This window comes from Miscanthus floridulus, chromosome 10, assembly GCF_019320115.1.
Source record: "Miscanthus floridulus cultivar M001 chromosome 10, ASM1932011v1, whole genome shotgun sequence".
NCBI lineage: Eukaryota > Viridiplantae > Streptophyta > Magnoliopsida > Poales > Poaceae > Miscanthus > Miscanthus floridulus.
This window is the reverse complement of record NC_089589.1, coordinates 130,804,938-130,947,805: the sequence shown is the minus strand read 5'-3', so window position 1 is coordinate 130,947,805 and position 142,868 is coordinate 130,804,938. Positions and strand designations below refer to the sequence as shown.

The 142,868-nt window shown below is 45.6% G+C and overlaps 8 protein-coding genes across 16 annotated transcripts; all 8 read right to left on the bottom strand.

Annotated features, from left to right (window-relative positions):
- Positions 1-2,483: 2,483 nt before the first annotated feature.
- Positions 2,484-10,110, bottom strand: LOC136485720 (disease resistance protein RGA2-like). 2 transcript variants are annotated; one of them, XM_066482570.1, is made up of 4 exons: positions 9,915-10,110; positions 8,673-9,769; positions 3,230-5,401; positions 2,484-3,037 (listed from the first exon to the last, which is right to left on the bottom strand). In XM_066482570.1, the coding sequence occupies exons 2-3, from the start codon at positions 9,747-9,749 to the stop codon at positions 3,269-3,271; spliced, it is 3,210 nt and encodes a 1,069-aa protein (XP_066338667.1). In that variant the 5' UTR covers positions 9,750-9,769; positions 9,915-10,110; the 3' UTR covers positions 2,484-3,037; positions 3,230-3,268. The 2 variants fall into 2 exon arrangements, with proteins under 2 accessions (XP_066338667.1, XP_066338666.1); XM_066482569.1 differs by having other exon boundaries at positions 8,673-9,766.
- Positions 10,111-12,324: 2,214 nt separating this feature from the next.
- Positions 12,325-18,146, bottom strand: LOC136489640 (coronatine-insensitive protein homolog 1b-like). The gene is made up of 4 exons (XM_066486218.1): positions 18,131-18,146; positions 14,849-15,314; positions 13,140-13,217; positions 12,325-12,527 (listed from the first exon to the last, which is right to left on the bottom strand). Exons 1-4 carry the CDS (start codon positions 18,144-18,146, stop codon positions 12,431-12,433), a joined length of 657 nt encoding a protein of 218 aa, XP_066342315.1. The 3' UTR covers positions 12,325-12,430.
- Positions 18,147-48,461: 30,315 nt separating this feature from the next.
- On the bottom strand, positions 48,462-97,127 carry LOC136485719 (putative disease resistance protein RGA3). 7 transcript variants are annotated; one of them, XM_066482567.1, is made up of 5 exons: positions 57,713-57,926; positions 57,429-57,457; positions 55,996-56,393; positions 54,941-55,802; positions 48,462-48,678 (listed from the first exon to the last, which is right to left on the bottom strand). In XM_066482567.1, the coding sequence occupies exons 3-5, from the start codon at positions 56,229-56,231 to the stop codon at positions 48,616-48,618; spliced, it is 1,161 nt and encodes a 386-aa protein (XP_066338664.1). In that variant the 5' UTR covers positions 56,232-56,393; positions 57,429-57,457; positions 57,713-57,926; the 3' UTR covers positions 48,462-48,615. The 7 variants fall into 7 exon arrangements, with proteins under 7 accessions (XP_066338664.1, XP_066338662.1, XP_066338665.1 ...); XM_066482565.1 differs by lacking the exons at positions 57,429-57,457; positions 57,713-57,926 and adding exons at positions 56,548-56,795; positions 56,895-57,419; XM_066482568.1 differs by lacking the exons at positions 57,429-57,457; positions 57,713-57,926 and adding an exon at positions 97,007-97,127.
- Positions 48,904-51,780, bottom strand: LOC136485718 (disease resistance protein RGA2-like). The gene is made up of 2 exons (XM_066482560.1): positions 49,417-51,780; positions 48,904-49,275 (listed from the first exon to the last, which is right to left on the bottom strand). The coding sequence occupies exon 1, from the start codon at positions 51,073-51,075 to the stop codon at positions 50,167-50,169; it is 909 nt and encodes a 302-aa protein (XP_066338657.1). The 5' UTR covers positions 51,076-51,780; the 3' UTR covers positions 48,904-49,275; positions 49,417-50,166.
- On the bottom strand, positions 90,607-91,555 carry LOC136485717 (uncharacterized). The gene is made up of 3 exons (XM_066482559.1): positions 91,141-91,555; positions 90,843-91,028; positions 90,607-90,737 (listed from the first exon to the last, which is right to left on the bottom strand). The coding sequence occupies exons 1-2, from the start codon at positions 91,553-91,555 to the stop codon at positions 90,970-90,972; spliced, it is 474 nt and encodes a 157-aa protein (XP_066338656.1). The 3' UTR covers positions 90,607-90,737; positions 90,843-90,969.
- LOC136489639 (putative disease resistance RPP13-like protein 1) lies at positions 91,563-96,841 on the bottom strand. Its single transcript, XM_066486217.1, has 4 exons — positions 96,538-96,841; positions 96,256-96,432; positions 95,962-96,200; positions 91,563-93,149 (listed from the first exon to the last, which is right to left on the bottom strand). The coding sequence occupies exons 1-4, from the start codon at positions 96,839-96,841 to the stop codon at positions 91,563-91,565; spliced, it is 2,307 nt and encodes a 768-aa protein (XP_066342314.1).
- Positions 97,128-113,965: 16,838 nt separating the features above from the next.
- Positions 113,966-115,734, bottom strand: LOC136489638 (uncharacterized). Its single transcript, XM_066486216.1, has 4 exons — positions 115,387-115,734; positions 114,673-115,102; positions 114,486-114,602; positions 113,966-114,408 (listed from the first exon to the last, which is right to left on the bottom strand). The coding sequence occupies exons 1-4, from the start codon at positions 115,732-115,734 to the stop codon at positions 113,966-113,968; spliced, it is 1,338 nt and encodes a 445-aa protein (XP_066342313.1).
- Positions 115,735-121,595: 5,861 nt separating this feature from the next.
- On the bottom strand, positions 121,596-128,134 carry LOC136485714 (putative disease resistance protein RGA3). 2 transcript variants are annotated; one of them, XR_010766528.1, is made up of 4 exons: positions 127,888-128,134; positions 126,357-127,530; positions 122,152-124,215; positions 121,596-121,959 (listed from the first exon to the last, which is right to left on the bottom strand). XR_010766528.1 is itself a non-coding variant. In XM_066482557.1 (3 exons), exons 2-3 carry the CDS (start codon positions 127,512-127,514, stop codon positions 121,900-121,902), a joined length of 1,218 nt encoding a protein of 405 aa, XP_066338654.1. In that variant the 5' UTR covers positions 127,515-127,530; positions 127,888-128,134; the 3' UTR covers positions 121,596-121,899. The 2 variants fall into 2 exon arrangements, 1 of the variants encoding a protein (XP_066338654.1); XM_066482557.1 differs by lacking the exon at positions 122,152-124,215.
- Between the last annotated feature and the right edge of the window lie 14,734 nt (positions 128,135-142,868).

Sequence of the window (142,868 nt, the reverse complement as noted above, 5' to 3'; positions counted from 1 at the left end):
CTAAGCTGTGGAGGTTTAGGTTTACAAACACTATTAGAGAACAGACTTTAGAACGATGTCCCAATTTGGCATTAGCCTCGGTATTTTTTTGCCCCCGGGACTAAAGGTTCCTGCCCAACGGTCGTCTGCGGGGCTGGGATCTTTAGTCCTGGCTGGTATTACCAACCGGGACTAAAGGTAAACCTTTAGTCCCGGTGGGTAATACCAGCCGGGACAAAAGCTTTTAGTCCCGGTTTGGGTGATGTCCCGGGAATAAAGATTAATCTTTAGTCCCGGTTTGGCCCCCTAACCGGGACTAATTATCCTGGCCTATAGACCAGCTCATTTCTTCCTCTCCGAGCCCGAGCCATTCCATTCAAACTCACTGCCTCTGTTCTTCAGCTTGCTTTCTTGCTCTCTCCCCCTTCATTGGTGTTGCTCTTCGATTTTGGAGGTAACAAACTTAATCATCTTATGTTTTATCAGTAGCTTATCTCATTTTGCGATTTAGATGCATGTGTAACTTTATATGTTGGACTTTATTATGATTTTATGTCATTTTTAGCTCAAAATCACATGATGATTTGCATATATATTTGGATAAACAAAAGTTAAATTAGTTCATCAAAATCACTTGATAGTTTAGTATTGCTAGTATATGTAGTACATTTCATGGTTTAGTTAGATAAATAAATATTTTTATTTTTTTTAATATATTACTTTAGAAATGAGAAATTTACAATAGTTTGCAAAAATAAGTATAGAAAGTAACTTGATATGGTGGATTTGATTATGATTTCTATGTCATTTTTAGCTCAAAATCACATGATGATTTACAATAGTAAAATCACTTGATAGTTTGGTATTTTACTATTATACATAGTACATATTTCATGGTTTAGTTAGATAAATAAATAATTTTAGTTTTGTTTAAATATATTATTTTAGAAAATGTGAAATTTACACTAGTTTGCAAAAATAAGTATAGAAAGTAGATGACAACTGGTACCGGATCCTCAGCCTCTCGTAGTAGAGCAATTTTTGGGAGGTGCCCAAGGCCTCCCCACCTTTCTTTCACGGGTTGGAGTGAGTGGCCCGAGGAGGAAGAAGGTGCTGCATCTGTTTTATATGGGGGGCATTTGTAGGGGCGGCTGGTGATTGAGCGCCCCTACAAATCGGAGCTATAAATACGGGGCCATTTGTAGGGGCGGCTCAATCACCAGCCGCCCCTACAAATAGCATTTCCAGGGGCAGCTGGTGATTGAGCCGCCCCTACAAATCAGACCCCATTTGTAGGGACGGCTCGTAACACCAGCCGCCCCTGCTGTTTCATTTGTAGGGGCGGCTGGTGTCTGGGCACCCGAGCACGCCACTATAGGGGTGGCTCCATCACCAGCCGCCCCTAAAAAAATCGAACCGTTGCTAAAAATCGTTTTTTACGTAGTGTGAATGGCTCAAGGCTTTTGATTTGATAGCCAGATGTGTCTGATTAATGTGAGATTTTCAATTTTCTTTTTTTCTAACGCATCTGATGAGGATTAACATGGAGGCGCCGTTAGGGCCTCTAATTAGTAATAGTAAGATTTTAAGCCTTGTTCTAAATGGTATTCTAAAATAAACCCAACAAGCTTTTGTACATAAAATAACTCATTTGACATTTGCCTGCCTCGGTCACACAGTAGAGAACCTTGCATATCTTTTACAGTTCGTTGGAAAAGTACCATTGGTACTTGCAGGTACTTTCATATTTTCTATTTTGTGACCAATTCTTTAAAAAGAATTTTTATAAATTTAATTTTTGCTGTCAGGGGTATACTGATAATTTTCCTTCAGTTGTTTGTAACAGTAGGCCCACCCCCATGGATTCAGCCACACAGGGGCTCGTTTTTATTATTATCGGGTTCCTGAAGCTGCCACCTCCGCCGCTCCTTCAATCTGTCCCTTTCCCGCCAACGGTGCTCCCTCGATCCGCCCCATTCCAGCTCCTGCTCCCACCCCGGTCTAGCACCAGCGACGACAATTAATGACTGCCACAGTGTACAGCTACCTCTAATCAGCTCTTGCACCTCTTTTGCCCGCATGGCCGCACCCACCAGCGACCCCCTCCCCTACACGACAAGCGACGCCAGTCCACTCGGAAGCACATGGACCTGCTGCTGGATACTGAGTTACTGACCGACACACTTTGGATTGAATTGAACACAGCTTCAATCAAAGTTGAAGCTTCAGCCTGCACGCACCAAGCAGGTCCGTCCTTTACTTTCTGCTTTTACAACAAGCAAGTGCATTCGCTAGTAGAATTGCAGGCCAGGCGCTGGGGCAGGTTCCTGCTGTCCCTCAACCCGTCTGCGCGTGTCGCCAACATTATATTATTGCGGGCTTATGCGGCCAGTTGTTGCAATCCAACTAGAGATACCTTGGATTCACTGGTGTCAGGTGACATGTATTCCCAAAGTAGTATGAATGAACCATTATATTCCTCAGTCACAGCTCACAGCGAAGTAGTATGAATGAACCATTTGCTATGCCTCCCTCATAAAGCAGAGGGCCTTGCATATATTGGTGCAGTGCAGGCGACAAAGCAGATGTGGACATGGTGTTGCCACGGATATCGGAGAAGGAAAGGAGAACTCTATAATGGCCATGATATAGAGGAGGCTGAGTAAGATCGATCAACAATAATGATTGGGATGCCTGATTTCATGATCAGCCATCAGGTCACCATACATTGTTCGTGCTGCATGTCTGCTTTCATGACCACACATTCGGTTCATTACAAGATCCACGGCTTCAGACCTATTACTTGTGCAAATATATATAGGTCCATTACTTCAAAAAATATATATATGGAGTGTACAAAGATACATGGTCAAGACTACAAGAGTGCAGGAGACGCCGCCGGTAACGATGATTTGGCAGTATGTCGGCAGTCTGCATGTGAACAGAGTATGTGTACTGCATGAGTGCGTGCTGGAGACGAGCTTCTACCAAGCACATCTCACTCCCAATTGCCACTGCAAGCTAACATCACGTGGCTCTGCGTAATGATCCTGGATCCCTGCATACATTAGTTACACGGTCACTGCATAATGATACTTGAAAATACGTACTAAGTGAGAGAAAAATTATAGCTACAAATACAAGAGATGATAATAAACGTACTTATGCCAGAATTGGAGTACAAGCAACAACTAATTAATAATCTGGAAAGCAACTTTCGGCATAGTGAAAGAATGCGATTTACTATTACCTGAGTGCATGAGCGATCATCAATGGAGCTGTGCTGTCCTCAGTCTTCCTCTGAATATCCATCCGAACTTGTATCTGAATCTTCGATGCAGTTGATGTCGCGTTTTCCAATATGGCTGATCTTGTCCCATTCGGAGCTACCTGGAGATGAGGAGGATTCGTATAGCTTCTTGTTGCAATCCAACTCGAGATACCTTGGGTTTACAACTCGCAGGTATTCTGGAAGCGTGTCCATGGTGGGGTCCTCCAGTACGAGACTGTCGAGTGCTGGTACACCTTCTAGAACCTCCAGCTTTGTGCAGCGAACGATCCTAATCTTCTGCAACCTGCTGTCGAGTGCTGTGATCTTCTTCAGCTCAGGGCAGTCAAACAGTTCAAGTACCACAACTGAAGGAATGTTCTCCACATGTGTCAGGTTGGTGAGCTCGTACAGCCATAGTTCTCTAAGAGTATGCCTCTTAGTGCTGGCGAGGCCTGGTGGAAGACAGCTCAGCTTGCAGTTTTTGATTTGGAGTCTCTCCAGACAAGGCATGGCTATGGCAGTTTCCACATCCATATGCTCCTCACAGTCATTCCATTCCCACTCTTCCCACTCACGTAGTCCATCCAAATACAGCTGTCTCAGTTTAGGAAACGGTGCCACGGAGGATGACGCTTGGAATTGGGGGCCAATACGCTTGATGGCTGGCGCATCCGTGATGTCCAGCACTTCCAAACTTGGGAGGCAGCATAGACCATCAGGGAGCTGGGTGCAGCAAGGCAGGTTCTCCAGTTTCAAATACCTTATGCTCTTAAACTCTGCCGATGCTGGAGCACACATCCAGTCTGGTAGCTGGCGACCAACGTATCCCCCTTTCAAAATATAACTCTCCAGGCAGGTTGGAGGGCAGAGCTTTTCCAAGACTTCCTCGGTCACACTTTGTTGTTGCTCCTGCTGTGCCTCAACACCACCTGTCCCTATAGTATGTCCACTTGCACTATAGTTCAACTCTAGATACCCAAGGTGGCGCTTGCTGCTAATCATGGCCTTTTCAGCCATCCGGCTGTCCTGCACCTTCTCTAGGCCATATAGTGTAAGCTTTCTAAGCTGAGAAAGAGGTGCCAGCTCTTGCAAACTGCACCAGCTATTGCTTGCATCCATGTCCACGTGTACTGGGAAGCCATAAAGTGACCTCAGATTTGTTAACTCACTGAACCCCTTAGGAATGACACTAACATTTGATCCATTGATGTTAAGAGACCTTAGATGCACAAGTTTTATGATGCTGCTAGGAAGGTGGCATAGCTTCTTACAGTTACCAAGTGAAATGTACAGTAGAAATTTCATCTTCTGGATATCATCTGGTAGCCAAGATATATCAGTTTCCTCCAAGTGAAGGTATCTCAAGTGCTTCAACATAGATAGAGAGGGAACCAATCTATTAGAATCAGCAGACCATATGTACAGTACCCGCAGGCTAGAGAAACTACTCAGCGAGTCACCAGGAAGATGAAAGTTTACTCTAGAGTTTATAATTAATGTCCTAAGTGACTCTCGCCTTTGCAAAATGCCCCAATCCAGTACTGATACGGTCTGTTCAATAGAGAGGCGACGGACATGGATACCACCACCACCACCACCACCACCAATACCAGTAGCAGCTTGTTCTCTGCCAACCACCACTAGTGATTCTTCTCTTGCCATGTATTCAGCAAAGGTGCGGACCACATCATGCATGGTGCACTTGTATCCAGTGAGAGAATATTCTTCTATAGGTTCTATAAGGTTCCTCTTTATTAACTCTCGGTAGTACTCAGTTGCCATCTCTTCGAACCCATACTCATGTGAAATAATACTACTACCATCCAAAGGTTGGATAAATCCTTCACTAATCCACATTCGAGTTACTACATTCCTATTGATTTCTTCACCTTTAGGAAATAGTGAGCAGTACAGAAAGCATTGCTTTATCTGGGGAGACAAGTCCTCGTAGCTCAAGTATAGTCGGTTGTCGAGTTCTGGAGGCAGTCCGGTCAGTGACCAAGCTGGCTTGTTCAAAACAGATTTCCACTCATGCTCACTTGGGTATCTTGTGCTCAAGAGACCTCCAATCACTTTAATTGCAAGTGGTAAGCCATCACAATTTTCAAGAATTTCCATCCCAATAGTTTTCAGTTGATCAATTCCATCTACCTGCCAACATTTAATTTAAAGCTTCTTAATTATTTCTAACAACTATCAGGTTGCTTATGTACTTCTCTAAGCAAATAAGCTTCTTCTGTAAAACAATGAAGCCTAGGTTGGCCAACGTATTGGAAGTGTACCGTCCTTTATTCGAAAATAAGCACAAGACTATGCTTGGAAAGGGCCGATTTGAAATGGAATCCGCATGAATGGGCGCAAAATCCCATAAGACTAATATATGGAATCCGTGCATTGCAATTGGGCTTTCAATGTTCTCATTCCGGAAACAGGACTATACTACAGAAAGTTTTGTAGTGGCTTTCCTTGCAAAAAAAAGTTTTCTTGTGGCTACAGGAATCGGACTTTAAATGGTCTCTTTGCGATTTAAATTTGTGGTGTGGCAGCTACGTGGTATTATTAGCTATAGGACGACTCGGATAGTCGAAAGTAGAACTCTGGGCATTATCTACTAGGACGCACTTGATGTATTAAAATATTCATTTATATGCAAACTTAGGGTCTTCGTTTTGGTTTATAAGAAATGGTAGACTGATTAATTTAGTTGTAAATTTTGGACTACTTTACAATATGGTTTGTAATGGCAGAGGTGGATAATTTAGACAAACAATATATTTAGATGTTACTTATTGACGAAATCCAAACATAGAGATATGTTAAGCCTCGGGATCAAGGGTTCCCGACCGAGAGATCCAACGACCGACCCCTCCCGGATCGCTCGGGGGCAACAACCATCAGGTGTGCTCGCGCGCACCCTCTGGCTAAGGCATTGGGCAATGCCCGAGCATGCCCGGCGCCTCTGCTTGGGACTCGGGGGCTCGCCCGAGCCCTAGGCTCCCGATCGAAGGGAGCATTGGACCCGATCCTTAGCTCCTTCCCGGCCTTCAGTTCTAGCAAAATCCCAGGCTCGAGGCAAACCCCCTGAGCCACCAAGGCTCGGGGGCTCCCCGGCACTACCCCGCGGGCGCGACGCTGTCAACCGCTCCTCCTAAAGGGTCACGCATTGGGCGTGACGCAAGAAGCCAAACTCCTCCGTTAGCCTCGGGGGCTCCAGGGCTTCTGGGCTCGCGCGTCGGCCCCCCAAGCCGACTGTCTTCACCACCAAGAAGTTTACAGAAGGTGCACTTGGTGAAGACCGGTCCAAGCCGACACAGCCTGACATTCAGCGTGTAAGAATAGAGTAGCCGGACGATGCCCAGGGCTTCTTCGGCTCCACGACATCGCCACGGTCCACATGACGCCACGGCAATACCCTCCTGGACTCCGACGCATGTGGACCATAGACTAAACTCTCACAAACCGTCATGTAACCGACCTACCTTGATATGTAAGGGGAGGTCGGATCCTAAGATGGGAGAGGACGATTCCAGAACATAATTCCTGACAATCCAGAGACGGATCGTTGGACTCCTCAGCAAACAAGTTCATGCTCTGCACCAAGAGCAAATCCACCCAAAGAGGGGCACCGAGAGCTCCTTCCGCTTCCTCCGATCATCTTCCTCCTCTTCGGTGAGGGGGAAGGCTCCACCGGCGGTGAGGCTTCCCTAGGATCAGCACCGAGTGATCCCCTACAAATCTCTCTCTCTCTCTTACACTCTATTGTAACCCCCAGATTTTGGGTGCTCTTGAGTATATGACTCGTCAGCTTCTAGACATAGGGACTCAAGAGCCCGAACCAGGATAAACCGTTGCGTCCCCTCTGTTGATTCTCATGTTCTTGAGCCCACCCAAGACACTGGAGACATGTACTCTGACACTAATACGGACAACAATGCTTGCCACGGTTCTGATCCCGTGACAGCTGGCCCTCTAGGTAGGGGAGCACGTCAAGTGTCATTCCTGCTCTATAGTGACCGGAGCCACCCGCCTCGTCGCTGGAGCAAGCGGCGCCGCCCCAGACGGTGGCGTCCGCTTCCGCGGTGAGTTCTTCGTCACGGCCAGCACCTTTGCTCCGGGCCAGGTCCTCAACTTCGGGAGCCTGGCCTACGTCGCCGACCGCTATAGCGAGCTCCGCCCACTCAAGGAGGCTCCGCCCGCTCAAGTGTAATTTGACCATGGTTCTTCTATATGACCAGGACACTTAGATTGGCCAACATATTAAAAGTGTGCCATATTGTAAAGATTTGCGGTACGGCACTCTTCAATGGTGGTCTTTTCTAAGGGACACTGCTCAGAGTTGTCTCGGCTACAAAGTACTTTTGAATGCTGGTAATTGGTTCTTAGACAATGTAGCTATTAAAATAATATTTCTAAGGACTACTTTGGAGAGAGAAGTTAAAAGTGACCAAAATGCACCTGACTATTATAATACATACCGTTAATAGTTATCCAAAAATTCATAATTGCATATAAAGTTGGATGAAGACGAACTTTATATCAAAATTGTAGTGCTTAGTGAGATCTATAATTTTGTTGTTGACAAGTTTTGGGCATAAAATTATTTATAGTACGAAATCAAATTCCCAAATATTCAATTCAAAGTTAGAATATCTTAAGTCATTTAGAATGTTGAATATTCATTTTATTATTTTATATTTTTAAATTTGAAATTTAACATTTTTAAAACGTCTGTTCCATTGTTCGAAGTAATTTGAAATTCCTAAATTTTGGATTTCAAAATTTAAGAAGTGATCTATTTTACTTCAGATAAAAAATTATCATCTACAAAGTTTAGATCCTACTGATAACTACAAATTTTCTATATACCATGTCAATATCTGAGATCATTTATATTTATAGATTTCGTCAAAATTTGATAATTTCAAAGGAAGTTTTGGCAACCTAAATAGTTTGAAACAAAGAATTTGTCAATTACAAAGCTATAGATATTATTGAGCTCTACAATTTTGATTATATTTAAAGTTTATGTTCATACAACTTCTTATGCAAAAGTTATGAATTTTTTAGATAACTATTAATTGTTGCACTATAATAGTCAGGGGTATTTTGGTCACTATTAACTTCCACTATAATTGATGTTACATTTCAAATACCATCAAATTTCAAATAGCTAGATTTCATACGGAGCTAGCCATGCACTAAATCTTTCATTGGAGTGAATAATAGCTAACTTGATCCTAGTGTTTTGTTGTTACATTTGATTATTTCTTTTAGATCATAGTTTTACTGGTCTCCTTTTGCTACTCTCATAAGCTGGTGTTCCTAGCACGAATGCTTAGATTTAACGGAACTCCGATCCATATTCTTTCTATCAAAATCAAGTATATAGCCTAGTTGTATAAAGTATGGATAGACAACTAACCTGATCAGGTTGTAGCTGCTTCTTGAGCAAAGACCAAGCATCATCATTCTCTAGAGGCTTGACACGGTGTTGGTGCAGGGGGGCTTGCATCTGTTGGGGTAGGTGTGCAGATCTTGTGGTGACAAGGACCCTGCTTCCAGGTTGTTTCTTGCTAGCATTTCTGACTGGGACACTAAGCACGTCGTTCCACACTTTCTGGCTCCACACGTCATCCATCACCAGCAGAAACCTTCCACTGGATAGGGTGTGGAATAGGGTCTCCGTCAGAGTATTTTTGTCCTTCTCAGCACCATGGGCGCCTCCAGCATGCTTGATTGCTGTCCTCAGTAACTCAACCTCATCAAACTGTTGAGTGATGCTTAGCCATATCGTCTTCGTCTTGAAGTGCTCTTGGATGGTTGCATCATTGAAGATCTTCTGAGCAAGAGTAGTCTTCCCCATGCCACCAACACCAATTATAGACACGACTTTGATGTTGTGATTATTGTCACTTGAGGTTAGCAAGTGAATGAGCTCCCTTGTATCCCTCTCTATCTGTTCCCCAACTATGGCTGACTCATCGACAAGTGAACTTGTCCTGTAGCTGGATAACTCAGCAGCAGTTAGCTTCCTTGGCTCCGGGTTGGAACTGAGGCCAATATTGAACTTGTACTTGTCCGCCTCCTTGTGGATGCTTTCCAGCCTCTGGTTGAGCTCCTTGATGCGGCTGCCTATCTTGTGTGCGAACGCGGGATTCCGCAAGCAGAAGAGCAATGGCTGGAAACAGCGGGGTGACTTATGCTCTACAGTACCACCACCTTTGGACTCCCTCCGCTTGTCAGCCTCGAGCTGGCACAAGTCGAGGATGTCAGTGGCATCATACATGGCGTTCTTGAGCTTTGTCGACCATCTTTGCACGCTCGTGTCGGTGATGCGCCTCCTCTCGGCATCTTTGAGGAAGGCTTTGAGGCCTTCCATGTTGTCCTCTAGCTTGGTGATCTCGCTGGAGACACCAAGCAGCATGGACACCTCTTCTTGTGCCATGTCCGCGATAAGCTTCTTCACGTAGGGTGCTAAAGCATCCAGGGCAGCCGCCATGGCTCAAGCCTATCTACCTGCTAGTAGTAAATCATACATATATAAGCACAGATTTGTCTCATAATCCCCAGAGAGCATAACTTGATATCAAAATTAACTATATAATGCTACTCGGTCGTCCATGTAGAAAACATCGTGGAAGGAAATTAACTATATAATGCTCACCTCAACTTATTGCAGGGCAGAATGCGGACCGAAAGAGAGTGCGGCAGAATGCGAGAGGCGATGATCCCAGCAGGAAGCGACTGCCCTTGTATAGGAGATGGAGTAGAGGAGTAGCAACTTGACTGACACAAGTCTTTATTAGTATATTTCTCGTTCATCGCTGGTAAAGAATAAGAATCACATGCGTGCCCACTTAACTTTTGACTAATCTATTCACAAAAGGAAAAACTTTTCAGTAATCGCACAGGCCGAGCCCCGGCCGGAACAACCGCAAAATAATAAAGCTGGCCTGCTGGGGTCACATGCATGCACGCGCAAGTAGTATTTGTCTTCATCCAGCGCTTAGCGTGTCGTGTCTCGTGTGGACAGTGATCTGCTGCTATTGTTTCTACTTAGTGGCATGGCATCTCTCGATTCGCTACATGCATGCATGTGAGCAAATGGAATAAAAATAAACTTTACTTGCAGTGAGAATTTTTTTATTCGATCTCCCACTCCCTCCTTCACTGTCGTTCATTAGACACTTATCTCGCCTGTTCATCTCTCACTCGATAGATCTAGTATTTCAGTCTCATCCTTCTCACTTCAAAGTCTGGAGTTGCAAAACATTTGTTAATGCCACACCACTCGTATCTTGGCTTGGCCTCCGAGCGAATTTACGTTACGGCAAAGCCCATTTTTGGTACAAGCTCTGTGCAACAAATTATACAAACCATGGTATGTACACCGTTGCCCTCACGTCGGACTTGTATATATATAACTAGAAACAAACAACAAATAATGAGATTAGAACGATAAACTTGTTCCATGCGTATGTCGATGTACTACACTGTATAATAATAATATAAGCTGCCAATGCTTTTTGTGCATGGCGAACGGCTGTCCTACAGTCTTTCCACATGGCTGTAGATCTCGAGCTAGTAGCGAGTATGGTTGCGTGCTTAGAAAAAAATATATTAGCTACTAGTGCTTGGAAACACGAGTCACATCATCATAATACATCTAGTTGCACGAAACAATATTGTTTGGTACACAGTCGACGTCAGTCGTCGAGTCGACGACTCAACTTTTCATACGTACTGACTGTGTAACTTTTCGTACCTCTAAGCGGCACGTTAGATGAAGATTATGATGTTACACAGTTGTCGTAGTAATCTCACAAGGCAGTGTACCTACCTACATACACAGTCGGCTCAACTGCTGCCGTTGCTTCTAAAAACACTTTTAATTTGTAAATTATACTACCAAAACCAGATTTAGAATGGGTAGTGCGTCCTCGGGTGCCAATCACTACTGGAGACGGCCTCTTTGCCGAGGGCCTGAGGCCCTCGGCAAAGGCCCATTAACCCTCGGCAAAGGCTTTGCCGAGGGCGGCCCTCGGCAAAGAGCTCTCGGAGAATTTTGAGTCGGCGAAGAGGGTCTTTGCCGAGGGCTCTTTATCGGGCACTCGGCAAAGCCTTTGCCGAGGGCTGGAGCGGCACTCGGCAAAGAAAAGCAGCCGTCACGGTACCGGCGCCTGGGAGGGAGTCTTTGCCGAGGGCCGTCTCCGGGGGCCCTCGGCAAAGAATTATTCTTTTTTTTTTCGAAAAATCTTTGCCGAGGGCCTCCAACCATGGCCCTCGGCAAAGAAATGTTGCAGAATTTTTCCAAAAAATCTTTGCCGAGGGCAATGGGACGGCCCTCGGCAAAGAATTATTCTTTTTTTTTGAAAATATCTTTGCCGAGGGCTTCCCCGCAGGCCCTCGGCAAAGAAATTTTAATTTTTTTTTAAAAAAAGTCTTTGCCGAGGGCCTCCAACCATAGCCCTCGGCAAAGAAATGTTGCAGAATTTTTCCAAAAAATCTTTGCCGAGGGCAATGGGACGGCCCTCGGCAAAGAATTATTCTTTTTTTTGAAAAAGTCTTTGCCGAGGGCCTCCAACCATGGCTCTCGGCAAAGAAATGTTGCAGAATTTTTCCAAAAAATCTTTGCCGAGGGCTTCCCCGCAGGCCCTCGGCAAAGAATTATTCCTTTTTTTTAAAAAAAATCTTTGCCGAGGGCTTCCCCGCAGGCCCTCGGCAAAGAAATTTTAATTTTTTTTAAAAAGTCTTTGCCGAGGGCCTCCAACCATGGCCCTCGGCAACGAAATGTTCCAGAATTTTTCCAATAAATCTTTGCCGAGGGCAATGGGACGGCCCTCGGCAAAGGACCCTTCTTTGCCGATGGCCTTGGTCATTGCCCTCGGCAAAGAGGCATAAATTTATTTTTTGTTTTTTGTTTTTTGCATTCCATCGACACAAGCATTCCATATATATACATATATATATCAACCATCACATATATATATCACACAGAACCCATTTTCTCACAATATATCACAACCATAATTGTGAATCACAAATCACAATATATTACAACGACAAGTCACATGTTCATTATCATTCACATGTTTATTACGACAAGTTCATGAAATCCAAGCACAAGTCAGAACCATGAACCACAAATATTACAATAAAGTCCAACCACATCACCTAGCACTAGTCCTCATCAAGGTAGCCTATGAGACGGTGGTGAAGGAAAGGCGGGATCACCCGGTGACGCACTACCGGGATGATTGGAACCCGCGGACGGAGGCTGCACAAAGGAGCAGAGATTGCATGTGTGAGTAATCCGGGAAAACAGTTTTGGAACTTAGAGATTGCATCTAGTAATCTAGGAATACAAAAAGATTAGACTCAATTGAAAAAAGGTAAAGAGCATTTCCTCTCTGCATTTCATGATCCTGCATCCAAAGTTCCAAACATCCCAAAAAGGTAAAGAGCATAAGCTCACATTGTCATGAAAGAATGCCCACTTTCCTCAATGCACAGTTTCAATCGTAGGAGTTTCACTTATTCTTTACTTATTCTTGAGGTTAATATATATACAGGTGGTAGTTTATGACTAGATACAAATGATAAGATCCATCACATCATCCATTGATGGTCATTCAGATGATCTGAAATCAGTTTCACTTGTTATTGTTCTCGAGGAAAAATCAAACATCTAAAGATTTCACATATGGGACATTTTATTTCATGTTCACAATAGAAGCATGCATCTGATTTTGAGGCCAAATGAACTTCTGCTGTGTGGCGGAGAAGCTCAAGTGGATTCATCAGCAGGAGGTAAAATTTCAAGCGGAGAATGTAACAAACAGCTATAAGTCCATATAAGAATAACAAACATTAGGAAATTAAGCAATACCTCCTCTCCAAAAGAATCAAGGTATAGAGACGGCCAAAAGGCCAGACGAGCAGATCGCTGCAACAGGATTGTTGTTTTCTGCGCAGAAGACCATCAAAATTGAAGCATATTCACATAAGAAAGAACAGAGGATTTTTGCAATCGTATCACCAAATAGGGAACTTAAAAAATCCAAAAATAAATTCTGAATCCAAACAATTTTTGCAAGATTATATTATTTTGGTTCCTCGTGGTAAGGTAAGTCAAAATTTTAGGTTTATCCTCTGCATGAAAATAGTGAACACAGCACTCTTAATATAAACATCATACACATGGTAGCACAAAACATGAGAGCAACAATAGGAAAGTGAAAAAAAAGGCTGCTTAACCTTTTCCGGATCAAGAACCATAAGGCAAAAGGCATCTACTGGGCCAGCTAATGGATCGAGATGAACGCCCTTAACGTGCTCGTCATCTAGAACTGGAATGCCTGGCTGTGGTCCTAAGTACTGCAATCTCGACTTCACTGAACTTGAAAACCATGCTTTCTCCCTGTGCTGTGAAAGAAGTGACAACCATTGTTTACCACGGATTGAACAGAAAACTCTATTTTACATGAGAATACAACAAGGTAAGCGATAGGGCTATTCGAAGCAGCATATACAAAAATTTTGACAGGTTGTTGAGGTGACAAGAACATATGGTTGAACCTAATAAATGAGCAAAACCCAGGTATGAACTTGAAGTAAAGCTATACTAAGCTAAACTACTAGAAACAAAGTTCTCAGTGATCTGATGAAATTTAGCACCACAAGTTAGTGTGATGATTTCGTCACAATATTAGCAGCTAAAAGAATACTAAAGGGGAAAACCAAATAACAAAAGGATGCACTACAGCCTACAGGCAAATAAATGTAACCCCTTTTTAAGCAATCAACGAATAACAATCCCTGTCCTGACACCTAAAACAGTATGTCACGGGGGTGATCAGGAAACACCAAAAGCTCCTAGCAGCATACAGAAAATGAAAGACCTACGCACTGTTTACATGTTGCTTGGGCATTTTGTTAGAATTTTAGAACCAAGAGAATCACAGAAGTTCAACTCAGCCAGTGGATATTATCCTTGTTTTAATTTAACTGGACTTGCATTAAATATTCCCATCAATCATGCTACACGTAAATTTGGGGTCATTTAAAGACTCCTTTTCTGGTAGATCTATCCAAAGACAAAACACAGCCCAACCTTCCATGTTCCCAGTGGTTTGCTCGATGACTCAACTTTTCTTTATATATAATATATATCGAATAAGGCATCCCATAATCAAATTATTCACAATTAACACCATCAATTAAACTTTCTTTTTTGGAGAAATCTACAGCAGAAGCCACGAACTGTAATGATACAGGTTTGAAGATGCACTCCTAAGACTTCTGCGGATCTTCTATGATTATTAGTTAGGATCTCTAATCATTTGAGGGCAGTCCACCCAATTTTTAGCGCTAGATCTCAAACCTGCTTTTTGGTAAAAACTCTCCGTAAGGTAGCACAAGTTTCTACTTGCAGAAAGTGATGGGTGCTATGACTCCACAACCGTTTCGGGGAATCAACGACTAGACAGTAGCTACGCCCCCTCATTGTCACCATCTCAGTAACCCCAATTCGATCTTACTTCCTCCAGCACCCAGATCGGAGCTAACAAGAGCAAGAGAATCGAGGAGTACGAGTACCTGCAGGAGTGGGCAACGAGGCGGAGTCCATCCGTGGAGAAGCCGGTGCACTTGTCGAGCTTGAGCTCCTGCAGCATGTGGCCCCTGGCACGGACGAGCTCAGCGAGGTCGTTGTCCGTGACGACCATGCGGCGGAGGTGGAGCGCCTTGAGGCACTCGAGCGGCACGGCGAGCTCGGTGACCCAGGGGCGGGCGTAGGCGCCCCAGTCGTCGGGTATGAGGCCATACATGGCCGCGTGGGGCTTCCCGTTCACGGCCAGCGACCCGAGCCGCGGGAACTGCGCGAGCAGGCGCGCCGGGGCGGCGCGGAGGTCGGGCGGTGCGGTGGTGGGGCGGCGGGGCGCGCAGCGGTGGCGGGCCGCGCGGGGCGGCGGCGGGGCGAGCAGCGGCGGCGGCACGCAGCAGTGGCGTATGAAATGTGGGCGGCGATTTTGGGCCAGGCCGCTGGCCGATTTAGGGTTGGGCCCTTTGCCGAGGGTCAAGATCCAGGGCCCTCGGCAAAGATTTTTTATTTTTTTTTAAATGTTTTTTGCCGAGGGTCATTGGCCAGGCCCTCGGCAAAGAACAAAGATTTTTTATTTTTTATTTTTTTTGAACTCAGTTTTTTTTGGTGCTATAATACATTATTTAAAACTCAATTTTAAAATTTGAGACAATTTTGACTTTGTTTAATATATTTCCCTAATTTATTTCCTTTCCTTGATTTTTTTCGAATATTTCAAAGTTGAACTACAGGTGGATGGAATAATGCAATTTAGTGATTCGAAAAATGTTATTCATGGTATTTGGTGTATGTTGAGTCCCTATCCACGAACTCACATCAAATTTCGGGCATCTTCTTCACGTAACATGACAAGGAACTTGTCGGAAAACTATTTTTAAATTATATAAAATCCATACGAAGTTCAAAAATCACGAAACTTGTCGAGGTGTCATGTTATCTCATGTGTAGGCTGTGGTAAAAAATTGAGAAGGTTTCGAGCAAGTGGGGACATCGGATGTCTAAAACCCAGACATCTCCACATGTGATCACATGTGGAGATGTCTGGGTTTCAGGCATCCGACGTCGCAACTCGCTCGAAACCTTCTCAATTTTTTACCACAGCCTACACATGCGATAGCATGACATCTCGCCAAGTTTCGTGATTTTCGGACTTCGTATGGATTTTATATAATTTTAAAACACTTTTCCGGCAAGTCGGTCGTCATGTTACGTGAAGAAGATGCGCGAAATTTGATGCGAGTTCATGGATAGGGACTCAACATGCACCAATTAACATGAATAACATTTTTCGAAACACTACATTGCAATATTCCATGCACCTGCAGTTCAAATTTGACATATTCGAAAAAAATCAAAGAATCGAAATAAATTAAGGAAAGATACAAAAAAGTCAAAATTGGTTCAAATTTTAAAATTGAGTTCAAAACAATGTATTGTAGCACCACAAAAAAACTGGGCTAAAAAAACCAAAAAAAAAATCTTTGCCGAGGGCCTGGTCTAGGGCCCTCGGCAAAGACTTTTTTTAAAAAAAATTTGCCAAAAAAAAAACCTTTGCCGAGGGCCTAACGGGTGGCCCTCGGCAAAGCTTGACGGGAATGGCCGCCGTGACCCAACGGGCCTAATTTGCCGAGGGCATCTTTGCCGAGGGCCGCGGCCCTCGGCAAAGATTTGATTTGCCGTGGGCCTGTCTTTGCCGAGGGTCGGACCCTCGGCAAAGGCCTCTTTGCCGAGGGCTGTTCTTTGCCGAGGGCTCCTGTGGCTGGCCCTCGGCAAAGAGTGTCTTTGCCGAGTGCCCGAGATTTGGCCCTCGGCAAATCCTCAGGCCCTCGGCAAAGCACGCGTTTCCAGTAGTGAATGTTAGAGGCTATCACTATCGCACAACCAAAATAATTGACGACCTTCAACCCAGGCAGCAGATGCCAAATTAGCTAGTCACGTCGCGTGAAACCACCCCTCCGTCCAATAATGCCCAGAGCTACTAATACTTGTTGGCCCCCGTAATGGGTAGTTTTTTATTTATTTTTGGAATCCCACGAAATGGGTAGTGTCAGCCCTATCTAGGAGCACGAGCAGACTAAATTTTTTGGCTGCCCAAACCCACTCCTTTTATTTTTCCTATATCGTTGTCTGCTTTCTTTTTCTTTCAGAATTGACCATGTAATGTAACCTGAAATGGGGGCTGTCCTTTTTAACGTTCTGAGCATCTTGAGTGCTGCATTTGTTTAAAATAAGAATAAAAAAATTACTCGTCAATCATGGCCTCGCAAGTCTACACCTAATGCGCGCCTAATTTTTATTTTTATACAATAAAAATAAAAAATTACTTGCCATGATCTTGACCTCGCAAGTCTACACCAAAATGCGCACCTAATTAACCAAGATGCTTTGCTCTGCCAAAATGGACGTGTTAGAATATTGTTACCAATACATCTTCTTCATTGTGCGAGCCAACACTCACCCAATAATTAACATAGACAAAGACAAGCAAGCTGGGGTACATGGATAGAGACCACATGATTTGCGCTGTCTTTTGCTCTAAAGCTAGTCATGGGCCAAGAAGAAGAGACCACGGCTAGTCACTTAACAACGTGCATTTCCAAAAACAAAAAAGAAAAGAGAGCACCCCGCCATAACACACCAACCTGCAGGCGCGCGTCCAGCCCACCGATGATGCCCTTGCCACAGGAAGAAATTAATAGCGGCTCTCTCTGATAGGGGCTTTTGCATATGTATCACCTACGACTGGCGGAGTTGATGATAGATTAGTAGTAGTACTAGTTTACAGACGGAGTGCGTGGCAAAACTGATTGGGCTTGCTTATCACTACCAATGATGCCAAGAGGTATACGTTGCGCACGAGACTTCTTTTTTCATGTGTCGACCTGAGTCCAGAGCCACATCGAGCCCAAACGATAGGGTGCCTTGGCACTGCATCTGCTCTTGATCTGCTCTGCTTTTGTTTCTGATCTCATCTACATCCTCTTTGCTCTGTTCACATGAATCGAAGTATTATTAAGCATACATATACGGTGGCCGCCTGGCCGGCCCTAAGAGCTGCCTGGCCGTCTAGGAGGCTGGCTAGACAGTGAAGAACCAGTCTGGCCGGTTGGATCAGGCGGCCTGGACGGTTTCCTCGATCAGCTCAGGTCCCTGAAATTCTTCCCAAAAATCCAAAGTTGGATCGCCTCCAAAAATTCCCAAACTCTATTGAGATGATTCTTAGGTGTATTAGATGATATCCCCGAAGAATCAAACCACACAAACTCTAGAAACAATACAGATCTGAATATCCATCTAGGGAACCGGGGTTTTCTCAAGAAATTCTCCCTAGGGTGAAAAATCGTGCTCGTGATAGATCCGAATATCCATCTTGGCAGTGTGTTCATTTGATATCCTTTCACGAATTAAACCCAACACAACAACCCCAAAACCTCACGAACTCAAGATCGAGCAAAACGGTGAATAGGGGGAAGAAAGAAGGGAAAAACCAAATACAAATCATCTTAGATCAAAGGCTCAGGTCTCAGAGAGCATGATTGCTTTATTTCCATGATCTACCCGGTCTGGTTGTCTTACAAAGGATAACTTACAGAAAACTTAAACATAGACATAGTATTAACCTCCCGCATAGTGGATCTCAACAGCAGTAGAACTCAACTAAATACTGGGAAAACCTAGAAATGAGGGCCGGAGATATGGGAAAAAAAATTGGGTGTAGACCCCTGCACCCAACCTCCGTGTAGACCCATCTTGGACGGAAGCCACGTGTCCTAAAAAGCCCATCACACATTCAGGGGTGGTCGGCAAATGTGGCAGAACCGCCCGAGAGAGCACACTTATGGAGGCGCTCGTGTTCCATTAGACACTAGGCACCGCGAAAGTGAGCTGCATCAAGCAGTTCCGTCGGGCATACCCAAGAGAGAACCCGAATAATCCATATTTTTCATCCAGAATTCAATAATGAGAACGAATTTACAATACTTAGTCCATTTCATACAAAAACAGTTCTGGAAAAAATTAATTATTACAATACCAGGTTCAGAGTGCAGAAATTAAACAGCGGAATCGAAATAACATCTAGCGATAAGATACAAGGATCCGTCTATGCCCACCAGAAGAATCCTCCACTCAAAAGCCATCCTCAAACTGCACCTGCAACAGGGGTAAATAAACCCTGAGTACACAATGTACTCGCAAGACTTACCCGACTAGTGGGAATAATTTCCCGACTCCAAAGGATATGATAGACTTTATGGTTTGCTGAGTTTCCTTTTTGCGGAAAGCATTACTAATAGTGAATCCTTATGTTTGTATTTTTATTAGCAGTCATGATTAGTTCATTAGCTAACCATTCTATGTGAATCCTTATGTTTGTATTTTTGTTTGTCAGTCTTGTTCGTCGGCCTCGTTGCTCCAGTAGACAATGCAATCAGTAATAAATCATCGTCTGTACATGTCTTCTTCCGGGCCTGTCCTGAGTTTTTTTTTCGTAGAACGAAACTAAAATTTTAAGCCTTTTTACATAAAAATGATACTACTACTAGTACTACTCACTGCTATCTAGTTATACACACATATACGAAATGTTACTAATAAGCAGTTAATTGTATGCAAAAACAATATTTATATGAAATAATTTGTATATATATTAAATTACCTTAAAATTTTATTCTAACATTTTTTAATCATTGCGAGAAGCATACTTTCTTTGACATGGTTATGTTAAAATTTAGAGAAGCAATTATTAACTGCAGTTTCATAAAATAGGGTAACTGCAATTATTAATCAGTACGTACATGATTAGGGATCATAGGATTATAGGAATAGCCGAATAGGACCGAGCCTACCTGATTGCTCCCGCCTGCCTGAAGCCTGATGGTGATGGAACTGGAAGCCGGCTCGCCCAGACGCCCAGTGCATATCACGTCACGAACAGGAGTGCCGCGTGTGGTGCGCAGGGTCGCAGATCACGTCACGACCAGACACTGGTTTTTATGCACGAGCAGTGTTGGATGTTGAGAGCAGTGGTGGTAGGTGGGAGCAACAGTTCAGATCTTCAATTAATGCTTTCCTAAATATCACTGACGGGTAAGAAGAAACACCGGCAATAATAGGCTCAATATCATTGTCCGTTTGAGTCATCAACCGGCAGTAATATGTCACTCCGGTTTGAGCCACCCGTCGACACTGCTAAGTAAGTTTCGATATCACCGTCGGCACTGATATATCACTGCCAGTTCGTGGCAACCCCAGTCATTTTTGGAATTTTATGTTAAAAATCGGTAGTGAAGGTGTGTTCTGTAATAGTGCTATTGAGCCATTGGAACAAGCTATTTCCATTGACCTGTCATTCTTGTGGTCACGCTGTTTCACATGGGCACACTGCTGGAAACGGGGGCCAATGTATGTACTCATTGTAAGATTCCCTCCACATTCACAAGATCAGAGAGCTCCACGTAATTTTTGTCAAGAGTTTTTGAAAAGCACAATTTCGTAGTATAAGCTAGGCAACGTGACTGTCTGGCATTTTAATTGGTGGCAAGGGCAGCTTGAACCATGCATATTCGTTAGGTGTGTCCTGGGACAAAGTGAGGAAATAAAGGTACAGGCAGGCCCGGCCGTCATCCGTGATGGCATAATTAAAGGCAAAAGAATATGTTCTCCAATAGACATGAGGCAGGCATGCGATTCTCTCTATCACAATGAGGACGGACGGCGAGCAAGTCTTTGCATGTTGTGGTACTACTTTAATTTCCTGTTGGGTAAGCAATTGGCAGTCACCATCATCCTTTTGTCCTTTTCCTTGGTGGAAGAGAAAGGTTGAAACTTATCTTCAGTCCACTCAGCTTGTTCGGAAACCCAAGCGACAAAGGCCCCATTTAGTTCGGCTTTTGAAACTGCTTTTCCTTTTACAAAAGCCAAAAGCCAACCAAGGGTCAGTTCGTTTGTCTGAAAAAGAAGCTGTAGCGACTGGTGGTTGCGAGGGAGAAATACGGTAGCGGCTGCTCCTCTCGTAATGTACTGTTCATCAAACAGCTGCTACAGTATTTATTACTCACAACAACCAGCCGTTACAGTATTTTGGCTTCCTTTTTCAAACAAGCGAACGGGATTATTTCTACTTAGTGGCATGGCATCTCTCAATTTGCTGCTACATGCATGCATGTGAGCATATGGAATAAAAATAAACTTTATTTGCAGCAGGAATTTTTTTATTCAAGCACACGTTTTGATATTTAGTTGGATTGTTCCAGGAACGTGGAGCCTCTTTCAACCACCAGATGGTCCTTCTATTTATTCCATTATATTATGAGTAATGGCAGCAGCTCTCCGATCCACTGTTCCTGATTGTCCATGGGAGCTGCTGGCTCAATAATTCCGATGCATGCCTGCCTGGCCAGTTGATCGATATGTCTTCATCAGTCATCACTTCATGACCGGTTTTTGAGGTGCTTATCCCTATCCGTCCATGTCACGTACCAGCTACACAGTAGTACTAGAAATTGATTGATCCATCGGATAGCCGTAGACTTTTTGTTTCATAAAATAGGGTAACTGTAACTATTAATCAGTACGTACATGATTAGGGATCATAGGATTATAGGAATAGCCGAATAGGACAGAGGCTAACCTGATTGCATAGAAAAGCTTTCTATTAGCTGCACTTTTTCGATTTTTACCGGCATTTCCTGGAAGCGCCTATGTGAAAGGTCAGTGAAAATGGAGATGGTCCACTAGCATCAGTTTGAGAACCCCCAGTGTAAATCCATTTATATTGACGGTAGTCTTAAGACAACCGTTTTGTGTAAATGGATGTACATTGGCGGCAAGCCTATGCCTGAAGCCTGATGGTGATGGAATTGGAAGCCTGATAATGCAAGCGCGTCCGAGGTATATCAGTCCATGCATGTCTTAGTCGGTCAGTTTTTGCACCAGCCAATTCTAGTTGGGCCTTGTTTAGACTGAGGTTAGGAATCAGTATTTGGTATTGTAGCATTTTCATTTGTATTTGACAATTATTGTCCAATCATGGCCTAACTAGGCTCAAAAGATTCGTCTCGTAATTTACAATCAAACTGTGTAATTAGTTATTTTTTTTCTACATTTAATATTCTATGCATGTGTCCAAAGATTTAATATGATAAAGAGAGTAAAAAAACTTGCAATCTAAACAAGGTCTTGGATGGATGATGTGGATCGGCGGGGCACCACCCCGCCGCCGCAAGCCTACTCCGCATCAGCAGGTATCACATGACATCCACTAATTTTTTGTGTGGTTGTAACATGTTGGAAAATTAGCTAGGCTAGCTTGTGCGAGGAGCCCAAGAGGTGCAGTGTGTGAAGCGGCCGGAACTTGGCCGATCTCGCGGACTCCGCAGTGAGCGTCAACTGTGCTGCGCAGGCATGGCTAATACACTACGTCAGAATAGTACTTCACTGTCGGTTCACAATACCTCATCACTGTCGGATTTTAAACCGGCACAGCCATATCGGCAGTGATGAGGGTAAGCTATCACTGTCGGTTCCTACAAACCAGCAGTGTTCTTCAACTTCACCGCCGGTTCTTTACACAACCAGCAGAGTTCAGTTTCACCAACACTGCCGGTTCATAAGACCACCCGGTAGAGTTCAGTTCCACCAACACTGTCGGTTTGTGTTTCAACCAGCAGTGTTGTCGTAAGAATTACTGTCGGTTTATGACAAGAACCGGCAGTGATGGCTAAGCCAACGCTGCCGGTTTGTGGCTCCAGCCAGCAATGCCATCATTGCCGGTTTGTTGCTAACCGGCAGTGATGTTTACGACAACACTGTTGGTTTTCTGCTAACCGACAGTGATGTCACGTTCGCATTTTATTATTTTATAATTTATTTTAATTTTTTTTGTGGAATCGGGTTTCGATTTATATACGCTACGTAGATGACAGGTCCATCAATATTAAACATTACAAATGTTACGGTTACAATTTAAATGTTCTTATTAAGATCTCGATCCCTCAAAATAAAAAAGAAATGTTTTCGGACTTCACAGATTGTGCAATGCTTCTCGAACTTCTTACAATAATCTAGCGAGCCGCTCTGGGCCATACTGGTCCTTGAACTTCACGGATTGTGCAATGGAAAATACTCCATCTTTTTGCAATATCTCGGCTAAGATGAATTTTGTCAGCTCCAATTATAGTGCGACGATCTCCATGTCTAACAGCCTTTCATGGTTATATTTCTTGCGCTGTCGTTCAAAAAAGATGATATCCAAAGAGGAATCAGTAAATCATTTTGTTGAATTATTAACAGACATAAATGAAATGGGGAATTTACACACCAACTTATCGGCTTCTTCTGATTTTCCGCCGAAGTAGTGAAGCATTGCCCACATTACATAAAATCTGCATTCATTGTTTCCCACCGGTTGTTTTAGGTACTTCCTCTCCATTTCAACAACCTTGAATGGGACCTGCGTCCCACCGATATGTCTTCTTCGGACACTGAGCAACATTAAAATGAGAATCATTAGAAAGCGGTAGGTGTGATTAGAAAATAATATGTTATTAGAATCGCTTACTAATTCAGCACTGCCACCAGTGCATCCAGATGATGAAATGGTTTTTTCTTCGAGTCCCATACCTCGATCAGATTTTTGGCAAGATTAACATAAATGAAGACGAAATGGTTGCTGTAATCACAGAGTCCTAATTATCGAATAATCTTAACGAAAAAAGAAGCATAAAATTAAAAGCTCAGAACACATACTCGCAGTTGTAGGATAAAAGTATGTGGGTTTTGTTCTTCATCGTGAATTCGTCGAAAAAAGCAATCAATCTCTGTTTCAGGTCTTCCACGTCACATCCATGGAGGCCTAGACATGTCCTCTCATTGACTCACAAGGGGTCCAAGAAGCCTATGTTATCCCATTTGCTTTTTAGAATGCAAAATTTTGCTATACACCTACATAAAATCATGGGAAGTGCTAAAAAATTAACAATTTGTGACTCGAGTAGTTAATTGTAATATCGTGCGTGTAGGGTACTTACATAGTCCACAGCGCCAACATTTGTGTATCGAGAGAGCGTTTCTGGTACAGCTGGAATAAGCACTCCCACTCAACATCGACCTTCTCTTCTTCAAGATAATGGAAAATATGTGGCAAACGGATAATAACCTCAAAACCAAAGTCCTCCGTCTCTATTGCTTGACCATGTAATATTCATGTAACTGGCGCATATATGTTGTCAAATTTCTATACTTATGATCGGGAACCAAAAGATTGCCCTTTCATACTTCATTGCCGGTGTTCCCGTCCCTTGTACATCATAATAGATGTTCGCGGCCTCTTCCATGGTTAATTTAGGGTTGTCTTCGACGTACTTCTGTATGTTCCTTAAATCTTTATTGTATATTTCTTCGGCTCTTGTTGTAGCGTATTGATTCTATGTTTGCCTTTCGAATTCGGACTTCAACAAACACGGAGGCAGTGAGGCACAGAGATTGAAGAAACTAACACAATCTTCCTTCAAGATGTGTGCTGTAAATTTTTCTTTCATCAAGGCGGTAACGCTGCCACTGAACGGCCTTTTTCTTTTTTGTTGGTCCACTTTGGGAGCATTAGCGACCGAATCCAAGGACATTTTCTGCGACTGCGAGGATGTCCTTGATCTTGTTTTGGGCTGAGTTGAAGGAGGAGGAGGAGGATGACGACAAGAATTATGTTTTCCCGGGGCTGGTGAAGATGGAGGAGGAGGAGGAGTCTTCTCTTTTCTTGAGGCTGATGAAGATGGAGTCGGACCAGGAGGAATAGAAGGAGACCTCTATCTTCTCAGGGGTGATGGCAAGGGATAAGGAGGGGAGTGATCTCTATTAGGAGATGGTGAGTGATCATCGTGGGTGGGCGAAGACTCGCAGTCGTCCTCATCATCAGAGGACAATTGGTGGTCAAGCTTAATGAAGCGCTTGCGCCAGGCCACTTGAGAGCCCTTGTTATGACCAAGTTTCGGCCAGTCTTCCGCTGTGGGGTACTCAATGTGTATCTTGTTATACTTCTTATCAAGTATTCTATCAATGGTGACATGAGCGTACTCCTGTGGAATTGGGCGGCCATTAATGGTCCTGTCTCCCGCAGGCCAGGCCTGGCCAAGTGCCACCTTGTCCTTTGTCCATTCCTGACGGATGTACAACTTGACATTGATGGGTTCAGTGATGCCATCCACTAGATGAGGCACATTCGCATCTTCTTCGTCGAGCGGGGTCGATCCGCAGCAGCTGCGACCCCTAAACTGTGGGCTAAAGGCAGTAGGAGTAGGGTTTTGTGGTACTCCTGACCCCTTGGACAGCAAAATTTGCTGGACTCGTGCTTCAACAGTTGCCTCAATCTGTGCGTCTATTCTGTCTCCCATCTCTTTTAGTCACCTCAAATACTCTGCCTCCTGATCCGCTCTACCCCTCGAGCGGCTCCGGTAAGTGTTAGATTCTTGGGGGAATGCTAGTTTCCAAGGAACAACACCAGTTCCTCTAGTGCGACCAGGGTGCTCCTTGGTTCTGAATGCTTGGGTGAGCATGTCTTTCTCCCTATTAGAAGTGCGAGTCCCTTGCCTCACCTCCTCAGTTACTTGGGAGATCCTCTGGATGAGTTCACTCATGGGTTTATTTGCGGAGCTAGAGCTACTGTCCTCAGCGTGCCGTACATTCCTCCCCATACAGTATATTACCGATCTGGGTTCCCAATCGGCGGTCTCAACCTGAACGCCTTCCTCGGCAAGGCAATCCATCTTTTGAAGTTCTGCTTCAAATTCTGGCTTCTCTTTGGCGTAGCCACGAGAATCGAGATGATGAGGATTCGTCGCTTTCTGCGAGTTCTCCTTATTCTTCCTGCTCAGTTCTAAGTACTCCTTGGATAACCTGTATTCCTTGAAATCCTGCTAGAAGTCCTTCTGCTTGCTAAACTATCCACCATCGAAATCTAGCTCTTTATTTCGGAGGACAAAATTCTTGTGCAACGTCCCCTTGAAATTCTTGAAGCATGTCCCCATGATTTCTTTTGCTTTTTTCTTGACTAACTCCTTATCATACTTCGTTGGGAAAGTGAACTACTCTGGGATCTTGATATCCCATATATTCTCACTTTCGGGAACCCTCCACGGGTCATCATCTTTCGTAATCCACTTCCTATACCTAATCGGGATGAAGTCCCTAATAAGTAACCTGAGGATAGTCTTGTATTTGGTCAAAGCTATAGGCGGTGAGAGTGGATCCCCGAATTCATCGAACTCAGTAATGTGCCAGTGTGCATTCCTACCAACAGAAATCTTTGACACACCTTGCTTGGATCTGGCCTTCCTGCAACCCGAACCCTCTGTCTCCTCGACCGGTGGAGGCTCCTGCTAGAGACACCAAGTAAGCTATGACCCTCTCAATTGATTAGCGTGTGTGGCTACATAGTCACATGATACCAAAGTTACCTGGCCATCTTGGTCATTTTGACCCAGATCGAGCAAGCCGGACGGGGTCCATGGCTGCTCGTTCTCACCGTCCTGATTGACACCATCACCGTTTGTCGGATCATGCAGCTCTCCCGTCCCAACGATATTTGTCGCTTCTTGTTGTCGATCTGTTCTTCGGCGATGGGGTAATAGGCAACGACGAGTCATGGCTGTGACACGGTCGTGGTTAGTTTTGGCTACGGACAACTACTAATAGCATATGTTTATATATTATATATATATAATATGTTTAATGAAAAGTCTAATAATAAGTCCACATATAATAAAGTCAAATAATAACATATGTTCACCTAGAACAAATTCATTGTTTGATTGACCACATACAACAAAGTCCACCTACTGTTCTATGAAACTAAGCCTACATCAACTTCCAAATAAGAAAAGCAATGACCATAGCCATAAATAAAAGCAAGACATCTTTCCAAGACCAAGGAGTAATTCTCCTAATCTTCACATCTCCGGCGAGTGGCTTCTCTTCAATCTCCAGTGCCAGCGGATGGCCATGGTTTGCATTCATTGGACCATAGTAGGCCGGTTGCCCATGGTTTGCAAGGTAGGCCGGATGAGTATAGTAGGCCCTCAAAGCTTTAGCTTTTGTGTTGTATTTTTTGTGCAAATTACCAGGATAGCGATTGACTTGAGCATAGCAATCTTCTCAGGTTTGATAAATCCTAGGCATGTGACCAACATGCACTACATATCTTGCCATGGTTGTCTATACATTTAAGTAAATTAGGCATGTGGTAAGTGGTAATGGTAACAAACTGAACAAGAGTTATTATTCAAGTTATATGGCCAAACTAAATCTATTTAATGTTCTTTATCCTTGACATGATAAAAAATTACCTCAATAATGGGACTATTTATTATTCGAAGATCAATGTGGTTTAGTAATCATACTTGCTAGCATGCAGCATCATATGTCATAGACGAGAGAAAACACTCAGATTAAATATAGTTATCATCGGCACTGACATCATAGAAAATGGACAGTGTTAAGAAGTAAGAAGCACTGACATCATCGGCACTGACATCAAAGGAAATTGACCTTGTTAGTCGGAGAGATTTTAGCAAGCACTTGTCTGAACTTATTGTGCTAGATGATGTGTGAGACATATATTCAGTGCATATCAATAAACAAGAATTTATACTCTGTTCAAATGTTCAGACTACACACACCAAACATGTAGAAGCATATATGACAATTTGCCCAAGCTGCCTGTACATGTGTGCTTGCAGGTTTGCAAAAGCAAACTAAGTCTTATAATTTAGCCAAGCAGCATGTAACTCAATCGAATAGGAATCGGCTGCTACTGGGAAGACAACAACCTAATAAATCATAAATGTACATGCACCAGAATTTGGCCGGCTACTTACTTGCTAAAAACTATTGGACAAAAAATAACTTTTCCTCTGATAATGGTCCTTTTATTCCAAAAAAACTTTGAACCATGGATTCTGATATATCCACATCTCCATATAAACCATACATACTAATTCAAGTAAGCAGCAACACCTCTCCTGATTCACAGCAACACCTCTACTGATTCAAGTAAGCAGCAACACCGTGGGACATTTCATCAAACACATAGTGGGCAGTGAGCCACGCACTCACCGTGGGGGGTGGGAAAGTAGCTGTCCGCGTGCTCCTGAAGGCCTCGGCGGTGGGAGTGCAGGCGTGGAAGAGGAGGGGCACGGCCGGCATCGTGGACGAGGAATGAGGGCACGGACGGTGCGGTGCTCTGGCGTGGGGCGGTGGATGGCGTGGGGCGGTGCTCCGGCGTGGGGCGGTGCATGGGTGTCGGCGTCGAAGAATAGGAGCGCGGGGCTAGGAACGGCGGCGCGGGGGGTGGTGGACGGGTGCGCAGGGAAAGGTGGTGCCTATCGGCGCGGGGGAGGGGTTGGAGCGGGGTTGAAATGAATTTGGATAATTTCAACCCGCGCCTTGCTTTTATACCAGTAGCTCATCACCGCCGGTTCTAATTATAAACCGACAGTGATGGGGGTACATCACTGCCGGGTCATTCCCCAAACCGGTAGTGATGGGGTGTAGTAGTTAGGTGTTAAGTAGGATAACTTTTCATTTTCTTTCAAATTCCTCCGACTGGCTCAACGGTTAAGACCCCTCAACTTAGCACCCAAGACCCGTGTTCAAGTCCTAGGTGCCCTAAATTTTTTTGTTCAATTTTATAAATTATTAAATGACTTTGGGGAATGGCTCATCACTGTCGGTTCTAAGTCTAAACCGACAGTGATGAAGAAATATCACCGCCGGGCCATTCTTTAAACCGGCAGTGATTGCGGTGTAGCGGTTACAACATAAGTAAGTTATCTTTTCCATTTCTTTCAAATACCTACGACTGGCTCAACGGTTAAGACCCCACAACTTTACCCCTGAGACCCGTGTTCAAATCTCAGGCGGCCCAATTTTTTTATTTATTATATTTTTCTATGTGCTGAATGAGACAAAAGAGGGTGAATTTCATATTGGACCCAATAGATTTTTTCATCCACCTTCACAAAATTCTTATCCCTAGGGCACATTAGAGCCTGTGTAAAAGTTTGGCACCATTCTGGATCTTTTCGTGGGTAAACTCAGTTCAACCTATAATTAAACGGTGTCGTCACGTGTAAATTCAATTAAACCTCAGAAAGTAGCAAACCATCTCCGAAAAATTCCAAACTTGGTGTTTCCTTCACATGTGTCACGTGCAAGCCTGAGAATAATTTTGAGACCGATACAACACCGAAATGCCTATGAACCACATAAACCTTGATAACCTATGTGTATAGTCATAGTTCGATGAAAAGGGACATGTACCTCTGTGATGCATGTATACTCCACCAATGTTGAAATGACTTGAATTTTTTTTGGCAAGCATGTACACCCAAATTAAGACCCCACACAAGATTTGAGGTTTTTCTGATTATTTTTTTATTTATTATATTTTTCTCTGTGCCGAATGAGACAAAAGAGGGTGAATTTCATCTTGGACCCAATAGATTTTTTTCATCCACCTCCATAAAATTCTTATCCCTAGGGCACATTAGAGCCTATGTAAAAGTTTAGCACTATTCTGGATCTTTTCGTGGGTAGACTCAGTTCAACCTATAATTAATCGGTGTCGTCGCGCGGAAATTCAATTAAACCTTAGAAAGTAGCAAACCATCTCCGGAAAATCCCAAACTAGGTGTTTCCTTCACACGTGGCACGTGTAAGCCTAAAAAAAGTTTGAGATGAATACGACACTGGAATGTTTATTTCTAGTTGCCCAACAAATGTTACACGAATTACATGCATGACAATAATTAAACACATAAAGCCATATAAATTAAAATTAAAACCCAATTAAACTACGATCTTGAAAACCTATCTAAATAAGCATTAATTACTATCGGAATCACTGTCGGGTTTGATCAGGCCACGCCCACTAACATGCCTCTGTAGCCATATATGGTAATTGATGTCACGGATTATGTATCCGCTTGTATCGATGAAGTCCAATGGCCGTATGAGTGCACTCTCTCGTGCCTCACAATACCGAAAGAATGGTCGGCCATAGATGTAACCTACTGAACGACCATTGCCCCTGTTAGTAATCCGTATGCAGTATTGGCGTCCTTCTACAGTGAGCTGGCCGAGGTTACCATTGTAGAAGTCCCAATCATACCCGAGTTGCTCCGTAGCTTGGTCTAGAATGACCCACAAGCCACATGCAGCATAGGTAAGGTCTTGGAGCGCAATCTGCATGCGGAGAAAAAGAAAAAAATTAGAGAATGTTATTACAATAATAAACAACAAATAACTACGACTCAGGTATAAGTGACCATTTTACCACATCTACACGGTTGTAGCTCGCAAACAATTCGCTTGCTTGCAGGACGGGGATATCACCAGCATTCAAAGCAAGTGCCTTGAAGTACGAGAAATCAGGCACATCATAGCAAACACGTCGAAGTGCCTCTAAACAGATATGCATGGCACTGAATTGGGCGCTTATCACGTCCGGGCTCTGTCTTCCCGTCTTGTGGATATGGTTCTGATGATTTGCACCCCTCAAAGGGATGAAAAAACTAAGTTCGCACGTCTATAGCCGACCACTTCCATTAGATGCCGTGTTCTTGACGATGTCCGAGATAAAGAACCAGCTAAGTGCTGTTCGCAGTCAATCTATTAGGGATATAGTCTGTGACATATATGTATGCAACAATGATATTAAACTAATTACACTTATTTGTTAGCATAAAAAATAAAAGATGTTGGAAAATATTTCATACAATAGGTAGAACAGGGAACCATGGAATGGCCACATTAGGAGCGAATGGCTCATCGCCAGGGTGGAAACCTGGTTCTTGTGGTGGGGGAGGTCCATTGTTCATACCACCTGATCGATAAAATGCCAAAAAATATGAACATAAAATATATGCACAAAAATTCTTCCAAGTAAAATGTGGCAACATAATTAAATATAGATCGAATGCAAGGAATAAGAATATATATAAATGTAGAATGCACAGAAACATGAATATAAATATAGATCAAATGAATATATATAAAATATTGGAGAAGACAACATATCAATACCATTGAAAAATATAGGAGCCATGACCAAATCACGTAGAGAGAGAGTGGATTTCTTGAGAAGTGAGAGTGAAATGTGAGTAATGAGACTGTGAGAGTTCGTGGGTGGGTGGGATCGATGTGTGTGGCTGGTGGTTTGTTTTATATAGGGAAGCATGGACATCACTGCCGGTTTTTAAGTAGAACTGACAGTGAAAGTTAATATCACTGCTGGTTTTTAAATAGAACCAATAGTGAAAGTTAATATCACTGCCGGTTTGTAAGTAGAACCGACAGTGAAGGTGCATATATGTAAAGGATATATTTAGTTAGATAGTACAGTGGGAAAGTTTTAACAACAACGATATATTTATTTAGATAGTAATGAAATACATCAAAAGATAACAAAAATATTAGAAATAAATTACATATACGATAACAAAGACCTTACACTAAAATTCCATATACGATAACAAAGACCTATTTGCGTATAGGTCGATGTTACAATCAATGTGTATCAACACATTATAATGTAACCACCTCAGTAGCATGCTTCTAGCATCAACTAGGGTCAAACAGCAGCACCGAGGTGGTCTACGAGCTATACTGGTTGGATATGACAAGGTGGCATCGATGAATCTGCCTTGTCTGTACATGGCCTTTTTCCAGATGCGCACTGCAGCGGATGGCTCTGTGAACCTCGTGGCATCTCCAATCTTCATCGTTGCTCTATCTTCAGTAGCATTCGTCTAGTACCTCTTGTGTGCACCATTTTGGTGTACTACAACGCATAACTATATCTGTGGTTTCTTGTGAGAGGAAAACATTGTATCATAGTTGATAAGGCCTGGCTGAAACCAACATGCATGGAGAGGCTAGCTCCTGGCCGAGGGCCATTTTATAGGGGCTAGCAATTGTGGTATATTTTTATTTCTAAACTAAAGTTGTCGGGGTAGGTGGGAGCAGTGTTCTAACTGTTGTGGTCAGTGGGAGCACTGTTAGCATGTGAGGAGCATCTACACATCACTGTCGGTTTTAGTTTAAAACTGATAGTGAATGGAGCCTTCTGTGTCGGTCCGAGCAACCGACTATGATAGAAGATATCACTGCCGGTTTTGAAACCAAAACCGACAGTGAAGGGCCCTGCCGCCATCGCAGCCAGTTAGGGGTTAAGTAGTATAACTTTTCCCTTCCTTTCGAATTCCTCCGACTGCCTCAATGGTTAAGACTCCGCAACATAGCCCCCGAGACCCATGTTCGAGTCCCAAGCGGCCCAAATTTTTTGTTTCAATTTTATAAATTATTAAACGACTTTGGGAAATTGTTCATCACTAGCGGTTTTAATAACAAACCAACAGTGATGAGGAACCATCACTGCCGGGCCATTCCACAAATCGGTAGTGACAGGTATGTACCAGTTAGGGGTTAAGTAGTATAACTTTTCCCTTCCTTTCGAATTCCTCCGACTGCCTCAACGGTTAAGACTCCGCAACTTAGCCCCCGAGACTCGTGTTTGAGTCCAGGCAGCCCAAATTTTTTGTTTCAATTTTATAAATTATTAAATGAATTTTCTCTGTGCACCTTCTTTCTCCGTGGCCTTCTTAGCATTCCTCTTCATCTCGGCCTGATCTGGAGACTAGAATAGTACACGTATCAAGTAAATGGATCACTCAACAGTCAACACACAAGCCACAGGCATCCCATTCACATCTCCAGGAACACATACATCAATGATCAATGAAGGTTGGAGGAGGAATGGAGCTACTACACCTATGCTCAATGCCGACTGTGGGCTGGGCTCCTTCAAGTATTGAGCAGGGACTACAAACTAGTTGGGGACTAGTGGCGCCGAGGAGCTATAGATCCCTCACTACTAGTAGTAGCTCGGAAGAGAATGGCCGCCCCAATGTCCTTCTATCGGAAGTCTAGACATATATATTTATATTTATATTTAGCTGGTGTTTAAATTCAGAGAGTAAAGTTTAGAAATGTTACGTTCGGTGTCTAATCGAGTGTTTGAATAGTAATAAGGTCAGTCTCAATGGTAGTTTTAAATAACTTTCATTCTCATTAATTGCTATGATACATCGGCATATTTGCTGAGTTGGCAGAGTATTAACGAGGAGGAGAGAGGAGATGAGAGTTTCATCAGGATCAAACATCCTTCATGGTTATGTACATAATGATTACATAGTTAACAATAATCTAACTATCTTTACGTGCATCAACAATGAGGGCCTCATTGTGATCAAGCCGTATGTAAGCAGGTTCGTCACCCTCTTGAGGGATAGGTAGTGGTACGTTCGCCCCCAATGGAGGCATTTCCTGATAGCCCCTGTAGTCTTCTTCGTCCGTCACTCCGTCAACACCGACAATCTTCCTTTTCCCTTCTAGGACTACTTTTAGCCTTCCTTTTGTCTTGTTGTCCCTTGCATAGAAGACGTGCATAACATCTCTTGCAAGGACGAATGGGTCGTCTCTGTATGCGGTCTTAGTGAGATCAACGGTAGTGAACCCTTCGCTGTCAGTGTTGATTTCCTCAGGCCAGACCCACTGGCAGCGAAAAAGAGTTGTCTTCAACGGACCGAAGGCTAGCTCCCATATCTCATCTATGAAACCATAGTATGTCGCCTGCACGTTGCTGTTTTTGTCGTGAGCATCAAAACGAACACCACAATTTTGGTATGTGCTCTTTCCATCTTGCTTTTTGTGTAAAATGTGAATCCATTAATCTCATACCCTTGGTACTTAAGATATGTACTCGAAGGTCCCTTGGCTAAGGCATCCGGTTGATTACCCAACTTTATTTCAAGCAAGCGATGTTGCAACCAGTTGACAAATTCCTCCTTATGTTTTTTATCTAGCCAAGCCTGTGACATGCTCGGATACAGAGTTTGCAGCGATTGCCTGTGCTCGTCAATGTATGGCATCACACCCTCGGCTTGCTGGAGAACAGCAAACTGTGCCTGTCTGAAAGAAACAGGGTGCCTTACCTCTCCACCGATGTCCTTATAGAATATAGTATTGACAGTCCTTTAGTCATGCCCATCGGCGGGGTGCCTCATCATTGTATCTTTCTTACGCTCTTCGCCATTCCAGCGCAACAGCTTGGCTGACTTTGCACATGCAAACAGCTTATGCACCCAGAGAGCTATAGGGAAATACCAAACGACCTTTACGGGACCTCCTCTAGTCTTGGTACCCTCATCTGACGACCCTTCCTTGTACCATGGAGCTTCACACTTGGGGCACTTGTCCAAGTCTTTGTATTTTTCTCCATAGTACAATAAGCAATCTTTGGAACACGCGTGGATTTTTTCAACCTCGAGGTTGATGGGGCAGATCATTTGCTTGGACAAGTATGTCTTTTTTGGCAACTCGTTTTTTTCTGGGAGCATTTTTGTTATTATACCTAACAACTGATCGAAGCCTTTATCGCTCAATCCATTTGTCGATTTGAACTATAACTGCATGATATCGGCTTCTAGTTTGCTCATTGGACAATCCCTATACAATGGTGTTTTGCCATCTTGTCTCATTTGCTCTAGCTTTCTCAGCTGTCTTTCACTAAGACATCCGGTCTCTACATTACGTTGCAGCTGAGAAATGCCATCGTTATCCTCGGTGTCGTCAGCTAGTGTGTTCCTAAACACATTATTAATTGTGGCCATAGGTTCCGTATTGACACCGGGTTCTTTGTCAGCATCATGGATGGCTACGTCAGGCATGTCCACATCATCATCATTTTCCTACAGAACATTCACACCAACCTCGCCATGCATAGTCCATATCGTATAGTTTGGCATGAACCCCCTGTTAATCAAGTGCGATCGTATAGACTCAATTTGACGAAAGTTCCTTTGATTATTGCAATCTTTGCATGGGCAGAAGACAGGGTTCCCATTCCTAGCATGGGCTTTGGCATCGGTGATAAACTGGCTGACGCCATGCATGTACCGCTTGTCCATTCGGGACAGATGCATCCACTCTCGATCCATCTCTACACAAAAAAATACCGAGATAGTAATTACAAAGAATTAATAAGAAATCGAGCTTCATGAACAACAATTGTAGCTCGAAAGTACCATTTTTGGAAAACATTATTGTACACTAATTATTGGAAAATTGAAATTGGTAGCCCCGGCCCTGTAAATTGAAAATCGTAGTAAAAAACAATTATTGCACAATATTGAAGAACAACTATTCTACTCTACTTCTAAGAACTAATTATAGCATCACATACTAACAATGATGATCTTGATCACCATGGAATAATTAGCTAGGAATTTAAATATGTTTATAGACACCAACCGTTTGGATAATGGTTTCACCACAATTTGAGCCTTGCACAAATGTTCAATTGGAAAAGTGCTCTCTACAATGGAGAAAGAACTAGAATGAGAATCAAGCAATGTAGCCATCAAAACGAAGCTAATTAAGCAACAAAATCAAAGGAGTGGATGTTTGTTACTAACCTTAAAGTAAAAAGATCAAGCCATTCTTCAAAATCCAAGCGCTAGCTTCATGGTGAAGAGCCAGCCGCAACAATGGAGGGAAGGGCCCAAACGCGCGTCTCTGTTCTCGGGATGGAAGAGAGGAGGAAGAAGAGGACAACTGCAACCTTTTTGTGTTGTAGGCTTATCACCATCGGTTCTTGGCTAGAACCGACAGTGATAGAGCCAAATCACTGCCGGTTTGTGGCTTGAACCGGTAGTGATAAGTGGCCGCCAAAACACTGCCGGTTCAAGCCACAAACCGGCAGTGATGTGGTGCTTCACTACCGGTTTTAGCCCAGCCCCAATCATTTTCTCATTTTCAAGCTCATAACTGACAATGAAGGTACATCACTGCCGGTTTTCACAAATCCGGCCGGTTCTTACAAATCCGGCAGTGATGAGGCCGGCAGTGATGTCCAAATCTGGCGTAGTGATGGCTGCCTTGGATTTTCTGCCCTTTGTCGTCATGAGGATGAGGGATGGGAGGTCTTGGTTGCCTTCTCTTGTCTGCATCTCGATCGATCCCTCTTTTCCTGTTTGGCACTAGCACATACCAGAAATTGATTCATCGCCGGAGACTCTCTCTATCAGTCTTGGTTCTTATTAGCTCATCCTTATTAGTCATCACGGTCCATGTCCTAATCAGTAGTGACTTTGGATACTGTTCCGTCACCGGATAAGGCAAGCTTGAGTTTCCCAGCTAAAATATGTATCTTTTTTTTATGAAAGGACACTCAAAAGAGTGCCTCACAATTCAGACATCATAAGAAAAACAAAGTTCAGTATAAAAGATGGACTACAAGATATAAAAAACCTCCTCTAAAAAATAATACTCCCTCCGGTCCATTCTATCTGGTGCAAGTTAGAATGACACGGTCTCCTAGATTATAATTTGACTATTCATTTGCTTTATATTATATTATTTATGCTTATAAACTTATAATCATTGGATAGTATACTTTCTTACCATATCTAATCATATAAAGTTAGTATTAAAATAGTTAAAATTTATTAGCCTAATTATTGGTCAAACTTTTTAAAATTTGAATCTTGATATGCGTGTGCGCCACATAAAATGGACCGGAGGAAGTAGTACATTAAAGACCAGATTAGTCATCTTATTCCTTCGGTCGTCCATATCGCACCAAAGAGACAATAAACAAATGGGACACCTACAAACACCCTTGTCACACAAGGCTTCAAAAACCTCAATAGCCATATCTTATCTTACTATTACTAATTACCGGCTGTAAAAGAACCTCCACGTTAAGAAAAATAGAAATTTTACAATTGTTGAAAAAAAAATATGAATCGTTCATAGGGCAAGATCGGACAGTACTAAAATAGGAGGTTCTCATATGAAAGTACTCAGAAGTACCAAATTAGTGGGGACAGTACTAAATTATGTGGGGCCAGTACCAAAATTAGTGGGCTAGTTTCCAATTTTTTCTTAATTTATTATTTTTCGGATAAGGGTAATTTAACAATTTCTTGGGCAAAACCGGGATTTCCCTTCCCTTCTCTCTCAATCTCCGAATCGTCTCACGGCGGAACAGGCATAGCTCACTGGCCACCACCTCCCCTAGCCGATGCCCGCGGATGCGTTCCCCACACCGCCGTTGCCAGCATGCGCATACGGAGAAGGCGGGTACCCGGAAGCTTTTGGTCGGGCCGGCCATGGCGTTCGCCATATGCCTGCAGCGCTGCACGGCGGCACAGCAAGCAGTCGTTGGCCTCCTCCCCGATTCCGGTGCCAACGGCCGCGAACCCCCGGACGCCTTCCCCACCCTGCTGCTCCCTGCTTCTAGCACGCGCGCACGGCTGCCAGGGCTCACATAGGAGCATGACAAAGACGACTTGCAATTGGAAAGAATAAAGATTTGGAGTCAGTACTATTTCGCTTGTTGGTTTCAGCCAGCCCAGACCAGCCAGCCAACAGTGTTTTTCTCTCATAACAAACCAGCACCAGCCAGCCCAAACCAGCCTAGAAACCAACCAGCGAACAGGCCATCCTGCAACTCATCGGGGGCGTCGCCCGGCCGCAAGCACGCGGACGAGCACACGTCGATCGGCGACCACTAGAACACGCAGCAGCCCCCGCCACCAAGTGATGCCTGCTCCTGCATGCGCATGCGCAACGCTCTGCCAGGAACTGCCGCCTGCGAATCAGAAGCAAAATTAACACAGCCTGCGAATTGGCCTCCGGAAGAACGCTGTCTCCGGCAACCAAGACCAACCAGCAGCCTAACATGGCGACTAAGGCCGAGCAAAAAGCAGCAACGGCCGCTGGGGCGAGAACAACAACTCGTGAGAGGAACCGTGCAGCGGGCTAAGGGTCAAAAAAAAATAACAATTATTGATATAGCCCATAATAAAAATTACATTTAACGAATATAATCTTCTTCAATTAGTTGCATAGAAAATAGGAAAAACAAAAGTACGAAGGTACTTTTCCAACCATTGTAAAAGAGCTCCAAGAAAAAAAGATGAATGCTAGAAATTGTTACATTAATATACCCCTAACCATATGAATTTTGCTTTCTAAATAATTCGCTTTCTAAATAATTATCAACCTTCACAATTATATAAGAAAAAACAGCCTAAAATATCATTTGTCACGTAAAAACAAGAAAAGAATTACTGTCGTACGAGGAAATATCATCGTTTTTTTACTAAGGTAAAATATCATCGTTTCACGGAATAACGATTTCCCAGCCTCTTGCGTATGGGTCCGGGGCTTGGCCCGGCCAGGACCACATCTCGAGAGTTCGTGTCATTTTGTTTTGTATCGATTTGGTTCACATCTACCACGGCGGCCGCCGCGCCACCACTCCGGTGGTACGTGCGCGGCCGGACTCAGCAGTCGTTGCTAGTGGCGGGACGTCCGAACGGAGAGGTAGCACGTTCAGTGGTTGGGCGGTGCAGCATGTCTGGGCTCCGTGTTACACCCCTAGCCGCCGACGATCGCCGACGACGTGAGCACACAGAGGACACGGATACGGGAAGACGACGAGGATAGGACAACCTCTTCCTTGTTGCCGTTTACTGAATAGTAGAGAGTCTGGTTCGTTCTCCTACGGGTTCAGCACTTATGTGCGATTATAGCACCTGACCACCTGGGTCCACATGGCAGTTACATAAATGGTTCTAAGACAGCTTAATCACTAATTCACTTAAAGACAGCGATAACTTTGATGATGCCGGAGGCGCCCGTCCCTGAGTACGCCATCTCTTCACTCTCCTGTGGTACAGTGTGTTACACTCCGGCGGCGGGGCGGCGCGGCGCCTCCCGCGTTTTGCCTTAGCGGGCGATCGACGGGCTTGCACTGGCAGGTATATACTTTTCTGTTCTATTTTTTTGTTTTGTTTTGCAAATTGCTTAATATTTGATATAAATGACATTATAAAACCATTTTTCTTGGAGGCCAAATGCTACAAATCGTCCTTCCGTTGGATCATTATAAAATTTGGTTCCTAGCGAACGAGATCTGTGAAGAATTTTGTAATAACTCTAAAATCAAATTCCATTACCTCTGTCAGATTTTGTAAAACACTTTATACCTCTCCTAAAAGCAGAGTAACCTCGTTTAAGGAAAAAAACAAATTCGATTTTACCAACAAAACGATATAAACATATTTTGTATTTACCGTGAAATCAAATTCGATTACCAGAAAACAGTATAAATTAAAATCGGCCACCCAGAAGACGAATTTAACTGAAGTTGTTTTCTGGGTGGATGATTTCAAACTTCGTCCACAGCTGGTTATTTTATTATACAAAAATCCAACCAGCAGCATTCCACCTTTTGTGTCCCATCACTCGGAGCTTTGCTAATGCTACAACCATCGACTACCTCCTCCATCTCTTGGCACTTGTCTGGTGTCATCTATTTTTATGTTGTCCGTGCTGGGCAACTCTACTAGAAGCTTGTAGCGCAACAAAACCAAGCTGCGTAGCTGCACATTTTCACAGATGTTGGCCTTCGAGCCGGAAGTCACTGCTTACAGGCACCCTATTTCAAGTCTCCTAAGCCGACAGAGAGGCCCAAGCTCTTGCAGACTGCACCACTCCCCATCCATCTGTGCTGGGAACACAGAGAGTGTTCTTAGATTTGTTAGCCCACCAAACTCGGTCGTAGGTACAGTAAACTTTGTTTTTCTTTTAAAAGATCCAGTTACCCGGCCTTGATTATAGTAAGGAGTTAGCATACAACAGTTGGTTACGTGCACGAGAAACGCTCTCTACCACAGCCTAAGCTGTGGAGGTTTAGGTTTACAAAGGGTAATTACTCACTAGAGTCGGGCAACCAATAGAAATTTTAGAATAAAGTAAACTTTGTGCCATTTTACAAAGGGTAATTTGCTCATCAAAATTGTAAAAGAATCTACTATACTCTTCACAGGAACTAATTATAGCATCACATACTAACAATCATCAAAATCACCATGTAATTAGCTAGGAATTTAAATGGGTTCATAGACACAGATCTTTTGGAAGATGGATTCACCACAATTTGCTTGGATGCCTTCCTAAAAATCCAATTGGAAAGTGCTCTCTAAATTGGAGAAACAACTAGAATGAGAATCAAGCAATTTAACCATCAAAACAATGGTAAAGCAACAAAATCAAAGGAGTGGATGCTTGTTACTAACCTTAAAGGAAGAAGGTCATGCCCATGCTTCAAAATCCAAGAGCTTCACGGTGAAGAGAGGCCGCAACAATGGAGGGAGTGGGGAAAACACGCGCCGCCTGGATGGGTGTGCTTGGGATGGGAGAGAGGAGGGAGGAGAGGACACCAGCTTTTTATACTCAGTTTATCACTATCGGAAGCCACAAACTGACAGTGATAGAACCACATCACACTGTCGGTTCCTGGCTAGAACCGGCAGTGATATGTCACCGTCCACTCACTGCCGGTTCCAGCCACAAACCGGTAGTGATATGGACTTTCACTGCCGGTTCTTGGCCACCCCAATCATTTTCTGATTTTGAAGCCCTAAACCGACATTGAAGTGGATTGTCGGTGAAACTCAAAAAAAGGAATCTCAGGTGCTTCAGCTTACCTAGGGACTCTAAGAACCTATCTCACTCTGCATGATCCACCAACAATAATGCACATAGGCTAGTAAATCTGCTCAAGGAAGAATCATTAGAGCTAGGCTCAAAACTCATCCTACCAGAGATAATCAAACTTCTTAACAACTTTTGGTTTTCTGGTATACTGCTCCGTTTGGGCAATATCACTGACTCTGACTCCAATTCAGGTGATGACATAGAAAGTTGAAAGATGGCATAATTTTGGTGATGAAACAAGGGAACTTAATTGACCGGGCCCAACTACTGATAATGCATCTTCTTTGCCCATGTATTGAGCAAAAAAGTGAACAACATCGTGCATCCTGCAGATTGATCTGTCTCTAACAAATTCATTAGGTTCTATAAGATTCCTTGTGATCAGATCCCTGTAATGATGCATCCCGACGTCTTCCACTTGTTTCTGTCCTACGATACTTATGCTCAGGAAGCGTTGTAGACTTTTATTCATCAACTATGGACATCGTCCGTAGCTGTTTCTGATTTTTTTATTGATATAGATGAACTAAGTGTTAACGTGATGGATGCTGACGTTTGGTAGGCTATGCCTGCATGTGATATTTTAGAAATTCTAATTCTATTAACCAACTGCGAATGTCGGTAGGTACGACCTTTTTTTCTTGTGAATAATAAGATTTTAGCCTATTTTTTATATATATAATGGCAACGGTTGGTATTTTTCTAGATAAAATAGATCCAATGGTTATGGATGGTTAGAGTCTTTAGATTTGATGGCCAGATGTTTCTGATTAACATGAGAATTTTCTAGTATTTATCTTTTTTTTTTCTAGCGTGTCTAGTAAGGATTAACGTGGAGCCTCTATTGAGGCCTCTAATTAATAATAGTAAGATGAGATAAGATGGATTGGAGGATTGGATGGCTGGGCTACCCTTGGTGGCCGAATTGAAGCAGCTTTGTGGTGAATGATGAGAGCCGGATGAGGAGGAGGACAGGGGTTGTTTGTATAGTTCGTTTGTACGTAGCGTGCTAGCTAGCAGTCATTGTGTGTGTGAACTGTCAACCGGCGGGCTCAGATAGAGACTTGAAACACACGGAGGAATACGAACGAGGATGTGGGGCCAAGGATTTGTTGCTCCGCGCGTAACCAATCATAGGGGACATGTGGGCACATGGGTCCATATGTCATGCACCCGAGAACGCTGAAGCGAGACAAGTGGTGGGAGAGGATCACACGGCAGATTCTGGGCAGTTTTCACCTTCGACTTCTACTCCAACCTGGTGTTGCAAATCGTTGTCACCCCTGGTTTTGTTCCAACCAGACGGTGAAAATGATTTTCGCTACTGCTTTTTGTCCTAATCCAGCGATGAAATTAATTTTCGCAGCTAGTTTTATTTTGAATTGTCTGTGATATATTATCACCAACGATTTCAATAAAACTAGAGGTAAAAATGCTTTGAAAAACTACTTTTGTTGTAGTGTATGGGCCCACTCAAATGAATTTAGGTCAAATACATACATCTACTAATTACTAAATGCTAGGGCTATTCTTTTTACATATTACAAGTGGTACAACTAGGTATTATGAATAATATTACAGTTGTTTATGTTAATTATTTTTCCGTATTTTTAGATGATGGTAACATGATTGTTAACAAATAATTGGGCTTCGGCTAGTGGCTCACCTAGAGGTGTTTGTGCAACATGTCACTTGGTTTGCGAGGGGCTCAGGCTTATTAATCACAGGTGACAAATGATAAGAAAGTGTATGCTTTGACCGAGGGACTGAAGAATGGAGAAAATATAAAGTTGTCGACAACAAAGTTTACTTGGATTTGAACTCTAGAATTTTAGTATAAAGTTTGCCTTAATCCAACTTCAAATGAAAAAATTATAAATCTTTCGTGCAGACCAAGTGATACATTGCTATGTTAGTGATACGTAGATTTTCACTGTGGTTTCTGTTATAGCCACAATCTTGCAGTGGAAAACTGCATATCACTGCCAATTGTAACCACGGACCACTCACCTCTAGTTTCAAAGCAACCTGCAGTGGTAGTGCCAGTACCAATGTTTTTGGAGTACAGCCTGACCCAAGCCCTGAATCCATAACATGAGGTTATACATGGGTCATCGTCAACCGCATGGATGGCGGCCTTCACAGGATCACCAGTTGTTCCCTACACAGCCATCGCCCTAAAGGTCGAGCTAACAAGTCATCTAAAATAAATCATTGAGATACATACCACAAAACCAATGCCACATCTTTTTTCCTGCCAAGATTGTCTTCATTTTTTGAAAACAGTTATGCGTCAAAGATATAAAAATAAGTTTAAGTTGGAGGAAAGGCATGCCGAAAAAATTTAAAAGAAATGGTTTTGTGACTCTCGAGAAACTGGTTGTTTTCATGAACATATCATATTGCTTGAGCGCCCTTTTCTGGATGATGTTTACTGTCCTTTGGATCTAAGATTATGGGCTGCACAAAGCACGGTTGATGTCCTAGTTAACAAAGTACTCCTAAATATTCAAGCACACATTTTGATATTTAGTTGGATAGTTCCATGAACGTGGAGACTCATTCGACCACCAGATGGCCCTTCTATTTATTCCATTATTATGAGTAAAATGGCAGCAGCTCTCCGATCCACTGTTCCTGATTGTGCTAGGCACGCCGATGGAGACTTTGTCCATCGGGGCTGCTGGCTCAATAATTCCGGTGCATGCCTGCCTGGCCAGTTGGCTCAACAATTTCGGTGTCAAAATAATTATCATACTTTAAATACTACTCCCTAGTCCCTAAATTACAAATTGTAAGTTATTTTGGTTTTTCTAGCCGGTGTCTGAATAATTCCCGGTGCTGGCTCAACAATTCAGGTGTCTGAATAATTTGCTAGAGCAGTGTACTTTAGATGGAGGCGCATTGGCAGCAGGCGTGCGTACACTAGCAGATGCTACAGTGTCATTATCAGGTGCAGCAGTCCTTGCTCATCGGATATACTGCCACAAATGATCCGGTACAGAGTAGTCTATCAGTCTTGTTCATTTAACTTCTAAGACAAGCTTTGTTTGTATACGTTTGTTTCTCTTTTCTTGATTCCGATGCATATATTGTTGGAGTTGTTCCAAATTCACTCCAGGATATAGGCCAGGCTTCTGACGGAGCGAAGCGGAGGCCCGTCGCCGGAGGCTTGGGCCGGAGCGTATATACACCCTTGCTAGGGTTTCGTGGAGACTTGATTCTCTTGTAAGCCGCCATAGGCGTGTAACCCAAAACTCTTGAGATAGTGAGATTGTTGCTGGCTGGTGCCCGTGGTTTTTCCCCTTCACATCGGAGGGGTTTTCCACGTTAAATCGTGTGTCTCCTCTGTGGCTTGATTCTTTACTTCATATTCTTATACGTCGTTCATAACAAGTGGTATCAGAGCTTTGGTTGCTGTTAGGGTTCATGACGACGTCGATGAAGTTCGATCTTCCGCTGCTGAACTACAACACGCGGTTCTCGCTATGGCAAGTCAAGATGCGGGGGATTCTGGCGCAGACTCATGACTATGATGAGGCGCTGGATAGTTTCGGAAAGAGGAAGGCCGAGTGGACTCCAGAAGAGATCCGCAAGGATCAGAAGGCGCTCGCCCTAATTCAGTTGCATCTTCATAATGATATTTTGCAGGAGTGTCTGAAAGAGAAAACTGCTGCAGAACTATGGCTGAAACTGGAATCGATCTGTATGTCCAAGGATCTAACCAGTAAGATGCAGATGAAGATGAAGCTGTTCACCCTGAAGATGAAGGAGGAGGATTCAGTGATGAGCCACATCGCTGAATTCAAGAAGATCGTCGCCGACCTAGTGTCGATGGAGGTGAAGTATGATGATGAGGACTTAGGTCTTTTGCTGCTATGTTCTTTGCCAAATTCGTATGCAAATTTTCGTGACACCATACTTTTGAGCCGTGATGAACTAACCCTAAAGGAAGTTTATGAGGCTCTCCAGTCTAGGGAGAAGATGAGAGGCATGGTGCAGAATGACGGGACGTGGTCCTCCAAGGGCGATGCTTTGCATGTGAGAGGCAGAACTGAAAACAGATCCTCCAATGATGGCAATGATGGTAGAAAGAACTACGAAATGAGAGGCCGTTCAAAGTCCAAGCCGCATGGTAATAAAAAGTTTTGTGTTTATTGCAAGCTGACAAATCATAATGTTGAGGATTGCAGAAAAGTACAGAATAAGGAGAAGAGGAAAAACAAGTTGGCTGGTAAGGTCTCTGTTGCTGCTGCTGCGTCTGATGATGATTCTGGAGATTGTCTGGTAGTATTTGCTGGTTGTGTTGCTGGTCATGATGAATGGATTCTCGATTCCGCATGTTCATTTCATATTTGCACTAACAGAAATTGGTTTAGCTCGTATAAGCCTGTGCAGAAAGGGGATGTTGTGCGGATGGGAGATGATAACCCGTGTGACATTGTGGGGATTGGATCAGTTCAGATCAAGACTGATGATGGCATGACACGCACGCTGAAAAACGTCAGGTATATACCAGGGATGTCCAGAAATCTTATCTCATTGAGCACGCTTGATGCAGAAGGTTACAAATATTCCGGTTCAGATGGCGTTCTGAAGGTATCAAAAGGTTCTCTTGTTTGCTTGAAAGGTGATCTTAATTCTGCAAAGTTATATGTCCTTAGAGGGTGTACTTTACCTGGTTCTGATTCCGCTGTTGCTGCTGTTACTAATGATGAATCTAGTAAAACTAACCTTTGGCATATGCGTTTGGGACATATGAGTCACCATGGTATGGCAGAATTGATGAAGAGAAACCTGCTGGATGGCTGCACTTCGAGTAAAATAAAGTTTTGTGAGCATTGTATTTTCGGGAAGCATAAAAGGGTACATTTCAACACTTCTGTTCACACCACTAAAGGTACTCTTGATTATGTTCATGCTGATTTATGGGGTCCTTCCCGTAAGTCCTCACTTGGTGGTGCTCGTTACATGCTTACAATTATTGATGATTACTCTAGAAGGGTTTGGCCTTATTTTCTGAAACAGAAAGATGATACTTTTGCTGCTTTTAAGGACTGGAAAGTAATGATAGAAAGGCAAACTGAAAGGAAGGTAAAATTGCTTCGTACTGATAATGGTGGAGAATTTTGTTCGCGTGAATTTAATGATTATTGCAGATCGGAAGACATTGTTAGGCATCACACCATACCCCATACTCCACAACAGAATGGTGTGGCCGAACGCATGAACAGAACCATCATATCCAAGGCCCGTTGCATGCTGTCTAATGCCAGGATGAGCAAGCATTTTTGGGCTGAAGCTGCTAATACTGCCTGTTACTTGATAAACAGGTCGCCTTCTATTCCACTAAATAAAAGAACTTCTATTGAGGTATGGTCTGGTACGCCTGCTGATTATTCACAGTTGAAAGTTTTTGGATGCACTGCTTATGCTCATGTTGATAATGGAAAATTAGAGCCTAGAGCTGTTAAGTGTCTTTTCCTTGGTTATAGTTCGGGAGTCAAAGGCTATAAATTGTGGAATCCTGAAACAGGAAAGACTTTTATGAGCAGGAGTGTTGTTTTCAATGAATCTGTGATGTTTACTGACAGTTTGCCCTCAGATCATGTTCCAGAAAAAGAGCTGCAGCGTATGCGCATGCAGGTGGAGCATGTTGATGATGATACAGGTGTGCAGGTGGAGCCTGTTGATGAGCATGGTGACCATGATAATGATGTTGCTGAGGATGATGCTCATGATGATGTTCAGCAAACTCCTCCTATTTTGCAGTTAGAGGAGGATTTACCTATTGCTCAACGCAAGTCAAAAAGGACAATTGCACCTCCTAAGCGCCTTATTGAAGAGTGTAATTTGTCTTACTATGCTTTGAGTTGTGCTGAACAGGTGGAGAATGTTCATGAGCCAGCAACCTATAAAGAAGCTATTCGTTGTGGTGATACTGAGAATTGGATTTCTGCTATGCATGAGGAGATGCAATCTCTTGAGAAGAACAGTACATGGGAGATTGTACCTTTGCCTAAGAATAAGAAGACCATCAGCTGTAAATGGATCTTCAAGAGAAAGGAGGGTTTATCTCCAAGCGAGCCTCCAAAGTATAAGGCAAGGTTAGTTGCTAAAGGCTACAGTCAAATTCCGGGTGTTGACTACAATGATGTGTTCTCTCCAGTGGTAAAATACAGTTCAATTCATACTTTCCTTAGTATTGTTGCTTCACATGATCTTGAGCTTGAGCAGTTAGATGTGAAGACTGCGTTTTTGCATGGAGAGCTTGAGGAGGACATATACATGGACCAACCAGAAGGGTTCATAGTGCCTGGCAAGGAAAAATATGTGTGCAAGTTGAAGAGATCCTTGTATGGTTTAAAACAGTCCCCTCGTCAGTGGAACAAGAGGTTTGATTCATTTATGTTAGCACACAGTTTTAAAAGATCTAAGTATGATAGCTGTGTTTACATCAAGCATGTTAATGGATCACCTATATATTTGCTGTTATATGTTGATGATATGCTGATTGCTGCCAAGAGTAAGATTGAAATCAGTAAGTTAAAGAAGCTATTGAGTAGTGGTTTTGATATGAAAGATCTTGGTAGTGCTAAGAAAATTCTTGGTATGGAAATTAGTAGAGACAGAAAATCTGGTTTGCTATTTCTTAGTCAACAAAATTATATCAAGAAAGTTCTTCAGCGTTTCAACATGCAAAATGCTAAGGTTGTTAGTACCCCTATTGCACCTCACTTTAAGTTGTCAGCTGCTCAGTGTCATAGTACAGATGCAGAGATTGAATACATGTCAAGGGTTCCTTATTCTAGTGCTGTTGGGTCTTTGATGTATGCCATGGTTTGCTCTCGTCCAGATTTGTCATATGCTATGAGTCTTGTTAGTAGATATATGTCTAATCCTGGCAAAGAACATTGGAGGGCAGTTCAGTGGATTTTCAGGTACCTCAGAGGCACAGCAGATTCCTGTTTAAAGTTTGGAAGAACTGATAAGGGTCTTATTGGCTATGTGGATTCTGATTATGCTGCTGATCTGGACAGGCGAAGATCACTTACAGGTTATGTGTTTACTGTTGGCAGTTGTGCTGTGAGTTGGAGGGCTACTTTACAGTCAGTTGTTGCTTTGTCTACTACTGAAGCAGAATATATGGCTATTTGTGAAGCGTGCAAAGAATTAATTTGGCTGAAAGGTTTGTACGCTGAGCTTTGTGGAGTTGAATCTTGCATAAGTTTGCACTGTGACAGTCAAAGTGCAATTTACCTCACTAAAGATCAGATGTTCCATGAGAGAACTAAACACATAGATATCAAGTATCATTTTGTGCGTGATGTGATTGAAGAAGGTAAGCTGAAGGTATGCAAGATTAGTACTCATGATAATCCTGCTGATATGATGACAAAACCTGTTCCTGTTGCTAAGTTTGAGCTGTGCTCAAGCTTAGTTGGTTTAATTGGATAGTCCAAGAGACTATTGTTGGCACCAGTGTTTTTCTATCTTTGTTATGTTCAGGATGAAGGGTTGATTTATGATACAAGATAAATTTGTCTCAAGGTGGAGTTTGTTGGAGTTGTTCCAAATTCACTCCAGGATATAGGCCAGGCTTCTGACGGAGCGAAGCGGAGGCCCGTCGCCGGAGGCTTGGGTCGGAGCGTAGCGGTATATACACCCTTGCTAGGGTTTCGTGGAGACTTGATTCTCTTGTAAGCCGCCATAGGCGTGTAACCCAAAACTCTTGAGATAGTGAGATTGTTGCTGGCTGGTGCCCGTGGTTTTTCCCCTTCACATCGGAGGGGTTTTCCACGTTAAATCGTGTGTCTCCTCTGTGGCTTGATTCTTTACTTCATATTCTTATACGTCGTTCATAACATATATATTTGTTTGTACGTCTTTTCTCATTTCATGGTTCCCATGCATGCCAGGTCTGTACATGCTCTCATCACCCATGGGCTTGTTGATGCAGGCTACGAAGCAGAGGACAACCTTGGTTACAGAACGTTTCGTTCATCACCACATGTCCGTTCATTATAACAATCCAAGGCGGAACCTTAATTAATTTACAAATATGCGAGCAAAAGAATATGAAAACACTAGTGCCAAAGTTTGGGCACAAGGATTCTATTCAGCACTCTGCTTCACCATATTATAATTCCAAGCGTCGTCCAGCCCATGGCAATCTGTACAGAGTCCTGTGTGTCTTTTTTTCCTAAGGGATGGCAAACGCTTAGCCACAATTTTTATTACACAAAAAAAAAAAAACAAAAACAAGTGCCTGTTCAGTTTTTTGAATGAAAACCGGGCCCAAAAACTGCACAACTGAGTAGAGTGCGCCACTCACCCATACAACTGGATTTTTGGCCAAAGCAAGAGCAAGCAGATAGTACCAAACTGATGGCATATCGATTACTGGGATAAATAAAGTTTACTTTAGAATACGAACTAAGCGAGCCCTGCCAAACGGGGGCCAAAGTTTGTCCATCTTTAAAAGCCTCTTGCTCTTAGTGACCCATGTAGCTGGAAGCATCATGTGTTGCCTAAGATGATTTATAATTGTGTACAAGAAAAAAGGTAATGTTCGTCCATCAACAGAAATTTAGGAGACAATAAATATACAAACGTGACTTGAAGAGGGAGAAGATGAACAGAGGACACAGATCTATATTCTAAGACAATTGACTGTTAACAACTGTGGATGCCTTCTCGTTAGAGGAGGAGGCTGTTTCAACACTTCGTTCAAACACCATGTTATTTGACGCCCCGCAGTGCCTGTGCCTGTGTATGGTCGGATGAATGATTCTCCTCCCTGCTAATCACCCATATAATTGACGTACGTATAAGTGATCGATGCATGGAGATTAGTGTGGTTATGCAACGAATTGAGGTACAAGCAACAATTAATATCTGAATCCACTTTCGGCTAGTGAAAGGGTGCAAATTAAATTACCTGGACGCATTAGATGTCTTCGATGCAGGTGTCAGTCCTTAGCATGATCTGAATGTTCATCCGAATCTGTATCTGAATCTTCAATCAATTGATACTGCACTTTCGAATAAGGCTGATCTTTTTCCATTCAGAGCTACCTGGAGATGAGGAGGATTCGTATAACTTCTTGTTGCAACCCATCTCGAGATACCTTGGGTGTACAGCTCGCAGGTATTACGGAAGCGTGTCCATGGTGGCGTCCTCCAGTCGAAGGCTGTCGACTGCTGGGACACTTTCTAGAACCTCCAGCTTTGGGCAGCAAGTGATCCTCATCTTCTGCAACCTGGAGAGGCCGCTGATCCTCTTCAGCTCAGGGCAGTCAAACACGTCAAGTTTCACAACTGAAGGGATGTTCTCCACGTGTGTCAGGTTGGTGAGCTCGTACAGCCATAGTTCTCTAAGAGTATGCCTCTTGGTGCTGGCGAGGCCTGGTGGAAGACAGCTCAGCTTGCAGTTTTTGATTTGGAGTCTCTCCAGACAAGGCATGGCTATGGCAGTTTCCACATCCATATGCTCCTCACAGTCGTTCCATTCCCACTCCTCCCACTCACGTAGCCCATCCAAATACAGCCGTCTCAGTTTACGAAACGGTGCAGATGTACTAGCATCGGTGCTTGATGGCTGGCGCATCTTTGTTGGTCATCAATTCCAAACTTGGGAGGCAGCACAGACCATCAGGGAGCTGGGTGCAGCAAGGCAGGTTCTCCAGCGTCACATCCAGTCTGGTAGCCGGCGACCAACGTATCCCCCTCTCAAAGTAAGATTCTGTATGCAGGTTGGAGGGCAGAGCTTTTCCAAGACTTCCTCGGTCACACTCTGTTGTTGCTGCTGCTCTGCCTCAGCACCACCTGTCCCTATAGTATGTCTACTTACACTGTAGTTCAATTCTAGACACCCAAGGTGGCACTTGCTGCTAATCATGGCCTTTTCAGCCATCCGGCTGTCCTGCACCTTCTCTAGGCCATATAATGTAAGATCCCTAAGCTGAGAGAGAGGCTCCAGCTCTTGCAAACTGCACCAGCTCTTGCTTGCATCCATGTCCACGTGTACTGGGAAGCCATAAAGTGACCTCAGATTTGTTAACTCACTGAACCCCTTAGGAATGATATTAACATTTGATCCTTGGATGTCAAGAGATCTTAGATGCACAAGTTTTATGATGCTTCCAGGAAGATAGCATAGCTTCTTACAGTAACCAAGTGAAATGTACAGTAGAAATTTCATCTTCTGGATATCATCTGGTAGCCAAGATATATCAGTTTCCTCCAAGTGAAGGTATCTTAAGTGCTTCAACATAGATAGAGAGGGAACCAATCTATTAGAATCAGCAGACCATATGTACAGTACCCGCAGGCTAGAGAAACTACTCAGCGAGTCACCAGGAAGATGAAAGTTTACTCTAGAATTTATAATTAATGTCCTAAGTGACTCTCGCCTTTGCAAAATGCCCCAATCCAGTACTGATACGGTCTGTTCTATGGAGAGGCGACGGACATGCTGTTGGAGTTGTTCCAAATTCACTCCAGGATATAGGCCGGGCTTCTGACGGAGCGAAGCGGAGGCCCGTCGCCGGAGGCTTGGGCCGGAGCGTGGAGACTTGATTCTCTTGTAAGCCGCCATAGGCGTGTAACCCAAAACTCTTGAGATAGTGAGATTGTTGCTGGTTGGTGCCCGTGGTTTTTTCCCTTCACATCGGAGGGGTTTTCCACGTTAAATCGTGTGTCTCCTCTGTGGCTTGATTCTTTACTTCATATTCTTATACGTCGTTCATAACACATGCATACCAGTAGGAGCCTGTTCTCTGCCAACCACCACCACTAGTGATTCTTCTCTTGCCATGTATTCAGCAAAGGTGCGGACCACATCGTGCATGGTGCACCGGTATCCAGTGAGCAAATATCCTTTTATAGGTTGTAAAAGGTTCCTCTTTATTAACTCTCGGTAGTACTCAGTTGCCATCTCTTCGAACCCATACTCATGTGAAATGATACTACTACCATCCAAAGGTTGGATAAATCCTTCACTAATCCACATTCGAGTTACTACAGCTCCAATAATTTCTTCACCTTTAGGAAATAGTGAGCAGTACAGAAAGCATTGCTTTATCTGAGGAGACAAGTCCTCATAGCTCAAGTATAGCCGGTTGTCGAGTTCTGGAGGCAGTCCGGTCAGTGACCAAGCTGGCTTGTTCAATACAGATTTCCACTCATGCTCACTTGGGTATCTTGTGCTCAATAGACCCCCAATCACTTTAATTGCAAATGGTAAGCCATCACAATTTTCAAGAATTTCTATCCCAATAGTTTTCAGTTGATCAATTCCATCTACCTGCCAACATTTAATTTAAAGCTTCTTAATTATTTCTAACAACTATCAGGTTGCTTATGTACTTCTCTAAGTAAATAAGCTTCTTCAGTAAAACAATGAAGCGTAGGTTGGCCAACGTATTGGAAGTGCACCGTCCTTTATTCGAAAATAAGCACAAGACTATGCTTGGAACGGGCCGATTTCAAATGGAATCCGCATGAATGGGCGCAAAATCCCATAAGACTAATATATGGAATCCGTGCATTGCAATTGGGCTTTAAATGTTCTCATTCGGGAAATAGGACTATACTACAGAAAGTTTTGTAGTGGCAGCTACAGGAAATGGTCTCTTTGCGTTTTAAATTTGTTGTGTGGCAGCTACGTGGTATTATTAGCTATAGGACGACTAGGATAGTCGAAAGTCGAAATCTGGGCATTATCTACTAGGACGCACTTGATGCATTAAAATATTCATTTATATGCACACTTAGGGTCTTCAGTTTGGTTTATAAGAAATGGTAGACTGAGTAATTTAGTTGTAAATTTTGGACTACTTTACATTATGGTTTGTAATGACATAGGTGGATAATTTAGACAAACATTATATTTAGAGGTTACTTATTGACGAAATCCAAACATAGAGATATGTTAAGCCATAGGATCAAGGGTTCCCGACCGAGAGATCCCACGATCGACCCCTCCCGGATCTCTCGGGGGCTACACCCATTGGGTGCGCTCACGCGCACCCTCTGGCTAAGGCATTGGGCCGAGCCCGAGCACGCCCGGCGCCTTTGCTTGGGGCTCGAGGGCTCGCCCGAGCCCCAGGCTCCCGATCGAAGGGAGCATGGACCTGATCCTTAGCTCCTTCCGGGCACTGCCCCGCGGGCGCGGCATTGTCAACCGCTCCTCCGAAACGGTCACGCATTGGGCGTGATGCAAGAAGCCAAACTCCTCCGCTAGCCTCGGGGTCTCCAGGGTTTCCGGGATCGCGCGTCAGCCCCCCAAGCCGGCTATCTTAGCCACCAAGAAGCCTCCAGACGGCGCACCTGGTGAAGACCGGTCCAAGCCGACACAGCCTGACATTCAGCGTGTCAGAATAGAGTAGCCGGACGATGCCTAGGGCTTCTTCGGCTCCACGACATCGCCACGGTCCACATGATGCCACGGCAAGACCATCCTGGACTCCGGCACATGTAGACCATAGGCTAAACTCTCACAAACCGTCATGTACCCTACCTACCTTGTTATGTAAGGGGAGATCGGATCCTAAGATGGGAGAGGACGATTCCAGAACACAATTCTAGACAATCCAGAGATGGATCGTTGGACTCCTCAGCAAACCAGTTTGTGCTATGCATCAAGAGCAAATCCACCCTGAGAGGGGCACCGAGATCTCCTTCCCCTTCCTCCGATCGTCTTCCTCCTCTTTGACGAGGGGAAAGGCTCCACCGGCGGTGAGGCTTCCCTAGGATCAACACCGAGCGATCCCCTACAAATCTCTCTCTCTTACACTATGTTGTAACCCCCAGATTTTGGGTGCTCTTGAGTATAAGGATCATCAGCTGCTGGACGTAGGGACCCGAGAGCCCGAACCAGGATAAACCGTTGTGTCCCTTATGTTGATTCTTGTGTTCTTGAGTCCACCCAAGACACTGGAGACATGTACTCTGACACTAATACAAACAACAATGCTTGCCGCGGTTCTGATCCCATGACAGCTGGCGCTCTAGGTAGGGGAGGACGTCAAGTGTGATTCCTGCTCTATAGTGGACGGAGCCACCGCCTCGTCGCCAGAGCAAGTGGCGCCGCCCTAGACGGTCGCGTCCGCTTCCTCGGCGAGTTCTCCATCACGGCCAGCACCTTCGCTCCGGGCCAGGTCCTCAACTTCGGGAGTCTGGCCTACGTCGCCGACCACTATAGCAAGCTCCGTCCACTCAAGGAGGCTCCGCCCGCTCAAGTGTAATTTGACCATGGTCCTTCTATATGACCAGGACACTTAGATTCGCCAACATATTAAAAGTGTGCCATTTTGTAAAGATTTGCGGTAGGGCACTCTTCAATGGTGGTCTTTGCTAAGGGACACTGCTCACTGTTGTCTTGGCTACAAAGTACTTTTCAATGCTGGTAATTGGTTCTTAGATAATGTAGCTATTAAAATAATATTTCTAAGGACTACTTTGGAGAGTGAAGTTAAAAGTGACCCAAATGCACCTGACTATTATAATACAAACCTTTAATAGTTATCCAAAAATTCATAATTGCATATAAAGTTGGGTGAAGGCGAACATTATATCAAAATTGTAGTGCTTAGTGAGATCTATAATTTTGTTGTTCACAAGTTTTGGATTGAAAATTATTTATAGTATGAAATCAATTTCCCAAATACTAAATTCAAAGTTAGAATATCTTAAGTTATTTAGAATGCTGAATATTCATTTTATTATTTTATATTTTTAAATTTGAAATTTAACATTTTAAAACGTCTGTTCCAATGTTCGAAGTAATTTGAAATTCCTAAATTTTGGATTTCAAAATTTAAGAAGAGACTCTATATTACTTCAGATAAAAAATTATCATCTACAAAGTTTAGATCCTACTGATAACTACAAATTTCGTATATACCATGTCAATATCTGAGATCATTTATATTTATAGATTTTGTCAAAATTTGATTATTTCAAAGGAAGTTTTGGCAACCTAAATAGTTTGAAACAAAGAATTTGTCAATTACAAAGCTATTGATATTATTGAGCTCTACAATTTTGATTATATTTAAAGTTTATGTTCATACGACTTCATATGCAAAAGTTATGAATTTTTTAGATAACTATTAATTGTTGCACTATAATAGTCAGGGGTATTTTGGTCACTATTAACTTCGACTATAATTGATGTTACATTTCAAATACCATCAAATTTCAAATAGCTAGACTTCATACGGAGCTAGCCATGCACTAAATCTTTCATTGGAGTGAATAATAGCTAACTTGATCCTAGTGTTTTGTTGTTACATTTGATTATTTCTTCTAGATCATAGTTTTACTGGTCTCCTTTTGGTAATCTCATAAGCTGGTGTTCCTAGCACGAATGCTTAGATTTAATGGAACTCCGATCCATATGCTTTCTATCAAAATCAAGTATATAGCCTTGTTGTATAAAGTATGGATAGACAACTAACCTGATCAGGCTGCAGCTGCTTCTTGAGCAAAGACCAAGCATCATCATTCTCTAGAGGGTTGACACGGTGTTGGTGCAGGGGGGCTTGCATCAGTTGGGGTAGGTGTGCAGATCTTGTGGTGACAAGGACCCTGCTTCCAGGTTGTTTCTTGCTAGCATTTCTGACTGGGACACTAAGCACGTCGTTCCACACTTTCTGGCTCCACACGTCATCCATCACCAGCAGAAACCTTCCACTGGACAGCGTGTGGAATAGGGTCTCCGTCACAGTGTTTTTGTCCGTCTCGGCACCATGGTCGCCTCCAGCATGCTTGATTGCTGTCCTCAGTAGCTCAACCTCGTCAAACTGTTGAGTGATGCTTAGCCATATCGTCTTCGTCATGAAGTGCTCTTGGATGCTTGTATCATTGAAGATCTTCTGAGCAAGAGTAGTCTTTCCCATGCCACCTGCACCGATGATAGACATGACTTTGATGTTGTGATTATTATCATCATCTGTGGTTAGCACCTGGACGAGCTCCCTTGTATCCTTCTCTATCTGTTCCCCAACTATGGCTGACTCGTCGACTTGTGAACTTGTCCTATAGCTGGATAACTCAGCAGCAGTTAGCTTCCTTGGCTCCAGGTTGGAACCGAGGCCAATATTGAACTTGTACTTGTCCGCCTCGTTGTGGATGCTTTCCAGCCTCTTGTTGAGCTCCTTGATGCGGCTGCCTATCTTGTGTGCGAACATGGGATTCCACAGGCAGAAGAGCAATGACTGGAAACAGCCGGGCGACTTAGGGTGTGATTGGTTGAGCTGTGGCTGTGGGAAAAAGCTGTTGTGGGCAGTGAGCTGTGGGAAAGCTGCTGTGGGCTGTGAGCTGTAGAAAAGCTGAAAGCTGTTTGGTTAAACAAGTATAAAATATAGCTTCTATCTTTATCTCTCTTGAAACAACTATGGAAGAGCTTTTTATTCCACCAATTTCGAAAAGCAGAAAGCTAAAAGCCAAAAGCAGGGTCAAACCAGCTTTTAAAAATGTACTACGGAAAAGCAGCTGCTTCTGAAAAAGCTACCTCCAAAAACAGCCCCTTTGGTTGAGCTTTTGGCTTTTAGGGCCAAAAGCCAAACCCAAAAGCCCAACCAAACGGACCCTTATGCTCCACATTGCCACCGCCTCTAGACTCCCTCCGCTTGTCAGCCTTGAGCTGGCATAGGTCGAGGATGTCAGTCTCATCATACATGGCGTTCTTGAGCTTTGTCGACCATCTTTGCACGCTCGTGTCGGTGATGCGCCTCCTCTCGGCATCATTGAGGAAGGCTTTGAGGCCTTCCATGTTGTCCTCCAGCTTGGTGATCTCGCTGAAGACGCCAAGCAGCACGGACACCTCTTCTTGTGCCATGTCCGCGATAAGCTTCTTCACGTAGGGTGCTAAAGCATCCAGGGCGGCCGCCATGGCTCAAGCCTATCTACCTGCTAGTAGTAGATCATACATATATAAGCACAGATTTGCATCAATATTATCCCTAAAGAGCACATAACATGGTATAAAAATTAACTATAAGCAAAGTCGTCGAAGGTGCATGGAATGGAGGTGGACAAAACTTCGGCGAAGGAAAGTGCTGACCTCAACTTCTTATTGCAGGGCTCTTTGCGGAATGAAAGTGTGGAAAAGAGAATGCGTGAATGGGTGATCCAAGTCCAGCAGGAAGCGATTCTCCATGTATAGGAGTAGAGCTGGGAGAATGGAGTAGAGGAGTACCAAGCTGACTGAGACAGGTCCTTTGTATATTTCTCGTTCATCGATGTAATATAACGACGCCATTAAAAGATTTGGAATCACATGCATGCCCGCTTAATTAAGTCTTCACTAATCTATTCACAAAAGAAAAAAAATTCAGTAATCTACACAGGCCGAGCGCCGGAACTACCACAAAGTAGTGAAGCTGGCCTGCTGGGGTCACATGCACGCACATGTAGTGTTTGTCTTCATCGATCCAGCATTTCACGTGTCGTGTGCACGGTGATCCGCTGCTATTGTTTTTCACTAGTGGCATCTCTCGATTTACGTACCCTACTCTTCTCTGCTTTGTTTTCACTAGTTTGAGAAGTAGGATTTTTCTTATGTTTGACCAAATTTATAGAAATTCACACCAAATTCTTTCGGCAGCCGAGAACTGCTTTCTCTCACGTTGGTAGCCTAGGAACTTTGGAAGGAGCGCAATGAATGGTGCTTCCGTGGATCTTCAACCTCGGTCCAGCATCTACTCGCAACCATTCGGCACACTGCGGGTCAATGGATCAAAACTGGGGCTACCAATTTAGATCGTTAATTAGCAAGTAATAGTGTAGTCATTTCTTGTTTTGCCTCGGTGGGACGAGCCTTCACTATACCTTTCATGGGGCGCATCGTTGTATCACAACAAACTTTCTCCTAATGCAGAGATACACAAACGTTTTGCATATTAGAGAGAAAAAAAGGAGAGATTAAATAGTGGACACACGCACACCAACGCCGGCCGGAGTGCAGATCGAATCTGAGAAAGAATCAGCTGATCAGAAAGGAGGGCGTGCGAATAAAGAGGAAGGCAAATTAATAAAGGAAGAAATGCTGACTTGCGTACGTAGGCACTATAAACTACGCAGGCATACATGCGTATAGAGGACGAGTTGTGGCTTTGAGAATATATACAGCTAGATGGATAGAGCTCAGCATCATCATTGATTGAGCAAAGAAATATAGATAGACGGACGGATCGGAGCAGATCCAACGAAGATGTATGTACACGCACCTTGCTACTCTCCGTGGATCTCAGTTGTATACCACCACCAGGTTGTAGTCTCCTCTCCTCTCCCTCTGGTACATGGAAATAAAAGGATTATTGGATCGCCGGGCTGCCCTTGGTGAAGCCGAAGCCGCTTTGTGGTGAATGATGAGAGTCTGATAAGGAGGACAGGGGTTGTCTGTATAGTTCGTGATGGTGGTACCTAGCACGCTACCTAGCAGCCATCGTGTGTGTGAACTGTGAACCCAGGGCTCGCATAGATATAGATCTCGACCACCGCTGGTAGGTTTCATAGATATACATGAAAGGACTATGTGAAATCAATAATTGAAGAAAATCTAGCAAGTAGGTTTCTTAGAATAGGTTTTGTGTCCTGTCATCTATCTTCTCCATCCTATCATACGCCTGTCACACTTAGTCCTCGTGTAGACAGGTTTTTTATAACATATTGGTCCTCATGTAGGCATAGTTTTTTTTATAACATATGTAACCCCAAAAACAGAAAATCTAGCAAGTACACTCTTAATCACCATTTATAATAATAAGTGTTGGATCAGTATTGTTTTCTAAATAATTACTAACCTCTGCTGTTATGATGAACTGGGTTTGAACTTAACTTGATGATAAAAAACTCTAGTAATAATTAAATTTAAAATTTGAAAATTAAAATCTAGACATATAGGATGCAACAAGTAGTTCCACTATAACTAAAATGAAAGTTTTAACTAAATAGATATTGAAGATACACTGAGGTGTCATGTTGAGGGGAAGAACTATGTATATGGAAGACAAAACATATGGATCAATAATTGATAGGTTTATCACAATTGAAGAGATATCACATAGTATCTATACACATGTTGAGTTAGAAAATGGAAAAAGCATGCTAATTAATATTCATATTTTTATTAGTTATAGTTATAATATGAACTCTAATACTTATGTCTTATATAAGATTAGAGGCCGCGGAAAGCACGGCTGAGAGCAAGTATAATAGCATGTTGTAAGCTGGCTAGATGCTGAGGTGGAGGAGAGGGGAGAGGAGAGAGGAGAAGCGAGCTATAAGATTACAGCCGGCTTAGGCACAAGAACAAAAAAAAACTTTATGAAAGAGATAAGTGGACCATGTATTAATAGTGAAGAGCTAACTATTATATGAGTGGGCTAAGAGAAGGCTATAAAGAACCCAGCAAGCCAGCTGTATTATTAGCCTTGCTCTGTAGTCCTAGTTAACAAAGTACTCCTATACATTCAAGCACACATTTTGATATTTAGTTGGATAGTTCCATGAACGTGGAGCCTCCTTCAATCACCAGATTTTCCTTCTATTTATTCCATTATGTTATGAGTAATGGCAGCAGCTCTCCGATCCACTGTTCCTCATTGTACTAGGCACGCCGTTGGAGACTTTTGTCCATGGGGGCTGCTGGCTCAATAATTCAGGTGCATGCCTGCCTGGTTAGTTGGTCGATATGTCTTCATCAGTCATCACTTCATGACCGGTTTTTGAGGTGCTTATCCCTATCCGTCTATGTAACCTACCAGCTACACATTACTCCAGTCTGTACGTGTCTTCGTCAGGGCCGGTCCTGAGTATTTTTTTTTACCTAGAACGAAACTAAAATTTTAAGCCTTTTTAAATAAATATGATAATACTACTATTAGTACTACTCACTGCTTGCTAGTTATACACATATACGAAATGTTACTAATAAGCAGTTAATTGTATGCAAAAACAATATTTATATGAAATAATTTGTATACATATTAAATTACCTTAAAATTTTCTTCTAACATTTTTTAATCATTGCCGGAAGCATACTTTCTTGATGACATGGTTATATTAAAATTTAGAGAAACAATTATGAACTGCAGTTTCGTAAAATAGGGTAACTGCAATTATTAATCCGTACGTACACAATTAGGGATCATAGGATTATAGGAATAGCCGAATAGGACAGAGCCTACCTGTAGCCTGTTCGCTTGCCCGTAAACGATCGTAAATTTCTAGCCGGGAACAGTGTTTTTCTCTCACACCAAACCAGCCAGCAGTAAATAATCCACGATCGTTTACGGCCTACCGAACAGGCTCCGATTGCTGCCGCCTGCCTGAAGCCTGATGGTGATGGAATTGGAAGCCGGCTCGCCGATCACGTCACGGACAGGAGTGCCGCGTGTGGTGCGCAGGGTCGCAGATGTGCCCGGCCGGCCGGCGACTCGCTGCCTCGTGGCTCGTGCAGCGGCGCAGAAGGAAAGGAAGTCCAGCACCGGTTTCAAAAGAAAGGAAGCGGAGAAGTCGCGTTGCGTGATCACCGGTGTATTTGGGCAGTACTGTATGCATACCTGGGGAGGGGCCGGGCCTGATCTTCATCAGTATAAAACGTCTTAGACAAGCTTTATTTTGCTGACCAACGGTGCCAAATTGTTTGTTTGTATATGTTTTTTTTCTCTCTTTTCTTGATTCCAATGCATATATATTTGTTTGTATGTCTTTTCTCATTTCTTGGTTCCGATGTATGCCAGGTCATCGGTCAGCGATCCAGTTGGAAAGTAGTAGTAACAGGGGAAATTAAATGGGGGTGCAACCGAGCAAGAGCCAAGAGGTACGTGAGGCGAGCGACACGTGACCAAGTTCTACGCTGGCACATAAATTTCCAGGACCAGCAAAATGAGGGCCAACTCTCTAGTGGGGGGCAAGCAGGTGTACTCCAATTTTACTTTTACACACATCCTGATCCTATATTTCAATGGCTGAACAAAAATCGATTTTTTCAGATGAGTGTTCAATATTGTAGCCGTCGTTGTTTTGTTATGGTGACATGTTGTATTTTTTGCTATGTTATAGCCACTAGTATAGAAAAGGTTTCTATTAGCTGCACTTTTTCGATTTTCTCTGGCATTTCCGGGAACCGCCTATGTGAGAGGTCAGTGAAAATGGAGACGGTCCACTAGCATCAGTTTGAGAACCACCTGTGTAAAATCCATTTACACTGACGGTAGTCTTAAGACAACCGTTTGTGTAAATGGATGTACATTGGCGGCAAGCCTATGTCGCTTAAGCTAACCGCCTATGTAAACATTTTTACACAGGCGGTTTATGTAATAGAACCGCTTATATTAACTAATTTTCAGAGGCAGGTTAGTAACATAAACTGCTAGTACAAATTTTTTTGAAGAATTCAAATGCTCCCCGCCATATTACTATTCACTACTACAAAAAAAACTTTTACAAGGCGTTTCCAAAATGGGCTCCGAGGCGGTTGGGCCGGTTGCCCGCCTTGGTTAATCGTGGCAGGGTAGCCAGTCCAGCAACCACCTCGGTTAATGCTTAACCGAGGCGGGCAACGTAACCGAACCGCCTCAGTTAATGCCATCCCCCTCCCACTTCTTCCCTGGCTGGTGCCCCTCCCCTCCCCCTTCTTCTTCCCCGGCGGGCGCCCCTCCCCTCCCTTCTTCTTCCCCCGCCGGTGCCCCTCCCCTCCCCCTTCTTCTTCCCCCACCGGCGCTCCTCCCCTCCCCCTTCTTCTTCCCCCGCCGGCCCCCCCTCCCCTCCCCTTCTTCTTCACTCGGCCGGATCCGGCCCTCCCTCTCCCGGATCCGGCCGGTGGCGGCCAGATCTGGCGGCGGGCCCTCCCCTCCCCTTCTTCTTCCCCGGCGGGCGCCCCTCCCCTCCCTTCTTCTTCCCCCGCCGGTGCCCCTCCCCTCCCCCTTCTTCTTCCCCCGCCGGCGCTCCTCCCCTCCCCCTTCTTCTTCCCCCGCCGGCCCCCCCTCCCCTCCCCTTCTTCTTCACTCGGCCGGATCCGGCCCTCCCTCTCCCGGATCCGGCCGGTGGCGGCCGAATCTGGCGGCGTGCCCTCCCCTCCCCTTCTTCTTCTCCCGGTCGGATCCGGCCCTCCCTCTCCCGGATCCGGCCAGTGGCGGCCGGATCTGGCGGCGGGCGGCGTGGTGTGGTGGTGGTGGCGGTGGCTTTGGTGGTGGTGGTGGTGGTGGCCGGCGGCGGGGCGTGGTGGCGGCGGCGGCGGCGTGGCGGTGCCGCCGCGACTTGTTTTTTTTTATTTTTTTTCCGAAAAATGTTTGCCGAGTGTTTTTTGGGTACTCGGCATAGTCTTTGCCGGGTGCCCGACGATTGACACTCGGCAAAACAACTCTTTGCCGTTAAAACCTACGCCGCTTTGCCGAGTGTTTTTGGGGCTTTGCCGAGTGCCCTTGGCACTCGGCAAAGCTCCTGTATCCCGTAGGGGCACTCGGCAAAGCTCCTGTATCCCGTAGTGGCTAAATGGCAATGCAATGCTACTCCAGGAGCTGCTAATCCAAAGCAGATGAACATGACGACGTGTCTACATCCAAGCCAAAGCTTCTTCTCTTCTCACCCGACACAGATTGCGATCTGCAAATCATGCATGCATGCAAGTGATCATGTGAAGCCGGCCGGCCCCTTGTTTATTCTGAAACTAGCAGGCAGCAAAAATCCGCAGCAGGTTAAATTAAACTATACTAAAGGTCTTTGTACTATCCACAAATCTGAGCCTTTTTTTTTCTTATAGTAGCAGTGTGCAGAGAAGCAGAGTTGTTCTTGGAGCAAGTGGAATGAGTTGTGCCTATGTGTCTGCTGCCACTGTCTTTCTTATCCACCATGGGAAATTGATGTGTCTTAACTTTCAGGAAAGGAGTCGTCAGGGATTTGTAGGTGATGTACATTAACAGATACCTACAACTGCACCATCCATCCAAGAATCCACGCAGTCGGCATTCTGAAAACCAGTTTTGTGCAGAAAGCACTAGAGCGATCATTCAGAAGCCTCACACTGTATGTCATCACTGAATGACCTGACCTGACCTGAGAGACATGGCTTTTGAGATACTACTAATCTCTGAATTATATATATCTCCAACTCCAAGCCACATCTCATCAGTCATGGCTTAATGACGTGTGTGGTTTGAAATGGGTGTCCTGTCAAATTAATTAAGCATGTGCGTCCTACTCTGCTATCCTACTCACAGTAGTCCTTCATAAATATAAGCTGGATGATGATATATAGGTTACTGTTCCCTGACTCTAGAATAGGGGCGCCTCACCTCATCAGTGAAGACTGAAGACCGATGAATGAAGCAAGGGTCAATTCATTTCGTTTCATGGGCATCTGATTTTGGCAAGCGGAAAATGTGTGTGTGACAGCTGAACCATATCTCTGAAGAAAGCCGATTCAAGCCTTGCAGACACACTACACGTCACGTGTTGTGCGGAAAGTCAAATATTTTATTTGCGAACACAGGGTTGATAGATATGCGCCCTTGTGGTTCGGATTTATGATGAGTAATTGTCAACGTGACTCGCGTCTTGGGTTGAGTTTGTGAACTAACCATAGCATGAGTTGGGTTGTGCAGCATGTCTCTTGGCTTGTGTTGCGCAGGTATGGAGCTCGGAGGCGGTGGTCGACGGCAAGGTGAAGGTCAAGTAGGGACGTGCTGTGCCGATGGACCGGGAGCGGTGAAGGACGGACGTGAGGCTTGGACCGAGGGACCAGGAGGCTGGGTGACCAGCCGCGGTGGCTGACATCTGGGGACATCGACAAGCGCAGGTGTACATGGAGGAGTGACCGTGTTGACCGAGTCAAGACGGCGGACGTGCAAGTCGAGCGAGGCTCTGGAAGACTTGGAGCCCGGGCGGTCGAGGACGGAGGTGACACGCGTCGAGTGGCGGGGGACACATATGGAGTACGCTACTCGCAGTGGTTTGGGGGGTTGAGCCACAAAACCACTAGGTAACGGTTTCGCGGGGTTGGCCTCAAAACCCGGGCGGAGGTTACGAGGAGGAATGGACGGCACGTGGCGGCATCGAGGAGTTCGCGTCGAGGCGAAACTATCTCATGAAGGGCGTGGTGGCCGTTGGATGAAGACTATCTCGGGTTAGACCATAACGCCCCTGGGTTAAGTGGTTCGACTCAAAAATATCTACAGCAAAACTAGATTTGTGTAATAGCCTTGTTAAATAGGACGAGGGTGCCCCAATCACCCTTACCTCTCCCATTTCATTTTCTCCTTGCCCTAGGTTTCCCCCTCCCTTTAGTGTTCTTGAGAGAGGTCCACATATTATTCACTCATCTGTGCAATTCGAGTTTGGAACATGAGATTTGCTGGGAAGTGAGGCCCTTACCTCACGTTCTCCTCCGGGGTTCATCTCTTTGAGCTTTGTATTTTTGTGTTTGCTGTTCTATGTTCGTCGTCCTTCTCCCTCCCCTTTCTTGCTTCATCTTTATGGATTGAGATGTTTTGGGGAGTTTTTGGTTGATCCATGACGAGCTAGGACATGTGCTGAACTAATCCCTCCAGTGATTCACATCAATTTGGCACGAGCTCATAGATCGATCTGGTTTTTGGTTTTGAGGAGAAAAACTCGTTCTTGTCTACAATCTGAATTTTTCCCAGAGTTTGTGTTAATCCCAGGTGATGATTTCTTGGGGATTTGTGCAAATTCTGGGGATGAATCATTGAGGTTTGGGTAGGATTTGGTTGAATTTCTTGGTGCCGCCTTTCTTGTTCGTTCTTTATTGTTCTTCGTCAGGTTCTTGCTGTGGTTCCGTGAGGGCACCTGTGAGCTGCCGCTAGCATCCTGGTCGTGTGCATCTCCTGGCCAAGTTGCTTTGGCAGCAGCGTGCATCAATCCTCCAGGCGAGCACCTGTTTTCCTCCGGCCCTTCTGTTAGTTTCGCGCTCATTCTTTTGCTCGCCCCTTTCTGTTCCTTGCGCACGAGTGCTCTGTTGGATGCGTCGAGGTATCAGGGTTGGGCTCCGGTGAGCATCCGCTCAGCCCAGGCTGCTCCGGTCTCCTCGGCGCCTGCCGCTCTCGTTCCCAGTGCCGGCTGCGAGCAGACCGGCCCGCGACTGCTCGGTCCACGTCGTTCTCGTCCAGGAAGCGTCGCTCAGCTCAGGCGCAGACAATCTGCCATCAGGGTGCTGAGCTTTGAAGCCATGGAAGCAAGAAAGCCCAACGCTGAAGTTTGAAGCCATGGAAGGAAGCTAAGAAAGCAAGCACTGTATGTGGACCCAACTGTGGATCAGTTAAGATCAGAGCTGGTATGAGTATGTTCCTTGCAATGCCAAAAAGTGCAGGATATAGGCATATAGCAGCTGCATTTTGTCTTGGGAATGCAGAAATTTTGCCCTTAAGAGCATATACCCCCGTTGGATGCAAATTCAATTATACCTTTATCTTAAGAATCTATGCAGAGCATGCAGACATTTTACCGTGATCTACTACTTTCATGTGCTGGTACTATTGGCAAGGCTGAAACACTCTGAATTATATCAACAAGTCATATCTGATCAGTCATGACTTTTAATTATAATGACGTGTGTGTTGTGATATGGTCATTTTAATTTAAGCATGTGCGTCTTGATATATACTATGGTATCCTACTAACGGTCCTTCAAGCCAAGGCTCGACGACAATATACTCCTACCTCCGTTCCAAAATGGATTCAATTCTCAAATAGCATTAGGCAAAAAATTTGACTAAATTTGTATAAAAATATATTACTGCTTATCATACTACTAAGTAAGCATTCATGAGATTTTTCATTGAATATATCTTCATAATATACCTGCTTGGAGTGTTAAACACCGATACTATTTTACATAAACTCAGTCAGATTAAGATTAGTTTGACTCTGACCAAATCTAGATTTATATCTTTCTAGGGCAGAGGTAGTACATCGGTACATCCATAACACATACTGTTTCCTGCATTAATTTTGATTAGGTGGTGGCTCATCAGGCAACGTTGACGAATGAAAGTGTCACGCCGTCATGCTGTCCATGACTATGCATCTGACCTCGGCAAGAAAAAAAAAGTATCTCAGATGACAGTCGATTTTTTTTTATCTGATGGCCTGCCAAGTGTGCAAAGATTCAGGTTCAGGTGCTACTGAACTATTGATAGACAGACAGGCCTAATATGATTCAGGAAAAGGAGTAACATAGTAATTACAGTAGCATGTTACAGTAACATAGTAATCCAGTACTACTGAGTTTTAGAGGTTACTATTTGAAGGCTGTGACGAGCGTGTTGCCAACTTGCCATGATGGAACGAAGACTCTCCTTGCTCTCCTTTGGAATCTGTGGCTCAACTCTGATTCTCTGTGAAGCCAAGGAACCAGGCACTGTGGATCTCTGTCAAGAGCTGGTAAGACTAGAGCATGTTACTTGCGATATCAAAAAGTGCAGTAGATAGCTGCGTCATTTTGTCTTGAGAATCTACTTTAATCTGTCCCGTTGGAGTCGAGCTTGTCAGATTCCACCTCCAGCTGCTACTGCTTTAGCTGTTGCAAGTAATCTATCCGCCTCCATTTCACTTTCGTCTGTTTTTTTCTTTTTTTTTTTGGTGCGAACCAGGTGTGCCAAAAAAGGCATGCCAAGTCCAGCGGTCATAGGAGACTACAGCTTCGAGCATGATAGTGGGTACCTTATAGTCACAACGGGTAAATTGTCCCTTCCATGCAACTGGGCAATTTTCCCATCGCCAATGCATGGAATCTAGACTTCCCAACAACCCTGGAAACCCTCGTGCCTCTCCAACTTGAAGTAACCATTGGATGTCCTCACCATTAGGTCTTCTAAGATATTTCTCCCCATATATGTGTCTAATACCTTGAACAAACTTGATTACACACTCTAAAGTTGTGGTATCAGCAATTCCAAATGCTTCATCTATAAGGTCTGCTGGTGATCCATATGCTAACATTCGGAGGGCAGCCGTGCATTTCTGCAGCGGTGAAAGACCAACCTTACCAAATGCATCTCTCCTTAAATGAAAATACGGGGACCAATTTTCTAATGCTTCCACAATTTGCAAAAATATGTGCTTTCTCATCCCAAATTTGCATGTACTTTCCTATCTTTTCCATTATAACCTTTTCCTTTGATGCTTCTGCTGTTTTCTTTAGTGCACTTGCTCTCTTCAACATAGCATCGTGAAACAAAACCATGTCTTCATCTGGCTACGAGCCTAGGGGAGGTTGTGGTATGGCCTTTCCCTTTCCTTTTCTTCTCATCCTAGCTTTTGCTTTCTTCTACCCCTCTGGGCGTACTTCTTTGAATGTCTCCCCCTTGTCTGTGTCTTGGTTGGAAGATGAAGTGTATGTTCTAGATTCATCTACTTTTGTCCTTTTGTTCTTCTCTGAACAATCCATACCAGGTATATTAAATGTTTTCCTAAACGCTAATCGGTAAAAAGTCAGTCACCTACCATTTAGCCATTATTCGGGCAAAACGTCCCATTAAACGAGCTAAACGGCCAATTAAACAGGGTAAACGGGTGATTAAACGAAAATGGCGCACCACCGTATAGCGTTTACACGGTGTTTAAACGGGCTAAACGGCCGTTTAGGCGAACGGTGGGTATACTTCTATACCATTTGGGTTCCTTCCTCGGAATCTTCTAGACATATTCAAGCATAAATGGCTTTTTCTTGTTTTCTCTTTTGAATGCAGCACGTGCTTTGTCCATCAGCATGTCATCAGATTACTCACTACAAAAGGTCATTTGACCATAGACCCCATTGAACTTGGTAACAACTGCATTAATGCTTCCCCAATGACTTTTGAGCTATCCCTTTGACCTTCTTCTTGCACCTTCAGCCAAGCCCGAATTGAACGCTTCTGCTATCTTGTTCTAGTAGGCCTCTCTGCTATGATCTGTGCCACGAATTGGATCTACTGAATGCTTAATCGAAAGACTTACAAGGCGTAGGTTCTCATCCTAAGTGTAATTAATTCTCACAGCCCTCCTTCCTTCATCAGGGCTGCTGGCGCTTGAATCTTCCTTTTCTTCATCTTGCTCCAGCTCTCTTATTTGCGATTATGGGGTTGCTGAATCTAAGCCATGCAAAGATGCACCACCACCAGCACCTACAAACATTCCACTTGGGAAGCTAAAGTTGGGTAGTGGTTGAAAACCTTGATAACTTGGTGAACACTGGGCATACTGTTGGAGGTTGCCTACACCACCAAAGGGATTCAAGTTGTGCATGGCATGAGTAGGTTGACTATGTTGGGGATAATGGGAGTGGTTGAATGGTGGCGGTGGGGTGGGGAACTTGAGTCTGGTTGAAAGTGTTGGGTGCGAAATTTGGCATGTGCTGGAAGCATATGTTATCTGCTCTTGGATTTCTGGGATCAGTGGTGAGCAACCTACCAAAACTTCCCTCTGAGGGCTCCATATGAACTAAGAAATATGAGTATTGAGTTGTTTTGATTTTGCTTCTCTATTTTTGTGTAGGCTGTTGGGAACAAGGAGACAGGGAAAGATTGATGGGAGCAATGGAGGAGGCCGCTGGGAATGAGGAGGCTGGGGGATTGTTGGGAGGAAGGAAGCAGGCTGCTGGGGCTAGGGCTCCTTTTGAAGAAGCGCTGTGTTGTAGCAAGCAACAAGGAACGCTGTTTTTTAAGGCAATGGTCAAGTGACGCTGCATTTCACTTGACGCTGATTTCACTTGACCGTTGAAATCTGAATGCTCATCAGCTCATGGCAGTTGGAACCGTTGGAGCTGTGTCAAGTGTCAGAGTGATATATTTTTTTATTACAGAGGGGGCGGGTTCTATATCTTGGATCTGCTTCTCCATCGAAACTGTAACACCCTAAATTTTGCATAATTTTAAAATAGGAGAAAATGATTTAATTATACATTTTCTGAGCATTTAAATTTAGGAAAATAATACCTTTGTTAAAATTAAAATCAAATAAAGGTCAACAAACATGTATATACATTCATGCTGTTGCATAGTATTTTTGAATTGTGTGATTTGAAATCAAATTTCAACTTGATTTGAATTTTGCATTCAAAATTGGGTTGGAAAATTTGAAAAGAAATAAGAAAGGATTTTTCTCTCCCATCCTTGATTTCAGCCCGCCACAGCCCAGCTCGGCCTGCTTCCGCGCGGCCTGACAGCGTCATTCCCACGCCCGTGGCCCGTTCCAGTTCCCCACTACGGCCTAGCTTCACTCGCAGCCCAACCCAGCGCAGTCGCGCCGTGCCCGCGCTCTCTCTCCTTCCTCACTCATGGGCCGCTCAGGCCGAAGCCCAGTAGTGTCGTCCCCTCTTCCTCTTACGCTGGCAGCTTGGGCCCAGGTGTCAGGGGCGTCTTCTTCCCCTCGTCGTGTCCGAGCCGGACATCACCAGCTGAGTCCATGCTCGCCCCGCTTCCCCCTCCGTCTTGCATGCGCTCCAAACCAGCGCGGCCTCTTAAATAGTCGCCCGGGGTTCCATGCCTCCTTCCCCGAACCCTAATTGAAGCCGCCGCTCCTCAGAGCTCCCTCGCAGCCGCCTAACCCTAGCGCCGCCGACGTCATCTGCCTCGCCGAGTGCCGCACTGTCCTCCGTCACTTCACGCCGAGGTAAACCATCTAGACGAGTTAGCCGTCGTCTCCTCTAACTTGTCGTGCTCTTGCTTCGTTCAATGGTGGTCCGTAGACCGAGTTCGCCTAGCACCGCTTACCTTCGGCCATGGTGCCGCCATGGACCTCACCGCCGGCCGGCCAACTCTCTCTCTCCCTTCCGTTTGATCGTAGTCGTCTGATCTGGATCGGACGGTCCCAAATAGAAGATACCCCTTCGCTGGTGTTTTTACAAAAATGCCATTATAATTATTTGAGTCTTAACCCGCAGTCCCTGCCTTTTTTCTAAAGAGCCCTCCGGATATTGAATAACTTAACCCGCAGTCCATAGCATCTTTCTGGAGTACGTTTTCTTCTTTAGAAAGCGTAGTTTCTTCGGTTTAGATCCAGAATACGTTTCCATCTATTTACAGTTTTGCCACTAGGTTTCTGTAGGCCATAAAATCTTCATTTTAACTCCGATTTGACCCGTTCAACTTGCGTTAGGTTCGTAATTCCATAATCTAAGTGTTCATACTACTGTTAAGCATGTTTTGAACTCTTAAAATTCAAAGTTAGATGTAATCTATTATTTTACAAAAGGAAATCTTGTTTAATTCATAACTTCTTCGTTTTAGCTCCGATTTTTGTGATCTTCGCGTATGTGTGCTCGTAGAGTTGCGTAGAATAGTTTTAAAACCTTTTTAACTTCTTTTTATACTGTTTAGTGTATTGTTCTAATTAGTTTGTATATGTTTGCTATGCATGTATGTATGGATGCCTGTGTGGTGCTGCTTGATCTCGATTAGACAGTGAGTTTTACGTGGGTGATTTGAAGCAACTCTTTGAAGATCAAGGCTAGCAGCGATACATTGAATTAAGACAAGTATAATATGAGGCTCCTTGTTACCAATTCACTTTAATGCAATCTCAATTCATGTGCATACGTTAATGAACCGCTTGGAGTCTATTTACCTTGATACTGATTATCCTGTCCTTGACTTACCTATGGGTTTTGCATGTGCGTAGTATGCTCAGTTTGCTCCAACTAATATTGATTAAAGAATACAATTAAAGATATATGCAACATGGTATTAAAAGATGTTTTTTAGCAACATGGAACCAAGGGAGCTAGAGCATTGGGCCTTTTCTTATGTTGCTCTAGTTTCTCTCCATAAGGACTCCTCTTTAAGTGACAACCCAGGACTTATAGTACAACCATGAGAACCACATGGCTCTGGTCTTAGTCTAGTACCTTGCTCTTTTAGTTTGTAGTAGTTTACCGAAAGGGCAAGACGGGCATACCAGGCTGGGTATGGTCCTCATCCCTAGAGTGTGTACTATCCGCCTCCATTTCACTTTCGTCTGTTTTTTTTCTTTTTTGTGTGTGAACCAGGTGTGCCAAAAAAGGCATGCCAAATTTAGCAGTCATAGGAGGTGTTTACACCAAAATTTGGGGAGAAGAACGCGGGAACTCGAAGCTTCCAAGATTGTGTCATCGAGGAATTGATTGCATAAGGATCGATATCAGCTGATTTAGATGCGGCACTGGAATCGGCTCTCTTTGAATGACGTCAGCAGATAATGACAATGAGCTACGGTTGGTGTTAGGAAATACATGTCGGACTCTACAAAAAGGGAAAGATTAGGGTCCAAGTTATCTTAAGTTAGGAATGTTTTCTTTTATACCAAAGATTGTAATGAGTCGTACTTGAGTAGGATTCATGCTTAGGTTTCGGGTATAAATATTGAACCTCGGCTATTGTAAAAGGACATCCAATCAATTAATACAAATTACTTTTTCAGCTTTACACCAACCCTTAGGAGTAGGAGTAGTGTTGATCTCGGCGAGTTCTTCAACAAGTAGGGCTGCATCAATCCGGCCGACCTCCGGCTTGTCTGTAAGTACCGTCATGGCTTATGCTTTGGATTGTAAGGCTGCATCGGTTGAGTTTGACCTCCACTATGAGCTCTAGCATAAGCTAGTTATAGATTCTTATCTAGTTCAAGTACGGCTGCATCGGTCAAGTTCGACCTCTACTGCTTGAATTAGATTAAGGTCAAGTTATCGGCTCTACCTAAGAGTGTCATCCTTTGGGTAGATTCATTAAGTTATCGATCTTGCTGATGTTCTTATTGCCATTAGTTTCAGCAACATCAACCTCCCGGTCGAGATCGATCTAGATTGGCTTCACATCCTTTTAGTTCGTCATTTGCTTTGTTACAATACGATGTTTCTTACTTTGAGCAACGGGTTATGTTTCATCGATTGTTCTACTTCGATCTTGATCATGCATAGTACACGGTTAAGGCATGTATGATCTTTAGGAGGTTTGTTGGCTAGTTAAATCTGGTCAATAGTTTGCTATTCTAACTGTAATGATCCGGTCGATCCCCACTAATGGCACCTTAGATCGGAGGATGCTAGTTGGTAAATTTGTTTTTGATCAGGCATGACCTTGACTATTTGCTATGCCTGCATTGGCTAAATAGCTGATCGCCTATGCTTTAATGCCTACAATGTGTCTCTATGATTTTGTTAAATGTGAATATATTTGTTTACTTTAAAGGTTTGATTTGTTGTCTTTATCATGACTGCCATCGTTCTGGTCGAACCCCACTGTTAGAGATAACAGGTTAAGTCTAATGAGTTCATAGATTTGTCCATGTTAAATAGTCGATTGTTCACATGCTGTAGTCCCTTTCCCACCTAAATCGGCTATTTCAGCCGATTCGCTTGAGCTTTCACACATATAGCATGTCTTTCGGAAAGCCAGTCAATGTATAGATGGTTTTACAGATTCTTCGGTTTTGGTTTGTTATTATCATCATAGCTGCCATCGATCCAGTCGAACCTCACTATTAATGGTGACAGATTAGATTCAGAGCGTTTGTAGATCCATTTGTACTAAACAGTCGATTTGTTCGCATGCTATATCTTTTCTCGTTAGATTCATCGGCTCAATTCTTTACACTGGTAATACCCACCTAGCTGATGATTTTTACTTAAATCTGCGTGTATTGTACTTGTCAACATAAAATCAATCACAATCCACAAGTGTTGCAGTCCTTAACAGCTGATTTCTTTACGTATCGGCTGTTTAGTCGATTTTCCCGTCTGGCTGCTTCCGAAGCGGCACACTTGGAACTGTCTGTTAAAAAACCAGCATGTTCCACCTTAAATTACTGATGAACTTTCTCTCCTTGGTAATTGCATGTCAAATTGACTGGCATGACTTTGGGAGGAATTCGTAGGATCGGCTAGCCCTACGTTGAAGCCAAGCAGATCTCCATCCTTGCTCCATCAAGCAGATCCTTCAGGCTTGATGTGTGCCAGGCGCATTGACACGTTTTGCACCGACACACGTTTTGGCACGCCCGGTGGGACACCACAATCATCATGGCAACTTACAACAATAGTGACATCCTTATGGTGCCTTATGAAGACTTACCTGATGAGGATAAAGATGTCATCAGTAAAGTTATAGAAGAATTTCAGAACAAGTGTTTGTTGTCCTACACCAAGACACATGACAATAAAGTTGCTTAGAAATATCCACTACCAAGAGTTCTGTTGCATGGGCAGTCAAATACAGACGAAGCTGATGATAGGTGTTTCTTCATAGAAGCTATAAACAAATCTGTTCATGATACCATATTGAACCACAATATAGTTTTCTTGAACACATTCCACAACACCATGAAGGAGGTGTTCCAATTGATCAGGTTGGACCGGTTTACTACAGTATTCCACATCCGTCGACTAGGGGACTAATCAAGCCAGTACTAGCCATCAAGAAGCAGCACCAGCTGGTAATGATGTCGTCCAGGCAGTTCAGAGCTCGTTTGAGCAAGTTTAGGGTGCTACTACTAATCAGATACAGTATAATCCTGAATTGTCAGTGCAGCATGTGCAATAATCGATGGGGCAAGTTCAGAATCAAATGGTTAATTTTGGCATAGTGGGCCAGATACCGCCGTTGGCTAAAAAAATAGCACCATTAGTTCAAAGGATTCGTAGAGATACACATCCTAGCATTTACAATCAGAGACTTCAAGCAACAAACCTATAAAGGGCCCAGTAAATAGAGATTCCACAAGGATATCATTATGGCACAGATTACAATACCCTTTACATGATTCCAAATCTGGGGTATCAAGGTACCCAAAATTTTAATCCATAGATGGGTCAGTAATTGCAGAGAAATCCAAATTCAAATATTGAAGAGTTGCTTCTTAGAGTGACTGAGATGATGAAGAATCAGTTCGATTTGAAGCCAAAAGGGCAGACCTTCTCGTACAAATGCCCATATCTAGAATGGTATGATTTGGTCACTCTTCCTCCAAATTACAGGCTCCCGGGGTTTGCTAAGTTCACTGGCCAAGATAGCACAAGCATAATAGATCATGTCAGTCGGTATCTTACACAGTTGGGCGAAACATCCATTGAAGAGGTCCATCGTGTTTGTTTCTTCTCCTTGTCCCTGTCAGGACCAGCCTTCACTTGGTTCTCATCATTGTCAGTTAACTCCATTGCCAATTGGGCTGACTTAGAAAAGAAGTTTCACATATATTTTTACACTAGGATAGGAGAAAAGAAAATTACTGATTTGACAACTATAAGGCAGAGAACTAATGAATCGGGCACTAAGTTTCTTTAGAGATTCCGAGAGACCAAGAATTTGTGCTTCTCATTGAACTTGACTGATGATCAGCTAGCTGCTTTGTCCATTCAAGGAATGTTGCCAATGTGGAGAGAGAAACTGCTCGAGCAAGAATTTGACAATTTAGGTCAGTTGGCTCAATAAGTAGTAGCACTCAATAGCCAATTCCAGAATATGCGCAGAGATACCCGATTCCAGAAGAGTGTTGCAATTGTCGAAACCTATAATCTATATTCAGTTGATGACGGCTATGAGGACGATGAAGAAGAAGAGATTGCCGTGGCTGAATGGAATTGGGGTAAGACAGTGATGGTGCCAAGTCCTTGGGGAAAAGAAATTGAAGAGAGCTATGATTTCGATGTCACAAAATGGTACGAGCTCTTTGATTTCTTGCTTGAGAAGGGATAGATCAAGTTGCCTGACAATCATGTTATGTTGCCTCCTGATCAGTTGAAGAATAAGAAGTTCTACAAATTTCACAATGCTACTTCTCATTCTACTAATGAGTGCAGAATTTTTTGGCAACATATACAGAGGCCTATTTAGCAAGGGAGGCTCAAATTTGATACACCTCGAAAGATAAAAGTTGATGATAATCCTTTCCCAAGTGATCAGAACAGGGTTGATGCTAGGTTGCTCAAAGGGAAGACTAAAGTCCTAACATCAACTAGGGCCAAAGAAGCCAGAACCATCGACCCGAAGATGCAAATATCGGCTGATGAATATAGAGAGATTAAAAGACATTATGACCAATAGAAGAGCCGACATGAGTAGGGAGAAACGTCGAGGGATGGGGCGATAAGGCCGTGTGTTACATCTAGAATTTTGTTGAATAAATGGCAATGGCGGAAGGAGAAGGATTATCAGCGATGGTTAGAAGAGAAAGAATACCAGCGTCAACAAGAGGAAGAGAGGTATGAAAGAAAGCAAGCTGAATCACATTGGAATTGTCCTTTCTTCATACATTGTTGGAATGAAGTCTTGAAATTGCCTACTAGAAATAATTGCCCAGAGTGCAGTGGGCAATATTAGGAGTTTAGGTGATCTGAAGCCAACCGCCGGTCTATCCATGCTCGAGATGAGTGTCATCATAATTTGGATCGGTGCTTAAAAAAATATAAGTGTCCATGATCGGCTTGGGAAGCGAGTTGTTGATCAAAATTGGGTTGATCATGGAGAAGAAGATAATAAAGAAGAATATATTTGGCAAGAAGGGCAATGGTGTCTAAGAGGTTTAACAAGAAGCCAGAAAAGAAGGGTACAACGCCTAAGGAACAAAGAGCTAGAACAGGCTCAAGCATCTGGTAGACCTCAAGTATGGCGTGCTAAACAAACAGCCGATAGGGGTAAACCATCGGCTAATATTCAAATGGCTTTTCTGTTGCCATCAGAATTCAGGGCTCTAGCAGATCAAGAAGTCTATTTAGATTTCGATGAATTGGAGTATGAGGAGATAGTTGCCAAGTTGACAATGATACAACAGGCTATATTCGATAAGCCAGTCAAGCATCGGCACTTAAAGTCTTTATATGTAAAAGGTTTTGTTGATGGGAAGCCAATGAGCAAGATGTTGGTGCATGGAGGTGCTTCTATCAATCTTATGCCTTACACCACTTTTTGTAAACTTGGCAAGGGACCAGGAGATTTGATTGAGACCGACATGATGCTTAAGGATTTTGGGGTAATGCATCTAAGACCAGGGGCAATGAATGTCGAATTGACAATCGAAAGTAAGACTTTGCTCACCACATTCTTCGTTGTTGATGGAAAAGGTTCATATAGTCTACTCCTTGGTCGTGACTGGATTCATGCAAATTGTTGTGTACCATCAACCATGCATCAATGTTTGATTCAGTGGCATGGAGATGATGTTGAGCTAGTTCGCGCTGATGAATCTGTGAGTATCGCAACATCCGATCCAGTATATTGAGAGCTAGAAGACTTCGAGTGTTTTTCTGGTAGGCTATGGGAAGGAGGTTTCATTAAGATCAATGATGTAAGCCAACAGCCGATCCAAGCAATTAGCTCTGAGAGTTTGTTTTAATGGATAATCCAATAGATGGCACAGGTGGTAAATTAGGACATGGCTTCGCGTTGGCCGATGGATTAAAGGAGATAGACATTGGTCCTGGAGATAGGCCTAAGCTAACGTATGTGAGTGCTAAGTTGGATCCTGAGTACAAGCCAAAGTTGATAGATTTATTAAAGGAAATTTAAAGATTGTTTTGCTTAATGAGATACTTGGCCCAGATCGATCAATTGTTTGATCCTTAGTCTGGAGAGTTCTGGTGCAACCTATTAAGAAACGATCAGTGGAAAATGTTTGAAGGAATATTATCCTAGCATTTGGATCAACACTTGACAGTCGATTTGTTCAATCATTGGCTCTAATAGCTGGTACCAGAAGGGTATCACCTTTAGCTTAGAATTACCCCAAAAGGGGAAAAGCTGATATGAGATGTATCGCCAATTAAGCAAAAACAAACACAGAAGCAATCATGATGTATACAAAGGCATTATAGAAAGCACACTAAGATATGATCATAGAAAAAATAGAGATTTTATTGATTAGTTTGCCCTAAATACAAACATATCAAAAACATTGTATATCACATCCTGAGCGGATGTGATGTCCACAATGACCTCCGCTGCATCGACGAACTCCTCGATCAACTCCTCATGCTCCTTGGGGCTGTCGCCCATCGGGAAACCGGTCTCCATGGTATGGAGCTCATACCCGGTTTGGACTTGTGCCGTGGCCAGCGCCAATGATGTGCCATGATGAACTCCATGAAGGGCGATCTCCTAGATGTGGGCCGAGACGTTGTGGAGGTGGGCATTGATGAGGGGGCCCTGGGCATTGATGGCCGCCGTAGCCACGTTTGCCGCTAGTTGGAGGGACTCCAACTGCACCGTCAGGGCTGGCGATCACAGAAATAGAAGGGCTATCAAGACAAAGACAGAGAAAATCAAAATAAATGTGTTCCTAGAATCCATCTTACCCGCCACCATGGCATCAAACTTGGCTAGCCGCGCATGAGCAGCATTGGCCTCTTCCTCGGTGGCATGAAGGGTGGCTTGAGAGACCCTGAGGCAGATATCAAGCTGGCCGTTTTCTCGAGTTGCCTCGAAATATCGGTCCTGGGCTGCCCTCCACTCTCGGAGGAAACACCGGGCATCGTCGCCGTTGTAAGAATCGGAGGAGTCCGATGATGAGTCCGGTGCAGAGGTAGCATCAGATACGGCATTGGAGGGCTCACCGGCCCTGGGAAGAGGACAAAGGCTATCAATCAAGATGAACATATAAACAAGTTAGAAAAGTTCATTGCTATGAGCAGAAGATATCGATCTCACCTGATGCGTCGAAGGCGTTGGCTCACCGGCATGTCCTCCTCTGGAACCTCCTCCACCGCATGTTTTCCTCGGTTGTCCTCGCTGGCCATAGGGTTATTGGATCTATGAGAAGGGGGAAGAAAACCATTATAGAGTTTGCAAGGGTGGAGAAGTGTAAAGGAACAGGAACAGTTGCGAGTGTAGATGTGTTCGAGGCCAGAGCCCTCGGCTGGTATTTGTAGCCATGAAGTGAGGTGGTGGACGTCTCGGGACGTGCAAAAGGCAACCACAATTAATAGGAGGTGAAGCACCACCGCACTAATGCCGAAAAGAATGCGGCTAAGGATAGAAGGTTGAGGGGTTCTCTTAATAGAGGTCGTGTTTTCAGAATTAATCGGATTGAGGTTAGAAGTCTGGAATCGGCTATTTTTAAATCGGCTCTTTAGCCGAGACAAGAAATACAATAAGGCGACAGAAAATATGGTTATCACCGGTTCTACATAAAACACAAGTTGATTTGTAGATTACAAGTTTAGAACATCATGGATTGCTTTCAATGCTTCTAGCCGGATAGCATCGACTTCTGTGATTTGTTGCTTGTCTTCTTCGGTTGATCTAGGAATATTCTCAAGACTGCTGTAGATGCCCTTGCCTTCTCTGACCTAGCCAGCAGTTCTTGTTTCTTCTTCTTAATGGCAACGGGTACTTGAGCCAAGTTGGACTTATGGCAATCGATGGTAGCTTTCACATTCTCCAGTTCCTTCTCAAGTTCTGCAAGCTTGGTTTCCAATTGGGTCAGCTCTAGATTGATCCTAAGGGAGGAGTTTTTCAAATCATCGATCAACTGTGTCAGCTCTTTGGGCTCTTGCCTGTTGGAGTTCTTCTTGGCCAGTAAATCTTCACGGTTAGACAGTCTCCTCTGAGCCTTTTTCACCTTTGGAGCTTGATCTTCGATAATGGACAAAGATGACAAGACCTTGGTAAGAACCAAGAATGAATTATCCTTAAAGGCCAAGGAGACTCTTTGCATTGAATCCGCATCTTGGACCAAATCGGCTATATTCTTCTCAAGCATTAGCAATATATCCCTTAGCCGGTTTACGGTCTCTTCTGATAAAGCTTCTTTAGAAGGGGCGGCTGATGAGCTGATTTCATCTTCATCTAGATACCCCTCAAGATTGAAAGAGTAACTCAGAGCTGGAAGATTAAGTACCTATATATAAGAAAATCTTGTTAGGAGGATTGAATCAGTTGATAATAAGAAGCAAGAACGGTACCTTTTCTAGGATAGCTTCTATCTGAGAAGAAGGAACGGCTGATAATGCACCATTGGTATCTAGTTGAATCAGCTCTAAACTCTCCACATTGGTATCTACAAACATTGAGGAAATTTCTTTTTAGTTCATATTTGTTATAGAGTGATAAACTAAGCATATGGCTTTCTTATCATCAACTGTTTGCTGGACTAGAAATTCAACAATCTAGGTGTCAACATCAACAGGATCACCTTCATTGGGTAGACTGCCAGACTCCTGCCCTTGCGTGAATGTTTCTTCAGGGAGTGTCTGGCGTGGTAAATGGTCAGAGAAGGGTGAAAGCTGAATAAAAATCAAGAATTTTGAGAAAAATACCTTGGCAGCATAAGGGGATGAGATGGAAGGACTCACATCTTCTGCTGTCTTGGAAGCATTGACTGTTTCAACCAAAATCGGCTCCTTTTGAGGATCGATCGATGAAGGTTTAGTTCATGCTGACTTGAACGCCTGGGACAACAGTTGGCGCCCAGAGCAGGTTGAGATACAATGGTCGATAACTGCGAGGAAAGAATCAGAATTAGAGATTGAATATCATTTTGGGAAGAGGATGAATTGTTTTACCTGAGCAGTCGATGGTCTTGTTCTGTGAAGTCTTTTCCCAGTAACGGTTTTCTAGGTTGTCCCTTAGGCCGCCTTGTGCTTTGAAGATTGATACATTACAATTGTAGAGGCAGCATGAGTTTTCATCAGCTTCTTTAGTGGAGGTGCAGCTGATCCTATTCTTGAGGCTGGAGGCTGATAATCTATAGGATGCCCCTTCCTGTCCAAGCTTGGGGGATTGAATTCAGTGTCCTGAAAAGGTCTGTTAGAACAGTTGGCAGGGGGATTCATCGAATAATTTTTCTGAAAAGGAATGGTAAGTTACCTCATTGTCGGAAGCAAACTCTCCATCTACAGCTATGCATCTAGGATGGACCGACCCATAGAAGAGATGGGAGTGCCATTCTTGCCACCAAGAGTCGAAAAGGTTGGAAGTGAAGTTGACTCTTGTCCAGTCTTGCAAGCAAAAGGAAGGAAGATCTTATCCTAGTTGAAAGACTCTGGAGGCTTCCAATACTTCACTAATACCCTCTCTTGGCTTCAGTATATTCTTAAAGAACAGTTGAGGAGGCAGTTGACCAAGACCAAACTGACGAGCTACAAAAGAAGGGTTGTAAAACTTATAGGTTGGAAGGTTGCTGGAAGGAATGAACCTATAGACATTTTGCCGCGGACATGATGAAATTCGGCTAGAAGAACGCAAGGTTTGATGAAGGAATTGAAGATTGCAGTTGCCATTTCGTCTAAACAGCCTGATTCAAATTGAAATTTGAATGGGAAGACCAACTCGTTGTTCTCATCCTCATCATAAGGTAGCCAAGTCAGAACATCTGCATCAACTTGAAGAGATGGCCAACATCGGTAGCAATTATTATGGCCGATGTAGCTTCAGCATAGTTCATGCATTGATGGGTTTTTCCTTCTTCACCTCTGTATTCCTCATCAAAATTGGAGGAGGGAAAGCTCAAATTCTAAAGATTTGGTCTCACAATCTTATGCATATACAAATTTAACCACATTTGAATTAACCACTAAGGGCCGCTGATGATGTGCACTGCTTCTTTCTTCAGTAGCTGAGCGGCCACCTGATGCATCAAATGGTAAGCCGATCCCAATAGATACTTTCCATGAGTTTATGATTATAAATTGGGACACAAGATGACCCACAGAAGATGAATCTTTCTAACCACATGTTCAGGAAGGCTACATATTCTCTCTCGCTGACAGTTGATCTATCTCCAATGTGGTTCAGAATGTAGCTTGCCCATCCTGTACAGTCTGATATTTTGGTTAATTTCTTAGATCTAGCACTTAAGAAGTCATAAGGTTGCATTGATCCTGTTGTTCTAAGGCCGGTCAACTTATAAACATCAGCCAAAGTGATGGTCATTGGATCGTGACCAAAAATAAAGGCATTCAGGGTGTTAGACCGGAAATAAGATGTAGAAATCAGGAGTGAATCATTCCTCTCCATTTCAAACAACAAGAGTGTCAAGCATTGATTCAAGTCATAAATCTCCCAATCTCCCGCCTTTTTCCCTGATACCCTGCGGAACCAATCTCTCCATCCCCTAGTCATTTTGGGCTAGTTTCTAACGGGAGTTTTGGTGTGCTAGGAGGACAAATCCACTATAGATTGTTTGAAGGGGATTCAGCTGGTTTCTTGACGGACAAAGTTTGAAGGATCAGGGTCACCCATCGGCCCAAGAAAATAGACATTGGGAGCAACTGTCGATGGAATCAAAATTTCGTTCCTCATTTCTTAAAAACCAGATAAAATAAATTTGAGGAGAAAGGAAACGCAGGGCAGTGGCCGGTACTTGGAGAATGGGAACTCGAAAGCACACCTCAGAGACATGGTCGCTGGTCGCCATTGCAGCCAAAATAGGTTTGAATCTAAAGAAGATCGCTTGAATAAAAGCTTGATAGGGCAGAGGATTTGCTAGGGTTGAGGCTTTGGCGATGGCGATGTCGACTGTTAAGATTTGCTTGAGAAAGAAGGGGAAAGCAAATGGGCCGAGTGAGTTGGAAATGATATTATTGGGATATTATATAAGACTCAGACCGAGAAGTCAGGAGTCACGCGTATATCTTGGAATAAAACGGTTGTGACGTGGTAAACAGGTAAATAGGAATTTTGGAATAAAATCATTTTTATCCCAAAATTGGGGGGCATGTGTTTACACCAAAATTTGGGGAGAAGAACGCGAGAACTTGAAGCTTCCAAGATTGTGTCATTAAGGAATCGATTGCATAAGGATCGATATCAGCTAATTCAGATACGACACTAGAATCAGCTCTCTTCGAATGACGTCAGTAGATAACGACAATGAGCTATGGTTGGCGTCAGGAAATACATGTCAGACTCTAAAAAAGGGAAAGATTAGGGTCCAAGTTATCTTAAGTTAGGAATGTTTTCTTTTGCACCAAAGATTCTAATGAGTCGTACTTGAGTAGGATTCATGCTTAGGTTCCGGGTATAAATGTTGAACCCCGGCTATTGTAAAAGGACATCCAATCAATCAATACAAATTACTTTTTCGGTTTTACGCCAACCCTTAGGAGTAGGAGTAGTGTAGATCTCGGTGAGTTCTTCAACAAGCAAGGCTGCATCGGTTCGGCCGACCTCCGGCTTTTCTGTAAGTACCATCATGGCTTATGCTTTGGTTTGTAAGGCTGCATCGGTTGAGTTCTACATCCATTACGAGCTCTAGCATAAGCTAGTTATAGATTCTTATTTAGTTCAAGTACGGCTACATCGGTTAAGTTCGACCTCCACTGCTCGAATTAGATTAAGGTCAAGTTATCGGCTCTACCTAAGAGTGGCATCCTTTGGGTAGATTCATTAAGTTACCGATCTTGCTGATGTTCTTATTGCCATTAGTTTTAGCAACATCAACCTGCCCGGTCGAGATCGATCTAGATCGGCTTCACATCCTTTTAGTCCGTCGTTTGCTGTGTTTCATCGGCTATTCTACTTCGATCTTGATTGTGCATAGTACGCGGTCAAGGCATGTATGATCTTTGGAGGTTTGCTTGCTAGTTAAATCTGGTCTATAGTTCGCTATTATGGCTGTAACGAATCGGTCGATCCCCTCTGGTGGCATTTTAGATCAGAGGATGCTAGTTGGTAGATTTCTTTTCGATCAGGCATGACATTGACTGTTTGCTATGCCTCCATCAGCTAAATAGCCGATCGCCTATGCTTTAATGCCTACAGTGTGCTCTATGATTCTATTAAATGTGAATAGATTTGTTTACTTTAAATGTTTGATTTGTTGTCTTTATCACGGCTGCCATCGATCCGGTCGAACCCCACTGGCAGAGATAATAGGTTAAGTCTAATGAGTTCATAGATTTGTCCATGTTAAATAGTCGATTGTTCACATACTGTAGTCCCTTTCCCACCTGAATCAGCTATTTCAGCCGATTCGCTTGATCTTACACACATATAGCATGTCTTTCGAAAAGCCTGTCAATGTATAGATGGTTTTACGGATTCTTTGGTTTTGGTTTGTTATTATCATCATAGCTGCCATCGATCCGGTCGAACCTCACTGTTGATGGTGACAGATTAGATTCAGAGCATTTGTAGATCCATTTGTACTAAACAGTCAATTTATTCGCTTGTTATATCCTTTCTTGTTAGATTCATCGGCTTAATGCTTTACACTGGTAATACCCACCTAGCAGATGATTTTTACATAAATCTGCGTGTACTGTACCTGTCAACATAAAATCAATCACAATCCATGAGTGTTACAGTCCTTAACAGCCAATTTCTTTACGTATCAGTTGTTTAGTCGATTTTCCCGTTTGGCTGCTTCCGAAGCGGCACACTTGGAACTATCTGGGCAAAAACCAGCATGTTCCATCTTAAATTACTGATGAACTTTCTCTCCTTGTCAATTGCAGGTCAAATTGACTAGCACACCTTCAGGAGGAATTAGTAGGATCGGTTAGCCCTGCGTTGAAGCCAAGCAGATCTCTAGCCTTGCTCCATCAAGCAGATCCTTCCAGCTTGCTGTGTGCCAGACGCATTGACACATTTTTGCGCCGACTGGAGGCAACAACTTCAGCATGATAGTGGGTACCTTATAGTCACAACGGGTAAATTGTCCCTTCCATGCAACTGGGCAATTTTCCCATCGCCAATGCATGGAATCTATACTTCCCAACATCTCTGGAAACCCTCGTGCCTCTCCAACTTGAAGTAACCGTTGGATATCCTCACCATTAGGTCTTCTAAGATATTTCTCCCCGTATATGTGTCTAATACCTTGAACCAACTTGATTACAGACTCTAAAGCTGTGGTATCAGCAATTCCAAATGCTTCATCTATAAGGTTTGCTGGTGATCCATATGGTAACATTCGGAGGGCAGCTGTGCATTTCTGCAGCGGTGAAAGACCAACCTTACCGAATGCATCTCTCCTTAACTGAAAATACGGGGACCAATTTTCTAATGCTTCCACAATTTCCAAAAATATGTGCTTTCTCATCCCAAATTTGCATGTACTTTCCTATCTTTTCCATTCTAACCATTTCCTTTGATGCTTCTGCTATTTTCTTTAGTGCACTTGCTCTCTTCAACATAGCATCGTGAAACAAAACCATGTCTTCATCTGGCTGCGAGCCTAGGGGAGGTTGTGGTATAGCCTTTCCCTTTCCTTTTCCTCTCATCCTAGCTTTTGCTTTCTCCTACCCCTCTGGGTGTATTTCTTTGAATGTCTCCCCCTTGTCTGTGTCTTGGTTGGAAGATGAAGTGTATGCTCCAGATTCATCTACTTTTGTTCTTTTGTTCTTCTCTGAACAATCCATACTAGGTATACTCAATGTTTTCCTAAATGCTAATTGGTAAACAGTCGGCCACCTACCGTTTAGCCATTATTTAGGCAAAATATCCCATTAAACGGGCTAAACGACCAATTAAACGGGGTAAACAGGTGATTAAATAAAAACGGCACACCACCGTGTAGCGTTTACACAGTGCTTAAACAGGCTACACGGCCGTTTAGAAGAACAGTGGGTATACTTCTATACCATTTGGGTTCCTTCCTCAAAATCTTCTAGACATTCAAGCGTAAATGGCTTTTTCTTGTTTTCTCTTTTGAATGCAGCACATGCTTTGTCCATCAACATGTCATCGGATTCCTCACTACAAATGGTCATTCGACCATAGACCCCATTGAACTTGGTAACAACTGCATTAATTCTTCCCCAATGGCTTTTGAGCTATCCCTTTGACCTTCTTCTTGCACCTTCAGCCAGGCCCGAATTGAATGCTTCTGCTATCTTGTTCTAGTAGGCCTCTCTGCTCTGATCTGTGCCATGAATTGGATCTACTGAATGCTTAATCGAAAGACTTACAAGGCATAGGTTCTCATCCTTAGTGTAATTGATTCTCATAGCCCTCCTTCCTCCATGAGGGCTGCTGGGGCTTGAATCTTCCTTTTCTTCATCTTGTTCCAACTCTCTTATTTGCGATTGCGGGGTTGCTGAATCTAAGCCATGCGAAGATGCACCACCAGCAGCACCTAGAAACATTCCACTTGGGAAGCTAAAGTTGGGTAGTGGTTGAAAATCTTGATAACTTAGTGAACATTGGGCATACTGTTGGAGGTTGCCTACACCACCAAAGGGATTCAAGCTGTGCATGGCATGTGTAGGTTGACTATGTTGGGGATAATGGGAGTGGTTGAATGGTGGTGGTGGGGTGGGGAACTGAGTCTGGTTGAAAGTGTTGGGTGTGAAAGTTGGCATGTGCTGGAAGCATGTGTTATCTACTCTTGAATTTCTGGGATCAGTGGCGAGCAACCTACCAAAACTTCCCTCTGAGGGCTCCATTGAACTAAGAAATATGAGTATTGAGTTGTTTTGATTTTGCTTCTCTATTTTTGTGTTGGCTGTTGGGAACGAGGTAGGGAAAGATTAATGGGAGCAAAGGAGGAGTCCCCTGGGAACAAGGAGGCAGGGGGATTGTTGGGAGGAAGGAAGCAGGCTGTTGGGGCTCCTTTTGAAGAAGCGCTGTGTTGTAGCAAGCAACAAGGAACACTATTTTTTTAAGGCAATGGTCAAGTGACGCTGCATTTCAGTTGACCGTTGAAATCTGAATGCTCATCACCTCATGGCAGTTGGAACCGTTGGAGCTTTGTCATGTGTCAGAGTGATATATTTTTTTATTGCAAAGGGGGCGGGTTCTATATCTTGGACCTGCTCCTCCATCGAAACCACCCCACAATGGGACGTACCGGGTCCCATACATGCATTAAATGCATAGAACCGGCTTCGACACACACACTGCCGATGCTCTAAGCTAGCATGTTTTGTTGGATTCCATTACATTCCTTGTGTACATACACGTAGGGCATGCACGAGGTTTGCGCCGAGCCCCTCCCCGTGATGGAACTCCTGCCCAGAGATGAGTCGGGGCCTGCAGGGGGCATGGGCGTGGATCCTATGTTGCTGGAGGCGCTCATTCAGCCGCCTGCGCCAACATCGGTGTTCCTAGGTAGCGTCGAGCAGATTATGGGCCCTGCAACACAACAATACACCCTATCTGCTCTTGGGCCCAATAGGGGGTTCAATGGATCTAGCCTTGATCTGGATTTTCCTTCGGGCGGACCGGACTATGCTTTAAGGCCCAGCTCACACACTTTGACATCTACATAGTCCAACCAGGCGTGTTTGGATGGGCCACCAGGAGGGCAGTCTCTCGTTAACTGTGGTTGTTGTTAATCTGTTACACTATTTGGCCATAACTGAAGAACCATGCATAAAGATAATTGAAAAAAATAAAGTGCGTACTAAGCGGTATTGCGTAAAGTAGTGTGACTGCACACTGCCTTGTGAGCCAAAAGTAATAAGTACTAATATTTACGTGATTTATTTTTGATATGGCCGTGCAGCAATTAATCTTCATCTTCAGCGATTGTACTCCCTCCGTTCTAGAAAAAAGACTGTTGTTTTAGGAATGAATCTGGACAGGTGCTTGTTCAGGTTCATTTTTAAAACAACGGTCTTATTGGGACGGAGGGAGTAGTCGATAGTGGGCGACTTGATATGGCTCATCTTGTTGTACTCATATGAGCTGTTGCATATTAACAAGGACTCATACAAAAAATCCACTCAGTGTAGTTGTCATCCAAGTATCTGTTTGCTTTACACGAATGGGCTGTGAAGAACAAGATCATTATGTACATGCTACTTTTTTCTTTTTCACAAAGATTATGTACATGCTACTTGACCGATATCTTCTTCTACAAGTGGAATTGTGAATTGGTCTGTCGGGCAATACAGGGTGGCTTTTAATTTTTTTGCTCATTTTGCTTCACAAGTTTTTTTAGACGATTTTGCTTCACAATGTTAGAACGACCGATTTAAGACAAAAAGAATGACGGACAAATAGTGTCGATTTGACCACCAAAGCCACCATGCTGGGTTCATCTGTTATCCACAACTCACAAGGAAGGCTCGTTCTGGACATTTGCCCTGTCTGCGTCAGAAAGCAGAGCACATCATAATCACCATTATGGTGCTCCCATGTCCGAATTTTTTACTATTTGGCCCTTTTTTATGAAAGTTTCTCACAAATAGACCCCTAGCGGAAAGAATTCCAGAAATGGACCCTGGGCTCGGCGCTAGGGTGAATGGCGCCGAGCTCGGCGCCACCGTCACTGGCGCCGAGCTCCTGGGCACGGGGAAATGGCCTGCCAGGGGGCTCGGCGCCAACGTGAATGGCGCCGAGCCCCATGCATTTAACCCCAACCCAACCTTCTTCCCCGAGCGTTCTTCCTCTTCTTTCTCCTCCCTCTTGGGTTTTTCTCTCCCCACTTCACCCTACATCACAAATCGACATATTGGACCTTGAAAACCTTGATTTGATCCGTAGATCTTCGAGAGCAAGGTATACTCGCTCACCTCCTTGTTTTTTTCGCATCGATTCGGTACATATTAGTCGGATTTTTCAACCTAAGAATCGTCATCACTTAGGGTTTCATTGTATCCCTCAATATATGTATTATACAACCGTAGGTTGATTCCAATGCATGAAAAAAGCTAGTAAACCAAGCCGCATGTAGTTATGTTATGGGTTCATTGTTGTGGATGAAATGAGAAACCCTAGGTTTAGGGTATAATGTTAACTGCTTTTGGTTCTTAGAACGAAATTGGTTGTATTGTAGTTATGGTTCTAATTGATATTTTGTTGTGATGTTTTTATTTATGTTTGTTAAATTACATCCTTTTTGTTATATGCAAGAAATGTTTCGGGAGGAGTTTTGGCAAAAACGGGGTCGTCCTCGAGAATTATACCCCGACGCGTCTAGCAAAGATGCCCCCGTCCCTCCTGACCTTCCAGTCCCTAACTATGACTATAGTTTCCTGGCCCATGTTTTTCAATCGAAACATCCGGACACAGCCGCGTGTTGCTTCTACACATGTAGTTGGTTTAATGTAAGAAATTGTTTGTACTATCCTTTTTCTTTATTTGTTTAAGTATGGTACTAATATTTTGTTGGAATCCCGTTGTGTAGGACCATGAGAGGTGCTTTTTCTTTCAGTGGATCGATGGTGCAGATAAGTTTGATCCTAGGTACCTCTTTTTCGACGATTGGTTTAGAGGGAGACATCCACGTGAGCACTTCAAGCGGTGGGTTCCACCCCCTAACCCTCTGGCAATGACGGCTAAGGAGAAGCACCTAGCCGCAGTTAGATGACTTGAGGAACCTCCTTTGTGCGATTGCGGAGATCGAGCTGTGATAAACCCTGAGAATACGTTGGAGTTTGTGTGTCCAAACAAGCATGAAGTAAGTGCAAAGTGTATGTGTTAAAATCTTGAGCTATATGTGTTCATGTACTAATGTCTCATTGTTTAGGTGTATTCAATGGCGAAGTGTCGTTTCAAGGAGTGGTTGTATGGTCCTAAGAACCAATGGCCGGAAGAACCGCGGAGGGTTAAGGAAAAGAAGAAAGAATGGGTAATCTACAAAGCACCTCCTGTCATGTGCGAATGTGGTGTAAAATCCAACTATGGCCTAGTCCCTTCGGAGCTTGGAATAGGCCATTATTGCGGCCATATGATTGAGTATGATGAGGTTCGTTATTTTTCTAGTAAACATGAAATCATATTTTGTTTGTTTTGCTAAGACATATATGATATAATATTTCTTTTGAACGGAGCACTAGGAAATGTCATTGGGAATGTTATGATGGTCAAGCTAAGTTCTTGGATGATCTGTGCTAAACTACAGGATGGAAATACCACTATCTAATATCATTTTTTCTTGCGTAGGATTACAGGTTCATATACATGGCGATAGGTACGACAAGAATAGCTAAAATCATGATGTATAGTCAACAAACATGATATTTCTTTTCTCTCAAAAAGGCACAAAGTCTTCCAGAATTGAAATGAATTGTGGATATATGTTAGAGGTAGGTGCAACTTCAATAGATGGTTTATGCAGCAACAACAGTACCAAACTAGGCTAAGATGAAGCCCTACAACGTACACTCTTTATCAATCACGTCAAGGCACCGAGTCCCATACTGTTATTAAGGTGTCAGTTGTAAAGGAGTAAGTTCTTCTGGTGATCAAAATTTTTACGTGCCTACAAAGTGATATATATCCTGTAATGCTAGGATTTTGATGTTTTCAGGATTTTGTATGTGACTGTCATGTTGTATCATACTTCATATACATGTTTGATACATATATGTTTGTCTATTCATACGAAATCAACTGTTAGACTTTTGGATCATTGATTATAGGATTTGAGGGTTCCTATATCTAATTCTCTTAGGTGCCGCACTGGACCTCACCATGTGCGATGGTCTAAGTTTTAACGGGCTAGCCCACTCTGACCTATATGCGTTTCATCAGCCTCAAAACATGAATATAATTAATCAGGCCAGCAGTACAAAAGCTGCTTATGTGTGCCTCCCACACAGGCAGGGCCATTAGCATGACAAAGCAATGCGGGCGCGGCGAAACGCGCCTCTCTTCCTAGTTAGTTGTACAACTCATAGAAACCAAATATATACGTGCGCAGGCAAGGATACAACTAGTGCTGCAGTCTCACCTCTCCAGCTCGGTATTTCAACACTGCTAATTCACCATATAATATCATATAGTAATATTATACCTGACACCCCGCCGTGTCCCTGTGTGGCCGGGGAAAACAAAATGTTTTGCTCCCTCCTCGAGATCTGCAATTGAAAAATTGGCGTCGTCCAGCCCAAAGGCCAGCTGATATCTGTCGAGGCCGGCACCCTTTCCTTTCCAGCACACACCTCGGCCACGCCGGCTTCTTTGGCTTCTCATGATTTGGCACTAGGTGGTCGATCGTGTCTTTGCAACTGTCCTCTGTGTGACAGTGTAGAAAACTGAAATTAAATCTGCCAGCTAGAGATGATGATCCCTGGCCCCGCGCACTCCAATGGCAGAAAGGAATGTACAGGATCCCATCCCTGCATACATAAAGTTGGTTGCATAAAAAATACATACTAAGACGAGCAATGTGTTGCGAGAGAAAATTATTGACTACCTGGCCCTGGCTAAATATACACTTGCTTTATTTCTGATCTTCAGGAAAGTAGTCGACTGACTTGATATTGCTGATCTTGTCGTTCTCAGATGAGCTGCCTCTTAACAAGAACAATTATCAACCCGAGACACCTCGGGCTTACTGATGTTCGGTATTCCAAAAGTGTCTCCATGGTGGCATCAATAGTCTCATCTCATGCTGTCTAGTGATGGAACTCCTTTTAGCACCTGCTCATTTGGGCAACCGATGATCCTGATTTTCTGTAACCAAGAGAGGTTGTTGATCCTTTTGAGCATAGGACAATCGATTGCATATGTCGAGTGCGGGGACACCTTGAAGCACCTGCAGATTTAGACAGCGGAGGATACTAATCTTGTGCGATCTGCTGAGGCCAGTGGTCCTCTTGGGTTTGGGGCAGAGGGACACGTCAAGCTCGACAACTGAAGGGAAGTTCTGCACATATATATCAGGTTGGTATAAGCTCCTCGTACAGGTTGAGAGCCCAAGCGACAGAGGTGTTCTGGTGCAGGGCCCAAAAACCAACCGACGACAGGGTGGCTGTGCTCTGCTCTGCTCTGCTTTGTTATACTTCGTCCTTCCTCTCTTCACAGACATATGGTATATGTATATATACGATGAACCTCTGTCCCGTGCTTCCAAAGAAGTATGAATCAACCATTATATTCCTCAGTCACAGCTTTGCAGACACAGTGAAGGCTCGTCCTGCCTATTTGCTCTGCCTCCCTCACAAAGCAGAGGGCCTTCATATATTGGTGCAGTGCAGGCGACAGAAGCAGAGGACACATATGGTGTTGCCACGAGATTAGAGGGGAGGAAAACTCCATAATCGCCAAGACATCGAGGAGGCTGAGTAAGATTGACCAACAATAATGATTGGGATGCCTGATTTCATTATCATCAATCCGGTCAGAATACAATGTTCTTACTGCATGTCTGCTTTCATCACCACACATTCGGTCCATTACAAGATCCACAACTTCAGGCCCATTACTTGTGCAAATAAATATAGGTCCATTACTTCAAAAAATATATATGGAGTGTACAAATATACATGGTAAAGACTACAAGAGTGCAGAAGACGGTATCCGTAACCATGATTTGGCAGTATGTCGACAGTCTGCATGTGAACAGAGTATGTATGTGTACTGCGTGCTGGAGACGAGCTTCTACCAAGTAGATCTCAGTCCCACTTGCCAGTGCAAGCTTACATCATGTGTCTGCCATAAGGATCCTGGATGCCTGCATACATTAGTTACACGGTCAGTGCATAATGACACTTGAAAATACGTAATAATTTGAGAGAAAAAATATAATTACAAATATAAGAGATGATAATACACATACTTTGGCCAGACTTGAACAGGGAAAAGGTGAACACAAGCACTGTGTTTTTCTTTTGTTCCAAGACAATTGATTGTTAACAATTGTAGATGTCCTCTCGTCGGACGGGCAGGCTGTAGCAACACTTTGTTTAATCACCATATATTTTGATGCCCTGCTGTTCTATGAGTGGTCCAATGAAAGCTTTTCCTGCAACGAATCAGAGTACAAGCAATAATTAATAAATATGAAAACTCACGTCCATCTTCGAGGCAGACAATTTACCTGAACACAAGCGCCATCTTCGAGGCAGACAATTTACCTGGAGATGAGGAGGATTCGTATAGCTTCTTGTTGCAATGCAACTTGAGATACCTTGGGTTTACAGCTTGCAGGTATTCTGGAAGTGTGTCCATGGTGGTGTCCTCCAGTTCAAGGCTGTCAAGTGCTGGAACACCTTCTAGAACCTCCAGCTTTGTGCAGCGAACGATCCTAATCTTCTGCAACCTGCTGTCGAGTGCTGTGATCTTCTTCAGCTCAGGGCAGTCAAACACGCGAAGTTCCACAACTGAAGGGATGTTTTCCACATGTGTCAGGTTGGTGAGCTTGTACAGACATAGTTGTCTAAGAGTATGCCTCTTGGTGCTGGCGAGGCCTGGTGGAAGACAGCTCAGCTTGCAGTTTTGGATTTGGAGATCCTCCAGACAAGGCATGGCTATGGCAGTTTCCACATCCATATGCTCCTCACAGTCGTTCCAAATACAGGTGTCTCAGTTTAGGAAATGGTGCAGATGTACTAGCAGTGGAACCTCTAGCTGCCACGGAGGATGACGCTTGGAATTTGGGCCCAATACGCTTGATGGCTGGCGCATCTTTGATGATCAGCAATTCCAAACATGGGAGGCAGCACAGACCATCAGGGAGCTGGGTGCAGCAAGGCACGTTCTCCAGCCTCAAATACCTTATGCTCTTAAACTCTGCCGATGCTGGAGCACACATCCAGTCTGGTAGCCGGCGACCAATGTATCCTCCTATCACACGTAGAGTCTCCAGGCAGGTTCGAGGGCAGAGCTTTTCCAAGACTTCCTCGGTCACAATCTGTTGTTGCTGCTGCTCTGCCTCAGCACCACCTGTCCCTATAGTATGTCCACTTGCACTATAGTTCAACTCTAGATACCCAAGGTGGCGCTTGCTGCTAATCATGGCCTTTTCAGCCATCCGGCTCTCCTGCACCTTCTTTAGGCCATTTAGTGTAGGCTTTCTAAGCTGAGAAAGAGGTGCCAGCTCTTGCAAACTGCACCAGCTATTGCTTGCATCCATGTCCACGTGGGCTGGGAAGCCATATAGTGACCTCAGATTTGTTAACTCACCAAACCCCTTAGGAATGACACTGACATTTGATCCCTTGATGTGAAGAGATCTTAGATGCACAAGTCTTATGATGCTGCCAGGAAGATAGCATAGCCTCTTACAGTTACCAAGTGAAATGTATAGTAGGAATTTCATCTTGTTGATGTCATCTGGGAGCCTAGATATATCAGTATCCTGTAAGTGAAGGTATCTCAAGTGCTTCAACATAGACAGAGAGGGAACTAGTGTATCACAATCGGCAGACAGTATGTACAGCACACGTAGACCGGAGAAACTACCCACCGAATCACCAGGATGAAAGTTTACCCTAGAGTTTACAATTAATGTTCTAAGTGACTCGTGCCTTTGCAAAACAGCCCATTCCACCACTGATACGGTTTGTCCTAAAGATAGGCGACGTACAAGCATCCCACCACCACTGGTAGTAGCCTGCTCTTGGCCAACCATCACAACTGATTCTTCCCTTACCATATATTCAGCAAAGGATCGGACCACATCATGCATGGTGCACTTGTATCCAGTGAGAGAATATCCTTTCATAGGTTCTATAAGATTCCTCTTTATTAACTCTCGGTAATACTCAGTTGCTATGTCTTCCAACCCATACTCATGTGAACTGGTACTTCTTTTATGTGGTGGTTGAATAAGTCCTTCACTGATCCACATTTCAGTAACTACGGCTTGTAAGATTGCTACACCTTTAGGGAACATCGAGCAATACAGAAGGCACTGCTTTAATTGGGGAGACAAATCCTCGTAGCTCAAGTACAGCCGGTTGTCTAGTTCTTGAGGCAGTCCAGTCAGTGACCATGCAGGCATGTTCAGAACAGCTTTCCACTCATGCTCACTTGGGTATCTTGTGCTCAAGAGTCCTCCAATCACTTTAATTGCAAGTGGTAAGCCATCACAATTTTCAAGAATTTCCATCCCGACAGTTTTCAGTTGGTCAATTCCATCTACCTGCCAACATTTAATTTAAAGCTTCTTAATTATTTCTAACAACTATCAGGTTGCTTATGTACTTCTCTAAGCAAATAAGCTTCTTCTGTAAAACAATGAAGCGTAGGTTGGCCAACGTATTGGAAGTGTACCGTCCTTTATTCGAAAATAAGCACAAGACTATGCTTGGAAAGGGCCAATTTCAAATGGAATCCGCATGAATGGGCGCAAAATCCCAATTGGGCTTTAAATGTTCTCATTCCGGAAACAGGACTATACTACAGAAAGTTTTGTAGTGGCTTTCCTTGCAAAAAAAAAAGTTTTCTTGTGGCTACAGGAATCGGACTTTGAATGGTCTCTTTGCGTTTAAAATTTGTTGTTTGGCAGCTATTATTAGCTATAGGACGACTAGGATAGTCAGAAAGTCGAAATCTGGGCATTATCTACTAGGACGCACTTGATGCATTAAAATATTCATTTATATGCAAACTTAGGGTCTTCGTTTTGGTTTATAAGAAATGGTAGACTGAGTAATTTAGTTGTAAATTTTGGACTACTTTACATTATGGTTTGTAATGGCATAGGTGGATAATTTAGACAAACGTTATATTTAGAGGTTACTTGTTGACGAAATCCAAACACAGAGATATGTTAAGCCTCAGGATCAAGGGTTCCCGACCGAGAGATCCCACGACCGACCCCTCCCGAATCGCTCGGGGGCTATACCCATCGGGTGCGCTGACGCGCACCCTCTGGCTAAGGCATTGGGCCGAGCCCGAGCACGCCCGGCGCCTCTGGGACTCGGGGGCTTGCCCAAGCCCCAGGCTCCCGATCGAAGGGAGCATGGACTCGATCCTTAGCTCCTTCCCGGCCTTCGGTTCTAGCAAAGGCCCAGGCTCGAGGCAAATCCCTAGAGCCACCATGGCTCGGGGGCTCCCCGTCACTGTCCTGCGGGCACGACGCTGTCAACCACTCCTCCGAAAGGGTCACGCACTGGGCGTGACGCAAGAAGCCAAACTCCTACGCTAGCCTCGTGGGCTCCAGGGCTTCCGGGCTCGCGCGTCAGCCCCCAAGCCGGCTGTCTTCGCCACCAAGAAGCCTCCAGAAGGCGCACCTGGTCAAGACCGGTCCAAGCCGACGTAGCCTGACATTCAGCGTGTCAGAACAGAGTAGCCGGACGATGCCCAGGGCTTCATCGGCTCCACGACATTGCCACGGTCCACATGACGCCACGACAAGACCCTCCTGGACTCCGGCGCATGTAGACCATAGGCTAAACTCTCACAAACCGTCATGTACCCGACCTACCTTGATATGTAAGGGGAGGTCGGATCCTATGACGGGAGAGGACGATTCTAGTGGACGATTCCAGAACACAATTCCAGACGATCCAGATACAGATCATTGGACTCCTCAGCAAACCAGTTCGTGCTCTGCACCAAGAGCAAATCCACCTAGAGAGGGGCACCGAGAGCTCCTTCCCCTTCCTCCGATCATGTTCCTCCTTTTCGGTGAGGGGGAAGGCTCCACCGGCGGCGACGCTTCCCTAGGATCAGCACCGAGCGATCCCCTACAAATCTCTCTCTCTTACGCTCTGTTGTAACCCGTTCAAGTGTAATTTGACCATGGTTCTTCTATATGACCAGGACACTTAGATTGGCCAACATATTAAAAGTGTGCCATATTGTAAAGATTTGTGGTAGGGCACTCTTCAATGGTGGTCTTTGCTAAGGGACACTGCTCTATGTTGTCTTGGCTACAAAGTACTTTTCAATGCTGGTAATTGGTTCTTAGACAATGTAGCTATTAAAATAATATTTCTAAGGACTACTTTGGAGAGAGAAGTTAAAAGTGACCAAAATGCACCTGACTATTATAATACAAACCTTTAATAGTTATCCAAAAATTCATAATTGCATATAAAGTTGGATGAAGACGAACTTTATATCAAAATTGTAGTGCTTAGTGAGATCTATAATTTTGTTGTTGACAAGTTTTGGATTGAAAATTATTTATAGTATGGAATCAAATTACCAAATATTAAATTCAAAGTTAGAATATCTTAAGTCATTTAGAATGCTGAATATTCATTTTATTATTTTATATTTTTAAATTTGAAATTTAACATTTTAAAACGTCTGTTCCATTGTTCGAAGTAATTTGAAATTCCTAAATTTTGGATTTCAAAATTTAAGAAGAGACTCTATATTACTTCAGATAAAAAATTATCATCTACAAAGTTTAGATCCTACTGATAACTACAAATTTTGTATATACCATGTAAATATCTAAGATCATTTATATTTATAGATTTTGTCAAAATTTGATAATTTCAAAGGAAGTTTTGGCAACCTAAATAGTTTGAAACAAAGAATTTGTCAATTACAAAGCTATAGATATTATTGAGCTCTACAATTTTGATTATATTTAAAGTTTATGTTCATACGACTTCATATGCAAAAGTTATGATTTTTTTAGATAACTATTAATTGTTGCACTATAATAGTCAGGGGTATTTTGGTCAATATTAACTTCCACTATAATTGATGTTACATTTAAAATACCATCAAATTTCAAATAGCTAGATTTCATACGGAACTAGCCATGCACTAAATCTTTCATTGGAGTGAATGATAGCTAACTTGATCCTTGTGTTTTGTTGTTACATTTGATTATTTCTTCTAGATCATAGTTTTACTGGTCTCCTTTTGCTACTCTCATAAGCTGGTGTTCCTAGCACGAATGCTTAGATTTAACGGAACTCTGATCCATATGCTTTCTATCAAAATCAAGTATATAGCCTAGTTGTATAAAGTATGGATAGACAACTAACCTGATCAGGCTGCAGCTGCTTCTTGAGCAAAGACCAAGCATCATCATTCTCTAGAGGCTTCACACGGTGTTGGTGCAGGGGGGCTTGCATCTGTTGGGGTAGGTGTGCAGATCTTGTGGTGACAAGGACCCTGCTTCCAGGTTGTTTCTTGCTAGCATTTCTAACTGGGACACTAAGCACGTCGTTCCACACTTTCTGGCTCCACAGGTCATCCATCACCAGCAGAAACCTAGCTTCCACTGGACAGGGTGTGGAATAGGGTCTCCGTCAGAGTGTTTTTGTCCTTCTCGGCACCATGGTCGCCTCCAGCATGCTTGATTGCTGTCTTCAGTAGCTCAACCTCATCAAACTGTTGAGTGATGCTTAGCCATATCGTCTTCGTCTTGAACTGCTCTTGGATGGTTGCATCATTGAAGATCTTCTGAGCAAGAGTAGTCTTTCCCAAGCCACCAACACCAATTATAGACACGACTTTGATGTTGTGATTATTATCACTTCAGGTTAGCAAGTGAATGAGCTCCCTTGTATCCCTCTCTATCTGTTCCCCAACTATGGCTGACTCATTGACAAGTGAACTTGTCCTATAGCTGGATAACTCAGCAGCAGTTAGCTTCCTTGGCTCTGGGTTGGAACCGAGGCCAATATTGAACTTGTACTTGTCCGCCTCCTTGTGGATGCTTTCTAGCCTCTGGTTGAGCTCCTTGATGCGGCTGCCTATCTTGTGTGCGAACACGGGATTCCGCAGGCAGAAGAGCAATGGCTGGAAATAGCTAGGCGACTTATGCTCCACAGTACCGCCACCTTTGGACACCTCTTCTTGTGCCATGTCCGCGATCAGCTTCTTCACGTAGGGTGCTAAAGCATCCAGGGCGGCTGCCATGGCTCAAGCCTATCTGCCTGCTAGTAGTAAATCATACATATATAAGCACAAATTTGTCTCATAATCCCCAGAGGGCATAACTTGATACCAAAATTAACTATATAATGCTACTCGGTCGTCCATGGAGAAAACATCGCGGAAGGAAATTAACTATATAATGCTCACCTCAACTTATTGCAGGGCAGAATGCGGACCGAAAGAGAGTGCGGCAGAATGCGTGAGGCGATGATCCCAGCAGGAAGCGACTCCCCTTGTATAGGAAATGGAGTAGAGGAGTAGCAACTTGACTGACACAAGTCTTTATTAGTATATTTCTCGTTCATCGCCGTTAAAGAATTGGAATCACATGCATGCCAACTTAACTTTTGACTAATCTATTCACAAAAGAAAAAACTTTTCAGTAATCGCACAGGCCGAGCCCCGGCCGGAACAACCGCAAAATATTAAAGCTGGCCTGCTGGGGTCACATGCATGCACGCGCAAGTAGTATTTGTCTTCATCCGGCGCTTAGCGTGTCGTGTCTCGTGTGGACAGTGATCTGCTGCTATTGTTTCTACTTAGTGGCATGGTATCTCTCCATTTGCTGCTACATGCATGCATGTGAGCATATGGAATAAAAATAAACTTTACTTGCAGCATGAATTTTTTTATTCAATCTCCCACTCTCTCCTTCACTGTCGGTTCATTAGGCACTTACTCCTCTTTCATCACTCGGTCCTGTCGTCCCCCACTATTTATCTCGCGCCTGTTCATCTCTCACTCGATAGATCTAGTATTTCAGTCTCATCCTTCTCACTTCGAGTCTGGAGTTGCAAAACATTTGTTAATGGCACACCACTCGTATCTTGGCTTGGCCTCGGAGCGAATTTACGTTACGGCAAAGCCCATTTTTGGTACATGCTCTGTGCAACAAATTATACAAACCATGGTATGTACCGTTGCCAGCACGTCAGAGTTGTATATATATAACTAGAAACAAACAACAAATAATGAGATTAGAACGATAAACTTGTTCCATGCGTACGTCGATGAACTACACTGTATAATAATAATATAAGCTGCCAGTGCTTTTTGTGCATCGCGAACCGCTGTCCTACAATCTTTCCACATGGTTGTAGATCTCGTATGGTTGCGTGCTTAGAAAAAAAATATATTAGCTACTAGTGCTTGGAAACACGAGTCACATCATCATAATACATCTAGTTTCACGAAACAATGTTTGGTACACAGTCGACGTCAGTCGTCTAGTCGACGACTCAACTTTTCATACGTACTGACTGTGTAACTTTTCGTACGTCTAAGCGGTACGTTAGATGAAGATTATGATGTGACACAGTTGTCGTAGTACTCTCACAAGGCAGTGTACCTACATACATACACAGTCGGCTCAACTGCTGCCGTTGCTTCTAAAAACACTTTTAATTTGTAAATTATACTACCAAAACCAGATTTACAATGGGTAGTGCGTCCTCGGCTGCCAATGTTAGAGGCTATCACTATCGCACAACCAAAATAATTGACGACCTTCAACCCTGGCAGCAGATGCCAAATTAGCTTCACGTCGCGTGAAACCAACCCTCCGTCCAATAATGCCCAGAGCTACTAATACTTGTTGGCCCCCGAAATGGGTAGTTTTTTTTTTTGAATCCCACGAAATGGGTAGTGTCAGCCCTATCTAGGAGCACGAGCAGACTAAATTTTTTGGCTGCCCAAGCCCACTCCTTTTATTTTTCCTATATCATTGTCTGCTTTCTTTTTCTTTTAGAATTGACCATGTAACGTAACCTGAAATGGGGGCTGTCCTTTTTAACGTTCCGAGCATCTTGAGTGCTGCCTTTGTTTAAAATAAGAATAAAAAAATTACTAGCCGATTATGGCCTCGCAAGTCTACACCTAACGCACACCTAATTTTTATTTTTATACAATAAACATAAAAAAATTACTCGCCGTGATCTTGACCTCGCAAGTCTACACTAAATACGCACCTAATTAACTAAGATGCTTTGCTCTGCGAAATGGACGTGTCAGAATATTGTTACCAATACATCTTCTTGATTGTGCCAGCCAACACTCACCAAATAATTAACAAAGACAAGCAAGCTGGGGTACATGGGTAGAGACCACATGATTTGCGCTGTCTTTTGCTCTAAAGCTAGTCATGGGCCAAGAAGAAGAGACCACGGCTAGTCACTGAACTACGTGCATTTCCAAAAAGGAAAAAGAAAAGAGAGCACCCCAGCACCCCACCATAACATGCCAACCTGCCAGGCTCGCGTCCAGCCCACCGATGATGCCCTTGCCACAGGAAGAAATTAATAGCGGCACTCGCTGATAGGGGCTTTTGCGTATGTATCACCCACAACTGGCCGAGTTGATGATGGATTAATAGTAGTACAAGTTTACAGACGGAGTGCGTGGCAAAAACTGATTGGGCTTGCTTATCACTACCAATGATGCCAAGAGGTATACGTTGCGCATGAGACTACTTTTTTCCTGTGTCGACCTGAGTCCAAAGCCACAGGGAGCCCAAGCTACAGGGTGCCTTGGCACTGCATCTGCTCTGCTTTGTTTCTGATCTGATCTACATCCTCTTTGCTCTGTTCACATGAATCGAAGTATTATTAAGCATACATCACTACTGGAAACTAGATTTTTCCTGTGTGCCGTATATTTTTCTGTCGATTGCACGAAAACTCACAGGAAAAATATAATTTACCCTGTCGGTTCTCCAAACTCACAGGGTAATATATATAACCCTGTCGGTTTAAGTCATACGCACAGGGAAATTAGCTCACAGGATAATTATCTACAATTCCCTGTGAATTACGCAATTTCTCTGTCACATATGTACACAGGGTAATTTGGGATCAAAAGCGCGCCAATTTTCGGGCTTCTTCGCGCTTTCGCCGGCCAATATTTGGTGGCTTTGCGCCTGTGGACTCTATGGATCCAAAAGGCAAAGAATGAAAAAAAAGTCAGACCTTATCCATCCCCCAGTGCCCTCAGCCTCGAGTCGCATCCGCATCTCCACCCGCCGCCCAGCTCCCGTTCTGTCGCACCTCCGCCTCTCCACCCGGCCAGCTCCCGGCCGTCGTCGCCTTCTCCTCTCCAGCCGCCCAGCTCCTGGCCATCGCAGCGTCCGCCTCTCCACCCGCCCCGACCAGTGGCCCACCCGCCTCCACTCTCCTAGCTCGGCCGGTGGTCCGCCCGCCTCCAGTCAGGAGGCGGCGGCCCGTCTTCCCGGCGGGCTAGTGGCCCTTCAGCCTCTGGCCGCCGGCGTCCCATCCTCAGCCGGCCGTCCGTCCGCAGCCAGCCGTCCGTCTGCCTCTACTCCGCTTAGATCGACGCCCGTCCGCCCCGAGCCAGCCGCCCATCTCCTCACAGCGAGTCGCCACCACGCCGACGCCCACATCGACGTCATCGCTTGCCTGATCCAAGCCTCCGTACAGGCGCATCTAAGGTTTGCCTTGGACCCACTGTACCGGTCGCAACATCCCGCAGTCTTTCTTCCGTCTAATGTCATGTGAATCTATAAGTAATTACATGGCGTGAGCCCTTCCCTAAACCCTTTCCCTTTTTTGTTTAATGTGATGGATTGTGTGGTGGTCATCGTAGGTAGCATCTTCGGTCACTGGATCCGTCACCTTCCGCAAGAATCTGCTCTGTCGCTGGTTTGATTGGAGAGATCTATTACCTTCAGCCACATTTTGCTACGCCACACATCAGAAATTGAGAAGCACCGTTGAGGTTCACTTGTAGACTTAAATTTACTGATGTTCCTTTCATAATTGCTATTGCTAATTTTATTGATAAGCGATGTTTCTTTCACTATTTCTACAGCCTACAGCAGCAATAGAAGCACCCACAGTCATCTTCAGTTGTCCTTTTGCTTCAAATGGCAGAAAGAGATGAGATGATGATCCCTGGCCCCGCGCGCTCCAATGGCAGAAAGGAATGTACAGGATCCCATCCCTGCATACATAAAGTTGGTTACATCAAAAATAGATACTAAGACGAGCAATGTGTTGCGAGAGAAAATTATTAACTACCTGGCCCTGGCTAAATATACACTTGCTTTATTTCTGATCAGGCGCTGCAAAAACCAAGCGACATCAAAGTTTTCATCTCTAGGAATGCAGTCGACTCACTTGATATGGCTGATCTTGTCGTTCTCAGATGAGCTGCCTCTTAACAAGAACAATAATCTCCATGCTGTCTAGTGACGGGACTCCTTTTAGCACCTGCTCATTTGGACAACCGATGATGCTGATTTTCTGTAACCTAGAGAGGTTGTTGATCCTTTTGAGCATGGGACAATCGATTGCATATGTCCAGTGCGGGGACACCTTGAAACACCTGCAGATTTGGACAACGGAGGATACTAATCTTGTGCGATCTGCTGAGGCCAGTGGTCCTCTTGGGCTTGGGGCAGAGGGACACGTCAAGCTCGACAACTGAAGGGAAGTTCTGCACATATATATCAGGTTGGTAAGGTCCTCGTACAGGTTGAGAGCCCAAGCGACAGAGGTGTTCTGGTGCAAGGCCCAAAAACCAACCGACGACAGGGTGGTTGTGCTCTGTTATACTTGTTCCTTACTCTGTTGACTGACATATGGTATATATAGGATGAACTGCATGCTGTCCCGTGCTTCCAAAGAATTATGAATGAACCATTATATTCCTCAGTCACAGCTCAAAGTGAAGGCTCGTCTGTCTCCCTCACAAAGCAGAGGGCCTTCATATATTGGTGCAGTGCAGGCGACAGAGGCAGAGGACACATGTGGTGTTGCCACGAGATCAGAGGAGAGAAAAACTCCATAATCGCCACAACATCGAGGAGGCTGAGCAAGATCGATCAACAATAATGATTTGAATGCCTGATTTCATGATCATCAATAGGGTCAGCATACAATGTTGGTGCTGCATGTTCTGCTGCTTTCATCACCACACATTCGGTTCATTACAAGATCCACGGCTTCAGACCCATTACATGTGTAAATATATATAGGTCCATTACTTAAAAAGAATATATGCAGTGTACAAATATACATGGTCAAGACTACAAGAGTGAACAAACCATGATTTAGTACTATGGGGGTGTTCGGCTGGTATGGTTGTTGAGGAATTTGGATGGTTTGGAGGAATTTGTGAGAGGAAAACACTGTTCCGGATGAAAAAAGAAGCGGATCAAGCCGGGTTTAAGGGCACGAGAACGGGGCCATATGCAATTTAACACACGAGCCATCTCCGATGCAGCTATGCAGTTACCAGTCTTGGTCTGTTTCTCAATCTTCGAGGCAGACAATGTTGTGCCTTCCAATGTGGGCTGATCTTGTCCCATTCGGAGCTACCTGGAGATGAGGAGGATTCGTATAGCTTCTTGTTGCAAACCAACTTGAGATACCTTGGGTTTACAGCTTGCAGGTATTCTGGAACCGTGTCCATGGTGGAATCCTCCGGGACGAGGCTGTCGAGTGCTGGTACACCTTCTAGAACCTCTAGCTTTGTGCAGTGAACGATCCTAATCTTCTACAACATGGGGAGTCCGCTAATCCTCTTGAGCTTAGGGAAGTCAAACACGTCAAGTTCCACAACTAAAGTGAAGTTCTCCACATGTGTCAGGTTGGTGAGCTCGTACAGGTTTAGTTCTCTAAGTTCTCTAAGATTATGCCTCGTACATGTTATCTTTGAGCTTTTCAGTCTCGCCAGCAGGGGCCGATCCAGGGCCCGGGCTGCAGCCCGGGGCGAGTCCATGTAGCCCCTTTAACATATGTGGTGTTTAGCTAAAAAACTATGATCTTAATTAGACAAAAGGAGGTCTAGGAAGCAAGATCAAACTGTTTTGAACGTGAATCAGCAGCTCAGCCCGGGGCGCAGCCCCGTTCTGGATCCGCCCCTCGCCAGACACACCCAGGAACATGGCCACCTCTTCTGTGGCCATGTCCACTATCAGCTTCGTCACGTAGGGTGCCATAGCATCCAGGGTGGCGGCCATGGCTCCAGAGGACGTCCTACGTAAACAAGTAACCCAGCACAGATTAGTCTCATCGGAATAGCTGCAAGCTCATTTAATTGGTCTTTCGTTATATTAATTGTAATGAGCAGCCAATGTAATTAGGGGCCAGTGTGCACGCACCAGACTAATTAAATCACCTTAAGATTAGCTAACTCATATCTAAACTGGATGCAAGGCTCATTTAAGGAGAATATATAATTAATGATTACCATGTGACTCAATCTAAAATGTTAACCTATGGGGTTTGCAAGGTCTCTTCCATGGCATGGAGTGTATATAAATGTTGACGCTGGAATACGTGCATACAGATTGGCTAGCTAGCGAAAGCAAACACACACACACACACACACACACATATATATATATATATATATATATATATATATATATATATATATATATATATATATATATATATAGCTACAAAATAACTTATTCTGTAGCCACTTTGAGTTACGATAATTACTATGTTAATTTACGAGATTATAGTAACTCCTTACTAAGTGGTTTACTATAACGTTATGGTAAATATCCCCATGTGTTATAGTAACCTAACTATCATAAATTAGTATATAAAATTATCGTAAATGGAGGTGGCTACAGAATAACTTATTTTATAGCTGGCTACTGAATATACTCTCCCTATATATATATATACACACACACATACACACACGCAATTGAAACAGTAGAGAAGAAACGATGCAAGCAAGAGGCATTATTATGCCTCTTAAAAGAAGAAGATTTCTGTAGCAACGGGAGAGGACGGAGTAGCCACCTCGATTTGCAGGCGCGCAGGGCTTGGGCTGCTACCTGCCCTGCTTCTGCCTCTTGAGGATGTGATTTCCAGTGACACAGGCATGGTGACAAGTGCGTATGGTGTGGCCGTTATGTATAGCTTGCTGTAGGGAGGTGCACCTGAAAAAACGGAGCGAAAAATAAAGGAGACAAAGATAGATACAATGCTTGCAACACACTCTAAGGATCGAGTGACAAAGTAGAATTGGCATGGAAGCAGATATTCCTTCCTTGCTTTTCGAATGAGCAGTCCATTGCCCGGCATGCAGGTGTATGGAGCTCCATAATGAATACTACTAGTAGGAAGGCGAGTTCCGTATTTCATACACGGCAAGTTATGCTCTGCTTGCTGATTGGTAATTTGCAAAGTTCCTAATTAATTGAGTTGTTTTACATTGCAGGGTCCGTCCTCCCTTCCCCCATTCTTCACCCTTCCCTTCAGATGCTCAGTGTTTTTTCTCGTCTGAATAAAAAATTTGGTACGTGGCTGCTCCTGCTCTCATGTTATGTCTGCTGGGTATGTATAATATAATAATAATAATCTGCCATGCCAACACAACACAATGCTTTTGGATGACAGACACTGAAATAAATAAATAAATAAAGATTTACCATGGAATGGATGCATATAATAATATACCTAGTGCTGCAGTCTCACCGGCCTCTCCAGCTGTTTATATCAGCACTCAGCTAATTATATAATATTATCTGATGGCCTGACTCCCTGTGTGGCCCGGAAAAATGGAAACTTTTGCTTCCATCGAGGCGGGCACGCTTTACTTTATTTCTTCCCAGCACCTCGACCACGCACCGGCTTCTTGGCTTGTCATGATTTGGTCGATCGTGTCTTTGCATGTGTCGAAAACTGAAATCTGCCTGCTAGAGATGATGGATGAGCCCCCGCTCCCACAGCAGAAAGGAATAGGATCCCATCCCTCTGCATAAATAAAGTTGGTTACATCAGAACTCATAGTAAGCCGTACTGCGCACGCAAGAGGATTTGATTCCATTGAGCTGTTGTTTCTGTTACGATTTCCTTCCTCTCAAAGCAGAGGATGTGTATGTATGTATGTATATTGGTGCAGGCTACAAAGCAGAGGATTAACATACAGTGCTTGCTGGGCTCAGAATAAATTATCTCACCAAATATACGAACACAAGAATAAATATGAAACACGCTAGTGCCACAGTCTGAACAAAATGACTATATCCAGCACTCTGCTTCACCATGTTATGACTCCAAGCGCCATCAGCCCAAGGCAATCTGTTGTACAGAGTCCTCCGTGCCTCGCTAGAAGTGAAATTTGGCCAAAGCAAGGGCAAGCAGATGGTACGAAATAGCCCAAACATAGTGCAGCTGCTCTGCTCAGTTTCTGCACGAACATAGTACATGTGAAGAGAGCAAAGAGTAAGTGGATCAGGTCAGCGTACAGTGCATGTTGGTGCTTGCTGTTTGTTACTGTACCACAAGAGATTTCTTCACCACACATTCGGTCCATTGACTTGTGCAAATATTGGTCCATTACTTCAAAATAAGAAACAATAATATTGGCTGAAACTAGCTGAAAACACCGTTCTGGCTGAATTGCTGTAAGAGAAAAATACTGTTGCAGCTCAAAAAGAAGCCGAACAAGCCGATTTCTGGTAAGCCGAACAATAATATATGCGGTCTACAAATATACATGGCCAAAAAAAAGAATACAAGAGTGCAGGCACATTTTCCTGCACCTTCGCCGCCGGTTCACCTTTCCCTGTTTGACTGTATGTCCACACTCTGGATGCGAACAGAGTATGTGTATTGCTACTGTGTAAAAGTGACGAGCTCCCACTGGCCATCATGTGGCTCTACGAGATTTATCATGTGGCTCTGCATACATTGGTTACACGGTCCATGCATAATGACACCTGAAAATAAGTACTAAGCGGCACGTAAGTTGTCGGGTACCATAGAACGGGGTACCTCGAGCGTACACCAAAAGAGTCATTTGAATCCCATCAACAACGAAGCCAGAAGGTGAGTCATGAGTTCATCACCGGCCCCGTCCGAGCCCACCGGCTCCCCACCTCGCCTGAGGTCTCGCACGGGAAGTCTCGACGCCCTGACGCAATCTCCGCCTCGCGCGAGGCCTCTCGCGAGAGGCCTCGGCAAGGAGCCCAATTTCCGTCTCGCCCGAGGCCCCGTGCGTACAGCCTCGGATGAGACTGCTATCCTCCGTATCGCTCGAGGCTGGCTTGACAATAACCCGCCGCTCCCGCCTCGACCGGTCTTCTCGACAGCATGTCACGTCCCATTAATGCGTCAACCACTCCCGCAATCTCAGCCGGACGACGGCTCGACACCGCGGAGAGGCCGATGGGACAAGAAGTCGCATCAGCGCCATACCGGCTAAGACAGGGCATGGCGGGGATTACCGGCCACTGTATTCTGGCGCTGTGCCCACGATCAGCGCCCGCACTACACTGTGCCCCATAACTCCTGCCCCGAAGACAACGCCGCATGGGAAATCTGGCCCAGGTCATCATCGCCTTCAAACCAGCGTACCAGATCGACCGCCCCCTCCGGGCCTCGGCACACTACGCCAGGGTCTCGGCTATCTCGGGATTCACGTCTGCCGAGACCCCCCCACCGCGGTTAGGCCTCGGCACCAACCGAGCCTCGGCCTCACACGGCGGTCAATCCACAGCGACCCGCAAGTTGATCGCCGCGCCCGCTCCGAGGCAGCCCTGGAGCTCCCATAACGCACAGGATCGGATGTGACCAGCACGTCGCCCCAGCGCTCCAAGGACGGACCACTCCGACAACCACACTGTCACAGGAACAGGCTACAGGGCTCGGACTCGCCGCCCCTGTTCTCACGACGCCGTATAGTTAGCACATGTACTACCCTGTCCTCCCTTCAACTATAAAAGGAAATGACTTGGTCCATTTCTAGGGGGGGAAGGGGCACTCGCAAAGAACAACACCCGGTAACACGCACACTCCCCTGCCGCCTGAGAGCAACATCTCAAGTAGCCCGCATCACTCCACGCCGAGACCTGGGACTAGCTCCCTCTCTCACCTAGCTTGTAACCCCCTACTACAAGCACTTCGGTGCAAGGAATACAAGATCGATCTCTCAGACTGGACGTAGGGCACCAATTGCCTGAACCAGTATAAAGCCTTGTGTCTCTTTGCATCACCATCCGGGATTGGGAACACGCAGTACAAATTTACTAGTTGGTTGAGGATCCCCCGATCCAAAACACCGACAGTTGGCGCGCCAGGTAGGGGTGCTGCGTGTCAGCTTCGTCATCCCAACAAGTTTCGGATGGCAGACCCCGTATGACCACTGTGTCTCGGCACGGTGGTCTGGTTTGGGAGCCTAGAGTTCATGTCTCTAGGGCACGAGTACGACATGGTACTCCTCACACCCCGAACCCCGCCTGTCGACGACAACTTCACGCACCGGCAGCCCAGGCGCAGGCGGCGCCCGGGTGGCCGCTCTCGCCGCGCTCGCCAGGCACGACGCGAGCAGGATCACCTCGATGCCACATGAACCCAGGATGACTCGCCGCTCTTCGACGCTATCCCACGACCAGCTGTTGGCGCAAGGTCCCTGGTTGGGGACCTGTCTAGCCTGAGCCTGGACAAGGGAAAAACGCCGGTGGCACCCGGTGACGCCCCGACATCAAGCTCCGCTCCACCACTCTCTGAGGAACCAACTCCGGCGGAGCAGAGCCCGGCGACAGCACTATCTCCATACCCCTTCGGGTTGAGAAATGCCGCCGCCTCTTATGCTTACGCCTACGCTTCCGCTCACGCGGATCTCTCGGAGCACCACCAGCGCTTCGCTTTCGACTTCGACACCACCGCGTCGACCCACGCCCATGTCGACTCCTTGGAGGAGGACGAGGCATGGGCCGGAGCGGATTTCTCCGACCTCCATGATCGTGAAAACATGCGTCGCTTCTTGGCCGCAAGTGACTATTGCTTTGGCTACTCCGATTCTGACGATGAAGGTACTTATGAGCCCTCTCGTGAGTGCTTCCACGTCGGACTTGGGATGCCAAGCACGGGCGACGAGGACGAGGGGGTAGGCAACCGCACTCTGCTTCATCAGGGAACAGGCGATGCCATGCCTTCACGCATTGTCCCACCGACAGCACGGAACGAGAACCTCGCCCTCGGACAATTTCGACGCCCGGACCTAGAGCAGCTCCGTGAGCTTCAGGCCAAGGTTGAGCAAGATCGGCTCCTTCTGCAACAACTCCGAAACACTCTTGAGCAGGAGCAGCAGGGCCGCGGTGACGGCGGAGGAGCCCGGCGATGGGCTCGCGACGTGCACCACCGCATCAACGACGACGAAGGGGATGATCGTCCCCTAATCTTCAATCGCGCTAGCTAGAATGTCACGGCTGTGGCAATGCTAGTACGCGCGATGCCCGAGCCCTCCACCACGGAAGGACGGCGGGTTCGCGGCGAGCTCCGAGACCTCCTCTAGACCGCCGCGGTGCAGCAGGCCGAGAGTTCCGCCTCCCGGCGGCGCGGAGCTGTCTCGGACCTCCCATCAGCACCACATCGACAGGATAGGGAGGCCTCGGTTCGTCCCGAGCCCGCCCAGGCGCCGACAATCAACAGGGCCCCCTTGGTCCACGACCGCCTCGACAACCAACGCGAGGCTCAGGACGAGCACGAGGTAGTCGGCAGGCGACGGCGCCATGACAGTGAGGGGCCCGCCCGAGGCTATCATGTGCACCGAGGTGGCCGCTACGACAGCGAGGAGGACCGCAGTCCTTCTCCTAAACCACCTGGCCCTCGGGTCTTCAGCAGAGCCATTCGCAACGCTCAGTTTCCAGCCCGGTTTCGCCAGCCGGCCAACCTCACAAAGTATAGCGGCGAGACCAACCCCGAGCTCTGGCTTGCCGATTACCGCCTGGCTTGTCAGCTAGGCGGCGCGGACGATGACCTGCTCGTCATCCGCAACCTCCCCTTACTCTTGTCAGACTCGGCGCGAGCCTGGCTCGAGCACCTTCCTCCCTCTCAGATCCACGACTGGCGCGACTTGGTTAAAATCTTCGTCGGGAATTTCCAGGGCACATACGTGCGCCCTGGAAACTCCTGGGACCTTAAGAGCTGTCGCCAGAAACCAGATGAGTCCCTCTGAGACTTCATCCGGCGCTTCTCTAAACAGTGCACCGAGTTGCCCAGCGTTGGCGATTCAGAGATCGTCCAGGCTTTCCTCTCTGGCACCACCTGCCGAGACTTGGTCCGAGAGTTAGGCCGCAATGTGCCGCGCTCGGCTGTCGCGCTCCTCGACATCGCCACCAACTTCGCCTCAGGCGAAGAGGCGGTCGGGGCCATCTTCCCTAAGAACGACACCAAGGGAAGGCGGAACAACGAGGCCCCCGGGGCCTCGGCTTCCTGCCCCCCAAGAAAAAGAAGAAAAACCGCCAGGGAAACCAGGAGGTCCTCGGAGCCGGCCTAGTCGCGGCCGTAGAACGCAAGAATCCCCGAGGCCCCATGGGCCCAGGCTCTTCGATGACATGCTTAAGAAACCTTGCCCATACCACCAGTTCCCGGTGAAGCATGCCCTCGAGGAGTGCACCATGCTCCGGTGCTACTACGCCAAGCTCGGGCCCCTTGACGATGACACCAAGAGAAAGGGTGCCGATGACAGGGACGACGACAAGGACAACGGGTTCCCCGAGGTACACAACGCCTTCATGATCTTCGGTGGGCCTTCAGCGTGCCTCTCAGCACGCCAGCGAAAGAGGGAGCGCCGGGAGGTCTTCTTGGTAAAGGTGGCTGCTCCCCGGTACCTTAACTGGTCTCGGGAGGCGATCACCTTCGACCGAGACGACCACCCCGACTATGTCCCGAACCCCGGGCAATACCCGCTTGTCATCGACCCCATCATCGGTAACACTCGGCTCACCAAGGTACTGATGGACGGGGGCAGCGGCCTCAACATCCTATACGCCAACACCCTGGAGCTCCTAGAACTCGACCGGTCGCAGCTCCGGGGGGATGCCGTGCCTTTCCACGGCATCGTGCCGGGAAAACGCACGCGGCCCCTCGGGCGCATCAACCTGCCCGTCTGCTTCGGAACTCCATCCAACTACCGTAAGGAGGTGCTCACCTTCGAGGTGGTTGGGTTCAAGGGAACATACCACGCCATCTTGGGGCGGCCGTGCTATGCCAAGTTCATGGCAGTCCCCAACTACACGTACCTCAAACTCAAGATGCCGGGCCCCAACGGCGTCATCACCGTCAAGTCGACGTACGAACATGCATACGACTGCGACGTTGAATGCATTGAGTACGCCGAGGCTATCATAGAGGCCGAGACCCTCATCATCAACCTCGACCAACTCGGTAGCGAGGTACCCGACTCCAAGCGTCACGCCGGAACTTTCGAGCCCGCGGAGGCTGTCAAACTCATACCGGTCAACCCCGCCTGCCCCGACGACCGGGCGCTGAGGATCAGCGCCACCCTCGACATCAAATAGGAAGCCATGCTCGTCGACTTTCTTCACGCGAATGCCGATATATTCGTGTGGAGCCCCTCGGACATGCCGGGCATACCGAGGGGGGTCGCCGAGCACACCTTAGACGTCCGGGCCGACTCCAGGCCGGTGAAACAGCGCCTGCACAGATTTGATGAGGAAAAGCGCAGAGCCATCGGCGAGGAGGTGCAGAAGCTTTTGGCGGCTAGGTTCATTAAAGAAGTATCCCATCCAGAGTGGTTAGCTAATCCTGTATTAGTTAAAAAGAAAAATGGGAAATGGAGAATGTATGTAGACTACACCGGTCTGAACAAAGCATGTCCAAAAGTCCCTTTCCCATTACCTTGAATCGACCAAATCGTTGACTCCACTGCGGGATGTGAGACCCTATCCTTCCTTGATGCATACTCCGGTTACCATCAGATCAAGATGAAAGAGTCTGACCAGCTCGCGACTTCTTTCATCACACCGTTTGGCATGTTTTGCTACGTGACGATGCCGTTTGGCCTCAGAAACGTAGGGGCCACATACCAGTGGTGCATGACCCATGTGTTTGGCGAGCACATCGGGCAGACCGTCGAGGCCTACGTAGATGACATCGTGGTCAAGTCCAGGAGGGCCAGTGATCTCGTTAGCGACTTGGAAATAGCCTTTGGGTGCCTCAGAGAAAAGGGCATCAAGCTCAATCCTGAGAAGTGTGTCTTCGGGGTCCCCCGAGGCATGCTCTTAGGATTCATAGTCTCGGAACGCGGCATTGAAGCCAATCCAGAGAAGGTCTCGGCAGTAACCAACATGGGGCCAATCCGAGACCTCAAGGGCGTACAGAGGGTTATGGGATGTCTGGCGGCTCTGAGCCACTTCATCTCGCGCCTTGGCGAAAAAGGCTTGCCCCTATACCGCCTCTTGAGGAAATCAGAACGCTTTTCTTGGACCCCCGAGGCCGAAGAAGCCCTCGCCAAGCTCAAAGCACTGCTCGCCCATCCTCCCGTCCTGGTACCACCAGCTAGGGACGAAGCCCTCTTACTCTACGTCGCCGCAACGACCCAGGTGGTCAGTGCGGCCATGGTAGTGGAGAGGCAGGAGGACGGGCACGCTCTACCCATCCAACGACCTGTTTACTTCATCAGCGAAGTGCTTTCCGAGATCAAAACGCGTTACCCCCACATCCAGAAGCTGATCTATGCCGTAGTCTTGGCTCGGCGCAAGCTGCGTCATTACTTCGAGTCCCACCCGGTGACCGTGGTGTTGTCTTTTCCCTTGGGAGAAATAGTCCATAACCAGGAAGCATCAGGCAGGATAGCCAAGTGGGCCGTCGAGCTTATGGGGGAAGCCCTGACTTTTGCGCCTCGGAAAGCGATTAAGTCTCAGGTCTTGGCCGGTTTTGTGGCTGAGTGGACCGACACCCAATTACCACCTGCTCAAGTCCAGATAGAATGCTAGACCATGTACTTCAACGGGTCTCTGATGAAGACCGGGGCAGGCGCGGGTCTCCTCTTCATATCGCCCCTCGGAGTACACATGCGCTACATGGTGCGGCTCCACTTCGCCGCCTCCAACAACGCGGCCGAGTACGAGGCCCTCGTCAACGGCTTGCAGGTCGCCATCGAACTTGGGGTACGGCGTCTCAACGTCCGAGGCGACTCGTAGCTCATCGTCGATCAAGTCATGAAGGAGTCAAACTGCCTCAACCCCAAAATGGAGGCTTACTGCAAGATGGTACGTCGCCTAGAAGACAAGTTCGACGGTCTCGAACTAAACCACATCGCGTGGAAGTACAACGAGGCCGCCGACGAACTGGCAAAGATGGCCTCGGCACGGGCTCTGGTCCCCCCGAACGTGTTTGCCAGGGACCTCCACAAACCTTCCATTGACTACACCTTGGTAACAAAGGAGGGCCCACCTGTTGAACCCACGACAGGGCTCGATGCCCCCTCTGCTGCCGAGACTCTCTCGACCAAGCCCGAGGTCATGGAAGTCAACCCCGAGCCCCCCACCAACCGACCAGGACACGGACTGGCAAATTCCGTTCCTTGATTGGCTCGATCGGGGGGAGCTTCCTAGTGATAGGACCGAAGCCCGACGGCTTGCGCGCCGAGCCAAGACTTACGTCCTCTGCAATGACGAGTTATACAGGCAAAGTCCCTCCGGTGTCCTTCAACGATGCATCACCACCGAGGCAGGCCGAGCCCTGCTTTGGGACTTGCACGCAGGGGCCTGCGGGCACCATGCGGTGCCTCGAACGCTCGTGGGGAACGCTTTCCGCCAAGGGTTCTACTGGCCGATGGCGGTTGCCGACGCCACCAAGCTAGTACGCTCCTGCGAAGGATGCCAGTACTACGCTCGGCAGACACATCTCCCGGCCCTGGCCCTCCAAACCATCCCCATCACGTGGCCGTTCGCCGTATGGGGGCTCGACATGGTCGGGCCTCTGCAAAAGTCCCCCCGGGGGCTACACCCATCTACTGGTATCAATCGACAAGTTCTCAAAATGGATCGAGGCTCGTCCGATCAATCGAATCAAATCCGAGCAAGCAGTGCTGTTCTTCACTGACATTATCCACAGGTTCGGGGTCCCTAACACCATCATCACCGACAACGGGACACAGTTCACCGGCAAAAAATTCTTGACGTTTTGCGATGACCACCACATCCGTGTGGCATGGTCGGCCGTAGGACACCCAAGGACCAACGGCCAAGTAGAACGTGCCAACGGCATGATCCTATAAGGCCTCAAGCCAAGAATTTACAACCGGTTGAAGAAGTTTGGCAAGAAATGGCTCGCCGAACTCCCATCAGTCATCTGGAGCCTGAGGAACACCCCAAGCCGAGCCACGGGGTTCACACCTTTCTTCCTGGTCTATGGGGCCGAGGCCATCCTCCCCACTGACTTGGAATATGGTTCCCCAAGGCTACAGGCCTATAACGAACAAAGTAACCGCACCACCCGAGAGGACGCCCTCGACCAACTGGAGGAAGCCCGAGACGTCGTGCTGCTGCACTCGGCCAAATACCAGCAAACCCTACGACGCTATCAGGCCCGGCGCATCCGAAGCTGAGACTTGAAGGTAGGCGACCTGGTGTTGAGGCTGGCGCAGAGCAACAAGGGTCGCCACAAGATGGACCCCGCCATGGGAAGGACCGTACATCATCGCCCAAGTGCTGAAGCCCGGGACCTACAAGCTAGCCAACGAGAAGGGCCAAATCTTCACCAACGCCTGGAATATAGAACAGCTACGTCGCTTTTACCCTTAAAATTCCAAGCAGTGTATATATGTTGTTTCTCGAAATACAATTAAAAAACATTCTTTAATTGTTCTAATTTTTTGAGAAACCTCCTCGAGCCTATCGTTGGTCTCGGCAATATGACGACACTATAAGGGAGACTCGGCTCTGCTTCCGCAGAACCGAATCTCCCTCGAGGGCTAGATGGGGGATTCCCCCTAAAGTCCCACGTGCCTTTTTTTAGTCATTTTTCGAAAAAATTCCTACGCCAAACCCTCTGGCACGCTCTGACGAATCGGTTGCGGAAAAACCCAAGGACCAAAAGCCCACCTCAGGGCCAGAAGGCCGGTTGAGTCGCGAGACGGCCTAAGCCTCCGGGCTACGGCGCTCCCTCACCACCTTTCGCCCAGGGAACGGCTTAGGCTCCAAAGAGGTTTTTTGCAAAGAAATCTGATCAGAGACAACAAGAGGGCAGAGGCTCGGAAATACAAGACAAGCGATTAAAGAAACGCGAGTACTTTGGAAAGAGAGGCCTCGACGGCCACAAGCGTTACGATACATAGTTAATTCATATTCTATTTACATGGCCGCTTGGGCCCAGGTCAAGGCTCAGCACCTCCGGCATCGGCAGACGGCGGGGGAGGGACCACCTCCTCTTCGAACAACGTTGCCAGCGCGGTGCTAGGGCCTTCCGCCGCCTCCAATAGCTTCGTCACCACCTCGTCGGCCTCATCATCATCATCAGGCAAGACATAGCCGTCGCTGATGGCTTGAAGGTCAACACCAACATAGTGCGAGGCGATGACGGCCAGTGCGTGCTTGACGCCCGTGTGCAGCGCCGCTCGGAGCCGCTCATGCACCTGACCACTCAGTGCAGTCAGACGGCTCCCAAGGGAGCTGCCTAACTGAACCCCCTCGACCGCCAGGGCGTCACAGGCGGCACGGGCGGCACTCTTCAGCACCTCATGCTCCCTGATCTCAGTCTCGAGCACCATCTGCACCGCGCTGGAAGCCTCTGCCGCCTGGGTAACCTCTGCCTCTGACTCTGCACCACGAAAAACGGAATGGGGTTGAGCGAGAGAAGAAACAAGCTAGCTAGGGACGGAAACCTACGGAACTCACCCTTGGCCTTAAGCTCCCAGTGTCGGGCCTCGACCCGAAAGGCCTCGACTTTCTCCTTCAGGCGCTGAGCCTCGACCCGAGAAGCCTCGACCGCCCTAGGAACTTCACTCCCCAGCTCTGCGTCACACAAGGAAGTTAGGGAACGAACATAAGGAAAAGAAAATAAAATGAGGGGACTAGGACTCACCCTCGGCCACCCCCCTCCAAACCACAGCCTTAGTTCGCGAGGCCTCAGCTGCTGCAAGAGCCTCATCCAAAGCACCTTTTGTCAGCTGGTGCGCATTCTGTTCTGCCCCTAGCTGCCCAGCAAGGGCCGTGGCCAAGGCCGTAGCTTCTACGGCTCGAGCCCTGAAGGCATCCCAATCACTGGCCGCGCAGGTGAGCTCCTCCTCCAACTCCTTGACCCGCACCGCTAGAGGGGTGAGCTGCTCCGGGGCCATGGCCGCCTCGACCTTTGCGTCAGCACAACGAAGGCGGAGGTCCTCCACCTCTGCGCTCCACGCCGACAGGAGCTCATTGGCGCCGGCAAGAAGGCCCTTCTGCCGGTGAAGCTGGTCCCAGACATCCCTCTCCCGGTGGAGGAAGACTAACTTCCCAAGAGATCGGGTCTCGAGCTCCTGGGGGAAACAGGACAGGGGTCAATCCCCGCAAAGAAAACTCGGAAAAAGACCACCGCATGGGAAAAGAAAGCACGAACCTGGGCAACTCCAAGCAAATCGTTGGCCACCACGGACAGCGCCGTCCGTAGAGACCGCTCCGCTAGCTAGCGGTACTGCTCGAACGTGTCCTAGCGACCGCCCTCGGCCGCGTCCTCGAGGGCAAACAGAGGCTCTGCCTCAGGATCATCTCGGTTTCGCCACAGGACACGCGGGTGGTTCCACCCGCGGGGCTCGGGTCGCACCCACGCGAGGGCCGAGCTTCCCTCGCCCGAGGTTGAAGCCGGCTGATCCACGACACTGGCCACCTCGGCACCGACCATCTCCTGCGCCCAGGAAGTGTCGTCAGAGGAGATTGGAAGAACTTCCACCTCCCAGGTGCCCTCCCGCAACAGCGGCGGGCCTTGCACCAAGGGTGCCGCCAAGGCCTCCGCCGCCTTCATCTCTACTTCCTGGGCCGGCAACCCCGCCACGATCACGTCAGCGTCGGTGGTCCTGGGGGCTCCGGCCTCCGCCATCGTGGCCTCGGCGGTCGCGAGGGCTCCGGTGCCCGCCGTAGCGGCCTCGATGGTCCTAGGCGCCGCAGCCTCCATCGCCCTGGCCTGTGAAACCCAGGGGACCGTGGACCCGGTGGTCTCGGCGGCCAAGGGAGCCTCGGCCGCATCCGACCCACAGGCCTCGCCATCACGGGGCGGAGGCGCTGCCTCCCCCTCCTGCGTCAGGGCCGCCTCGGCAGCCCCTCCTTGAGTGGCCGGCTCCTTCGGGTCAACCCTCGCCGACGCCGCGCCACGCTGCAGGGCGGCTTGCGCCTCCGCCACCCAGTGGGCGGTGGAGCCGGGGTTAACCTTGAGTGCTTTAAGGGGCACCAAGGTAGGCACCTCCGCAGGTCGCTTCCGGCTAGGGACAAAACGTTCGCGGGGTCAGCACAAGACAAAAGAACGAACAGAAGGCACTACGACCCCGCCAAAAATACACCTACCTCGAGCGCGGCAGCAACCGCTTCGCCACGACGACCCTTGTCCGCAAAGGCGGTGGCGGCAGCAGAGGCATGGCCTCCATATCCATCGGCGCCGGTTGGTCCTCAACGGACCCCGACGCCCCCTCGGTCCTCTGCGGGGGTAGTTGCGTTGCCTCCGCCGCCACTTGCTCCACCGCCGCCGCCGAGCCCACCGGGTTGACGATGCGTTTGCCCAATGCCTGCGCCTCGGGCGTGTTGGCCTCAGCCCTGGAGCGGGCAATTGCCGACCCCGGGTCTGCTCCTCCTCCTCCTCCTCCTGGGAGCGCTGGGCCACCGGCCGACGCCCCGGGCACCGTCTCCCCTACGTCACGGAGATGGTCCAGGGGACCCTCCCCCATCTCGCCCTCGTCATCCCCGTCCGAGGCCTCCGTCGATAACGACGGTGACGGGGATTCCTCCAATGGGATGCCATCTTTCCTCTGCTGCCGGCGGCGCTTATCCAGTTCCTCGCGCGCGAGGATCTTTTTCGTGCGCTTTGCCGCCTTCGCGTCCTTCCGCTTTTTCTGCGCCTCAGCGTGCGCCCGGTTGATCGCCCGCCGCCTCGCGTCCTCGGGAACGGGCGGTGGAGAGGCACGCACGTCCCTCATCCCCTGCAGGAACGGCGAAACACGCATAAGGGAACGAGAAGTAAAGAGAAATAGAGGAGGCTCGAGGGTTGCAGCGGCGCGCGACTTACCAGCGAAAGAAACCCCCGCGACGGGCGCATCGCGATGGGGGTCAGGTTGCCACCCCTCAGCTTCGCCTCTACCGTCTCCCCCACCCGACAAAGAATTTCCTCATCGGAAAGGGCGGAGGAGGACATCTGGATGCCCTCGTTGGGCTCACCCGGCCTCATCTCAAACAGCCGCCGCCGCCGAGCTGTCATCGGCAGCACCCTCCGACGGTGGAAGGCAGCCACGACCACGACCGTAGTAAGGCCATGACCCCACAGCCTCTCTAGCCCCTCTAGAAGTGGCTGCAGCTTGGGTTGATCGTCCCTCGGGACACCGTACTTCCACCTCTCCGGGCAGCTCCCCACAATCCGCCTAGTGTAGGGGGGAAGTCCGCCATCGTCGTTGCAGAGGTAGAACCAGCTCGTGTACCATCGGCGATTAGATGATGCGAGCTTGGCTGGGAAATAGAGGTGCTGGCAGTCCTGACGCACTTGGAGAGTGCAGCCGCCGGCCCTCACCGCTTTCCTCATGCCCGACGTTCCCGCTGGCTTAGTGGTGTGCCCCGCCCGGAAGAGGTGGAGCCACAACTCCCAATGGGGAGCAATCCCCAAGTACCCCTCGCAGACAGCGACGAAGATGGCCGCCTACGCGATGGAGTTGGGGTTGAAGTTGTGGAGCTCCACGCCATATTAGTGCGGGAGGGCCCGCATGAACCGATCCGCCGGGACGCCAAGGCCGCACTCGTGGAAGGAGACGAAGCTCACGACGTAACCATCGCGAGGCCTCGGCTCCGGCTCGCCCGATGGAGCGATCCACTCCGGCCTGTTGGGGTCCGTCACCGGACGAAGGAGTCCGCCGTCGACGAGCGACTGAAGCGTCTCCACGGTGACATCGGAAGGATCCCAAGGGTCCACCTCGATAACAACGATGTCGCCGGCCATGAGTGCGGTGGAGGGCTCAAATGCGGCGGTGAGTTTTTTCTCTCTCTCTCTCGCCCTCTCCCTGGCCCGCTCTTCTCCCTTCTTCTTCCCGACACTCGCTGCTTTTGCGACGACTCGATGGGGGCAGAGCTAACGCAGGCAAGGTAAGGTGAGGAGGGGCGAGGCTCTTTGTGTATTTATGCAGGGTGAAGGCGAAACGGGCGGGCGATGAAATCGGGAAAGTCTCCCCTGGATCCGGCGTGGTTAACCCCGATCCGATTTTACCGCCCACGCGCCCACCTCTTTCTCATTAATTGCGGGAACAGTTACGTCCCATCCACCACGTCGCGCCCGACTGCTACGGCAGCAGGCATCATTCCGTCTCCCTAGAAAACCGCCTCAAAAGGCGCGCCAGCCGTTGCCGAGCCGATGGGGAAGATATTCCCCCCGCCCTATTCCTTTCAGACGAAGGAACCGGGCTCTGAGCCTATTACGGTCCAGGGGTTTGAAGGCTGGGCCCCTAGGGGTTTCGACAGCCGCCCCAGGACAACAGAGTCAGGGACGACCGTGGACGAGCCCATACGGGGCCGAGGCCCAAGCAAGCGAAACGCTTGGGACGCCCCAAGTCGTGTCCGAGACCGGCAGGGAGGTCTCCGAATGGGATCCCACCGTAGGGAGGCGCCGAGCCACCGAGGCCCAGCGAACGGCCTCGGCACCAACTAGAGAAACCCTCCGGTACTCTTGGAGTGCGTCTCTGGACCGCTAGCCGTCCCCTAGCGAACGAGGCACGGGCCTCCACTCAGACTTACCCGATAACAGCTCACCGGAAATGCCAATGCTCGTGCCCACCGAGGGTAGCCTGGCACATTCCACCCCTCCTTCCGAGCGAAAAGGAAGCGTGAGGGTCGTACAAAAAGCCAGGAGAACCCTTGACGGACCTCTCGCTCCGTGCAGAGGCTAGGGGGGCTCTTCCTGCAACCTTGCCAAGCCCTAGCGACCCCGGCTCGCACTCGAGGGGGCTCGGCAAAACAACCCCTCCTTCCGAGCGAAAAGGAAGCGCGAGGGTCGTACAAAAAGCCAAGGGAGCTCCTGACGGCCCTCTCGCTCCGTGCAGAGGCTAGGGAGCCCTCCCTACAACCTTGCCGAGACCCAGCGGCTCCGGCTCGCACTCGAATGGGCTCGGCAAACAAACCCTCACGCGCGAGGGGCGTACAAAAAGTCAGGGGAACCCCCGACGGCCCTCTTGCTCCGTGCAGAGGCTAGGGGGCTCTTCCTGCAACCTTGCCGAGACCCAGTGGCTCCGGCTCGCACCCGAATGGGCTCGGCAAACAACCCCTCCGTCCGAACGAAAAGGATATGTGAGGGTCGAACAAAAAAGCCAGGGGACCCCTGACCGCCCTCTCGCTCCGGGCAGAGGCTCGGGGGCTCCTCCTGCACCCAAGACAAAGACAAACGACCTAAGCCCGCACTAGAAGTTTCGTTACAAATACGATAAAGGGCAACGAGCTCGTTACGATCCAGGGGTTCGAAGGCTGGGCCCCCCCAAGGTTTCGACAGCCGCCCAGGGCAACAGAGTCAGGGACAACCATGGGCGAGCCCACGAAGGGCCGAGGCCCGAGCAAACAATCGCTCGGGGTGTCCTAAGTCATGTCCGAGACCGGCAGGGAGGTCTCCGAATGGGATCCCACCGTAGGGAGGCACCGAGCCACCGGGGCCCAGCGAACGGCCTTGGCACCCACTAGAGAAACCCTCCGGTACTCTTGGAGTGCGTCTCTGGACCGCTAGCCGTCCCCTAGTGAATGAGGCACAGGCCTCCACTCGGACTTACCCGATAACAGCTCACTGGAAGTGCCACCGCTCGTGCCCACCGAGGGTAGCCAGGCACATTCCACCCCTCATTCCGAGCGAAAAGGAAGCATGAGCGCCGCACAGAAAATCAGGGGCACCCCTGACCGCCCTCTTGCTTCGTGCAGAGGCTCGGGGGCTCTCCCTGCGACCTTGCCGAAACCCCGCGACCCGAACTCGCAGTTGTGGGCTCGGCAAATACGATAAAAACTCCTCACTCAAAACACGAAAAAACCCCTGGTGGAGTGACTCCACTCCTCTAGGGCCTTGGGGGCTACACCCGGCGGGTGCGCTCGCGCGCACCCACCGAAACCTCAAGAAGCAAAACACAATCCCTACGGGAGCGGCTGCAAGCCAAGTCTCGACAAACCCTCAGGGAGAGTGCATGCACTCCCCCTAAAGCTCGGGGGCTACTGTCGGGTACCATAGAACGGAGTACCCCAAGCGTACACCAAAAGAGTCATTTGAATCCCATCAACAACGAAGCAGAAGGTGAGTCATGAGTTCATCACCGGCCCCGTCCGAGCCCACCGGCTCCCCACCTCGCCTGAGGTCTCGCACAGGAAGTCTCGACGCCCTGACGCAATCTCCGCCTCGCGCGAGGCCTCTCGCGAGAGGCCTCAGCAAGGAGCCCAATTTCCGTCTCGCCCGAGGCCCCGTGCGTACAGCCTCGGATGAGACTGCTATCCTTCGTATCGCTCGAGGCTGGCTTGACAATGTCCCACCGCTCTCGCCTCGACCGGTCTTCTCGACAGCATGTCACGTCCCATTAATGCGTCAACCACTCCCGCAATCTCAGCCGGACGATGGCTCGACACCGCGGAGAGGCCGACAGGACAAGAAGTCGCATCAGCGCCATACCGACTGAGACAGGGCATGGCGGGGATTACCGACCACTGTATTCTGGCGCTGTACCCACGATCAGCGCCCGCACTACACTGTGCCCCGTAACTCCCGCCCCGAAGACAACGCCGCATGGGAAATCTGGCCCAGGTCATCATCGCCTTCAAACCAGTGTACCAGATCGACCGCCCCCTCCGGGCCTCGGCACACTACGCCAGGGTCTCGGCTATCTCGGGATTCACGTCTGCCGAGACCCCCCACCGCGGTTAGGCCTCGGCACCAACCGAGCCTTGGCCTCACACGGCGGTCAATCCACAGCGACCCGCAAGCAGATCGCCGCGCCCGCTCCGAGGCAGCCCTGGAGCTCCCATAACGCACAGGATCAGATGTGACCAGCACGTCGCCCCAGCGCTCCAAGGACGGACCACTCTGACAACCACACCGCCACAGGAACAGGCTACAGGGCTCGGACTCGCCGCCCCTGTTCTCACGACGCCGTATAGTTAGCACATGTACTACCCTGTCCTCCCTTCAACTATAAAAGGAAAGGACTTGGTCCATTTCTAGGGGGGAAGGGGCACTCGCAAAGAACAACACCCGGTAACACGCACACTCCCCTGCCGCCTGAGAGCAACGTCTCAAGTAGCCCGCATCACTCCACGCCGAGACCTGGGACTAGCTCCCTCTCTCACCTAGCTTGTAACCCCCTACTACAAGCACTTCGGTGCAAGGAATACAAGATCAATCTCTCAGACTGGACGTAGGGCACCAATTGCCTGAACCAGTATAAAGCCTTGTGTCTCTTTGCATCACCATCCGGGATTGGGAACACGCAGTACAACCCGATCCAAAACACTGACATAAGTACTATACTACGACTGTACATGTTGGTGCACTGCATTGAGAGAGAAAAAAATATATATAGTTGCCTTGTTGAATATATATCTACGAGATTTATTTCTGATATGGCTGTCCATCCACAGCTACAAAACATAGATATCGTGTCATATTCTTGTAACACATTTGTTAATGTGTTACCATGAAGTTTCATAGTAACACAAACTATGTGTTACAAAAGAGGATTGTAACACAAAACACTTGTTTAATAAAAAACGTGTTACTGACAACAATTTTAGTAACACAAAATTAATGTTACAAGTGAAGTGTTACAAAAGTGGTACTATATTGTGACACATAAATGGAACATGTGAAAAGTGTGACAAATATATATCCTGTAGTAACACAAAATAATGATACAACTAAAGATCCACAACTTCAGGCCCATTACTTGTGCAAATATATAGGTCCATTACTTCAAAAAATATATGTGGAGTGTACAAATATACATGGTCAAGACTACAAGAGTGTAGGAGACGGTATCCGTAACCATGATTTGGCAGTATGTTGACAGTCTGTATGCGAACAGAGTATGTGTACTGCATGAGTGCGTGCTGGAGACGAGCTTCTACCAAGCACATCTCACTCCCAATTGCCACTGCTAGCTAACATCATGTGGCTCTGCGTAAGGATCCTGGATCCCTGCATACATTAGTTACACGGTCACTGCATAATGACACTTGAAAATACATACTAAGTGAGAGAAAAATTATAGCTACAAATACAAGAGATGATAATAAACATACTTATGCCAGAATTGGAGTACAAGCAACAACTAATTAATAATCTGGAAAGCAACTTTCGGCATAGTGAAAGAATGTGATTTACTATTACCTAAGTGCATGAGCGATCATCAATGGAGCTGTGCTGTCCTCAGTCTTCCTCTGAATATCCATCCGAACTTGTATCTGAATCTTCGATGCAGTTGATGTCGCGTTTTCCAATATGGCTGATCTTCTTCCATTTAGAGCTACCTGGTGATAAGGAGGATTCGTGTAGCTTCTTGTTGCAATACAACTCGAGATGCCTTGGGTGTACAGCTCGCAGGTATTCCTGAAGCGTGTCCATGGTGGCGTCCTCCAGTCGAAGGCTGTCGAGTGCTGGGACACCTTCTAGAACCTCCAGCTTTGGGCAGCGAGTGATCCTAATCTTCTGCAACATGTGTCAGCTTTGGGCCGCTGATCTTCTTTAGCTCAGGGCAGTCAAACACGTCAAGTTTCACAACTGAAGGGATGTTCTCCACATGTGTCAGGTTGGTGAGCTCGTAAAGGTATAGTTCTCTAAGAGTATGCCTCTTGGTGCTGGCGAGGCCTGGTGGAAGACCGCTCAACTTGCAGTTTTCGATTTGGAGTCTCTCCAGACAAGGCATGGCTATGGCAGTTTCCACATCCATATGCTCCTCACAGTCGTTCCATTCCCACTCTTCCCACTCACGTAGCCCAATCAATTGCAGATTTCTCAGTTTTGGAAACGGTGCAGATGTACTAGCATCGGAACCTCTAGCTGCCACGGCACGCTTGGAATTGGGGGCCAATACGCTTGATGGCTGGCGCATCTTCGATGGTCAGCAATTCCAAACTTGGGAGGCAGCACAGACCATCAGGGAGCTGGGTGCAGCAAGGCAGGTTCTCCAGCGTCAAATACATTAGGCTCTTAAAGTCCGCCGACGCTGGAGCACACGTCCAGTTCGGTAGCTGGCGACCAACGTATCCCCCTCTCAGAGTAAGATTCTCTAGACAGGTTGGAGGGCAGAGCTTTTCCAAGACTTCCTCGGTCACACTCTATTGTTGCTGCTGCTCTGCCTCACCACCGCCTGTCCCTATAGTATGTCCACTTGCACTATAGTTCAACACTAGATACCCAAGGTGGCGCTTGCTGCTAATCAAGGCCTTTTCAGCCATCCGGCTGTCCTGCACCTTCTCTAGGCCATATAGTGTAAGCTTTCTAAGCTGAGAAAGAGGTGCCAGCTCTTGCAAACTGCACCAGCTACTACCACTAGCATCCATGTCCATTTGTACTTGGAACCCATAAAGTAACCTTAGATTTGTTAACCCACCAAAACTCTTGGGCACTGCACCGATATTTGAACTACTGGTGTCAAGAGATCTAAGATGCACAAGTTTAATGATTTTGCTAGGAAGATGGCCCAATTTCTTACAGCCAAGTAGATTAATGTAAAGTAGAAACTTCATCTTAAGTGCTCTAGCTTTGATCTAGGTGAAGGTATCTTAAGTGCTTCAGCTTTGATAGAAAGGAAACCAAGGTATCCGAGTTAGCAGACCGTATGTACAGTACCCGCAGGCTAGATAAACTACTCAGCGAATCACCAGGAAGATGAAAGTTTGCTCTAGAATTTATAATTAATGTCCTAAGTGACTCTCTCATTTGCAAAATTCCCCAATCTAGTACTGATACGGTCTGTTCTATGGAGAGGCGACGGACATGCATACCAGTAGCAGCCTGTTCTCTACCAACCACCACCACTAGTGATTCTTCTCTTGCCATGTATTCAGCAAAGGTGCGGACCACATCGTGCATGGTGCACCAGTATCCAGTGAGAGAATATCCTTCCATAGGTTCTATAAGATTCCTCTTTATTAACTCTCGGTAGTACCAGTATCCAATGATTTCTTTACCTTTAGGAAATAGTGAGCAGTACAGAAAGCATTGCTTTATCTGGGGAGACAAGTCCTCGTAGCTCAAGTATAGTCGGTTGTAGAGTTCTGGAGGCAGTCCGGTCAGTGACCAAGCTGGCTTGTTCAAAACAGATTTCCACTCATGCTCACTTGGGTATCTTGTGCTCAAGAGACCTCCAATCACTTTAATTGCAAGTGGTAAGCCATCACAATTTTCAAGAATTTCCATCCCAATAGTTTTCAGTTGATCACTTTTGACTCCCTGCCAAACATGTAATTTGAAGCATCTTAATTATTTCTAACAACGATGAGGTTGCTTATATTACATTTCCTTGCAAATAATACGATTTCAGCATGCTTCTTTTGTAAAACAATGAAGGTTATGTACATATTAAGTACTTTAGATGCAAATGTAGATAATTTAGATGTAAATTTTAGTGCTACTTAGATTATTGTTTATAATAGTATATAGGTGTCGTCTAGTCCAGACCAACATTTAGGCTTACTTAGGTTATTTTTTATAACCACAGGGGTCTGTAGTTCATATACAGATTTAAGGTGCTACTCTAGACTATTTTGTATAACGAAAATGTGGTTATGCTTTTACAAAACATACTAGCTAGATCCAGTGAATATTTTTATAGAGGCTACCAAATTCTCGACCTTATATTTCTGCTTCTTTGAAAGAAGTTCTAGGATTTAGCTCTTTTTCAACATTATTGTGGGACACATAAGGAAGTTTCTAACTACTAGTAATCCCTACTTCCAACAAAGAGGGCGGTTTTATTCTAAGTGAAACAATTTTAGCTTTCACTAAATTATAGTTAAAATTACCATCCACTACTGTAAAATGATTTTAGGAGACATGATCTTTGATTAACAGAGGAGGACACACCTAGCGACCACCTCCATAAATGGTCATGGGGCCTCCAGAAAAATGCTCGCCTCCGAAAACCATTTAGGGAGACGGACATCCTAAGACAACAACCTCCGAAAAGCATCGATTAACTAAGGCGGTCGACTTAGGATGACTGCCTCCACAAATAAATTTTTAGATGTGGGTGTCTTAAGTTGCCCACCTCTATAAATAGTTGCATGCAAAAATAATTCATAACTTGTACATATGAACTCGTATAAAGATAAACTTTATATATGAAAATTGTTGCCTTGAATGTGATCTACAACTTAATAGTAGTTTAAAAGTTTTTGATTTGAAAATATTTAGGGTCCTAAAATATTATTGTAAGTTTATAGATTCCGAAATTTTATATTTAAAATTTTCAAACAATCTTGGATGTTGACATGGTCTATACAAATGTTGTAAGTCTCAATACAATCTACAACTTTGTAGTTATAAGTCTTTTATTTGTAGTCATTTAGGGTCCCAAATATGTGTTCTAAATTTATAGATTTTGAAATTCAAAATTTAGAATTCCCAAGTCTTTTATTTGAAGTCATTTCGAATGTTTACATAGTTAATACCAACATTGAGGGGGCTAACCTGATCTACATGTTTTCCATTGATAATTTTTTTATTTAAAATTTTTAGTGTCTCAAATATTTGTTTTAATTTCACATATTTTGAGATTCAAAATTTTGATTTTTTTTAAACAATCTCACATGGAGACATATCCTATACCAAAGTTGAACTGCTTGACAAGATTTAAACTTTATAATTAAAAATTTTCCATTTGAGTTCAATTAGTATTCAAAATATTCAATATAAGATTATGAAATGTTGATATAAAAAGATAGCATCTTATATATAGTCACAAATAAGTGTGTGGTGGAGTAGTAGAGAGGTGCTAGTGCTGAACTGATTCTCCAAATCCTATCTCCGTAAATGGTATTAACAGATGCGAGCATCCATTAATCGATTTATGAAGGCGCTCGTTTGCCCGTCATCGAAAATGGTTGATTAAGAATGATGATAGGCCGGAGGCAGATGTCATGCCTGCCTCCGTAAATGCAAAATGACCGCCTCTAAATATCATTACAGTAATAGTGAACATTTATAAACTGAAATAGGTTTGCTCTAAATATACTTATTTATTCTTTCTAAACAAAATCTAATGATACTAAATTGATGTCATAATTGAAGTTAATATTTTCTGTTGATATTAAATATGATCACATTTTCAGTAGCTAGACTTCATAAAGAGCTAGCCATGCACTAAATTTTTGGATGGAGGGAGTAATTGCTAACTTGAGCCTAGAGTTTTGTTATTACCCGTGTATTTTATTATTCTTCTTTTTCTTTCATGTTTTACTGGTCTCCTTTTTCTACTCTAGTAAGCTGGTGTTCCTTGCACTAATGTTTAGATTTAACGGAACTATGATCCATACACTTTCTATAAATCAAGTATATATCCTAGTTGTATAAAGTATGGATAGATGACTAACCTGGTCAGGCTGCAGCTGTTTCTTGAGCAAAGACCAAGCATCATCATTCTCTAGAGGTCTGACACAGTGTTGGTGCAGGGGGGCTTGCATCTGTTGGGGTAGGTGTGCAGATCTTGTAGTGACAAGGACCCGGCTTCCAGGTAGTTTCTTGCTGGCATTCCTGACTGGGACACTAAGCACATGGTTCCAAGCCTCATGACTCCACACATCATCCATCACAAGCAGAAACCTGCCTGTGGATATGGTGTTGATGAGGGTCTCAGTCAGCGTGTTCTTGTCTTGCTTCCCACCATGGTTTCCGCCAGCATTTTCGATTGCTGCCCTCAGTAGCTCAACAACATCGAATTGCTGGGTGATGCTTAGCCATATCTTTGATTTGAAGTGCTCTTGGATGGTTGCATCATTGAAGATCTTTTGGGCAAGGGTTGTCTTACCCATGCCGCCTGCACCAATGATAGACACGACCTTGATGAGGTTGTGATTATCTTCTGCGGTTAGCACCTGGATGAGCTCCCTTGTATCCCTCTCTATCTGTTCTCCAACTATGGCTGACTCGTCGACCTGTGAACTTGTCCTATAGCTAGAGAACTCAGCAGCAGTTAGCTTCCTTGGCTCCGGGTTGGGACCGAGGTTCATGTTGAACCTATACTTGTCCGCTTCCTTGTGGATTTCGTCCAACCGCTGGTTGAGCTCCATAATGCGGCTGCCTATCTCATGGGTGAACACGGGATTCTGTAGGAAGAAGAGGAGTCGCTGGAAGAAATCTTGTATCTTCTCTGCATTCCCGCACGTGATGAGTGTGGCGATGGGGTTCCATAGGCACATCAGAAGTGGCTGGCAACAAGCTACAAGATTCTGCTCCCTGCTGCTGCCACCTTCTTCCAGTTCCCTGCGCTCATGGGCCTCGAGCTGACAAAGCTCCAAGATGTTGGTGGCATCGTACATAGCATCCTTCAGCTTACTAACCCATCTTTGCACATTCTGGTCAGTGATCCGTCTCCTATCAGCATCCGAGACAAAGGCTCTAAGGTCCTCCATCCTGGCATCCAGCTTGGTGATCTCACCAGAGATGCCCAGCAACATGGAAACCTCTTCTTGTGCCATGTCTGTTAACAGCTTCTTGACGTAGGGTGCCAAGGCATCCAAGACGGCTGCCATGGCTACAGCGCAAGTCCTACATGAGCAAGTAAATCATCAGACATGCATTAGATGGATCTGGGATATCTGCCGGGCGCCGGCCCTTGGTACTGAAGGTAAGTAATCAAACCAAGGCTTTATGTTAAGCAGAACAAGGGGCTAGGTACAAATCGTGCGTCCCATAGAGGGAAGAGGAAGGCAAATTAACACCACCACCGAAAAAAAAAATACTGCTAAATTGTGTAGGCAGGAACTACACTGTGGAGCCATCGGCCAAGCAAAGCAAGCTAAATATAATTTGGAGAACAAATCAAGATGGATAGAGCTCATCATCATCATCACTATAGATAAATAGAGGGATCGGAGCAGATGGAACGAAGCTGTGTACACACACCTTGCTTCTCAGTAGATCCGCCTTACAGGTAGTAGTCTCCTCTCCTCTGCTACAAAGAAATAAAAGGATCGGATCGGATTGATGGGCGGCCCTTGGTTAAGCAGAAGCAGCAGCTCTAACTAACAATTTTGTGGTGAATGATGCATGAGCCGAGGAGGTCGGGGGTTGTTTGTATAGTGATGGTAGCGCTACGCTAGCTGCTAGCAATTATAATGGGTCTTCGTTTGGTCTGGGGGCAGGGCCAGCATCGTGTGTGTGAACTGCTGGCGGAGGCAGAGGAAAGGACGACTGCCCCCATGTCAGGGTTTGGTTGATGGATTGAAGCCGTCCGGCCGGTCTCCAACATTATTGCTGGTCGTCCATAGTCATTGACTCCCCGAGCATTGCAACTACTCCTTGGTAGTACTCTCCTTGGCAGACCCATATAGCTGCAGCTACGTTACTCCTAGTGTCCTTGCACAATGTAAATTCATGATGGCCGTCTCAGCACCAACACATTAGTTACGTGCAACTGTCAGCACGTACTACATACTAGCATGTTTTGGATGGACTCCTTTGGACACATGGAGCAAGCATCCAGGAGAAAATATGTATGAGCAACCGTACAAATGTATTCACAGAGATCTTAAAAAAAATTACCATGCGTACAGGAATGCCACCAAGTGAAAATATAATGGGCAGCACAGCCAACACTATGTCAAAACAGGACAAAGGACACACCATAATCAGTGACATAGAATTGAAACGCGTCACTAATATAAGATCAGCAACGCAGGTAAGCAAAACACGTTACTAATTAGGTGTCGTCCATGACCAAGAAACAAAATGCGTTACAAATATCAGTGAGCCATTTCAACTAGCTAGATGCATCACTGATATCAAGGATGGGTACCAAAGACTCGTTTCCACCAAAATGAATCGACTTTGGACCCAAAAAATATCAAATCCAGTGAAATGGAGAGTTAAGTCCGGACTGTCAATCTCTATTTGCTCTATTTACATAGGCACGTGTTTATTCAGATTTATTTGTAGTGGACAGAACACAGCATCAGAGATGCAATATAAGTGACGTGTTTCTTTCTTCTCTGATGACTATTTAAACGCGTCACTAATCTACGAATCTGGGACAGGTTTATATATTGAGGCTGTGCAATAGAAAGCCGTTGAAAGCAAGCACAAAACCAATATATATAGTCCTCCAGCATCCAAGTTATGATGGATATAAGATTAATATTAATATAATAAAATCTGATTAAAGTACACGTGCATGTTGTGGCATCATATAGATCAAGTACACATGCATGCATAACAAATAAATATATATGTTATGTTTTCAACAAACATGTAAAAATAATTCCTTAGTGAATCATATATGTAATTTATAAAATTCCTTAGTGCTAACCAATTATCTAAAATTATTAATGACCACTATATATAATTTATATAAGTTATTACGTACTTTATATATATTTATTTATATGTTTTATCTAATACATTTGACAACATATAATTTTTTTATAAGAATATTCAAACAACGTCGGAAGTTGGGAGGTTAGTGCAAACCATAAGTGGCTATATCTTCCAGCCCTGTGAGATTCATTTGTAGCAAATAGTCAATATGAGGCTTAAATATTTGTATCTTCTTGAGGTTAGCACTGCTATTCATCCTAGATCTCCCTTCTGCCGCTATCACTTACCTTAAATAACATGGTGTAGATTTTAAATGAGTATTTATGCAGTCATGGTACTTAAGAGGGTAAATTAGGACCGCTGGTTAAAAAAGTGTGAAGATGGTGTTAATAAAATATAGAATGTTGGGGGGATGCCCTCGACGCGTCACCCCATCTCAGCTTCAGACACGACGGGAACCTGCTCCACCCTCTCCCTTGCATCCGAGAAAACTCCAGGGAACCCTCGAACCCTCGCCTGGACCTTCGACCACTGGTATAGCCTCAGGGGGGAGGCAAAAGCTCCCGAATACTTTTGATAGGACAATCACATTTATCCTTGCCAGTGCCCCAGGCGAGGGGTGCCTCGCCTTTTTACCTTTGTAGGTTCAGGGAAGACTCGCAGAATCGACAGGCATGAAGAACCCTCACAACCTTCCTGGGAGCGCCATCTTTGACTAACGGGGGAAGGTGCTCTCCTCAAGCAGAACTTGACGGTGTTAGTTGGGTGGTTGGAATCGTGGAGTTAAAACGCCTGTTGTACCCCCATGTAGGGCCTGTTTGGAATGCAGGAATTTCACAGGAATCACATAGGAATTTCACAGGAATCAGTTCAATTTCACAGGAAAAACGCAGGAATGGGGAAAAAATCCCGCATTCCAAACAGGCCCGTACTGGTAAAAGAACCCTGGCCCTACCGAGTATAAATGTAATTCCACCTTTCCCCGGGTATAACCTGTAAAATCCCGGCGGGCACAACAGTAACAGATGATGAATTAATGGCAGTTTACTCCTATATCTATTGTTCTCCTTCATCAAACCTTCGCTCCCGTCCATTTCTTACATTCGGCCTGTTTCAACTTTTCCTGTGGGACACCCTCGGCCTGCACCTAGCTACGTAGCAGCAAAGGTCTGGAGGCAGAGCGAAGCCCCCACATAGAACAAGAGCACTGAACTTGACGATTAAAAAGTATGTATCAATCGACAAGCCTAAGACCTGTATTAATGGCATCATAAGAATAGGGCTACAACAAGTGACACAATAGTTTAAGCTAATGGTTTCCCTAAATTCATATTCAGCCTGTTTGCTTGTTCGTTTCAGCCGAGGCTTATTAGACATGGTATAATGTTTTTCTCTCATAATAAAATCAGCCGTACAAACCAGCACAAGCGGCTTATAGACCAGTCGAACAGGCTGATTGATGATACAAAGAGGTGCCATGCGAATGGGCAAAAAAGTGTAGATATGGATGAAAACACATATAGATTAGTAAGTTATAAGTTTATCACAACTAGTAGATAAGACTATAGAGTATATATTGTTTTTGGAATGTCAACAGGGAGATTACTCCTCACCTAAATATATATTATATAGCCCAAAATGGCTAATTATATGTTTTACAAACGTTTAGGATGGAACAACAACAACACCAAAATGCCCTAGCACTAGAGTGACAGAACCACAAATACACAAGCGAATGCAAGGACTACCATGTGCAAGGCACAAGAGCTCTTTGACAATGGCCCCACGGAGGTGAATGATGCCAAAACGTAATCATCGTCAGCCAAACAGAAGCTTGACAAGGCTTTTGCCCGAGCCTTGCGCCGACGGGGACCTACATTGATCAGGCCGATCCATAAGAAGCAGCTACTAGAGGTTCTTCAGTGACGCCTTAAAGAAGGAAATCTCATCGCTAGCCTAGACTTGATCGGGGCTGAGCTTTCGCCCAGAATCTTTGCCAGTGCTCCCGTTGACCCGCCTGTGACGGAGTGAGGCGCATATTGGCAAGCGTCCACGCTTGGACGAAGGGGGTAGGTGCAGGCCGCCGCCACCCCGCGCGGAGGCATTCCCGGACAAGCCCGCGACGGTGGGAGGCACGCACTGGCAACGCTAGGTGGACAGGGGGGTCGCCAGCCGCTGCCACGCCATATATAGAGCCATTTCAGGACTCGCCCACGATGGAAGGAGGAGCGCGCCAGCAAGCGTCCACGCCTGGACGGAGAGAGGGGAGCAACTGTCGGCTGCTACCACACCTCTTGGAGCTGAATCTGGACTCACCCGCGATGATGGGAGGCATGCACCGGCAAGCGTTCGCACCTAGACCGATGGGGGTGCCGGTCACCGCCACACCGCGTGGAGCCGTTCTCGGACTCGCTCGTGATGGTGGGAGGCATGCACCAGCAACTGTCCACGCCTAGACCAACAGGGAGGGTGCCGGTCGATGCCACACCCTACGGAGCCATTCCCAGACTCGCCCCTCATGGTGGCAAGTGGCTATCGTCCTCACCTAGATGGAGGGGGAGGGAGGTGCCATCTGTAAGGAAAATGGACCCTAGGCCCATTTACTTTGGATTTTGGTGTTTGATGACCAACACAACCAAATTAGACTAATGAATTTGCAAGTGTTTGTTTTGTAGTCCAATAGGGTGCAAGACGTGACTTGGACGAAGGCGAAGTGATGATCCGATGATCAACACCGTAATCAAGACCTTAAAAGCTCAAGAGAAGACCCAAGATATCAAGCAAAGTCCAAGCACGAAGATAGGAACCAAGCCGTACACAAGATCGCGAAGAAACGAGCTCACAGAGGTGACCGGAAACTGGCAGAAGCGACCGGAAGCTCCGATGAAGAGGCTAGGCAAACTGGCGTCAGCAGCAGCGACTGGATGCTGGCGGCAAAACTGGCTGGACGTAGGGCAGCAGCGTCCAATCGAGTACAGAGAGGTTCCAGAGCGGCAAAACTACGACCTGACGCGTCCGGTGGTAGGTGACCGGACGCTGGCAGCATCCGATCAGTGTTCGTGGCTTCAACGGTCGAGACGACCGGACGCGTCCGGTCAGGACGTGATCAGCGTCCGGTCAGTAGCAGAAAGGCGGGACGGCTACTTTCTCAGTGGGGCTTATAAATAGACCCCCAACTGGCCAAATGAGAAGTGTGGAGCGGAGGAAACATACCAAGGGTGTTGATACACCATTTTAGTGATCTCCACTTGCATAGTGCATAGTGATTCATTAGGTGATTAGAGTAGGTGCTTTGCGAAGTGCTTAGGTTGATTAGACCACCGCTTATACGCTTGCTCTAGGTTTAGGCCTAGTGTTTAGTGAGGTTTGCATACCTCTTCACACTCGGTGCTTGCGTGCACCATTGTTGTACATCGGAGGGGCTTGTAGTCTTACGAGATCACACCAACCGCGTTTGTGGTGTGGCCGCCATCGTGTACCGGAGGGAACAAGGCCCACGGGGTTTTGGCCGGAAGCTTGATAGTGAAGACGGCGGGGAGCATCCGGGAGAGGCTTGCCGGAAGGCACATCGGAGACCCACTTGCGCGTGGGGAAGGCCCGAGGCTATCCACGGAGTTACCCGACCGGGAGCTTGGCCCTTGCGAGGGATTCCTTGCGAGGGGCTCCAATGAGGACTAGGGGGAAGCTTGCGCGCTTCTCGATACCTTGGTAAAAATACCGGAGTCATCGACGGGAGTTTGCATATCTCTACCTTGCTCTTTAGCTTCCGCATTTACATTTATTGTATTACTCCTTTTGCGGTAGAGATAGCAACACACTAGCAAAACCGTAGTTGCACATTTAGATAGTTTATCTTTTGCATAGGTTTTGCTAAGGTTAGAAAAAGAGGCCATAGTTTAGAGTTAGAATTTTAAGTTGCCTAATTCACCCCCCCTGTTAGGCGTCACTGTCACTTCAATTGGTATCAGAGTGGGTTGGCTCAATTTGAACCTTTGGCTTAACCGCCGTTGAGCCGATGCCATTTGGAGTGGTTGGGGTGGATACCACTAGGCCTCCACACTTTGACGGCACTAACTTCCCCTATTATAAAGCTAGAATGGCTTGCTACCTTGAGGCGGTTGATTTAGGAGTTTGGAGAGTCACTCGTGACGGGATGAAATCCATTAAGAATCCCGATAAACCCACAAAGAGTGAAGAAAAGGAAATTCATTTCAATGCTAGAGCTCAAAATTGCTTGTTTGAATCATTTAGTATGGATGTGTTTAACCAAGTGTTCACTTTAAATATGGCACATGAAATTTAGTTAAAACTCCAAGAGCTCCATGACGGCACAAGTAATGTCCGTGAGCAAAAGCATTGTCTAGCTAAACAAAATTATGATTCCTTTACAATGAATGATGATGAGCTTATTCGTGATATGTATTCTCGTTTGAATCTAATTATCAATGAGCTCCATTCAATAGGATTAATAAAGCTAGATGATGCGGACATCGTGAGGAAGATCATCTCCGTGCTACCACAAAAGAAATATGCAAGCATCATCACCATCCTTCACAATATGGAGGACTTGAACACCATGACCCCGGGCATAGTCATTGGCAAGATAGTGGCATTTGAAATGTCACGTAAGATGGGTCAAGAAGAAGCTTCCTCATCAAGTAATGGCAAAGCTCTCGTATGTAGCGAGAAAAAGAAGATGAAGGGCAAGCAAGTTGAGACAAGCTCAAGCTCAAGCTCAAGCTCCTCGACTGAAGATGAAGAAGAAGATGAGGACGATGATGATGATGATGATGATGATTCAAGTGATGATGATCAATCTTCCTCCTCCACCTCCGACCTTGATGAAGAATCAATCAAATCAATCAACAAGGTGGAGAAGATGATCCAAAGGCTCAATGTCAATGGTGTGCCCATCCAAATTCAAGATCTCATTTTCACCAATCAAAGAAATGAGCAAAGAAAGAGAGGATGCTATGGATGCGGCGAGTTGGGGCACTTTGTGGAAGTTTGTCCAAACAAGCCCACACCCAAGACAAAGAAGAAGGCATGCAAGAACCATGCCCTAACATCAATAAGATCATGGGATGATTCTTCAAGTGAAGAAGAACACCATCAAAAGAGGCGAGGCCACAAGCACTCATCATCAAGCTCTTCTCGTGTGTGCCTTATGGCACGAGGTAACAAAAGCTCACCCTCTAGTGAGAGTGATACTGATGATGATATGCCTTCTTATGATGAAATTGTGCAACAAAATCTTAATTATGCTAAAGTTTGCACTAGTCAACAAAAGAAGCTCAAAAGTTTAAAAGAAAAGCTAGATAGTTCACAAGAAGCATACAAAACTTTGCTTGAATAATATGAGAACTTTACTAATCTCAATGTCGAACTATCTAATAAAATTGAGCAACTTAAGGCTAGTGCAACAACAAATGAATGCACAATCAATGATGAGCAACTTGTAAAGAAAAATGAAAAATTAAAAGAAGAGTTAGCTAGCTCACAAGATGCTTATAAAAGTTTGCTTGCAAAAATGGAAACCATGTGCAAACATTGTGATGAGCTAACTAATAAAGTTGCTAATCTTGAAGCCATTAGTACAACCCCCACAAAGGCATCCAAAAAGAAAAGTTCTATCTTTAACATGTCTAAAAAGGATGCCTCTACTTCTTGTAATGATTTATGTTTAGACTCACATTTGTGCAACCAAGTTTGTGTTGAGAAAGTTGTTGTAGATACATGCACACAAGAGGTTGCAAAAGGAGAATGAGCAACTCAAGCAAGAAGTAGCACGCCTCACCAAGGACTTGACTCAAGTGAAAGGCAAGGCGAAGCAAGCCCAACCTCATCAAGATAACACCGTCAAGGGAGTGAAGAAGCTTGATGAAGGACAAACCGTGGTTTGCTACGTGTGCCACAAGGAAGGTCACAAGTCCTATGAGTGCAAGGTGAAGAATGGGGGAGAAGCATAGAAGAAAGAGAAGAAGCAAACAAGCAAGCTCTCCAACACCTACACCAACAAGGTGGACAAGAAAGCCTCCACACCTTATCTCTTGAAGAAGAAGAAAAATGACAAGGTGGTGGCCATCAAGGTGAATAAGCAAGCCAACAATGGGGTCAAATGCTTTTGGGTGCCAAAGGAAATCATTTCCAACATGAAGAGCACCAAGAAGGTTTGGATCCCGAAAGGGAAGTGAGAAGTCCAATGGACTTCAGGGAATTTGGAGACTTGGCAAAATTTAGATGCATTTCATGGGGTGCATCATGATGGACAAAATCATTGCCAAGTGGGTTAGTAAATACTATGGACCCAAATTCCCCTTTTCATGTTAGGTAACTAGATGTTATTGCTTTCAATTGGTGCTTCCTTTAAGTAGTATTTCTTACAAATTGGTATCTTTAAGCATCTAGTTATTTTACATGCCTATGTTTGCATTTGCATGCTTATATCTTTTGTCATGCATACATTAGGTATATCTTATGGTAGGCTTGCTCGGTTTCATTCTTAACTCTTGGAGCAAACCTACATGGTTTAAAATTGTTTAGGAGCACGGCACATAGCTTGTCTTACAATTATTCATCTAATATGTGCCAAAGTCCAAATTGTAGATAATCTCTCCCGAATATCATCTTCGAAAATGATTCTCACTTTGATGAGATGTCATCTTTCAAGTGGTATTTTGATTCTAAAATCAATGTGCATGATTCCTACAAGTATTCCACACTTGTATGCACAAATTTAGGGGGAGGTTACTCTACAAGTTGGATGCTTTGAGACTAACACCTTTTCAAGCTTATCATGTGTGTAGTAGTCTCATTGCAAGGAAAATAGAGTCCCTGGAGCTAAGCATCATACTTCAAATATCCACCACCTATTGCAAGTGGTAGAAATCAATTTGGTTTCCACATGTGGTATTTCTAAACCAATATCATCATGTTGATTGCATTTTGATATTTATATTCTTTCTCCATGCATTATATATATTAAATTTCCTTGTGCAATACTTTGCCAATTATGCATATACTTTGTCTTCTACCATATGTATGCATATATTTAGGGGGAGCTTAAACTATATAATGTGAGAGTCAAATTTTGTGACCTATTCCACTCTACATACGAAGGATCACAAAGTTTGACCCTCCCTTGTGCTACTATTGTCTTCCTTTTCGGTGTTTGATTCGAAAGGGGAGAATTTAGAGGACCAAAGGCAAGCATAAATTTGTAGGACCAAATTTACAAATGGTGTCTACAAGTGGCAATGGTCCGAGAAAGGGAGGATAGTGGATTATGGATTGCCTATGTAATGGGAGAATTTGTAGGAAGCAAGGTTTAAATCCATAATGCCACATGGGGATGTTTGCAAGGGCAAGATAAGTTTTATGTAGTACCCTTTAGTTTTACAAAGTAGTATCTTTTAGCATCACATGACTGACGTTTGCAAGGGCAAGATAAGTTTTATGTAGTACCCTTTAGTTTTACAAAGTAGTATCTTTTAGCATCACATGACCTTGCCCCTTGCATTGCATCCTAGCAAGTATGTAGTTTTCAAATTTCAAAATTTTTATTATTTACTTGCTTTGGTCGTGTTGTCATCAATCACCAAAAAGGAGGAGATTGTAAGGAAAATGGACCCTAGGCCCATTTACTTTGGATTTTGGTGTTTGATGACCAACACAACCAAATTGGACTAATGAATCTGCAAGTGCTTGTTTTGTAGTCCAATAGGGTGCAAGACGTGACTTGGACGAAGCCGAAGTGATGATAAGATGATCAACACCGTAATCAGGACCTTAAAAGCTCAAGATAAGACCCAAGATATCAAGCAAAGTCCAAGTATGAAGATAGGAACCAAGTCATACGCAAGATCGCGAAGAAACAAGCTCACAGAGGTGAATGGACGCTGGACCGGACGCTAGCAGAAGCGACTGGAAGCTCCAATGAAGAGGCTCGGCAAACTGGCGTCAGCACAGCGACCGGACGCTAGCGGCAAAACTGATGGTGTGGAGCCCAATGGAGGCAGAGGAAGGACTGAACCAGCGTGGTGTTAGTGCTGAAACAGAGGCTGCCCGGTGGCAGGGGGAGAGAGAGCTAAAGACGAGACGACGACGACCCGTGACCGGCAGTCAGTCGTCGGAGTACGGCCTTGCCTCCTGTTGCTTGATGAATCCGTGCAGGGGTAGCTGGCTGGCGATCATTTGCATTGCATCTCGTGTGAACGCTGGGAGAAAGAAGTTGTTGGCACGTGAAATTGATCCGCGTAACAACACGATAACTATCATATTTTCGCAACAACGAGCGATTGCTTTCCGAGCAAAGCAACAAAGGATCCTCGCTTTCGTGGAGGGGAACCGACCGTTTTTCAGCGCAAAACGGTAAAGATGAACCAATCCCTAGTGTAGCTAGGGTTCGACAAGATTACGAACTACTATGCTAGAAAAACGTAGATGAAAAAAGTAGATGTATTTTTGTGTTTGTCGATTGATCAGGCAATCGGCCGTGCCCCATACAAAATATATATAGGGTGCCTGGTCTACGGCAATAGAGGAGTCCTATACATATACGTACAAGATTAATTATCCCTTGTACAAGCCTAGTAGAATATTCCTATTCCTAACTGATCTGGTCATACGGATCTGATATGTCTCAGAGTCCGATTGGAACTTTCCGTGTTAGGCCAGCCAAGGACAAATAACTAATAGATGCAAAATCCTTTTCCGTTCCCTTCCTCTGAGATCTCTCTTGCTTGCTTTCTCCAACACGTATGCTCCAGTATATATCTATCAAAATGACGCCTGATTGCACATGCATATTTCTGATCGTACTCCTTCACCAGCGCCTACAGCTTGATGTCAAACTGCCACCAGCCAGCACTTGCCAGTCCAGAAGAATGTCCTTTTGCTCCTCTTGCATGCTGCTGCTAGACTAGCTGACAAATTCATCAGAATACTTGTCAGCGACCGATTTATTTTGCTCAAACATTAAATCGGCCAATGGAAATATTGCAGTAGCCTATGAACAGAACATTGCCAAAAACCAAATTTCACGATAAACCCGGGGCATCCAAATTATGCTATCAACAGAAGTGTGTGGTGTTAGTGCTAGAGCAGGGTGGGGCAGTGGCAAAGGGTACCAACGAGCCCCCACCGCTAGTCAGTCTCAGTCGTCGGTTGCTTTGCTTGGTTGTAAAAAATAAAGCAGCTGATCTCCAGTCGATGCATGGTGGTTGTCGACTTGGACATTGGACACTGCGTCTTTAATTTTGCACACAGAGATAGTTTCTTAAGAGGAACTACAGTAGGTTCTATACATAAGTCTCCATAGCTAAATATAGGTGTCAATGTCCAAAGGCCAACTCTAACAGGATCCTCGTATTTAGATGCGTACCCAAATTCTCCTTCTGGCTCCCATTGCCAAGGGCCCTGGGGAAGGGCCCCAAATTTCTGTTGGGGCGGTTCCTCCGTCCCGCCCATGCCCGGATCCGGTGGTGCATCCTCCTTTTTCGCTTCCCCATCGCCGGTGGAACTCCTCCTCTGCTCAACCCGGCCGGGAACCCCTCCCGCAAGCATGGTGCCACTGTTTGTGCCATGCTCGCAACGGTCGATGCCGAAGACCGGCACTGCCTGTGCCCTACTCACGGTGGCCAGGGCCACCTTAGTCCGACGCCCGCCTCTTTGCTCCATGTGGCCACCCCAGCCAGCTCCCTATCTTCATGCCGGCGAGGCCGCTCGGCCTTGTTTGTTTCCCCCTCCTAAACTTTAGTCCCTATCACATCAGATGCTTGAACACATGCATAGAGTATTAAATATAGACTAATTACAAAACTAAATGCACAAATTGAGACTAATTTGTGAGACGAATTTTTAAGCCTAATTAGTCCATGATTTGATAATGTGGTGCTACAGTAAACATGTGCTAGTGACGGATTAATTAGGCTTAATAAATTCGTCTCGCGGATTACTGAGGACTTGTATAATTTGTTTTTTGAGTAAATTGCACCGCCGGTCCTTAAAGTATTGGGCTGATTTCGTCTGGGTCCTCAAACTATAAAATCGCACTCTTGGCTCCCCAATCGACTTAATTCGGTCCATCTAGATCCTAAACAGTCCAGGCGGTGTCAAGCAGTCGACGTGGCTGTCCACGTACGCAGGGGAGGCACGTGAGGCACACGTGACCCTTGGCAACTGCTGGCTTTTTAGCAAGAAGACCCGGACGATCTCATTTTCTCCCACTCACTCCTTTCCTTTCTCTCGGACCTCGACGAAAGGGGAAAAGGGGCAGAGCTTGGCGACGCCGGTGACTGGTGCCGTTCACGGAGGCGGCGCTTGCAGAGAGCGAGTACGACCCGATAGCCGCCCCTTGAGGGCCCTCTAGGCGCGGACGGTGGGGGAGATGGCCGCCGAATTGAGCTCGGTGGCGGTGACCAGGAGGCGCGGTGATGAGCCGCGACTGGTTATGTGCCCGAGGTGCCATCGTCATAAGGTAGTAAAGTGCCGTTCGAAGCAGCCGTGGTCCTTGGATCAGATCTTCTACACCTGCCTAGATCACAATGTAAGTTAGGTTTGCCAGTTTGAGTTCATTCCAAATCCGAGTATTAGAGTCCAAGTTTTTAGTATGTGTGCTTTGTCTGTTTGATGAATCTGCAGAAGGATGGAACTGGTTGCCCATTTTTCCTTTGGGAGGCAGGATACATCAACCACTTGGAGACAGAAGTAGCAAAAGAAAAGGCAGCTGGGATGCAATCTGATGAAGTTATTGAGAGCCTGTTGGAGAAGAATGTCGACTTGGGAAATGGAGATGCCACAGCTGTTGAAGTAGAGCATGCCACAGCTGTTGAAGTAGAGCTTAGAACTTTGATCAATATAGGATATGATATTGCAGGGCTCTTGAAATGCATTCTCTGTATGTGCTTGATAATTGTAGTTGTGCAACTGCTGCTAGTGTTTGTTCAGATGAAGAAGTGAATGGTGAATGTGATGCAGGTTTGAGGAGTAGGAATGCTTTTGTGTATGTGTGAACTTGTAATATTTCCATGTAAGAACTGGTAATGCTTTATGGTATTGATCATGTATGTTATCTGACTGCAATTTGTGGTATTTGTGACTGCAATTTCAGAAGAACACATTTCACTTATGCAAACTGCATTATGATGCTTAGCAACCAAAGTTGTACATCCAGTCATAAAACTGTACATCCAGTCATGAAGTTTGTAGCTTAAGACAATGGCATTGCATCACATGCATACAACCATCTACACTTGGACAACTGCAGCTCAATGTAGGCATCCCTATACAAGATGTCTAGACTTTTGGGATGCATACTAGTGTTTATGCATTACAAAAGATGTTGCTATCCACAAAAGCAACTATACTACTACCATATTCTATGTTGCTATCAACAAAAGGCAACTATATCGCTTTCCTATTTCAGTCACAAAAGTCAAGTTGGCATGTCCACAGTTTCATGCAGCATTTTCATATGTGGTCTTCTTTCCTTGAACTCCTCTAGTCTTCTTGTCCTTCTTCCCTCCACCTTGTCCAACTTCTTTGCTCTTGCCGGTAGTAGTTACTTTCTTCTTGTTCACTCTTGCCCCGCCTGCTTTAGTTGCAACAGTGATAACTACTGGTCTTGCAGTTGGCTGGTGGGACTGAATGAAGGTAGAGTCTGGCAAGGGTCCCAACTGCTAATTTAGGCTGCTGCATTGAGTGGGCTACAGGCGGCAAGAAAAATGCAGATTGAGATTAGTAGAGTAAAATTGGTCATGCAAATGGCAGAGTAAAATTAAAACCACACAAACCTGAGAGAGCATCTATGAAAGCATTGTTTCCTGTGTCATCTCTACCGTATTCCTATAGCTGTACTCTATGATGGCCTTCCGAACAAGCTCAACTGTATCAAATACTTGCCCTACCCTGAATGATGGATTCAACAAATCTTCTTGCCGAAATTCTCTGAACCTATTCCTATTGCTACCTTCATCAGAATCTGCTAAGTCAATATTTTCCTCTTCTGTTGATTCATCCTCATCTCCAATTGACATAGTCATAGATTGCTTCCTCTTGAGTTTGCTGCCCACAGCCTTCTTCCATTTGAACATTTTACAACCCTTAGTTGCCCCTTCATCAAACACACCAGCATCGACATTGTCAGCAAACAGATCATGATCAGAAAATGCAATCTCATATCACTATCATTAAAGTCTGAGTCATCTGAATTACTGTCATCTGCCTCAATGCCATCATGTATTGGATCTTGGTTTCACTCAGTGGCCTTCCTCAAGTTTGTGTAAAACATTGGCAATTTCTCCCCTTCCTTCCTTTCAGCTTTCACAACCTTAACAGGACTAAAGGCCTTGGGTAAACTACAGACAGTATTTGCTACAATGTCATCCCAATTGATATCAGAACAAATCATATCATGATGATCAAGATAAATGACCAGGTTTCTCACCCTATCAATCACATACATCATGACCACTGTGTCACTATCAGTCTCTATAAGTCTCAAACCATCTGTTATTGTCTTCCCTGGCAATAACCAATGCACCTTCAGTGTACGTGATTCCTTATCATAACCTAACTCTTCCACAAAGTCCTTTATCCGTAGGGGTGACCAAGTATCAACATCACACTGATCAAACCAGTCAATTTTTCCATCAAGGTAAGCACGGTTCTTCCGAACACCAACAAAAAAACCACCATGATGCACCTCTAGACTGAACTGGTTAGGCCCTGGATCTATATTTCAATCAATTTTCAATATTCAGTTCAAAAATTTTCTCATCCGTACCAAGAACCCTAGAACACCCCCATTCATGCCTACAAATCAACTACTTTCAAATGAAAATGGCCTAAATCTACCGTAATGTCCATAAATCCATAGCAAAAACTCAATAGAGGGTCTAGATCAAGATAGGGTTTTTTCAACTCACCGTATTCAGCCACCGGCTCTCCTTTCTGACGCAATCTGGCGGCCATCTCCCCCAACGCCCACGCCTAGAGAGCCCTCTAGGCGCGGCCGTCGAGTCATCCTCGCTCTCCGCCCGCGCCGCCTCCACGAACAGCTCCAGTCACCGGCATCGCCACCCTTCGCCCCTTCTCCCATTCGTCAAGGTCTGAGAGTTATGGAAAGGAATGAGGTGGAGAAGGTGAAATCGTGCGGGGTTTTTTGGCTAAAAAGCTAGCAGCTGCCGAGGGTCACATGTGCCTCACGTGTTCCACGTCGGCTGCTTGACACCGCCTGGGCTGTTTAGGACATAGATGGACCGAATTAAGTACATTGAGGAACCAAGAGTGCGATTTCGGGGACCCAGACGAAATCAACCCAATACTTTAAAGACCGGCCGTACAATTTACTCTTGTTTTTTATAATTACTATCTGAACACTCTCCACGTGACACCGCCATGTGACACCTCTAAACTTTAGCCCCTGGATTTAAACACCCACATAGCCGTGCAGCAATTAGGCCCTGTTCGCTTCGCTGAAAAAATAAGCCGAAACACTGTTCCGGCTGATTTATTGTGAGAAAAACACTGTTCCGACTGAAAAAACATGCTGAAAAGTACGGATTCTAAGA

Coding starts and splice junctions, on each gene's coding strand:
- LOC136485720 (XM_066482570.1), bottom strand. CDS start 9,749: ATGGCGGCTGCCCTGGATGCTTTAGCACCCTACGTGAAGAAGCTTATC. Junction 5,402..8,672: donor AGCAGCTACAACCTGATCAG/GTTAGTTGTCTA, acceptor AAATGTTGGCAG/GTAGATGGAATTGATCAACT.
- LOC136485717 (XM_066482559.1), bottom strand. CDS start 91,555: ATGGATGTGGAAACTGCCATAGCCATGCCTTGTCTGGAGGATCTCCAA. Junction 91,029..91,140: donor CGAATCCTCCTCATCTCCAG/GTAAATTGTCTG, acceptor GATTCGTTGCAG/GAAAAGCTTTCATTGGACCA.
- LOC136489640 (XM_066486218.1), bottom strand. Junction 13,218..14,848: donor CTCGTTGCCCACTCCTGCAG/GTACTCGTACTC, acceptor TCTTCTGCGCAG/AAAACAACAATCCTGTTGCA. Junction 12,528..13,139: donor TTGATTCTTTTGGAGAGGAG/GTATTGCTTAAT, acceptor TCCTTTGTGCAG/CCTCCGTCCGCGGGTTCCAA.
- LOC136485714 (XM_066482557.1), bottom strand. CDS start 127,514: ATGGCAGCCGTCTTGGATGCCTTGGCACCCTACGTCAAGAAGCTGTTA. Junction 121,960..126,356: donor AACAGCTGCAGCCTGACCAG/GTTAGTCATCTA, acceptor TAATGTATGCAG/GGATCCAGGATCCTTACGCA.
- LOC136489638 (XM_066486216.1), bottom strand. CDS start 115,734: ATGGAGGCTGCGGCGCCTAGGACCATCGAGGCCGCTACGGCGGGCACC. Junction 114,603..114,672: donor TTGGAGGGGGGTGGCCGAGG/GTGAGTCCTAGT, acceptor TGTGTGACGCAG/AGCTGGGGAGTGAAGTTCCT. Junction 114,409..114,485: donor CTGGGAGCTTAAGGCCAAGG/GTGAGTTCCGTA, acceptor TTCGTGGTGCAG/AGTCAGAGGCAGAGGTTACC.
- LOC136485719 (XM_066482568.1), bottom strand. CDS start 56,231: ATGATGCCGAGAGGAGGCGCATCACCGACACGAGCGTGCAAAGATGGT. Junction 55,803..55,995: donor CAAAGGGGCTGTTTTTGGAG/GTAGCTTTTTCA, acceptor GCTTTTCTACAG/CTCACAGCCCACAGCAGCTT. Junction 48,679..54,940: donor AGCAGCTGCAGCCTGATCAG/GTTAGTTGTCTA, acceptor GCCATCCCTTAG/GAAAAAAAGACACACAGGAC.
- LOC136485718 (XM_066482560.1), bottom strand. CDS start 51,075: ATGGCGGCTTACAAGAGAATCAAGTCTCCACGCTCCGGCCCAAGCCTC.
- LOC136489639 (XM_066486217.1), bottom strand. CDS start 96,841: ATGGCAGCCGCCCTGGATGCTTTAGCACCCTACGTGAAGAAGCTGATC. Junction 96,201..96,255: donor GCATGCTGGAGGCGACCATG/GTGCCGAGAAGG, acceptor CACCCTGTCCAG/TGGAAGCTAGGTTTCTGCTG. Junction 93,150..95,961: donor AGCAGCTGCAGCCTGATCAG/GTTAGTTGTCTA, acceptor AAATGTTGGCAG/GTAGATGGAATTGACCAACT.